General features: G+C 48.1%; 5 protein-coding genes and 2 long non-coding RNA genes across 23 annotated transcripts; 4 read left to right on the forward strand and 3 right to left on the reverse strand.

The window, feature by feature from the left end:
- Positions 1-245: 245 nt before the first annotated feature.
- Positions 246-17,931, forward strand: KMT5A (lysine methyltransferase 5A). 8 transcript variants are annotated; one of them, XM_049697733.1, is made up of 8 exons: positions 246-317; positions 5,386-5,507; positions 6,608-6,764; positions 10,028-10,247; positions 10,637-10,724; positions 13,250-13,309; positions 15,138-15,328; positions 16,055-17,931. In XM_049697733.1, exons 1-8 carry the CDS (start codon positions 308-310, stop codon positions 16,263-16,265), a joined length of 1,059 nt encoding a protein of 352 aa, XP_049553690.1. In that variant the 5' UTR covers positions 246-307; the 3' UTR covers positions 16,266-17,931. The 8 variants fall into 8 exon arrangements, 7 of the variants coding, with proteins under 7 accessions (XP_049553690.1, XP_049553693.1, XP_049553692.1 ...); XM_049697734.1 differs by lacking the exon at positions 246-317 and adding an exon at positions 4,970-5,117; XM_049697732.1 differs by lacking the exons at positions 246-317; positions 5,386-5,507 and adding an exon at positions 4,646-5,117.
- Positions 7,417-7,842, reverse strand: LOC125961213 (uncharacterized). The gene is made up of 3 exons (XR_007471603.1): positions 7,722-7,842; positions 7,587-7,676; positions 7,417-7,541 (listed from the first exon to the last, which is right to left on the reverse strand). It is a non-coding gene; the product is annotated as an uncharacterized LOC125961213 (long non-coding RNA).
- RILPL2 (Rab interacting lysosomal protein like 2) lies at positions 17,130-51,228 on the reverse strand. 3 transcript variants are annotated; one of them, XM_004276668.4, is made up of 4 exons: positions 41,531-42,336; positions 33,974-34,125; positions 28,370-28,480; positions 17,130-21,008 (listed from the first exon to the last, which is right to left on the reverse strand). In XM_004276668.4, the coding sequence occupies exons 1-4, from the start codon at positions 41,849-41,851 to the stop codon at positions 20,978-20,980; spliced, it is 615 nt and encodes a 204-aa protein (XP_004276716.1). In that variant the 5' UTR covers positions 41,852-42,336; the 3' UTR covers positions 17,130-20,977. The 3 variants fall into 3 exon arrangements, with proteins under 3 accessions (XP_004276716.1, XP_049553701.1, XP_012391019.1); XM_049697744.1 differs by having other exon boundaries at positions 20,912-24,230; positions 41,531-42,663; XM_012535565.3 differs by lacking the exons at positions 17,130-21,008; positions 28,370-28,480 and adding exons at positions 28,487-29,162; positions 50,945-51,228 and having other exon boundaries at positions 41,531-43,063.
- On the forward strand, positions 36,804-37,201 carry LOC117203988 (60S ribosomal protein L37-like). The gene has a single exon (XM_033440770.2). The coding sequence runs from the start codon at positions 36,844-36,846 to the stop codon at positions 37,135-37,137; it is 294 nt and encodes a 97-aa protein (XP_033296661.1). The 5' UTR covers positions 36,804-36,843; the 3' UTR covers positions 37,138-37,201.
- SNRNP35 (small nuclear ribonucleoprotein U11/U12 subunit 35) lies at positions 49,473-59,870 on the forward strand. 4 transcript variants are annotated; one of them, XM_004276667.4, is made up of 4 exons: positions 49,484-49,532; positions 50,213-50,348; positions 51,814-51,899; positions 56,689-59,870. In XM_004276667.4, exons 2-4 carry the CDS (start codon positions 50,276-50,278, stop codon positions 57,430-57,432), a joined length of 903 nt encoding a protein of 300 aa, XP_004276715.2. In that variant the 5' UTR covers positions 49,484-49,532; positions 50,213-50,275; the 3' UTR covers positions 57,433-59,870. The 4 variants fall into 4 exon arrangements, with proteins under 4 accessions (XP_033296658.1, XP_033296657.2, XP_004276715.2 ...); XM_033440767.2 differs by lacking the exon at positions 51,814-51,899 and having other exon boundaries at positions 49,473-49,596; XM_033440766.2 differs by lacking the exon at positions 51,814-51,899 and having other exon boundaries at positions 49,482-49,532.
- Positions 59,871-60,370: 500 nt separating this feature from the next.
- Positions 60,371-104,573, reverse strand: RILPL1 (Rab interacting lysosomal protein like 1). Of its 5 annotated transcripts, none has more exons than XM_049697737.1 (8): positions 103,659-104,573; positions 96,535-96,685; positions 82,137-82,255; positions 81,250-81,471; positions 71,461-71,633; positions 69,457-69,549; positions 62,944-62,967; positions 60,371-61,217 (listed from the first exon to the last, which is right to left on the reverse strand). In XM_049697737.1, the coding sequence occupies exons 1-8, from the start codon at positions 103,965-103,967 to the stop codon at positions 61,073-61,075; spliced, it is 1,236 nt and encodes a 411-aa protein (XP_049553694.1). In that variant the 5' UTR covers positions 103,968-104,573; the 3' UTR covers positions 60,371-61,072. The 5 variants fall into 5 exon arrangements, with proteins under 5 accessions (XP_049553694.1, XP_004276714.1, XP_049553696.1 ...); XM_049697739.1 differs by lacking the exon at positions 62,944-62,967 and adding an exon at positions 63,242-63,329 and having other exon boundaries at positions 61,078-61,217; XM_049697741.1 differs by having other exon boundaries at positions 61,079-61,217; positions 62,944-62,962.
- Positions 62,148-69,547, forward strand: LOC125961215 (uncharacterized). The gene is made up of 2 exons (XR_007471605.1): positions 62,148-64,300; positions 64,925-69,547. It is a non-coding gene; the product is annotated as an uncharacterized LOC125961215 (long non-coding RNA).
- Positions 104,574-127,242: the final 22,669 nt, after the last annotated feature.

Here is a 127,242-nt window from a genome sequence, read left to right on the forward strand (position 1 = left end):
TTCCAGCGCAGCCAATCAACGTGGGAAGACGGTAAAATTTAAACCCCCTCCCACGTCCTCCGCTGGGACCTGTCCTGAAAGCGTTTGTATGAAGTGCGGCCGCTCGCCCCGCCCCCTCCGGGGAGGAGGGGAGAAGGGCGGGCTTTCCCTCTCGAGTTCGCCTATCACGACGGGCAGCCTGGGGAAAGGCGGGCGGCGGCGCCAATCAGGGCAGCAGCCGGGGTCCGGCGGAGCAGTTGGCTACACTTGTAACTTTTTTCGAAAGCTGCGTTTCCCGGGAGATCCTAGGCGGTGACAGAGCGCGGCCATGGCTAGAGGTATTGGCCCGGGTGGCCAGCGCCGGGGCAGCTGGGATAGGGGGTCGCGCTGGAGGCGGGACCGAGGTGGCGGGAGCTGCGGCAGGGAGGCGCTCTCCCGCCGGCTGCTCGCACGGAACGCGGGGACGAGCTGGGGTGCGGGGGGGAGGGGCTGCGGAACCTTCCCCACCTCGTCCCCACCCTCGCTTCCGAAGCCCCCAGAAACCCCTCCCGCTCCCGTGCTTCGGTTTCCCCTCTTTAAAGTGTGGGCACCCGGTGGCCTGCCTCTCCCGACGCAATGGGGCCATATGTCAAAGCTGTTTGGAAACTAAAGCGCAGGGCACCTCCAGGGAGTGGTTGTCATTGATACAAATGGGGGGAGGGCGAGGCTTCGCCTGCTTAAGGGCTCTCTCTTGTTAGGAAAGGAGGTGACCCCGAGGCGAGGGCGCAGATCGGTAACCTACATGGTGGGGAGCGCGTCGGAGTGGATCCCGCGGCAGGCGCCTTCCTTTCCCTCCCTACTCCCTGAGTCAGCTCTGCGCCGCCGGGGCGGGGACGGGCCCCGCTGGCCCACTTTGGGGTGAAACAGGTCCCCTGGCACCTCCCGGGGCGGCCCTTCGCGCCGCAGCTGATCAGTACTCCTGCCCACGGGAGATGGCTTGGGTGGGTTTGTGCAGCCGCGAGGGAGGCGATGTCCCTGCCTGAAGTTCTTCGCAGTTAGTTGGCTGTCAGGACAGTAAGACCCACGTTATGCGGCAAAGTGATCTCCAACCGCTGGTCATTTCCAGCCGCTGTGTCTCCTTCATGCAAAAACTTTAGCGTGATGGTTCACTTGAATTATTATTTAAAAGAAATAAGTTGAGGTTTTACATTTTTCTCAAAATTCTCAGGGTATTACATATTAGTAGGAATTTGCGTTAATGCAGTATGCTTCCTGTGGCGATCATAATGAATAAAATAAGGATTCATTCAGCAAATATTTATTGGTCTTCTTTGTTGTCAGCTCCTGCACCCAGGTGCATCATTTATTTTCCCAGCATCCCTTTACGGTCTTTTGGGACAAGATTTACCTAGATTATGATTAAGAAATGAGGCATAGTGAACTTCATGTTAAAGAGCTTCGTAACCCAGTCCACACAGAAAAGTAAGATGCCTTAAATATTTTTCTTCAGAAAAGGGTTAAGCATCTAAAAGTATATTTAATAATATCTGACTAATTTATCTGACATATGTTAATAAAGCTGTGCTTCCCTGATTCATTTTTCCCATCACAGCAGCAAAATCATTTAAACTACCTGTTTTTTTTTTTGTGTTTTTTTTTTTCAGTACGCGGGCCTCTCACTGTTGTGGCCTCTCCCGTTGCGGAGCACAGGCTCCGGACGCGCAGGCTCAGCGGCCATGGCTCACGGGCCTAGCCGCTCCACAGCATGTGGGATCTTCCCGGACCGGGGCACGAACCCGTGTCCCCTGCATCGGCAGGTGGACCCTCAACCACTGCGCCACCAGGGAAGCCCTAAACTACCTGTTTTAACAGTAGTGCATTAAAAAAAAAATAGCTTGCTTTAATTAATCTGTTGGGGGGAAACAAAGTGAACCACTTTGCCATTGAAATACTTGAATACTCAATATGGGCAAGTAATAATTACCATTGAGGGCCAGGTGCTTTATTATGTCAGTTAATCTTTACAAACTGTTACTTCCATTTTTCAGAGGTGGAAGCTGAAGTCCAAAGTCACTGTCCAGACTCTGGCCATTCTGTGTCTTTGTTTGTTCCGCTCTACCTCCCTTATTTAGCCAAAGTGAAGATGAGTGTACCCAGCTTCTACCATAACAGGTTACAAATCACCTTTGTAATGTACTGGTTAGTGATTCTCAGTGACTCACATGACCCCCCCCCCCAATGAAGGGTCAGTCTTTTTCTTCTAGAAAAGAGGTCTTTGTTCCTAAGTTGTAGTTCACTTTGAGAGCCCTGCGGAGTCACATGAACAAAATGTTCAGATACTGGGTAACTCCTCTCTGGTTTTGAAGTTTTACAATCATGTAAATATTTACAGCCTCAAGGATATTACTTTGGGCAGGATCCGTACATCTACTTTTCCCCATTTCTACTGCCACTGTCAGATGGCCTCATACTTGGTCTCCCTCTTCTCACTGTGACCATCTCCAATTTATCGTGCCTCAGCAGCTAGAGTGGTCCCCAAGAACACAGATATTTATCATGTGACTCTCACCACTCCTTCTGCCCCTAACCTCCCCTTTTGTTCTTAGGATCAAATCCACAGTCCTCACCCTGGCCTGTAAGGGGCCTACCCACCCCTCTGGCCTCAATGTGCTCCATCTCTGTCTGTGTTCATTGTTGCATCTTTAGCACAGGGCCTGGAACACAGTAGGTAGTCAATAAATGCTTGTTGAATGGATGAATTGGTATTTTAGTGTCTGAGTTTGAGGAAAGCAATATACATTTTTTTATGCTGAAGTATCCTCATATCCATCAGTATCTCAGTCATGTGACCCTTAGGCAAGTGATTTATTTTCCCCAAGCCTCGATTTCTACATCTGTGAAATAGAATAGTACCTTCTCATAAATGGTTGGGAAGGTTAAATTAAATAATGCATTATTGTACGGCCTGACACAGTAAACATTCAGTAAGTGCAAGCTATTAGTATCATTGCTGTTGGATTCTATTTCTATGAGACCCTGGGCAACATTAAGAGTTTTTATTTCTGTGACTGGGTATATGTATTTGTTATGCACATATGAACACCTCATGTACAGACAAAACAAAGTGTTTTGAAACTTTACTGAAGGATTTGAACTAAATTTTCTAGCTACTAGAGCTGCAGAGTTGAGAGAAATGGGTGCTAGACTTGTATTTTAATGTATCCCCTGCATTTTGTGGGCAATGATGGAGAAAGCTATAGCCCTGAGTAGGTGTGTGTAGTGGGGGCGAGGGAGTTAAAATAGTATGAGAAATAGACAAGCTGATCTGAGCATCTGCTTCCTGCCTCCAGACCATGATTCCCATGATAGTTTGGCAACAAACTACAAACCTTCTCTGCCCTGCAGAGGTAACAGACACTGTTTCAGATGGCTCAACCTGGGTGTCAGAGTGTCACTTTAGAATCCTAACTCTGCATAGTCTCTTGGGTATTCAAGTGGGCAGACTAGCCTACTCCACTGGAGTCAGTGGTTGGATGGGTATGGCAGGGGTTCCCCAGCCCTGCTCTGAAGGATTCTAAAGCACGAGCTGATTTGGGAGGTGTTGTCCTGAGCAGTGTCTTGCCATTTAATCCACTGTCTTATCCCTTCTAAGGGGAGGCAGCTACTTAAAGTGACAGCCATTTGTTTATCTGTGGATGTCAAAGGTGCCCTGGGTACGTTATGGAATTCATAGTTCTTAGTTTTTATCCACGAGGATGCTGAGGCCTAGTCTGGGTAAGGGAGTTGGCTATGGTCACAAAGCATCTCTGGGGCAGATGCAGGGAGAGATACCCAATCTTTGCCTCTCAGGCCATAACCCAAGGCTAGATGCCCCGAGGTCTCTTGTTTGCATTATGACTTTGAACAAATACAGGGACTCTTTTGGCCATGGGCCCTCAAACCCTAATGGCTACAGCACAGTGGTTCAGGGCAGTAAGGTATACTGGAACCCCTGCCTCTCAGGACATTTCCTCGGGGACAGGAGACTTGGGTGACTTGCTAAACCCTCTGCAACACCATTTGCTCCTGTATGTTTATTTCCTCACCTGTAACCTGGAAGTTAGTGGCCAGGAGTGTAGGCTCTGGTCTGTTGGCCTGGTAATCTATTTCTAGTTCTGAGAACTTGGCCAAGTTCCTCACTTCTCCGAGGTTGTTTTCCCTGTCTGTGGAAGAGAAAATAATGGTGTCTACCTTCAAAGGGCTGTTGTGAGGTCTGAATGGCATAAGGTATGCAAGAGAAGCACCCAGCAAACATACCGTTATAATTCCTGGCTCTATTTCCCCAGGGTCCGGACCGGTCAGGTGCAGACCGCCTGGGTTTGACACCTAACCTGATCGCTTTCTAGTTCTGTGGCTTTGGACAACCCTCTGCACCTCCTTGGAAGCTCAGTATCCTCATCATAAACGGGTTAGCCACAGGACCTGGCCCCCAGGGGCTTGCCGGGAAGGTTAAATGCCCAGGAAAACACTCCATGAGCACAGGCTCGGGCACACAAGAGGGCTCTCGCCTGTCGCGTTCACCGCTGCCGACTGCGCCTGGCACGGACGGGTCTCCCGAAATAGCCGTTGAGCCAGCGAGAGTAGGAGCCTGGCCGGCCGAGAGCCCGGGCTGTCATTATCATGTTTCACACCCCTTCCTCCCCGAGTGGCTGAGGACGCGCGAGAGGGGGCGCGCCCGAGTCGGGATTCCTCGCGGCCGCGGGGCCCGCCCTCCTTCGTTCCCTCCCCTTCTCCCTCCCTCGCTCCGGAGGAGCCTCGCAGCGCCGCCCCTGCCAGCCCCCTCCCCGGCCGGGAGCGGACGGTGGGTGGTGGCAGCGGCGAGCGGGCGGGCCGCGGAGGACGCGCCGCCAGCGCCTTCCTCCTTGCGTCCTCGGTCCCGGGCCGGCCGGGGCTGCCGCGGCGCGCGGGTGCCGGGCTCTGCCTCGCAGGCCATGGGGGAAGGGGGCGCCGTGGGGCGCCGCCGGCCCTTCCCCGGGGCGCCGCGGCGGCGCTGGTGGCGGCGGCAGCAGCAGCAGCAGCGGCAGCGGCAGCGCTGGTGGCCGGGCCGCGGCGGCGGCGGCGGCGGCGGCGGCGAGGGCGAGGGCGCGGGGCGCGCCGCCATGGGCCTGGCCGGGCTGCAGGTGGGTGTGTCGGGCCCGGCCGCGCGGGGGGCGGGCGGCGCGCGGGGCCCGGCCGGGCCGGGCGGCGGGAGGGCGACTCGGGCCCCGGCCTGGCCCCGCCGGCCGGCCCCGGCCTCCCGGCGGCGCGGACGGTCCACCGCCGCCGGGCCCTCGGAACATGGCTGCGGCGGGAGGCGCCGCCGCGGCGCCCGGCCCGGGCGGCCCCGCTCCCCGCCCCGCCGCGCCCTGAGCGCCCCCTCCCCCGCTTCCCCCGGGTCCCCCTCTCCAGGCAGGAAGATGTCCAAGCCCCGCGCGGTGGAGGCGGCGGCGGCGGCGGCGGCGGTGGCAGCGACGGCCCCGGGCCCGGAGATGGTGGAGCGGAGGGGCCCGGGGAGGCCCCGCACCAACGGGGTAAGCAGGCACCCTCCCCGCACTCGCTCGGCGCGCCCCGAAGGGCCGTGCGGCCGGGCGCCCCTGCCGACCCCGCTCCGAGAGCACGTGGGCGCCCCCGCGGCCCTGGGGCGGGGGTGCGGGCGGGGCGTCCGGCCGGGCAGCTTTCTTTTCTGCTGCCTGCCTGGGAGTGGCGTCCACACCCGCTCCGCCATGACCCTAGCAGTGTTTGACCTCGTAAAAGTTTGTGTCTTTATGGCATTTCCAGGCCCCGAGACCCAGCCACCCCTGTGGTGGCCGCCTTCCCAGAGTGTGCGGGGCCTGCCCGGGGCCCTCGGGGAGGTCACAGGGTCTCGCTGACTTGGTGTTGAATGGCTCACCAGGCAGAAAGGCTCAGTAGGGTTTCTGGGAAGGCCCTCCTCCTGTCTGTGCTTACTCAGAGGAGAGGCCGCACACCCAGAGACACCAGCAGTGACCTGTCCGCCCCACCGGTCTGCCCACCGCAGTCGAGTAACCGCCCTAAATGCGACGGCTCTAGGCGTTTCTTCCTTTAGCTCTGCACCCCCCCCAGTTAGCCCGAGAGAACTACCCCAACCGCAGCCCAGTCCCGCAGTCCGTGGAGGCTGCTGGGCTGCATGATTTGAGAGGGGCCAGGCTTGGGCACACAGAAGGCTCAGGCAGTAATGGCAGGTCCTGCCAGCTGACCTCAGGACTGAGAAGTGGTTGATCAGGTTCCCTGAGGCCCGCTTCTGTGCCAGAGTCCCTGCAGCTCCTGCCAGGGCAGTCGGCTCCTGCACTAGGCCAGCCCTTCCCATCCCGGCCTTGTTTACCCTGGTCCTTCTGACCTCCTTGCTACGGGTAGGTTGTCTCCTTCTTATATAGACCTTTGTGGACGGCTGGTTCTGCTGGCCAGATGTCCCCCCTTAGCGAATGGAATTAGAGACGGACTTGGACCTGGGGGATTCTGAACCTTCCACTGCTCTGCTGGGGCTGGAGTAGCCCAGTTTTTGAGAGATGTTGTCTATTTTTGTCTTTTGTATTTTGATTGCCCCCTTGGCTGCCTAAATCTTGTGGGATCTTCTTCTTCAAGCCTCTTTCAGAATATGCATTTGTCGTTTTAGGAGAATGTATTTACCGGGCAATCAAAGATCTATACCTACATGAGCCCGAACAAATGCTCTGGAATGCGTTCCCCCCTTCAGGAAGAGAACTCAGTTGCACATCACGAAGTCAAATGCCAGGGGAAGCCGTTAGCCGGAATCTACAGGAAACGCGACGGTAAGCCTCTGAAATGGCCCTGTTCTGACCATAGCTGGCCGGCTCGCATCCTGCAGAATAATGTAAATGTGCTAAATTTTTATCCAGCCTTTTCAAGCCAAAGTTCAAGAGGGTTGAACCATGTTTGGTCTTGCTGCTGGGAAACACAGACAAGGGGGAAAGAGCTGCCTGTTCCAGGGCGTGTGCCCTGTTGGTCTGACAGGTTCTCCCTGCTTTCACAAGAGTTAGCGTGTCCTTCAGGCTTGATTATCTTGCCAAGTTGCAACAATATGGCACCTGGCCTGTTGTTAGAGAGGCTCACAGGTGCTAAAAGTACAGAAATTATGAGTCTAGGTTGTCCGGACCAGGCTCTTGCACTCCCGCTGAGTCGTGTGAACCTAAGGAACTGATTTCCTTCCCTTTTATGAGGTGGCCTTGACCTCAGTTCTAAAGTTTCTTTCTACTCGAGTGTTCAGTGCTAGTCTCCGGAGCATCATACTCTGGAATGAGATTTGGGGTTAAAATATTGAGCAAGAAAATTAATGGTTATTGAAAATTCTGTCTGGCCCTGCAAAACACGCTGAGACCTCTTACACATCTTGTTCTAACCCAAATATTCCCTTTTAAAGCTGAGGGCGGGGCGGGGGCGCCAGTGCACGTGAGCTTTCCCCAATTCACCATGCTCCCTTCTGATTAAACATTGCCTTAGAGAAGCAAAACTCTGGCTATCAGCAGCTCCGTACCAGGAAGCTTTGTATTCGTTAACAGAAAGTGCCGTAAGGGATGGGGTGGCCCAACCTCTGGGCCAGATCTGAGGCCCCCTAAGGGATGGGGTGGCCCAACCTCTGGGCCAGATCTGAGACCCCGTAAGGGATGGGGTGGCCCAACCTCTGGGCCAGATCTGAGACCCCGTAAGGGATGGGGTAGCCCAACCTCTGGGCCAGATCTGAGGCCCTGTAAGGGATGGGGTAGCCCAACCTCTGGGCCAGATCTGAGACCCAGGGGCAGGAGCCGGCCCTCTGCCTGATTCCCCCTGGGACATAGGGTGATGTTACTTCATATGACTTAAAGGTTCCAATCCTAGCTCTGCCATTGATCAAAGGAAGGGACGTGGGCAATTTGCTGCTCTTTTCTGAGCCTCCGTTCTCTCTGTACAGTGGGAGAGAGAGGAGTCCTACAGGACCATTCTGAAGGTCAGTTAAAGAGCAGGTGCAGATGGGCTTTGTGAGGGAATTCCCTGGTGGCCCAGTAGTTAGGACTCGGCTCTTTCACTGCCCTGGACCCCAGGTTCAGTCCCCGTTCGGGGGAATTAAGATCTCAAAAGCTGTGCAGTGCGGCCAAAAAAAAGGAGTGGGGGGCGTTTTTGTGAGCGCTCCATACGTCAGCCTGTTCTCCACTGGGCTGCGAGCATCACAGCCTGCCCCTCCCCGCAGTTCAGCGTAGGCAGCACTCAGAACAGCACTCACCACACTGGGTTGGGGAAGGGGCTCTTTTGAGATGGCACTCAGCCAGTCTCACGTCCCCTCTGGAACGGGGCAGGATGTAGATTATCCTAAATGGGGACACGGGGCACAAGCTAGCTGATTTGACTCGTAGTGTTATTACGTGGCGACAGTCAGAATTGGGGGCTGGAGGAACATTGGAGGAGACCCCAAGGTCCAGGTTCTTGTCCATGATTCTAGACCCTTTTCCTGCCTTGATGCAGACTCAACATGACTGCTGATGTTCACGAGCGCCACCCACTTGTAGGGTTACGCCTGACGCCTTACCTCCACCCAGGAGGGCGTACAAGGAGCCAGAATGGTCTGGATGGGTGCTGATGTATTTATTTTTCTCTTTTGTTTATTGAGATACAATTCTGATATCCTGAAGTTCACCATTTTAAAGGGTACGATTCAGTGGTTTTTAGCATATTCACAGATATGTGCGACTATCACTTCTGTTAAACTCCAGTACATTTTCATCACCCCAAAAAGAAAACCTATACCTATTCACAGTCGCTCCCCATTCCTCCCTTCCCCCAGCCAGCCCCTAATTTATATCCCGTTTCTATGGATTTGCCTATTCCGGACATTTCATATAAATGGAATCATCTAATACGTGGCCTTTTGTGTCTGGCCTCTTTGACTCATTATAATGTTTTCAGGGTTCATCCATGTTGTAGCCTGTGTCAGTACTTCGTTCCTTTCTGTGGCTGAATAATATTCCATCCTGCAGATGTACCACATTTTCTTGACCCATTCATCATTTGATGGACGTTCAGGTTGTTTCCATTTTTTGACTATTAATAAGCTGCTGCAGACGTTCATATACAGGTTTTTGTGTAGACATCTGCTTTTAATTCTCTTGATAGATTCCTAGAACTAGAATTGCTGGGTCATATGGTAACTCTATGTTTAACATTTTGGAGAACTGCCAAATTCTTTTCCAAAGTGACTGCACCATCTTACATTCCCACCAGCAATGTATTATTTAATTATCTGTTAAAAGTAAAATCTCTTTTGGAAAAAAATAGTCCAACACTGGTGCTCCACAACTATTTTTAGTAACAAGTCATTGGCGACGTCCCTCACAACACACTGACTGGTGTCGGGGCACCGTGCTGGGAACCACTGTGAACACTGGGCTTCGACCCTGTTAGAACAGGGAATTTAAAAAAAAGAAAAAGAAAAAGAAAACGAGTCTGAAATGAATCACTCCAGGCAGCTAGCTCTTGGGGAAGAGGTCTTTGCTGGGGAGAGGTTCTGCTTTATTGCCTTACTCCTGTCCACCAACACTGGCCCACCCTTTAGGAATTTAGCTTTTTTCCCTGGGGTCTGCAGCCCATTTCCTGAAAAGCCATTGGTCGAGCCCTCACGCCAGTGTTGCTGGCCTTGGTGCTTCTGCTTCGAGGGCTCTTTCCCTCAAGATGCAGAAGGCCCGATGTGTTGATTAATTAGATGAGAGGGATCCACTCACAATGTATATGTTGACTCATCATGGTATAACATTTCAAATATCTTATAATTGTATTTCTCAATTATGCCTCAACAAAGCTAGAAAAAGAAAAAAAAGACGCAGAAGACCAAAAGCTGCACCCAGTGTCTGGGTCAAAAAGTAAAGCCAGACGCTTTGCCCAAGATACTGGTTAGTGGACACCAGGCTTAACAGCCCAAGGGCACGGCTGCCCAACACGCCCCATCCCTCTCTTCTCTCCAAGCCTGTCTTAGCATGCGGCTGAGGGCTGGAAAGTGGGAGCCGGTGGGTCCAGAGTCAGCCTGTCTCCCCCCACCCTCTGCCCACAGAGAAAAGAAACTCTGGGAATGCAATACGAAGCTCCATGAAGGCCGAGGAACAGAAGATCAAAGACGCCAGGAGAGGTCCCCTGGCCCCTTTTCCAAACCAAAAATCTGAAGCAACAGAACCTCCCAAAACCCCGACCTCGTCTTGTGATTCTCCCAATGCAGCTGCCGCCAAGCAAGCCCTGAAAAAGCCCGTCAGGGCCAAACAGGCTCCCAGGAAAAAGTAAGCGCCCCCTGGAGGCCACCCCTAACACAGGGCAGCCTGCCCAGTGCTGGCAGGGGTGAGGCCGCCCACCCTCTCAGCCCCTTGAGCCGTCAAGGCTCAGATTCCTGAGTCGCCACCGGGGACACCACTGTTTGTCAGCATCTTGGTCTGTCACGGGTCCAGAGCTCAGGAGCCCGCTCCCCGCCGAGAGTAGGCAGCCTGTCTTTGACACTCTCTCTGAGGCCCCCGTGGGCAGGTGAGCCTGAGTGACCCTGGGCCACGGTGGACAGAGGTGTTGAAGTGACATGGCTTCCAAGGAGCCTGCTGCTCAGGGGTTGTGTGCCTCCTGGACGTGAATGCGGTCTCGGTGCTAATACTTGTTTTCTCCTCTTCCTTTCTCACCCCAGAGCTCAAGGAAAAACGCAGCAGAATCGTAAGCTCACAGATTTCTACCCTGTTCGAAGGAGCTCCAGGAAGAGCAAAGCTGAGCTGCAGGTAGAGTCCCGTGGTTTTGATTCCGGCTCTCGGAAGGGGCAGGGCATCCCAGTGGGTGGTGCTTGCCGTGCACAGCCTGAGCTCGCTTTGTATCATCTTGGGACAAGTCTCTTGGCCTCCATGGCCTCGATATTCTCCTTGGTCTAGTGGGGGCCGTCATAACTCTCTGGGTCACCATGAAGCTAGTTACGATGCCTCTGTGAAGGAGCCTTGTCGCCTGTAGCACGTGGCCTGGAAAGTCAGGACTCACCATGAAAGTGGCTTTGGCAGGGCCGTTGGAGCCTAGGAACATGAAGGCTGCATGCTCTTGGGAGGCTTGTTTTTCTGCTGTCCAGAAGTTTCATGTCTCGAGGTGGTGAAGAGCAGTGGCTTGGGAACCACTTCCTGGTTGTATGACGTCGGGCCAGTTACTTAACCGCTCTGTGCCTCTCTTGTCCTGTCTGTAAAATGGGATAATAAAGTAGTACCGTGTGCAGTTGTTGGGAGGGCTGCATTCTTAAGTTAATGCACGTAGAACACTTAGAACCATGCCTGGTATGCACTGAGCACCTGTTAACTATCGTCACTGTTGCTTCCCCCGTGTTGTCCCTTCCCGGGGCCCCTCTCTGCTCTTTCCCACCCAGCCACTGTCCCTCAGAACGTGCGAAAACCAGGCAGGAAGGCTGACTGGGCTGTGAGGCCCCTGCCTGCCGTGTTTGCAGAGTGCTGAGCTGTGCACAGGCGATCAATATTTGATGCAGTGAGGTGTGGTTATTGCCTTTCTGTTAGGGAAAACCAGGGTGTGGCTGGGCCCTGCAGCCCCCGGCTGCTTCTGTCCACCCTCCCACCCCGGGAGCGGCAGAATAACCCGCAGGTTTGGGAGTAGCGCTCAGAATTGCCCCCCACGAGGGAGGTGGGGGCCTGGCCTTTCAACCGGAACAGACCCCTTCAGCCTTTTGATGTGAGAGCTGTGGCTGTACAGATGGTGATCTAGCCTCTCTCCGCCCCCCCACCTCTGAACTGGCAGGACTTCCTTTAAAAAGGGGGGGAGGTCCATCTTTCCCCCTAGAGAGAAGCTTTGGCTTTATTTCCTTAGAAAGGCAGCGTCTTTCAGCCAAGAACAAGCTGTTGCAAGCTGTTTGCCTGCAGCGGGAGGCAGTGTGAGGTCATCGTAGAGACGGCACTGCAGAGGGTGAGGCGGTGCCCAGCCCCGCTCAGAGCCGCCGCGCCCGCACGGGGAGGCTGGGGCTCCACCAGGCGCCGCTCTGGGCTGTGGGGCGGGGCGGGCAGCTGAGTTGGCCTTTTTAATTAAAAACAACAACAACGGGGCTCTCTGTCGGGGCAGTGGAGGCTGCAGTAGGGTGCGCCGCAGGTCTGCCGGACCCTGCAGCAGGCGGGCGGCAAGCAGCAGGCGGCACAGTAAAGCTCACGCTGTCCCTGGACGCAGAGCCAGTGGTGAGGGAGAGACACGCTGTGCCCGCCGCCGTTTGTGTTGGCTCTGCCGCGCGCGCACCGCGGCCAGGTGGTCGCCGGCCAGGACGGCGAGGCAGCTGTCGGCCGGGCTGCTGGGCTGCGGCTGCCAGGGCGGCGGCAGCTCTTGACCGCAGAGTGAAGCCCGAGGGCGGGGCAGCTGGGCCTCGTCTCAGGGGTGAGGTCAGGCCGGACCTGCCTGCCCTCCGGGGCCGGCAGAAACCGAGGCCCAGGGCTGGGTGTGGGCAGCGGGGGTGAGAGGGACAAAGAGCTCCGCAGACAACACCTTGCTCCCTTCCCGCCCACTCAGGCCTTGGGTGGACCCCCGCTCTGCCAGAATCCTCTTTAGGACGCTCAGAGCTGGTTGCTCACATGCCCCAAACCCCGAGCCTCCAGAGTGAAACTCAGGGCCTCCAGAGTGAAACTCAGGGCCGTGCATTCAAGGCCTCCACGGCCCCGGCTCTCCTCAGCTTGTCTCCTCTGCCTTGTTCTGTCACGGCAGGAAAGTCCCCCGTCGCCTATCTCAGTTCTCCCACGATTACTCCCATTTATCTCTGCACACTTGTAACTGATTCATCATTTAACAAGGTAGCTGTGTGTGTGCACGTGGGGTGGCGGGGGGCCGTTGTTGCTTTGAGGGCTTACTGTGTGCCAGGCACTGTTCTAGGCCAGAAGATTCCGCAGTGAGCAGGCGGTGGGCACACGCACTCCGTCTAAAGGGCGCAGCCTCTGAACAGCCCTGGCTGCTGTCGTATGAAGTCAGAGTCCTGATTTTTAAATGTCAGCAATTTCGCTATTTTCTAGAAGTCTGCGTGGGCCAAACAGAACATAGCCACAAGCCCGATTCTGCCCTTGGGGCCACCACTGTCTCCCTCTTGGCCTCTTTAAACCCCGGGTGGCGATGGTCCGCCTCAGACAGGCATTGAGGAAAGGATGGGGGCTTGGGGGCTTGGGCATCCTTTGGGACCAATGCCCTGGAGGCCAACTGCAAGTGACCTGCGGGCGGCTGGGGCTCCTGGAATGGCCTCGGAGAGAATGCTGACGCACGTCTCATTTTTTCTTTCCTCCCCACCCAGTCTGAAGAAAGGAAAAGAATAGACGAATTGATTGAAAGTGGGAAAGAAGAAGGAATGAAGGTAAGGGGCCGCAGGGCCCACTCGTGGAAGTTAAGGCTGTGAAGTCGTACCTTCCCTGGTGCAGAGGCTCACATAGAAGCTGTGCTGCTTTAACCCTCTGATGGTCACTGTGACCAGGCGGGCTGTTACAGGTTGTCCAGGGACCAAATGCTAAAAGTATCGTTAAAGGGAAGGCCTCACGGAGGAAACATGAGATGTTACCCTGAGGAAACTTTTTAAAAATTATGATGAAATACATGCAACATAAAATTTACCATTGTAACCATTTTTTTTTTTTTTTTTTTTTTTTTTTTTTGCGGTACACGGGCCTCTCCCGTTGCGGAGCACAGGCTCCGGACGTGCAGGCTCAGCGGCCATGGCTCACGGGCCCAGCCACTCCGCGGCATGTGGGATCTTCCCAGACCGCGGCACGAACCCATGTCCCCTACATCGGCAGGTGGACTCGCAACCACCGCGCCACCAGGGAAGCCCCCATTGTAACCATTTTTAAGCGTACAGTTAAGTACATCCTACAGTCACAGTTGTGCGATCATCATCTGTCTAGTTCCAGAACTTTTTCATCCTCCCAAACGGAAACCCTGAACCCATCTGCACTCACTCGCGTTTCCTGCCCTCAGCCCCTGACAGCTACCAGTCTGCTTGCTGTCTCTGTGGGTTTGCCTATTCTGCACACTTCATGCAAATGGAATCATAGAATGTGTAGCCTGTTTTATCTGGCTTCTTTCATTTAGCATGATGCTTAGGGAAACTTTTAAAAGGACAAACTGATCAGATTTTTCTAGACTGTTTTCCTGGGAAATGGCAATGCCCAGGAGATTTGCTTTTCTCTTCGTATATTTCAGACACACTGGGTGGATGAGAGGGGAGCAAGTCTCCATAGTGGTGGCCAGATGGCCCTGGACTAGGACCCAGGGGTTGGAAAGCTTCAGTTTCCACCCACCATTGAGGGGGATCTGAAATTTTTTTTTTTTTGCCCACACTGCACGGCTTGCGGGATCTTAGTTCCCTGACCAGGGATCGAACCTGTGCCCCGTGCATTGGAAGCTCAGAGTCCTAATCACTGGACCGCCAGGGAATCCCCTGGGGCAGGGGCCCCCAGCCCCTGGGCTGCATGACCAATACCGGTCCCCGGCCTGTTAGGAGCCGGGCCGCACAGCAGGAGGTGAGCAGCGGGCGGGCGGGCGAAGCCACATCCCCGCCACCCATCGCTCGCATCACCTCCTGAACGTCCCCACCCCCGTCCATGGAAAAATTCTCTTCCACGAAACCGGTCCCCATTGCCAAAAAGGATGGGGACCGCTGCCCTAGGGGGATCTGAATTTAAGTCTGGACCCCTCAAGCAATCACCCTCCATCTCCATAAAATGGAGTGAGGAGAAACCCAGGAGGATTAATTATGGGATAAAGGAGAGACTCAGAACACTGGGTCCTCCTACTCCCCCGAAGAGGCCAGGACGTGGATTTGAGTCTCTGCTACACGGCTTCCTAGCTTTGTGGCCGTGGACACAACTGCCTCTCTAATCCCGTTTTCTCACCTGCAAAATGGGGCAGCACCCACCTAGCAGCTCTCTCAGGATCTGGCGTAACAAGGCTCTGCAGATGGGCACGAGGGAACTCGGGGGTGATGGATTGTGGCAATAGTTGCACAACTGTATATGTTGACTAATACCCATCAGACTGTACATGTGAAATGAGTGAATTTTATGGCCTGCCGCAGTAAAGCTGTTCAAAGAACGCGGTGCAAGCCTCCCGCCCCCTGGAAGCCGGCGCTGCACTGTGGCGTTTGTTGCTGTTATGAACCAACCCTCCCTCTTGGCACCACCCAACAGATTGACCTCATTGACGGCAAAGGCAGGGGCGTGATCGCCACCAAGCAGTTCTCCCGGGGCGAGTTTGTGGTGGAATACCACGGGGACCTCATCGAGATCACCGACGCCAAGAAGCGGGAGGCTCTGTATGCGCAAGACCCCTCCACGGGCTGCTACATGTACTATTTTCAGTATCTGAGCAAAACCTACTGGTAAGTCCCCTAGTGCTTCGAGTGGCTCTTCCCCGCCCCGGCAGAGGTCCAGCCAGAGGGCCACCGAGGGCATCCTGACTCTCCTGCAACAGCTTCTTGTTTAGTTCTTGCTACCTTTTTTCAAAGCTGTGATGCAGCTCCCCCACTCCCCCACTTCCCATGTTTAATTTTGGGGATCGGAGCGGTTCTGGATGCCATCTCGTGGGACAAGACGTAGACCAGTCTCATGAAAGCCTGCGTAGGGGCTCACCTGGCCTCTCCTCTGGGACCCGTGGCCAGAACAGCTCTGGGAATTGCTGACTTCTCTGTCCCCAGTGTGGCAGTGTCATTGATTGCTTTTTCTTTAATAGACTGTACTTTTTAGAGCAGTTTTAGGTTCCCGGCAAAACTGAGTGGAAAGTACAGAGCGTTCCCATGTACTGCCTGCCTCCACACCCGCACGGCCTCCCCCCACTGTCAACATAGTTGATTTTTATTCACTTATTTATTATGCAGAACTTCCACAAAGAGCCTTTTGCATTCCCGTCTAGGCCTGCCCCCTGCCTCTGATCCCCCACACCGAGCGCCTCTCTGGGCTCTTAAAGATATTTTTTTTGAGTTACTTCGCTTTCCCAAAAACGTGGCCCTAAATAACCGTCCCACCAGAGCTGAGAGCAAGCATGACTCTGACTGGGTTCAGAACCCTCTTTATCAATTTAATCCTCTGCCGCCCTCCCTCCCCACCAGCGTGGATGCAACCAGAGAGACAAATCGCCTGGGAAGACTGATCAACCACAGTAAATGTGGGAACTGCCAAACCAAACTGCACGACATCGACGGCGTGCCTCACCTCATCCTCATTGCCTCTCGCGACATCGAGGCTGGGGAGGAGCTCCTGTATGACTATGGGGACCGCAGCCGGGCTTCCATCGAAGCCCACCCCTGGCTGAAGCATTAACCCCACGGCCCCTCCCCTCCCCCCTCCCTTCTTCAATGGACAAAGTGCCCTCAAAGGGAATTGACTTTTTTTTTTTTTTTACACATTTAATCTTAGCAGATTCCTTCAGATGTTTTTAAAAAAGTATATTAAGATGCCTTTTCACTGTAGTATTTAAATATCTGTTACAGGTTTCCAAGGTGGACTTGAACAGATGGCCTTATATTACCAAAACTTTTATATTCTGGTTGTTTTTGTACCTTTTTTGCATACAAGTCAAACGTTTGTGCTTCCCGTGCATGCAGTCAAAGACTCAGCACAGGTTTTAGAGGAAAGAGTCGAACACGAACTAGGAAGCTGGGCGATGCGCCTTCGTCCACCCGAGGAGCCGGGACTCTCTCCCCTCCTCAGCCCTGACGTCCTGGTGCCAGGCGGGCACGAGGAAGAGCTGCCTCCCCACGGCCTGGACGGGATGTTCCCAAGCTCTTGTTTTCCTGACATCTCGACAGGCGCACATGGAAGTGTATGAATATTTTTTAAAAAGGTTTCACAGTAAGATAGTCTTCCCCTCTGCTTTCTCGAAAGCTTACTGACCCGGTGGCTCACGGGCCGGGCCTAGATTTACTCTTCCACGGGCTGCCGCTTTTCTGGGCACCTCGAAGCATCAGGGCGGGGAATCAAAGCAGATGTGGGCAGGAACAAGCACTGCTTACCTAGCCCTGCCGGGCAGGGGTTCCCGAAACTGGGTTAATTTCTTTATAGAAATGTGAACACTGAGCTTATTTTAAAAAAAATAATAAAAATCAAAAAACAAAAAAGAAAAAAAAGAAACCACAGAAGACAACTTACATGTATATAGGTCTTGAAGTGAGTGACGTGGCTGCGTTTTTGTTTGGGTTTTTTTTTTTAGTTTGGCTTTTTTTCTCCCCCTTGGTTTTGTTTCTGTAGAAGAGATTTGAGATGGTACACTATTCTAATCAAAAATAAAGTTTTGTAGTGCGACCAGAAATTACTTACCCAATTCCCCACCTCCCCACCCCCGCCCCAACCTGATTCTGCTGGGTTGAAAGTTCCAGACCTGCTGTCAAGGCTTTTGTTTGTCAGACCCCCTGGTGTCCTTCCTGTGAAGATGCAGCCGTGAACCAAAGGGTGAGCCTACAAGCCCCGAAATGCAGGGTCCCCAGCCCAGCTGCTGGAGTGCAGGGGAGCGGGCGGGCCCAGTGGCCCAGGGATCACGGCTAAGGGTAAAGTTTTCACCTCGACTGTGACAGCAGGAAGAGCAGCAGGTAGCTTCCTCCCAAAGGGAAACCGATTCCCACTTTCTGTTAACCTGTAGTTCAGGGGCCTGGGGCTCTGGAGCCGTGACGTGGGGTCTCCTGGCCCCCTGCTCCCAGGTAAATGTGAATGGAGACAGGCATGAGAGCCTGTCCTCAGCTTCAGTGCCCCTGTCCCGGTCTCACGACGGTGCTACCTAAGAAAGTCTTCCCCCCACCCCACACTTGCCTGGTCAGTGGTCAGTGAATTGGAGGAGGATCTGATGGGAGTGTGTAAATGTGAGATAAAATGTCTTGGTTGTACCTGTTTGTGGTTTAGCTTTGTATTTAAAAAAAAAAAAAAGGAAATAAACTTGAAAATTATTTGTCATCATAAAAATGAAATGAAAATTAAAATATTTATTGCCAGGCGAGGCTATGTGTGTCATTCTGGTTTTTTGTGGTTTTTGTTTGTTTGTTTTTTACAAGGCAGAGGCAGAAGAAAGGTTGCATTTTTTTGGTTTTGTTTTGTTTTTTGTTTCGGCCACACTGCACGGCTTGTGGGATCTTAGTTCCTCAACCAGGGATTGAACCCTGGCCCTCGGCAGTGAGAGCACGGAGTCCTAACCGCTGGACTGCCAGGGAATTCCCGTTTTATTTTACAAAGGGCCACACACCAGTGTGAATCAGTTTTGGTGACTGTCCTCCTAGGGGACAGTCTCTTCGTTTTTATCATGAGGGGGGGGTCAGAGGTTGCTTTTGGAGATTAAAAGTTAAACATGTTGCCCCCTTAGAACAATGCCTGGCAAGTAGCATACGTTTTAGCTGTTGTAACTGTCATTGTTGTTTCTAACGTGCTAGAGTTCTCAGGTAGGCGTCTCAATGGTGCTGGAAGTCGTCGTGTCCCCCACCCCGCCGCCAGCCCAGATCGCCATCCCCACCGCACACGCCACCACCCGCCCCGAGAGGCTTAGTTCCCTCAGCCCCAGGCACTAGAGGCAGGTTGGGACGGTGGGTAGAGTCCTTGGTTTACAGGTAGAAGAGCCATTCCCGGCATCGATCGGCTCTAAGCATTTGTCAGCTGTCACCCTGAACAAATCACTTACCCTCTGAAATTTGTCCATCAGGTTCGGAACAGCCTCTGCCCACCTGCCTTGCAGGGGTTTCTGCAGGATTCAGTCGTCACGTATTACTACCTCCTCACATTGGAGGGGAAGTGTGGCCTGATGGCCAAGTGCTCGGCCCTGGAACAGAACCTCAGGTTCCAGCCACTTAGCAGCTGTGTAACCTTGGGCGGGTTACCTAACCGCCCTGCGTGCCACTTTCCTCCCCGGTGACATGAAGATGACACTGGTGCTTGTGTCGGGGTGATGGTGAGGATTGGATGAGTTTGAGACATAAAAAGTACTTGCACATAGATGATCCTCAGTAATCAATGTTAGCTGTTATTAGGATGAAAATTTTGGGTGGTTTTCTATCATTCCCTGTTTACAAGTGCCCAGAACTGATAGATACTGCCTCTAAGCCTGCTCCTCCTGGGGCTGGGTTTGGAGTTGGAAGCCTGCAGTGTGGGAGCGGCCGTGTCTCTGCTGTCTGTGGTCACACTGGGCCCGGCTCCAAGAACTTAGCTTCTGGCGCTCCAACAGCCACACCCCAGCGTCTGCGGTTCTGAAGTCAGGATGCTCGGGTTCGTTTCCCAAGTCAGCTCTCACCTCCAAGGTGCAGAAATCCTCCTCCCTCCCTGCTGTTAAGAGGGCAGCAACCAGTCAGGGTTGCAGCGTTACAGGAATCAGGACCCCCCCGATCTAAGATGCTGCTGAGATGGCATTCTGGATCAGACATTTGAACATTGCCGACTCTTCTTGGGAGGCAGAGTGGTCTTGGCCTTGGCACCTGGGTTCAAGTCCCACTTTTATCACTTTCCAGTTGGGGCCTTAGACAAGCCCCTTAGCCCCACTGTGCTGGCACGTGCTTGGGTGAACCACGGGAATAATAATAACGCCCATCCCATAGGGATAAGGTGAGGCAACATATATAGGTGTGGGCAAGGCATATAGTAAATTGCACTCATTATTAATATTTGCACTTTTTGGAGAATCAGGGTACATAGAGCGTCACAGATAAGAACCGAGGCCTTAGAATCAGGCCTCCGTGTGCATTCTGGGCAGTAACTTCCCAGCTACGTGACCTCGTGTGAAGTACTCTAACCTCTTGGGGTCTTGGTTTCCAAATCTGTAAACTGGACGATTAGTATTAGTCCCCATCTCCTCAGATGTTATAGGAATAAATGAGATAATCCAGGCAGCAGGGAAACACGTTCAGTAAGCCAGTGTTATTCACTAAGAAGACAGGCTCATAGGGTGAGTTCAGCAGGCTCATTAGTTTCTTTGCAAAGTATAGTCTCCCGCTATCTACAGACTGTATTTCATTGATTCCTAAATGCACTTATTTTTTTCCACATTTTAACATTGCTGAAATCAGGATGAGCCTTAAAATCAATAGCATCTTAATGTTATAATTTGTAGCATTTTTCCTGTCATAGCAACACACAAAATAATGGTGCCTCACTTAGATTCAATGAGATGTATGTGCACCATATATATATATGTATGTAGGTATACATACGTTATATATGTATATATACGTGTGTGTGTGTGTGTGTGTGTGTGTGTGTGTATTTGACTCTTGAACAATGCAGGGAGTTATGGACACCCACCCTCTCCACAGTCGAAAAATCCGCATACAGCTTATAGTCAGCCCTCCATATTCGGGTTTCCTCCGTATACGCAGATTCAACCAAGTGCAGGTCGTGCAGTACTATACAGTGCTTACTATTGAAAAAGGATCTGAGTGTGATGGACCTTCGCAGTTCAATCTGTGTTATTCAAGGGTCAACTGTATACAGTTCACAGATTTGGAAACCAAGACTCCAAAAAACTGAGGTAACTTACACAAGGTCACGTAACTCTAAGAGGCTACTCTAAAACACAGAAAGTGTAAAAGTCATTTTACTTTAATTAAAAAATCATGTAAAGAAAGTCACGTTAGCAAAATCAAATAGTCACCAAATATCAGTGAAGTCATCACTGCAAAGTCCATACCAGATGGTCCTGCATCCTCTTCTCCCCACCCCGATTTGGGCTGGTGTGTTTTGCAGCTACGCAGTAAAGACCTGGGTCGTTTGTGAGCCCTGAGAAGCAGAAAGCACATCCGCACGCTGGGGGCCTCTTGGGGGGTTGAAGTGGGGCTGCAGGTGGCCCCATTTCGCTTTCCTTCTGCTTTCTCGGTTTCTTTGTGCCGCTTCACTCGCCCTGGCCCAGCCTTCGGGGGTGTTCAATTCTGCAGCCGGGGAGAAAACCTCATCCGTTCCTCCTCAGATGGCTTTGAGGGGAAACAAAGGAGCAAGTGCAGTGGGTACGCACTGGCACTGAGAGATGATTTTTGAAGTCGTCTTCTGAGAACTGAGCCATGGTCCCAGATCTATGTCTGCTTCCCTGATCGGAAAGAGAACCTGGGTGGAGAGAGAGAGGGGTCAGAGGAAACAGAGCGAGTTCTGAAGTGGGAGGTGCAGAATCTCCTGCAAAATCTGTAAGCAGCTCCTGCAGGCCATTTCCTCGGGGCTCATTATGGGACAGGCGCTGTTCCAGGGCTTTCCATCTACTAGCTCATTTCAAACTCGTAACAACGTGAGGAGGTGAGTACAATCAATACCCCCATTTTATAGATGAGCAAACTGAGGTTATGGGAGGTTAAGTAACAGGCCCAAGGTCACACAGCATATCTTGGAACCACTGGGACTTGGGCCCAGAGCCCACATTAACTACTGTGCTAGACTGACAGATGGAGTCTGGAACCTTTTCTTTTTGTAATTTCTGATTTTAAGTGGTTTTTATTGTAGAGGAAGTGATAACTTCTCAATGGTACCTACAATTATAAAATAGATATTTGCAATGAATAAAGAGTAACATGTAAGTTCTTGGATATAACAGATAAAATATATAAAGATATCCCCTGAGGCATGAGTAACAAACTTTCAGTCCCCCTCATGCAAAGTTTTGAAAAGGAAGAATGACATCTGGGGGCTTCCCTGGTGGCGCAGTGGATAAGAATCTGCCCGCCAATGCAGGGGACACAGGTTCTGTCCCTGGTCGGGGAAGATTCCACATGCCTCGGAGCAACTAAGCCTGTGCGCCACAACTACTGAGCCCACGTGCCACAGCTACTGAAGCCCGCGCGCCTAGAGCCCGTGCTCCGCAACAAGAGCAGCCACCGCAATGAGAAGCCCACACACAGCAATGAAGAGTAGCCCCCGCTCACCGCAACTAGAGAAAAGCCCGCGCTGCAACGAAGAGCCAGTGCAGCCAAAAATAAATAAATAAATAAAATTTTAAAAACAGAATGACATCTGGGGTTGATCAAAGTACAGTGACACAAAGTACAGTGTCAATGCTATTTCCAGTTGTAGGAAAGATGGCTGGTGGGCTGAAAAGTCAGTGATGGGGTTACGGGCTCTTGCTTCCAGTCAAAGACAAACCTCTTGAGCAGGGCTAGCAGCTCTGCCAGCAACAGCAGGACGAGCCCTTGACTCACATGCGGATACAGGCGTTAGGGCTCAGCTGCCCGCCCCCTGAGCCTGCGCACACCCCGCCAACCCCACTTCCCTGTCTCAGGAAACGTCATTCAAGCCAGCAACCGGGAGTTGTTCTCAACTCGTCTCCCCTCAGCCCACCTGCTGTATTTTAGTCACCACGCCCCAGCTATGTTCTGATCCCCCCACTTCTCATCTCCTCCACTGCCACCCGCAGGCCAAGCCACCAGGAGGAGCATAACAGCCTCCCCTCCCCCCACAATCCACTCACGGGGCAGCCAGAATGACCGCGTCACTGTGCAGAGCTCAGTCACTCCTCAGCTTGAACCCTTGCATGGCTCCCCACTGTCCTCAGGACAAAGACAAAAATCCTTCTCAGCATGACCTACTTCTTCGGAGAGTCGTTCATTCATTCATTCACTCATTCATTCCATTAGCTCAGTAATCTTGTCTGACGTGAATTTGTGGTCTCACGCTCTTTAAACCTGTGTCCTCAGGCTGGCTTACAAACATTGTATTTTTGCCGTATCAGGCTCAAACTCCAATTAAGTAACCCAAAGAACTCCCCTAGAAGAGGCAGAAAGAAACCAGTAGCTTATGGGGACTTCCCTGGTGGTCCGGTGGTTAAGAATCCGCCTTCTGATGCAGGGGACACGGGTTCGATCCCTGGTCAGGGAACTAAGATCCCACATGCCGTGGGGCAACTAAGCCCGCGTGTGTCGCAACCACTGAACATGCGGGCCACAGCCAGAGAGAAGCCCATACACCTCAGCAGAGGATCTCGCGTGCTGCAAAAAGATCCCGAACACCGCAACTAAGACCGACACAGCCAAAAGTAAAATAAATAAATAAATATTAAAAGAAAGAAACCAGTAGCTTATGGGTCTAGAAGCCTTGTTTACAGTGAGATCCGCAGCCAATGAATGTCCCAAATAAACACCTTCAGATCTGACACCTGCTGTAGGGTGGAGATGCTCTTTCATTCATTATCTTACCTCGGGAGACCCTTTCTTGGGGAAGAGACACTCCCACTGGCCCTACTCGTCCCCTCAACCCTTCTTCACAAAGCAGCCAGAGTGACCTTTTTATAGGTGACTATGGACATGTCACTCCCCAGCTTCAAACCTTCCAAGGTCTTTCCGAAGCACTTAGAATGAAACCCAAAGTCGTCACCGGGATCCACTCGGCCCCGAATGACCCGCTCCCTCCCCTTCTCCAACCTGCCTCCCTTCTCTTTGCTGCTCCAGCCACCATGATCTCTGTTGCACAAGCTCTCTCCAACCTCTGGCCTTTACACCTGCTGTTCCCTCTGCCAGGAAGGCAGGGAAAACTCAGGTCGCTATGGCCTTCCAGGGCTCAGTTTGAATGTTGCCTTTTCATAGACGTCTTCTGGGACTCCCCAAATCTAAAGTAGCTCCCTATCGGGAACTTCCTGGCAGTCCAGTGGTTAGGACTCTGCGCTTTCACTGCCCAGGGCCCGGATTCGATCCCTGTTTGGGGAACTAAGATCCCATAAGTCGCGTGGCACGGCCAAAAATAACTTTAAAAAAAAACAGCTCCTGATCCACCTCTCTCTCAGCGCCTATTTAATGGTCTTCAGCACAGGTAGGGCCACCTGAAGCTGTCCCGTTAGTACATTTCCTGACCACCCTCTGCCTCCCCGGCTGGAATGTAAGCGCCATGAGGGCAGGGAATCCGTCTTGCTCACTGTATCCCCAGCACCTAGATCAGTGCCTAGCACATGGTAGGCTCTCAATAAGTATTTGTTGGAAGAGTAAGTAAATGTGGTTTCAGGTGGTCTCGTCTGATAAAGCTGTTTCATGCAGCCATTCAAGAAAGCCTGGTAGGGCTTCCCTTGTGGCGCAGTGGTTGAGAGTCCGCCTGCCGATGCAGGGGACACGGGTTCGTGCCCCGGTCTGGGAAGATCTCACATGCCGCAGAGCGGCTGGGCCCGTGAGCCATGGCCGCTGAGCCTGCGCGTAATACTTAACTGAACTAAGACACGCACTCGGGGGGCTGTTTGCCCCTGCAGAAGCATCCCCTCTCTTCACTAGCCTGCGGCTCCAGGCGGCTGAGCTCTGTGGGGGATCTCAACAAGCTCCCTTGTCCTCTAGCTTCCGGCTGGGCTCAGCCAATGGGAAGCGCCTGCACGCGCGGGGAGGGTGGGAAGAGAGAGAGGTGAGGGCATTCACTCCCTGCTCTGTCCATGCCAGGCTTTGTTTCTCTAGTTACTGTGTGCTCCTCTTCTAAAGGCCACATGCCTGTATGACTCTCCCCCTTCCCCTCACAGCTCCCTCCCCCCGCCCCTCTGCTGCCCGCCCCAGGATGCTTCTCCATGCTTCTCCATCCCGCATCTCTGTTCCCACGTCTGTAAAATGTCCCTTCTTTAAATCTTTTCAGTCACTCCTTTTGCGTGAGCCTTTGTTGATAAGCAAGAACCCTGGATGATAGGCCCCACGGCCCTGCAGTATCACTCCTGGGTATATATCCCTGGGAAATTCACACCCAGGTCCAGGAGAGGACATGAAGAAGCATGGAGATATTCACTGCAGCACTGTCCACAGTGGGGGAGGCAACCTGCGATCCCATCGCTGGGGTCAGAAACAAGTTGGATGTCTACGCTGCTATATGGACAGCTCTTAAAAACTGCTTAATGTCCATCCACAGACGAATGGATAAATCGAATGTGGTCTATACATACGATGGAATATCACTGGGCCTTAAAGATGAAAGAAATTCTGACACGTGGTACAACACGGATGAACCTGACGACATTATGCTAATCACATGAGCCAGTCATGAAAGGACAAATACTGCATGCCTCCACTTATATGAGGTCCCAAGGGTAGTCAGATTCATAGAGACCGAAAGTAGAGTGGTGGGTGCCAGGGGCTGGAGGAGGGGAACAGAAGAGTTAATGGTTAATGGGGACAGAGCTTCGGGACAGGATGACGAAACAGTTCTGGAAATGGATAGTGGTGGTGGACGCACAGGATCTTAATGCATTTAATGTGACTGAATTGTACACTTAAAAGTGATTAAAATGGTCTCACAGACAGAGAAAACAATCTTATGGTGAGCAAAGGGGAAGTGGCGGGGACGGATAGATTAGGAGTTTGGGATTAATAGATACAAACTACTGTATATAAAATAGATAAACAACAAGGACCTACTGTACAGCACAGGGAACTATATTCAATATCTTGTAATAACCTATAATGGAAAATAATCTGAAAAAGAATATATATATTTGTATAACTGAATCGTTTTGCTGTATACCTGAAACTAATACAACATTATAAATCAACTGTACTACAATTTCTTTATTATTATTATTATTTTTGGGCTGCGCCACATGGCATACAGGATCTTAGTTCCCCGACCAGGGATCAAACCCGCAGCCCCTGCATTGGAAGTGTGGAGTCTTAACCACTGGACCACCGGGGAAGTCCAACTATACTTCAATTTTTAAAAAAATAATTAAGGGCTTCCCTGGTGGCACAGTGGTTGTGAGTCCGCCTGCCGATGCAGGGGACACGGGTTCGTGCCCCGGTCCGGGAGGATCCCACATGCTGCGGAGCAGCTGGGCCTGTGAGCCATGGCCGCTGGGCCTGCGCGTCCGGAGCCTGTGCTCCGCAACGGGAGAGGCCACAACGGTGAGGGGCCCGCGTACCGCAAAAAAAAAAAAATTAAAATGGTAAATTTTATGTTAGGTATGATTAAAATAAAAAATACTAAAAAAAAAAAAAAAAAGATCATTCAAACTCAGTTCTCAAAGCCCAAAGCAACTGACCATATATCGGCTAAAGCTATGCTGTCCAATACAGTGGCCACATGCCTTTTGAGCCCTTGAAACAAAACGAGTCTTTTTTTTTCTAAATTAATTAATTAATTTTATTTATTTTTGGCTGCGTTGGGTCTTCATTGCTGTGCACGGGCTTTCTCTAGTTGCAGTGAGCGGGGGCTACTCTCTGTTGCGGTGCACAGGCTTCTCATTGTGGTGGCTTCTCTTGTTGTGGAGCACGGGCTCTAGAGCGCGCGGGCTTCAGTAGTTGTGGCACACGGGCTTAGCTGCTCCGCGGCATATGTGATCTTCCCAGACCAGGGCTCTAACCCGTGCCCCCTGCATTGGCAGGCGGATTCTTAACCACTGTGCCACCAGAGAAGCCCCATAACGAGTCTTTAACTGAAATGTGCTGTCAGTGTAAAATACACATCAGATTTCAAGGGCTTACTATTTAAAAAAAAGAATGTAAAATATCTCATTAATAATGTTTTATAGTGATCACACGTTGAAATGATAATATTTTGGATGTGTTGGGTTAGTAAAATATATTATTAAAATTTAAAAAAGAGTTCCTGAGGGAATTCCCTGGCAGTCCAGTGGTTAGGACTCTGCGCTTCCACTGCAAGGGGCACGGGTTCCATCCCTGGTCGGGGTACTAAGATCCCGCATGCCACGGTACAGCCAAAAATTTTTTTAAATATATATTTCTTTTTCTAAAAAAAAAGAGTGCCTGATAAAAAAAGAAAACAACAACAGTGCTTAGTGAAGAAAAAAAAAACAATACGAGGAAACAGAATGAAGTGTTAAACAAAATATCAGTTACTATTGAAAATACATCCACAAAAGACAATATACAATTTTTAGAACATGGTAAATAAATACCCATAGGAGACTGGCTGAGGGGGAGGGGAGCTGGGAAGCAGAATGGGAATGGGGGATGGGGATAAAGAGGGAACAAATAAAACCAAGAAGAAAGGGGTCTTACGCTCACAGCGAGGTGCATTGTGCCATGAGCTGAGACTCACTAACGCAACCCTATGTTCCTGAGATCCAAAAAAGAGAAAAATAAAAATAAAATTTTCTCCTCTCTCATGAAACAAAGGCATCTTAATTAAACCTGCCCTGGAAGGTAACTCAGAATCTCTGATCCCTCAAAATTATTTCCCTGTGAAGTTGGAGTCCACGAAGTCCTTGCAATAGGTCACTGCAGCACCCCCAGCTTAAGCACCACACCTGGTGCACAATATAGACTCAGTGAGGGTTTGTTGACTGACTAATGACCGAATGAATGGAAGAAAACGAGGTCCCCTCAGCCCTCCCTGAGAGGCAGGAATAATGGAGCAAGAGCCAGATGGCGGCCTAGGACCTGATACAGCCTGCGATGGTGGGTCGTTTGGATCGTACAGTCTTTATTTTTAATCTTAAATTATTTGCCGGCATTTGGAAATCAGATTCCATGAACAAATCCGGCTTCTCGGCTTCACTCAAGAAGCGGAAGCTCTGGTAACATGTTATTCGTAGGCCAGACAGAACTGAGGGGCAACTGTCCCCTACCCCACCCCACAGCCCCATCACTCATCCACATTAAGTGCTTGGCCCCCGTAGGCTTTCTAGTTTGAGATCCCTGATCGAGGCTGTTTCTCACTTTCGATCCAAAAGACCAGGAGCTGATAAACTGTCACCAGGCTGGACATTCTCAAAGCAACCAAGGCAAACCAGCTGCTCCCTTCAGCCTGGGGTGGAGGAAAGGTGTGCCTAATTGTACTGACATCTGTAGACAGAAAAGGCACATCTCAAGGTGTGGTCCAAGGGTTCCCCACATCAGAACTGTCTGGGAATTTAGTAAAAATCCAGATTTCTGGGCCTCATCCTAGAACCAATGACTTGATATCTGAGAATCTGAATTTTAACTAGTGTCCCACACCCATGGTTTGAGGCACAGCAAGCAAAGAAACAAGGGATTAACAATGGTGCGTGAACACGAGGCGGGTATTCAGAGGACACTGCATTATGGGTCCCAGCGTTGGGAGACCCAGGGTCCTCCAAAGTTGGTGATGAACTAGCCCCCTTAAACTCCAATCATTATTGTTACTGTGTTTTTCTTGTGGTTGTAATATTATTATTATTTGGTTATTGTTATTATATCATAGGGAGGCAGTAGAGTGTAGAATCTGGATTTCCTTGGGTTCAAATCCTGACTTCACTGTTTACTATCTGTGTGACCTTGGGTACGTAACTTTACTTCTTGGTCTTTACTTCCCCATCTGTAAGTTGGGGATTGTAATTGTTCCTACCTCATAGGGTCACTGTGAAGAGTCAATGAATTAATATATGTTAAATGCTTACGCTACTGCCTGGCAGATATTATAATACTCCGGCAATGAGTTTTCATAGCAGCTGCAAGACCACCACCAGGAGAGCAGGACCTCCCCCTCTCACCCCAACTCCCTCCTTTAGTGATTATTTAGTGGCAACAGGGGGCAGCCAGGTGACTTACAGCTTCCTTATGATTGTCTCCTCCTTGTTACTGCTGGCATTGCTGGCCCTGGTAACCAGAGCATCTTTTTCTCTTCTTCCTCCTGGGCCTTCTCTTGCTGGGATCAGGCCACTAGGAAAAAGGAGACAAATAAGTGGGTTGTTTTATTGTAGATCTCTTATCTGTGCAGCTCTGAAAGTGAAGGTGCTTAATAATTATTATTATATTAATAATATTATCATTGAAATGCTACAGTTAGACATTCTGACTCAGATGATTAGAATCTTCCTTCCACCTTTCCACTGTTGACACCTCTTCTTTCTTTCCCTTGGCTAATTCCATTGGCTGGTACTTTAAGCTTCTCCAATTGCTAGAAATATAACAATGTATAAATCCTTTAACTTAACCCTTGATTTCCTAATTAGTAAAATAAGGATAATGAAAGTACCTAATTCCTAGGATTGAGGGATTAAGCGAGATAATAAATGGAATTCATTCATTCGTTCAACAAATATTATTAAGCTACAAATTGTACCAATGTATATAGATATAGCAATTAACAAAATAGATAAAATACCTTCTCTCATGCAATTTATATCCCATTGGGAAAGGAAACAGTCAAGAAACAAATAAATAAGTAAAATTTAAAAATATATAGTAAGTCAGATGGTGACAAGACCTAGATTGATATTGATCAATAAGATATTTAGGTCAGGTGACCCAAAGAGGGCCAGAGTACTTCCCTGGATTTGATGTACAGAAGTTGGAAGAAGGCTATTCTCTCTCACTTGCTGATTGCCAGCAGCCATGCTTCCTAAGATTCAGAGAAGGACTGTCTTTAATACAAAATAATAAGGCCAATAAAGAGAAGCAAAGAGGAAAGAAAGAGGCACACAGTCCCTGATTCCAACACTGAGGCCTTAGTTGCAGTTTTTTCTTTATTTCTGAGACCAGTTCCAGGATCCTTCCCAGCTATGTGACCGATAAAACTCCCTTTTGTGCTTAAGCTAGTTTGAATTGGATCTCTGTCACCTGCAACCAAAAGAAGGCTGACCACGGTGAAGTATTTAAATGTCTGACCCAGGGACTTCCTTGGTGGTCCAGTGGTTAAGAATCCGCCTTCCATGGGACTTCCCGGGTGGCGGAGTGGTTAAGAATCTGCCTGCCGATGCAGGGGACACGGGTTCAAGCCCTGGTCCGGGAAGATCCCACATGCCGTGGATCAACCAAGCCCCTGCACCACAACCACTGAGCCTGCACTCTGGAGCCTGCAAGCCACAACTACTGAGCCCCCGTGCCACAGTTACTGAAGCTCAGGCGCCTGGAGCCCGTGCTCCGCAAGAGAAGCCACCGCAATGAGAAGCCTGTGCACTGCAATGAAGAGTAGCCCCTGCTCGCCACAACTAGAGAAAGCCCGCATGCAGCAACGAAGACCCAACACAGCCATAGATAAATAAATAAATAATTTTTTAAATATTAAAAAATAATCTGCCTTCCAATGCAGGGGATGCAAGTTCGATCCCTGGTCGGGGAACTAAGATCCCACATGCCGTGGGGCAACTAAGCCAGGGCGCCACAACTAGAGAGCCCACATGCTGCAACTAAGACCTGATGCAGCCACATAAATAAATAAATAAATATTAAAAAAAAAAAAGTCTGACCCAGTAAGCTCATTAGATCCACTTAGGTATTTTGTTGTGGTACCTACTGGTAAATTTATGTCCATGCTATAGGCATCAATTTTCCCCTTACTACAGACTGAATTCATATGTTGAAGCCCTAACCCTTAATGTTATGGTATTTGAAGATGGGACTTTTGGAAGACAATTAGGTTTACATGAGGTCATGAGGGTGGGCCCTCATGATGGGATTAGTGCCCTTGTAAGAAGAGACACCAGACGGCTTGCTCTCTCATTCTCCCCACCATTTGAGGACACAGCAAGAAGGCAGCTGTCTACAAGCCAGGAGGAGCCAGAACCAACCATACTGGCACCTTGACCTTGGACTTCTAGCCTCCAGAACTGTGAGAAAAAAAATTTCTATTGTTTAAGCCACCCAGTCTCTGGTGTTTTGTTATGGCAGCTTGAGCTGACTGAGATACCCCTTTAGGTATGAATGTCAGATAGCAGAATTTACCCCTCTCTCTCTTTCTTTGCAAAGAGTGGGCTCTTATTACTTAATATTATTTCTATTTTTATTATATATATTTATTATAATAATATTCATATGAGAATCATCTAAAAATTACCTTTTCCCACTATCTACCATTACATAACACCCTAAAACTTAGTGATTTAAAACTATGATGATTTATGACTTCTCATGATGGCTCTGTTTCTTATGGTTCATTTGGTGGTTCTCCTGATGGTCTAGTTTGGGGTTCTCAACTGGCTGCATTCAGTTGGAGGATCAGCTGGGGGCTGGATGCAGCTGGGGCTGTCATATGGGGCACCTTGGTTCTTCTTCATGTGACCTCTCCATGTGACTACCTTGAGCTTCCTCATAGCATGGTGGTCTCAAGGCAGCAATCTGAGAGCACAAACATGGAAGCTGCTAGGCCTTTTAGAGCCTTAACCTAGGAAGCCAAACAGCATCACTTCTACCACATTCGATTGGTCAGAGCAAGTCATAGGGCCGTCCAGATTCAAGGGGACGGAAAATAGACTCTACCTCTACTCCGATGAGAGGAGTGGAAAAATTTCATTGGAAAAGGAATGCAGGGGGACTTCCCTTGTGGCACAGTGGTTAAGAATCCGCCTGCCAAAGTAGGGAACACGGGTTCGAGCCCTGGTCTGGGAAGATCCCACATGCCGCGGAGCTACTAAGCCTGTGTGCCACAACTATTGAGCCAGCGCTCTAGAGCTTGTGCGCCACAGCTGCTGAGCCCGTGTGCCGCAACTACTGAAGCCCGCACGCCTAGAGCCCGTGCTCCGCACAAGAGAAGACACCGCAATAAGAAGCCCGCGCACCGCAATGAAGAGTAGCCCCAGCTCGCTGCAACTAGAGAAAGCCCACGCGCAGCAACGAAGACCCAATGCAGCCAAAAATAAAATAAATAAATAAATAATTAATTAATTAAAAAAGGAATGCAGGATGGGAAAAACCGTTGTGACCATCTTTGGAAACAGTCGACCATCTCTGCTTTCAGTTAAAACTATCATTAGTATGAGCTTCGGCCTCCAAATTGATGCAGTTGCTAAGAGAACACCTCAGTTGACATTCTGGTTTCTCCAGAATATTTAACACAGGAGACTAAACAGAATCCTGCTGTCTGTCTATTGGCCTGTACCAGATGGGAAGTGCACATCTGTTGTTCTCTGGGAATTCAAAACTGGAACTAACGTGGGTTGCTTTATTCACTAGCCAGCTGCTCATGGCATCGGCAGTCTAAGAGTTCCTCTTTTTAATTAACCGTGTCTGGAGTACTTATTAAATGAGATGAAGACAGGTCTTTCCATTAACAGCGTTCCAACCTCAGCAGAAGGAAGACAATTAAATTCCTGTTGGCAGAGCTCAGCTCTTTTGGATTTAGCTTCCTAGGACATTTTTACTTTGATGCTCTCTTAATGATGCCACATTGAATGAATTTAAGGAATAATATCATTGGAGCTTTGTTTTGTTTTGAATTAGAGTATTTCCTTACTTCCAAACTTTCCGAGTCCAAATGTGGCATGATAATTAAAAGCTCAGGCTCTAATGTCAGGCTGTCTGACGCCATGTCTCAAGGTTGCCACCACCAGCCCTGGGACTTCAAGCAGGTACTTGACCTCTCTGACCCTTAGATCATCTTGGGGATAACATTACCCTAACTCATAGGCTTGCTGTGAACACTAATTGAAATGATGCTCGGGATACACTTAGCACATGGTAAGCATTGATAAATATTAGTTGGCACTACATTTTGTTTGTTTTGGTTTTTACTTTTTGGCGGCACCCTGAGGTATGTGGGATCTTAGTTCCCCCACCAGGGATCGAACCTGCGCCCCCCTGCATTGGGAGCTCGAAGTCTTAACCACTGGACCACCAGGGAAGTCCTGGCACCATGTTTTTATTCTCTTGATCTTTCCTTCTCCTGCCTCTAAGGAAACCTGCTTTGTTTAACTCAGTGTTTCCCAGAATTATTCAACCACAGAGCTCCTTTTTGCCGCACTGTGTGGCTTGTGGGAACTCAGTTCCCCGACCAGGGATTGAATCCGGGCCACAGCAGTGAAAGCGCCGAATCCTAGCCACTGGACCACCAGGGAACTCCCTAGAGCTCCCTTTTCAAGAAATACCTACATAAAGTAAACTTTGGGGAAACATGGTGCAGAAGGATAAAGTGAAGTCCAAACCTGCTATGTCAACAGCTTCCTTATTTCCTCTCTTGCTTGTCCTACAGTTCCTCCTCTACCCAGTATTATTGTGATCTTTTCTAACTTGTAATTTTTATACAATTTCAAACTTAGAGAAAAGGTGTAATACTAGTACAAAAACTTCCCATATATCTACCCAGATCCCTCAAATGCTTATCCGTGTATCTATCTACCTACCCATCCATCCATCCATCCACCTATCCACCTACCCACCCACCCATGCAACCATCTTCTCCCTGAACCACTTGAGAGTAAACTGGAGAAAAGAATCTTACCCCCTCACTCCTAAATGCTTAAGTGTCTTTCCAGAGAACACGGACATTCTCTCACATAACCAAGTCATTCAGTTATCAAAATCACCACATTGATCTTTTAAAATAGTAAATCAGACTGTGTCATTCCCTTAAGATTTCCCAAGATCTTCACATTACACTTACAATAAAACTAGAGCTCCTGGGCTTCCCTGGTGGCACAGTGGTTAAGAATCTGCCTGCCAATGCAAGGGACATAGGTTTGAACCCTGGCCTGGGAAGATTCCATATGCCATGGAGCAACTAAGCCCATGCGCCACAACTACTGAGCCTGAGCTCTAGAGACCGCAAGCCACAACTACTGAAGCCTGCGTGCCTAGAGCCCGTGCTCCGCAACAAGAGAAGCCACAACAATGAGAAGCCCATGCACTGCAATGAAGACCCAACACAGCCAAAAATAAATAAATTTATTTTTAAAAAACCCCCAAAACTAGAGCTCCTTCCTGTGTCCAAAAAGGCCACCCCTCCGTCTCTTCTGGACCGTCCTCTACCTCATATTCCAAGTTCCACCATGGTGGGCCTCTTTAATTGGCCAAATGGGTTCCTACCTCAGGGCCTTTGCGCTTCTTGTTCTACTTTTACGCAACCAAATCTTTACATGGTTGGCTGCTTCTTGTCATTCACCTCAGGGGGGTCTTCCCTGACCACCCAGTCTAAAGCAGGGCCCCCCCAGCACTCTGCTCTCTGTCATGTCACCTTGATCTACATTCTCTTCAGCATTCACCACCATTATCCTGTGTGTTCATTGCAGGCCTTCTGGCTGATTGCCTGTCTTCCCCCTAGACTAGCACGGACTTTCTGTTTTGTTCCTGCTCTACCCCCAGTGCCAGGAATAGTGTCTGGCATATAGTGGGTCTTCAATAAGTAGATTGGATGAACATAAGAACAGGTATGTAATATATCAAGGAAATCTAGGCAGTGTCTTGCTCTGCAGTGTAGGAGCCCCAGGCAGCACAGCCCACCTCTTATAGCACTGCAGCTCTTCCTGCACCACCAGCAGCTGCGACTTGAGTTTGTTGCGCTCCTGCAGCACGTCTCTCAGCTCCTGTAGAGTAAAGCGTGGTCGGTTGGGATCTGTCAGGTCAACCACCATTTTGTCTGGTCCCAGGTTCATCTGTAAGAAAAGATATCACTTATACAGTTTCCCTCATGAGCATGGACTGTCCATCCTAGAAAGGAAACTTCTCTTGTTCTGTTACTACTCCCAGGGATCCGATGAGATGAGACGTTGCCTGTTGGAAGTGTTTGGTTGATGGTAAAGAGGCAAGAATTTCAAGTACCATTCTCCAAGAAAGGAGCCAGGGCTCCTTGGAGAAAAGCTGAGTCCAGGGCTGGAACAGGGAAAGTCCAAGTTGAGTCTGGAACATTCCATTGTGTAAGGGATGGAGACAGATCAAAAGGACACAGTTTGAAGGCACTCCTACTGGCCAAACTGAACGACTTGAGTATCCGCGTGAATAGTAACAGGAATGGATAGTAACCCATTAAATAAAAACAGGATTCAGGAATCCATACTTAAAATTTTTAATTTAGGGAATTCCCTGGTGGTCCAGTGGTTAGGACTCCAAGCTTCCACTGCGAGGGGCATGGGTTCAATCCCTGGTCGGGGAACTAAGATCCCACATGCTGAGTGGCGTGGCCAAAAAAATAAAATAAATAAAAATTTAAATTTAAATTAATTAACTAATTAATGGGGATGTAATGGCTAATCTTATGTGTCAACTTGACTGGGCTAAGGGATGCCCAGACAGCTGGTTAACCCATTATTTCTGGGTGTGTCTGTGAAGGTGTTTCTGGAAGAGATTAGCATTTGACTTGGTGACCTGAGTACAGCAGAGGCTCCTCCCCAGTGTGGGTGGGCTTCATCCAATCCATTGAGGGCCTGAATAGAACAAAAAGGTGGAGAGAGGGTGAATTCACTCCCTGCTTGAGCAGGACATCCTTCTTCTCCTGCCCTTGGACAGTGCACATCAACCCTCCTGGTTCTTGGGCTTTTGGACCTAGACCAGGACTTATGCCATCAGCCCCCTGACACAAGCCTTCTGACTTGGACTGAATTACACCACCGGCTTTCCTTATTCTACAGTTTGCAGGCAGCAGATTGTGGGTCTTCTCGGCCTCCATAACCACGTGAGCCGATTCCTATGATAAATAATTTCATCTGTGTCTATATCTACATCTATATCACCTATTGTTCTATTTCTCTGGAGAACTCGGACTAATACCAGAAAGGAGGAGGGGGATCTGTACTTTACAGAAGAATGCCAATTAATAAGTGTAGAAGATGATAGAGTCAGAAAATCATCCTTTTGCAACCAACGCAGTAATAATTGATTCAGGCAAGACTAATGAATGGACCTAAAACTTTGGGGTAAAAGTTTGTTGAGGAACAGGATATTTCACAGTTTCAAAGTACTTTCCCATAGGCTACTTATGCATTACAAAGGGAACAAAGACACCCTTACAGTGCAGAAATCTTGCAGACACCACCTTAACCAAGTGATAGAAGTTATCATCGCCAATAACGACAAACTGAATCAGGTGCCTCCTGATATGAGGCACCGAGAAGGACACAGCACACTTAAGTGGTATCCCCGCTAAACATGTATAACTTGAATCTAACCATGAGGAGACATCAGAACAAGCCCAAGTTGAAGGACATTCTACAGACTAACTGATATACAATCTTCAAAAAATGTCAAGGTCATGAAAGACAAGGAAAAGCTGAGGAACTGTTCCAGACTAAAGCTGACTAAAGAGATATGTCCTAAAGGTGCCGTATAACCCTGCATTGGATCTTGCATCAGAAAAAAAAAATGCGATAAAGGATATTATTATGAATTTTGAATAGGGATGGCCTATTAGATCTTAGTATTCTACCAACTCTTCCCCCGAACTCAATTATTTATTGTGGCTATGTAACAACATGTCTTAGGAGATACACGCTGAAGTATTTAGTATTTAGGGTGAAAGAGCCTAATCTTTTACTAACTCTGCAGCTAACATAACGTCTGAAGAGTCTGAGCAAATAAATAATATAGAGACATACATATTTGTTAAATATGAGTACACATGTGCATATTCACATGTAGGTATATGTGTGTATATAATACTTCAGTGTGTATCTCTTAAGACATAGTATACACACACACAAACACATATATACATACACCTGAATATAACACCTGAATTGAGGTGAAGGGTATACAAGTGTTCATTGTACTTATCTTGCAACTCTTCCATAGGTTTGACATTTTTTCAAGCTAAAGTTAAAATAAAGCAAGTATTTGAAAACAACCTAAATGTCCATTAGCAGAAGTCTAGTTAAACAAACTAAGGCACAACCACACTCTGGAATATTCTACAGGTGACAAAGAGAATAAGCCACACTATAAAGAGAAATGCAATAGTGACCACATTCCTCTTCTCGGATTGATAAACATCAGCGTGTTTGAAAACACACTGTGTTGTAAAAGCTGTGGGGAAACCAGTTCCTTCACCGATTGCAGAGGGAGCCAATCTCTTTAACCCCTTTGGAGTGCAACTTGACAATACTTATTAAACCTTCCAATGTAGGGGACTTCCCTTCCCTGGTGGCGCAGTGGTTGAGAATCCGCCTGCCAATGCAGGGGACACGGGTTCGAGCCCTGATCCGGGATGAGCCCACGTGCCGCGGAGCAACTGAGCCTGTGCGCCACAGCTACTGAGCCTGCGCTGTAGAGCCCGCGAGCTGCAACTGCTGAAGCCCACACACCTAGAGCCTGTGCTCCGCAACAAGAGAAGCCACCACAATAAGAAGCCCGAGCTCGTTGGTCTCGGAGGCAGAAGCGAGATGACGAAGGGAACGTCCTCGTTTGGAAAGCGTCGGAATAAGACGCACACGTTGTGCCGCCGCTGTGGCTCTAACGCCTACCACCTTCAGAAGTCGACCTGTGGTAAATGTGGCTACCCTGCCAAGCGGAAGAGGAAGTATAACTGGAGTGCTAAAGCTAAAAGACGAAATACCACCGGGACTGGTCGAATGAGGCACCTAAAAATTGTATACCGCAGATTCAGGCATGGATTCCGTGAAGAAACAACACCTAAACCCAAGAGGGCAGCTGTTGCAGCATCCAGTTCACCTTAAGGATTTCAATTATTAGTCACGCAATAAATGTTCTGGTTTTGAAAAAAAATAAAAAAAATAAGAAGCCCGTGCACCACAACGAAGAGTAGCCCCCACTCGCCTTAACTAGAGAAAGCCCGCACACAGCAATGAAGACCCAATGCAGCCATTAATTAATTAATTAAAAAAAAAAAACTTCCAATGTGGCTTTCCTTTGACCCAGTGAATCTACTTCCCCTAGATACTGAGGGGGCCAACTGCTATAGGTCAGAGTAATTCACTGTTGCATGGGGTCGGAGCAAACGATTGGAAAATGAAGGTCTTTTGATAGGAAACTTGTTAAAGCAGAGATTCTGAACCTTTTTTTTTTTGTGCCGTGGACCCTTACGGCAGCCTGGTAAAGCCCACGTGGATTTCATCTCAAAATACTGATTTTAAATATATAAAGGGCATAGAATTACAAGAAAACCAACTAAGATAACACACTCATCAAAATCTTCTAAAAATAAATTTGTGATTCCTAGACCTGCTTCTTTATTAAATAACACGATGTAGCCAAGGTCTAATAAGATACAGAAGGAAAACAAAGTTTTGAGTTCTGCACTACACTGTAATGGGATATGAAAACATCTGTGATTTCCACTGGTGATTGTCACAGATACTGCTAATATTACTGTGGTTTGTTGTCTATAGTCATAATTGAAGAAAGTGTTATATTTCAGATGGAGGTTGGTGAAAATAAAAATACAATTTCTTCTCATGCAAGTTCATAGATTTTGCGGATTAGAATCATGGTCCTCTTGGGGGGTTCCAAAAACTCCAAGTTAAGAACCCTCACGTTGAGCAATTGATAACACTGTACGGTGGAAGTTTTCAAAAGCCATTAAAAGGTGAGGAAGCTCTTTATATTCTGATTTAGTACAACTTTCATGCCATGTTAAGTGAAAATAAGCAAGAGGCAGAACGGGGTATATATTATAATACCATTTGTGTGAATAATGGAAAAATATATTCATATCTGCTTGTGTTTGCACAAAGTATCTCTGGATACTTTAAGAAACTGATCATTTTAATTTTTTCTAGGGAGGGGAAGTGGTGGCTAGGGGTGGAGAGAGATGGGGAGGGAGCTTTTCCAAGGCAAACACTTTTGTAACACGTGAATTTTGAACTTAAATTTTTTAAAAAGAAAGGAAACAAACTATTCTCATACCCATTGTGATGGCTACTGTAATCAAACAAACAAATCAGAAAGTAAGTGTTGGCAAGGATGTGGAAACATTGGAACTCTTGTGCATTCCTGGTAGGAATGTAAAATGGTGTGGTCACTATGAAAAACTGAATGGCAGATCCTTTAAAAATTAAAAATAGAATTATCATGTGATGCAGCAATTCCACTTTTGGGTATATACCCCAAAGTCTTGAAAGCAGGGACTTAAAGAGAGATTTATGGATCCACGTTCAGAGCAAAATTATTCACACAAATCAAGAGGTGGAAGCAACCCAAGTGTCCATCAACAGATAAACAAACTGTGGTGGATCCATACAATGGAATAGTATTCAGCCTTAGAAAGGAAGGAAATTCTGACACATGCCACAACATGGAAGAACCTTGAGGACATTAAGTGAAATAAGCCAGTGGCAAAAGGACAAAGATTATCCGACTCTACTTATATGAAGTACCTAGAATAGGTAAATCCATATAGACAGAAAGTAGAACAGTAGTTACCAGAGGCCTGAGGGAGAGGGGGCATTTGGAGTTAGTGTTTAGTGGGTACAGAGTTTCAGTTTTGCAAGACAGGAGTTTTAGAGAGGATGGTGGCGATGGTTGCATAATAATGGCTGTGAAAGTACTTAAGGCCACTGAACTCTGCACTTAAAAAGATGGTAACTTTTATGTCTACCGCAACTAAAAATGGTAACTAAAAAAAACAAGAAAGAAAGAAACACTAGGGCATATTTTTATAAACTGTCTAGTGACACTAAATATTCATTTTCTCTGCCTTTTGCCCCACCCCTGTTCTTAAGACTACAGTTTGGGAGGAAAACGTGCCAGCTCATCCACTGGCTGACAAGCTTGTCCGCTATGCCCCAGACAGGAAATGACCCGGCCCCCGTGCAGACCACACTGTTCATGGTCCATGACGGGGCTTCCTCCATATCCTTGTGCCTGGAGCTGGAGGTGACAGGAAAAGAGCACAGAATGTGAGCTGAGGGATCTTAGGCAAGTCATTTAACTGCTCTTGAATCTCAAAAGTCAGGCTACTAATCATGACACTCAACCATCTCATATGACGGATACTAAAGAAGAACCTTATCTACAAATATAATTGTCACCGTGAGCAATGAGTAGGTGAAATAAAAGAGTACCAAGGAAGCTACCAGAAACCTTCACTCTTCCCTATGAGTTTCAGCCACCCAGTTCCTGCTGTCCTTTCATGGCATACTTCTCAGTTTGTAATCCTGTAGTCTAGTTTTGGAGGTCTGTGTGTCTTGCCTCTCCCACTAGATGTGAAGCTCCGTGAAGGCAGGGACCTTGTCTAATTTAGTGCCATAGCTCCAGAGCCCACACAGTGCAGTCACTCATCAAATGTTACTACAAGAAAGGTCATAGGTCTGTATTTTAGTACAGTGTGGTTATGACTAGCATCTCTGAGCTCAAATCCTGCCTCCACCTCTTACTTGTTAAGTCCTCAGGCAAATTACTTAACTGTTCTATGCCTCCATTTCTGTAAAATGGGAATAATAATAGTATGAGGATTAAATGAGATAATCCCCTTGGGGCAGTTTTTTTTTTTTTAACTATAGCTGGAAATTCACTAGTGAGTCATGATATTAATTCAGTGAGTTGCAAAATAATTTAAAAATTCACAAAAATAGAATAGGAAAGTATGACTGTACATCATGTTTAGTAAGGGAGAGTTAGGGTAAATTGTTGAAACTTCTGTTTCATCAATACTGGATATCAACGTAAAATGTAATTTTGTAAAATGGGGGTATAACATATATACAGAAAAATGCACTAATCTTGAGTTTATAGCTTGACAATTTTTACCATATGTGTACACCCATGTAACCACACCTGGATTAATTCTCTATAAATGTCCCTCCTGCCCCCCCCCCCCCCGCATTCTCCTATCCCAGGGCTACCATCAACCTGTCTTCTATAAGTAAAGATTAGTTTGCCTGTTCTTGAATTCCACGTGCAGGACGCTCTCTTTTGTACCTGGCTTCTGTCTCTCAATGTAGTATCTGTAGGATTCATCCATACAGTTGTGTGTATCACTACTCTGCTCTTTTTCATTGTTGTGTAGTATCCCATCATATGAATGCACCACAATTTTAAAAATGTATTCCTCTTTTCCATTTAGATTGTTTCCAGTTTGGCACAATTATGAATAAAGCTGCTCTGATTTTTTTTTTTTTTCGGTACGCGGGCCTCCCACTGCCGTGGCCTCCCCCGCTGCGGAGCACAGGCTCTGGACGGGCAGGCCCAGCGGCCATGGCTCACGGGCCCAGCCGCTCCGCAGCACGTGGGACCCTCCCGGACCGAGGCACGAACCCGCGTCCCCCGCATGGGCAGGCGGACTATCAACCACTGCGCCACCAGGGAAGCCCTCTTTTTTTTTTTTTAATTAATTTTTGGCTGAGTTAGGTCTTTGTTGCTGTGTGCGGGCTTTCTCGAGTTGCGGTGAGTGAGGGCTACTCTTCGTTGCGGTGCGCGGGCTTCTCATTGCAGTGTCCGTTCTTGTTGCAGAGCACGGGCTCTAGGCGTGCGGGCTTCAGCAGTTGTGGCTCACAGGCTCTAGAGCGCAGGCTCAGTAGTTGTGGCGCACGGGCTTAGTTGCTCCGTGGCATGTGGGATCTTCCCGGACCAGGGCTCGAACCCGTGTTCCCTGCATTGGCAGGCGGATTCTTAATCACTGCGCCACCAGGGAAGCCCTGAATATTCTTATATGTATCTTTTTGTGGTCATAAGTACTAATTTCTCTTTAGTTAAAAAGCATTTCTTACTCTAGGTCAAAGTTTCTCAAAGTGTGAAACCTGGACCAAGAGAATCAGCATCATCTTGGAACTTGTGAGAAATGCAGATTCTCAGGTCCCATTGCAGACCTACTGAGTCAGAAACTCTGCAGCTGGGGCCGGGCAATCTGTGTTTTAACGAACACTCAAGGTGATTTTGATGGCTGCTAAAGCTTGAGAGCCACTGCTCAAGGTTCTGGTCAAAAATGCAGGAAGCCGCTGCTTTAGAACACACTCGGCACAGGGGCCAGCACCGAGCAAGTGCTCGATTAATGTTAACCATCTTAACGCTTCTAATCTGAGGACTGCATACTCTCAGTGATTTGTTTTGAGGGGCTTGGATGTTCAAGAGAAGAAAGCGTCCCCCCTGCCAGTGGCCGCTCCCAGCACTCACCTCCCTGCCGGCCGCCGAGCTCTCTCTCCGCAGCCCCTCCACCTCCTTCCGGAGGTTGTCCCGCTCCATTCTTAGCTCTTCCACCGTCAGGCTGCCCTCATTCACCAGCGTCTCCAGCATCTCCAGGACGCGGACGATCTTGAACTGCAGCTGTGTCACCCGGGGGTCGCTGCCCAGGGCCATCAGCTCGCGGCCCATCACGTAGGAGATGTCATATACGTCCTCGGCGGTCAGCTGGAAGGGGCTCTTGCCCAGGGCCCCCTCGGGCCCAGCCTCGCCCCCCTCCTCCTCTTCCTCCTCTCGCAAAGTGGGCTCCTCCATGGCCGACCAGACCCCTGCAGCCTCCGGAGCTGCTGCTTTCTCGGAGTCTCCGAATGTCCAGCTTCCTCCCGGCACGGAAAACTTTCCGCGGGTCAGTGGACCCTGCCTGTTCAGGGCGGGGCAGGCGCAGCCAATCAGCGCAGCCGAGGGGTGGGCCCGGAGAGGGGCTGTAGGAGGAGGCCACGCAGGGCAGATCTCAGGCCAGGACTCCCGGTGCACCGTCCCAGCGGAGGCCCGTGCTGGAGTGCGGCCTCCAGGTTGTGGTTGGGGCACGAAAGGACAAGGGAAAGGGAGGGCCGCCGCGAAGAGGAACAGAGAGGTTAAGGGGTGACAGTGATCGCTCCCAGCCCGAGAGCTGTTGCAGATGAGGAGGGGCAGCGACCCCAGCTCCGCCCTTGGTGACAGTCACCGCAGAAGCCCGGTGTCCACGGAGACAGGGGCGGAGTTTCCACCGCATTCTGGGAAGGAGGCTAAAAAGCACACAACTCTTCCCTTTCTGCACTCAGGTGTTCCAGCCATAGAATTTGCATGGTACGGGGAGGCAGATCCGGTCTCTGAGAATATTTCCTGAAGCGTGCGGCAAAGCAGAAAACAGCAGTTGGTGGCAGCGCGCGGGAGTCTAGTGGTCTGTGTTGCGCAGAGCTTCCAGGCCTATGGTCACCGGGACCGGCGGCATCTGACCCTCAGTTAAATGGAGATTCCCTGCGCTATGCACCTGGCTCTATCCTGGGTTCCTCCACTTGACCAGCGTGTGGCCTTTGCAAGTTACTTAAGTCCTCCGAGCCTCACTTTACTCCTGGGTAAATAACCGTACCTACGGAGTAGGGTCGTTGTGAGGAATATATGAGATCATGAGACAATGACTGTGACAAAAAGCGCTTAGGAAAGGCTCAAAAAATATTAGCGGGTATTCTGGATTCTTCCCTCCAACAAACACTAAGCTTGTGTGCCAGGCGCTTGGCACTTGGGTTGGGAAGGGAGGAGTAATAGATAAGACAAAAATCACCGCTTCGAAATTAGAAAACATTCTGCAGCTACACAGGGTATGACTGAGAATATTAGCAGTGTGGATTACAAAACGGGTTATTTTAGATTTAATTCAGGGTTTGTAATAGTCATAGGCAGACAATCCAGCAATGGAGCTTGTCTTTCCCAGGAACGTATTGGCAGTTTTCTTCGTGGTAGGTGTACCAGATTTTCTCCACAGTGAAGCTGTGGAGTCAAAATGGAGAGTGGACAAGGATAAAACAAACAAACAAAAAAGCAAACAAACAAAACAGACACTAATTTCAGATGGTACAATGGTACAATGTTTTAATGATCAAACAAGGCCCCGGGCAAGGGCTCAGTAATCCATTAGTCACAGACCTGAGGACACCCTGTGATTAAATATGGAGAAATATTAGGCTTACCATAAGTATAATATGGCATATCCATACAATGGACTATTATTCACTCATAAAAAGGAATGAAGGAATAGAGGGTCCAGAAAGAAACCCTCACAAACACGGTCAAATTATTTTCAACAAGGGTGCCAAGACTGTTCATTGGGGAAAGGATAGTTTTTTCAACAAATGGTGTTGGGAAAATTGGATACCCACATGCAAAAGTGTGACGTACCTTACCTTACACCATATACAAAAATTAACTCAGAATGGATCAAAGGCCTAAAGCTACAAAACTCTAAGAAGAAAACATAGTGGAAAAGCTTTATGTCAATGGATTTGGCAATGAGTTTTTAAAAAACACAGAAAAAGAAACAAAAGAAAAAAATAGATAAACTGGACTACATTGATGAAATAAAATTTATATTTTAAGGCAGGACAAGAAAATGTAAACATAAAATTCTCTCTCTGTACATTTGGGCCTCCTCCCTCCCTCTCTCATGTGCAATGTACATTTGCATTATACATTAACCAGACCTCCTCAAAGGTGGGAATGCCTGCTTGACCACAAAGGTCAACTTTTTTTTCCCTTTCTTCTGATGCTAGCAATGTAACCGCTTAAAAGATTAGCACTCTTTCCAAACTCTGTAGGGAGTCATGGTGACTTAATTGCTTGCTTACCTGGACTCTGTATCTTTGGTGAAGTTTATGTAAAATGTCTGTATGTCATTTTGATGTATGATCCTTTGTCTCAAAAAGGCTTATGACTGTGTCTTTGACTTCTAATAGGCAGAACAGTTCTCAGAGCTTCTGAGAGTCTGTCTCTTGGGTTATAATCCTCAGTTTGACTTAAGTAAAATTATCTTTTGGGACTTCCTTGGTGGTCCAGTGGTAAAGAATCCACCTTCCAATGCAGGGGACGTGGGTTCGATTTCTGGTCGGGGAACTGAGCCCGCGCGCCACAACTATTGAGCTCACGCGCCTCAACGAGAGAGCCCGCGTGCCGGAAACTACAGAGCTCACGCGCTCTGGAGCCGGAGCACCACAACTAGAGAGAGAAAACCCGCACACCACAACTAGAGAGAAGCCTGTGCACTGCAACAAAAGCTCCCGCATGCCTCAGCGAAGATCCCATGTGCCACAACTAAGACCCGATGCAGCCAAAAAAGTAAAAAATAAATAAATTGGGGACTTCCTTGGTGGCGCAATGGTTAAGAATCCGCCTGCCAATGCAGGAGACACGGGTTTGAGCCCTGGTCGGGGAAGATCCCATATGCCGCGAGCAACTAAGCCACAACTACTGAGCCTGCGCTCTAGAGCCCATGAGCCACAACTACTGAGCCCGCGAGCCACAACTACTGAAGCCTGCGTGCCTAGAGCCCGTGCTCCGCAACAAGAGAAGCCACCGAAATGAGAAGCCCACGCACTGCGACGAAGAGTAGCCTCTGCTCACCGCAACTAGAGAAAGCCCGCGCACAGCAACGAAGACCCAACACAGCCATAAAAAAAAAAAAAAAAAAAATCCTGCAGCTGCAACCAAGACCCGATGCAGCCAAAAATAAATAAATAAATACTAAAAAAAAAATCAATCTATGTAATCCACCATATTAACAGGCTACAGAATCCACAAAAAAACTACTAGAGCTAATAAATGAGCTCAAGGTTGCAGCATACAAGATCAATATAAAATATCAATTGCATTTCTTTTTCTTTTTGGCCACACTTTACGGCATGTGGGATCTTAGTTTCCCAACCAGGGATCAAACCTGCGTCCCCTGCAGTGGAAGTGCAGAGTCTGAACCACTGGACTGCCAGGGAAGTCCCTGCAGAGCAGAAATTGAGACACAGACGTAGAGAACAAACGTATGGACACCAGGGGGGAAAGCGGCATGGGAGTGGGGGTGGTGTGATGAATTGGGCGATTGGGATTGACATGGATACACTGATGTGTATAAAATGGATGACTAATAAGAACCTGCTGTATAAAAAAATAATAAGAAGAAGAAAAAAATAAATAAAATGAAAAATAGAATTATCATATGATCCAGCAACACCACTTTGGGGTACATATCCAAAAGAATTGAGAGCAGGGTGTCAAAGAGATATTTGCACACTCATGTTCATAGTAGCATTATTCACAATAGCCAAAAGGTGGAAGTTACCCAAATGTCCATCCACAGATGAATGGATAAAAAAAATGTGGTGTATACATACAATGGAATATTAATCAGCCTTAAAAAGGAAGGAAATTCTGACACATGCCACAACATCGATGAACCTTGAGAACATTATGCTAAGTGAAATTAAGCCAGTCACCAAAAGATAAATACTACATGATTTCACTTATATGAGATATCTAGTGTACAAACTCATAGAAACAGAAAGTAGAATGGTGGTTGCCAGGGGCTGGGGGGAGGGGGGAATGGAGGGTTGTTGTTTAGTGGGTATAGAGTATCAGTTCTGTAGGGTGAAAAAGTTTTGGAGTTTGGTTGCACAACAATATGAATGTACTTAACACTACTGAACTGTACACTTAAAAATGGTTAAGGTTGTAAAATAAATTTTATCTTATGTGTACTTTACCAGTTTTCCTTCTTTTAACATGTGAGGAAACTCTATGGGGTGATGAAAATGTGCTACATCTTGATCTTGGTGAAGGTCACATGAGTACATACATAGGTGAAATATTGCGGAACTGTATGCTTAACACTGTGTATTTCCTTTAGGTAAATTATACCTCAGTAAAGTGCTGGTAAGGAGATAAGGAATGAAGCACTGACAGATGCTACAGTGTGGATGAATCTTGAAAACATTTTACTGAGTGAAAGAAGCCAGCCACAAAGGCCACCTATTGTATGATTCCATTTATATGAAATGTGCACAACAGCGTATCCATAGAGATAGAAAGTAGATTAGTGGTTGTCTAGAGCTGGGGGAGGGGGAGGGGGAGTACGTGCTAATGCAGACAGGGCTTCTTTTTGGGGTGATGAAAATGTTCTAAAATTAGATTGTGGTGATGGTTGCACAACTCTGTGAATAGACTAAAAACCACCGAACATTGTTGGAATGTAGCCTTCGCAGAGCAATGCTTATCAGAAAGAATTTAATGTTGCTGCATTTATTTTTTACCATCAGGATCCCCAGCCACCACTGCTGGTATGAATCTCTTCTGCACCACTGTCCTTTTCAAAAGTTCCTTCTGACTTGAAATTTCTCTAGAAATTGATCCTCTAAGGCACCATATCTTCCTTCCTTCTTTGTTACACAGTGAAACCTGGTAAATCGCACTTTAAAAAAGTCAAAGTGTCTTCCATTGAGTAACTAGGATTTTGATATTAAAAAAAAAGATTCTTTTGTTCATTCATTTGACAACTTATTTACTGAGCGCCTACTATGTGCCAGGGCTGTAAAGTAGTAGCCAACAGGGCTGTGGAGTTAAGTAGTTTTGACTTGAACCTCACAATTGTTACTTCCTGGTACATAAATTTGATCAAATTCTCTAATCTCCAAATCCCCATTTCCTACAGTCAACTTGGAAAAATAAAAGTATTCCCCAAAACTGGTGTGAGGATTAGACGAGATAATTTGTGAAGAGTGCCTCATCCAGTGTCCAGCACATCATAAGCATCAATGGACACTGGTTGTTATTATCAAGTGTTAATGATTTTAACTCTTAGATCCCTCATAGAATTGGACAATCTGTTGGTAGATAATCATGACCCTTCTCTCTCCGTTGGGAAATTATGAAAACAATTCTGAATTACAGCTGTTAAAAAACAAAATTCGGGACTTCCCTGGTGGTCCAGTGGGTAAGACTCCATGCTCCCAGTGCAGGGGGCCTGGATTCGATCCCTGGTCGGGGAACTAGATCCCGCATGCATGCCGCAAGTAAGAAGTCTGCATGTCGCAACTAAAGATCCCGCATGCCACAATGAAGATCCCGTGAGCCACAACTAAGACCTGGAGCAGACTAAATTAAAAAAAATAATAAATAAATATTTTAAATTTATTTATTTTAGTTTTGTCTGCACTGGGTCTTTGTTGCTGCGCGTGGGCTTTCTCTAGTTGCGGCGAGCGGGGCTGCTCTTCCTTGCGGTGCTCAGGCTTCTCATTGCGGTGGCTCATCTTGTTAAGGAGCATGGGCTCTAGGCGCGCGGGCTCAGTAGTTGTGGCTTGTGGGCTCTAGAGTGCAGGCTCAGTAGTTGTGGCGCATGGGTTTAGGTGGTTTGCGGCATGTGGGATCTCCCCAGAACAGGGCTTGCACCCGTGTCCCCTGTATTGGCAGGCAGATTCTTAACCACTGCACTAGGGAAGCCCCTAAATAAATATTAAAAAAAAAATTCAACTGAGTATATTTGAAGATCTCCTTGGCTTTATTTGACGATTCATGAATTGGGCAGCATCTCATCTAGCAAGTAGAAAAGAGCTTCAGAGGAGCTGTACAAATGGAAGGTTTTTAAAGGCAGAAAAGGGGGATAAGACAAGGAAGTCATAAACAAAAGAAAGGATTATTTCAGGTAAGGTCGCCTTCCCTTGGGGGTAAAGGTGGGGAGTCCATCAAGCAGATTACCTCACTAGGGATGATCAGGAAATTCCAGATTGATTGGTTTAAAATTCCACCCCTGGGAGAGGCTGAAATTGAAGTTATATATTAAGGGCTTAGCACAAGTGATTCCATTTGGGGCCGGTTTCTTTTTTCACCCAGCAGAGGTTCTTAAAGTGTGTTTCCGAGACCAGCAGCATCAGCATCACCTGGAAACTTTTCAGAAATGCAAATTCTTGACCCACTGAATCAGAAACTTTAGGGGTGGGCCTCAGCAATCTGTTTTTTTTTTTTTTTCGGTACACGGGCCTCTCACTGCTGTGGCCTCTCCCGTTGCAGAGCACAGGCTCCGGACGCGCAGGCTCAGCGGCCATGGCTCACGGGCCCAGCCGCTCCGCGGCATGTGGGATCTTCCCGGACCGGGGCACGAACCCGCGTCCCCTGCATTGGCAGGCGGACTCTCAACCACTGCACCACCAGGGAAGCCCCAATCTGTGTTTTAACAAGCACTCTAGGTAATTCTGATGCACATGCACCCTGAAATTTGAAAAAGTATGAGTGCTACCACAGTGTTCAAGGTGGATTCCAGACCAGACCACAACTGTTCAAATCTTGATTGGCTCTGTCACTTGCAAGCTGTGTGATCTTAGGCAAGGAAATTACTTCTCTGGGGCTCAGTCTTCCCAGCTATCAAATGGGGGTAAGGATAGAAGCCACTTTACAAGATTGTCGTGAAGTGCTTTAGAACAGCGTCTAGCACACTGTAAGTGCTCAATACATGTTGGCTATTATTATTACTATGCCAATTATAAACTACTTTATCTCCAGAATATGAAGTATGAGAAACTCCCCAAGTTCATATGATTATTTGGGTACAAGATATGAAAAGCTGGATCAGTAACACACATAGAATATGTCTACAACAAAGCTTTTTAAAAAGCCCAAGTGGGGCTTCCCTGGTGGCGCAGTGGTTGAGAGTCCGCCTGCTGATGCAGGGGACACGGGTTCGTGCCCCGGTCCGGGAAGATCCCACTATGCCGCGGAGCGGCTGGGCCCGTGAGCCGTGGCCGTTGAGCCTGCGCGTCCGGAGCCTGTGCTCCACAATGGGAGAGGCCACAGCAGTGAGAGGCCCGTGTACCGCAAAAAAAAAAAAAAAAAAAGAAAGAAAAGAAAAAAAAAGAGCTTAAAGTAAGGTATCGCCCAACTCACTGTTAAGCAAAGGAAAACATGACGTGAGAAACAAAAGTAGTGGGTGGGTCATGCTTCATAAAAATGGAACCGTAAGTGTTTGGGGGTTAATTCCACCCATAGGAAAGTTCCATTAGCAAATATCTGGTGGTCCTATTTTGGTACATCAAGCAGAGTAGGTCTCATGCTCTTCTGAATACTGGTGGCACCATTAATTTCCTGAGTGGTACATTCAGTATGTCTTTCTTCCTGTTCTCTTTTGGCTTAAATGCCTGCAATCCTGGATCAGTGACTTCAGCTCTAGGAGCTGAAAGTCTTTAGAAAAGAATTTGGTTGCAGGAAGGGTGGTGCCCAGAGCACTTGTTTTCAGTCGGTGTTTGCATAACAGCACACTTTTTTTTTTTTAAACTTAGGTGAAATGTTTATTCAGGGTGATGAGTGGGAGGGTGGGGTGTGTGTGTGGGGAGGTGGTGTAGGTGGGTGAGGGAAGCATTAAAGGAGACTAGGCCAAGGGACTAATGTCCTCCACCCTACTCTCCAGGCCAGCTCTGTTCCACCCAGGAAGGTAACAATACACTCTGCAATGAGTTGTTGAGAGAGTGAAGTGAGCTTAGCCCAGTGTCTGGCAGGTGATGCTAAATGTTTGTTTGTTTGTTTTTTTAAATGTTTGTTGTAAGATGGTATTAGTGTGGTGGTGATCAGTTTGAAATGTACAGAAATATCAAATCATAATATTGTGCACCAGGAGCTAACATAGTGTTGTAGGTCAGTTATACTTCAAAACAAACAAACAAACAAACACATAGAAAAAGAGATCAGATTTGTGGTTCCCAGAGGTGAGGCCTGGGGGTGGGGGAATTGGACGGAAGCAGTCAAAAGGTACTTATTTCCAGTTATAAATTAGTACTAGGGATGTAATGTATGATATGATTAATATCTTTTTAACACTGCTGTATGGGAAAAAATTTTTTTTTCTATTTCTTTTATTTTGTATCCTTACGAGATGACAGATGCTCACTAAACTTACTGTGGTAATCATATCATGATGTATGTAAGTCACCTTAAACTCATATAGTGCTGTATGTCAATAAAACCGGAAAAAGGAAAAAAAGATTGTATTAATATGAAACTTCTATAGAAATCTCTAGTAGGGTTGCTCACGTTGCCCTTCAGATCTTCTGCTTGGTTTATAAAGTATTTTGTTATATAAGTAATTTTGTATATAATTAAACTTTAATTATATAGATGTGGCAGCCGTGGAGATGCCTGTCAGATGACCCTTCAAGAGGCCACCAAGCATATTAAAAGATGTCTGCAGCACCTTCAGACTCTGCAGCAGCATTCAGGCTGTGGATGCACTTTTCCCAGAAGCCTTCCGTTGGTAAGCCAGCAGAGCAGAGATACTGGGACCACAATATTTCTTTTTTAAATTTAATTAATTAATTAATTTTTTAATATGTTTATTTATTTTTGGCTGCACTGGGTCTTCGTTGTTGAGCGCGGGCTTTCTCTAGTTGCCGTGAGGGGGGCTACTCTTAGTTGCGGTGCGTGGGCTTCAAACAGTGGCGTCTCTTGTTGCGGAGCACAGGCTCTAGGCGCCCAGGCTTCAGTAGTTGTGGCTCACGGGCTCAGTAATTGTGACTCGCGGGCTCTAGAGCACAGGCTCCGTAGTTGTGGTGCCTGGGCTTAGTTGCTCTGCGGCATGTGGGATCTTCCTGGACCAGGGATCGAACCAGTGTCCCCTGCATTGGCAGGTGGATTCTTAACCACTGCGCCACCAGGGAAGTCCTAAATATGAAATTTTAAACTATAGATATTGCTCACTTTTTTACTCAATACATTTTATTAATATATTTCAAGAGAACGTACTTTAAAGAAAGCTATAGATATTCAGAACCTATGCTTCACCTACATAATAAAGATTTGATAAAAACTAGGTAGCAGTAATACATCCTTAGTAGCTGGTCATTGGCTTACCTTCTAAGAATAGGACTGGAATCAAAATGAGATCAGCTGTTCGCAGAAATGACCCACTTGTAAGAATTAATCAGAAAATGAGTGGCTGAAGAAATCACGAGACTCATCATGAAAAGCACAACTGTCTCAAGACATTTCAAGTTGTACCACAAGTCGTAATCTACCCGAATATTTTGACCTAACAAAAAAGAAACACAGCATAATCTGAATGCATACATCTACCCGTTCTACACAGATTTACTGACCACACGGTTCTCCCCTCTCCCTCCCACGCTTAGGTTTTAAATCTGGGCTTCTTAACCGTGACTCTAAAGGCAGGGATCCTCAAAGAGTCATTTTGATGTTCATTCAGCGGTTCTGAATCCACTGATTCCCTGCGGGGCCCAGGAAACGGCATTTAAACCAGCTTCCACGCGATTCTTAAGTAAACTCTCCAAACTGTGAAGAACTGTTTTGCTTGTGTGGAAAGCGAACGTGTTAAATTTACGGGTTAGAAAAACTCTGGCAAAACATACGTACAAAGTTTCCTTGTGAACCGGCATACGCATTTTCTGAGTAAAAAAACCCCACAATATTAATCAAATTCTCAAAGCGAGCTTAACAACCAAAACTCGCATCGCGCTGAAACACCTCCTTGCTACGGAGAGAAATCCAGCGGCTCCCAGACAACTAGCTGCACATTCGATCGTCTTTCAACTTTTGTTCAATTTAGCAGTTTCTGTCTTCGTGAAAAATTTTACAGAAACAGAAAGTTCATTCTCTTCGGAGACGATATGCAGTCGATGCTCAAGGCATGTGATTAAATTTGTTAAAATAAAAGCAAAAACGGAAACAGGGCCCGTGACGAATCTGCTACTTCCGATGTAAAGGTCCTGTCAGTCAAGGAGGAAGAATCTTCCGTCGCTTCGAGCTCGGCACCTGGCCCCGTGGGAAAGGAAGCCCGATCCTTGCTGAGGTGAGCGGGAGCGGTTTGGTGGGAGTAGGGCCCACCCTGGCGAGAAGGACGAGGGAATTCGGCCTGGACGGTATGTCGGCGCGTGCGTGGGCCGCCATGTTGAAAGCGGGCAAAGGGGGACCTTTTGGGGTTGTGTTGCCGGGAGCGGGGGCGACAGCTGGGTTGGTAGGATGGCCCCTTCCGTCCTGTGCCCCCTCAGATGGTGACGGGCTGGGGAAGGCAGCCCTGAGGGCCGGCGGCCGAGACAGAGGCGCTGCGGGGCGGGGGGGCGGATCGGAAGTATAGACTTTTTCACGGAGACTTCCGCGTTAGCGTCCACGGCCTCACTGCGCGTGCTCAGACGGCTCTGGGCGCCAGCCTTCAGTTTGCTTCCCACCTGGTGGGAAGCGCCGGTTGTTCCTTTCTGCAGGCACAGCCTGGGGACGAGTGCTTTGTTTGTTTGCTTAAGAATAGCTTTTTTTTTTTTTTTGTGGTACGCGGGCCTCTCACTGCCGTGGCCTCTCCCGTTGCGGAGTACAGGCTCCGGACGCACAGGCTCAGCGGCCATGGCTCACGAGCCCAGCCGCTCTGCGGCCTGTGGGAGCTTCCCGGACGGGGGCACGAACCCGCATCCCCTGCATTGGCAGGCGGACTCCCAGCCACTGCGCCACCAGGGAAGCCCAAGAATAGCTTTTATTTGTATAATAATTTATAATTAGGAAGCGCTTTCAAAGACACTACCTTCTCTCATCTTCACCAAAAAAACGCGGTGAAGAGGCACTTAGCAGCATTTAACAGGTGATTTAAATTTTGCCGAAGCTAACACTAGGTCTCACACCTGGGTGTTCTGACTCCCAATCCAGTGCTTTTTCACTTTCCACACTTCTGTCTTTAATAGTTCATTGCCCCACTCACCTCCACCCCCGACGATTCATCTCTCACATCCCATCTCCGTTTATGAAGTAATGACGAGAATCTAAACATCCAGAGAGATGGTGGTAGAAAATCTCAATGCAATGTTGCAACGGAGGAAATACACCTAGAAAGATTAACGAGAAGCTGTGAAGCCCGCTCTTCTCTTGGTATTGAGTATTGATAGGAGCATGCAGGTGAGGGAGAAAACCGGAAACTCATCTTTTATCCCTTTGTAATTTTTTTCCAGAGTTTAATTTGAGGAACTCTTAAAGCTTTGAACGGGAGCTCTGACTGTGTACAGCAATGTCAGCTTTATTTGGTGGTTCTTTGTGACCTTTTCCTGTGGAATGGGGACGGGTTCCTTTCCCACTTGCCTGCGAGGGGGCTCTCAGCCTCAGATACCCAGACGTGGCCTGCTTTGTCCTATCCCCATCTCAAGCTTTATATTTTATGACAGCTATCTAAGGAAAGAGTTAAGAGCTCAAGCTCTGGAGTCAATAAAAGCCCTTGGTTCTAAGTCCCCCTCTGGGCTACTTCTGTGATTTGGGACAAGAGACAATCTTTTTGCATCTCACCTTTGGCATCTGAAATGGCAATAATAGAAGTGGGTGTGTCCCGGTGTTGAGAGGTGAGGGGAGTTAAGTGCTTAGCACAGTGCCTGGCACCTCCTAAGTGTTCAATACAGGTTAACTATATTATGGTCTCTTTTTTGTTTGTTTGTTTTTCCTGCAACCTTGCGATAGTACGATTAGAATCTTAAGAATTTTAGGTCCATTTAGAGAATACCAGAGCAGAGATCCAAACAACACTGTGATCTCTCTCTCCTTTTTTACCCCATGTGGAGAAATTACAGCCATAATAGACAAAAGACACAAAGTGAGTTAGAGGCAGAGCCCAGACCGGACCAAAAGCGTCTCACTCTTCTCGTGCTCCTTCCCTTGTTCTAGTTGTTTATCATCCTTTTACTGATAAGGATACCAGAGAGGTGTCTTCTCCAAAGTTGCTTGTTAATGATGAGACGCATATATGTCCTCCTTTTACAATTTGGTGGCAGATGGTGTAATGTCCTGCCTCTCAATTTTCTTTCTTTTTTAAAATAATTAATTAATTTTTTGGCTGCGTTGGGTCTTCGTTGCTGCGTGCGGGCTTTCTCTAGTTGGGCGAGCGGGGGCTGCTCTTCATTGCTGCGGTGCACGGGCTTCTCATTGCGGTGGCTTCTCTTGTTGCGGAGCACGGGCTCTAGGCACATGGGCTTCAGTAGTTGTGGCTCGTGGGCTCTAGAGCTCAGGCTCCGTAGTTGTGGCGTACGGGCTTAGTTGCTCTGCGGCATGTGGGATCTTCCTGGACCAGGAATCAAACCCGTGTCCCCTGCATTGGCAGGCGGATTCTTAACCACTGTGCCACCAGGGAAGTCCCTGCCTTTCAGTTTTCAATGAAGTGGTCCTTTTTGTCTGATTTGGACCAAAATAAGTTCAGTGAATTTTGTTTGGAGTTGGTTCAGTTCCCCAGCATTTATCAGGAAGTGTCCTAGGATCTGGAGACACTGGGTTGAAGAGTGTTTATTGTGAAGAGTGTTTATTGTGTGTTGGGCAAAACGTGATCAGTATGACAGAAGAGGTACCATGAGCTGTGGGACCAACGGATTTGCTTCATGGGGAAGAGGCTGGAAGCTGGACTTGAAGGACCAGTAGAATTTCCACAAGTGGAGATGTGGGAGGTGGAAAGGAAGGGAATATTCCCAGCAGAGGAAATTGCACCAGGAAAGACACAGAGCTAGGGGATTAGGGCACGTTCAAGGAATGAGGAGCAGTCCTGGGGAGAATAGGTTCTGCAATGGAATATGAGGAGAGGCTAAGTGAGAGTCGGAATTCTTGAGTTCATTGACTTCGGGTTTTATTCTGTAGGTGTTTTACTTTTTTACTGGGAAAAGAAATGCCACTGTGATCACTCCCCCTACATAACCCATAAACTGAAGAGCAAAACCAAAAAAGATCCTTGAGGAAAATTTGAGAGGGGGGGGGGAAACTATAGATACCATTTTAATAAATATCATGGAAAGATGCTGTTAGGAATGAAGATCACCAGATATATTTGACAGAGCCCTGGTTTTTAAGGAACATATTTCAGCCTTGGCTCTAAAGCTTTACAGAGGTAGTCACATGATTACCAGCAGGGTCTGAAATGTTGGCAAGCACCGAATTATTCCAGCAAATTCACATGAATCAATTATCATGTGTCAGACTTAAACTTACCCACCCTCTTTCAAACAAACATAGATCTTCTATCGGAATGAATGACAGTTGCAGTGTGCTTGCTGAACTAAAATTACCATTGCAATCAGTTCTCAAGCTCCAAAGCATAAATGGATTATTAGCTAGGGAAGTGGGAAGAAATCCCATCTTCCTTTTTTTTTATATAAAGTTTCTTTTTATTTATTTATATATATTTTTTGGCTGCATTGGGCCTTCGTTGCTGCACACATGCTTTCTCTAGTTGCAGCGAGTGGGGGCCACTCTTCGTTGCAGTGCGTGGGCCTCTCATTGCAGTGGCGTCTCTTGTTGTGGAGCACGGGCTCTAGGCACGCAGGCTTCAGTAGTTGCAGCACGCGGGCTCAGTAGTTGCAGCACGCAGGCCCTAGAGTGCGTGGGCTCAGTGTTATGGCATGCGGGCTTGGCCGCCCCGTAGTATGTGGGATCTTCCTGGACCAGGGATCGAACCTGTGTCCCCTGCATTGGCAGGTGGATTCCTAACCACTGTGCCACCAGGGAAGTCCCCCATCTTCCTTTTGAACTAAAGAGCCTGCGGCTGGGTCACTGTCATTTTGGCTTTGCTCCCTGTTTACTGACAGATGCAAAAGGCTGCATTCAGAGCACCATTTTCCCATGCAGTTTTGTTTTTTTAAAAAGTCCTTATCAGAATAATCTGGGAGGGACTCCCCTGGTGGTCCAGCGGGTAAGACACCGCACTCCCAATGCAGGGGGCCCGGGTTCAATCCCTGGTCGGGGAACTAGATCCCACATGCCGCAACTAAGAAGTCCCGCATGCTGCAACTAAGGATCCTGCATAATGAAACGAAGATCCTGCGTGCCGTAACTAAAGATCCAGTGCAGCCTAAATAAATAAATAAATAAATATTTAAAAATTTTTAAAAAAAATCTGGGAGCGGGAATGTGGGGAGCACAGATGCAATAAGACAGGCCAGGTGTTGGTCATGGTTGGAGCCGGGTGAGAAATTCATGGAAGGTTATGCCATTGTCTACACTGGTATGTGTTTGAAACTCTTGGTAGTAAAGGGTTTTTAATTTTTATTAATGTTATTATTATCATTATATATGTATATATATTTGGCCGAGCCGTGTGGCTTGCGGGATCCTAGTTCCCCAACCAGGGATTGAACCCGGGGCCCGGCAGTGAAAGTGCCGAGTCCTAACCCCTGGACCGCCAGGGAACTCCCATAAAGAGTTTTTTAAGATGCCCTTTTCCACAGAAGTTCCCAGGCTGGTTTCCCTCTGACCATTTTAAAGTCTCTGAAAGGTGAGCCTGGGTTTTGATTCTGGATTTTGATCCGTGTTGCCACGTTATAACAGTTCGTGTGTGCCCTGCCGTGGCTAAGCTGGATGATACACGTATGCATCAAACTCAGGCACGTTGCCCTCTGCTCCTTCCGGGGAGGGTTGGTGGAGGAGTGAGTGCGAGCATTCTGGAGCCCCACTGCCTGGCTCTGATACTGTCTCCCCTGCTTTCTAGCTGGGAGGCCACAGCGTCTGAAAAACCCTCTTCCTTCCCTGTTGGAAGAAGGGGCGAAAAGCAGTATCTACTTCATGGGGTTGTTGGAAGGATTGAATGCGTAGCTCACAGTAGATGCTACATAAACGCTTGCCGTGCTTCTCCTTAGAACATGAACGATTGGATGCCCATCGCCAGGGAGTATGACCCGCTTAAAGCTGGCAGCATTGATGGCACCGACGAGGACCCACATGATCGAGCTGTCTGGAGGGCGATGCTGGCACGATATGCCCCCAACAAAGGCGTCACAGGAGACCCCCTCCTCACCCTGTTTGTGGCGAGACTAAACCTGCAGACCAAAGAGGAGAAGTTAAAGGAAGTATTTTCCCGCTATGGGGACATCCGGCGGCTTCGGCTGGTGAGGGACTTGGTCACGGGCTTTTCGAAGGGCTACGCCTTCATCGAATACAAAGAGGAGCGTTCTCTGCTCAAAGCTTACCGGGATGCCGATGGCCTGGTTATTGACCAACACGAGATATTTGTGGACTATGAACTGGAAAGGACTCTCAAAGGGTGGATTCCTCGGCGACTTGGAGGAGGCCTGGGGGGGAAAAAGGAATCTGGGCAGCTGAGATTTGGGGGGCGGGATCGGCCTTTCCGAAAACCCATTAATCTGCCAGTTGTTAAAAGCGACCAGTTTCGAGAGGGAAAGAGGGAGAGAAGGGAGCGATCTCGATCCCGAGAAAGACACTGGGACTCCAGGACGAGGGATCGGGACCATGACAGGGGCCGGGAGAAGAGGTGGCAGGAAAAAGAATCAACTAGGGTGTGGCCAGAAGGTGACTGGGACAGAGAGAGGGACTTCAGAGATGACAGGGTCAAGGGGAGGGAGAAGAGGGACAGAAGTAAGTAGACTCCATCCCCTGCCAAACCCAAACGAAGGTACCCGACCAGTAAAAGCGCAGGGAGACCTGCACTGCTTGTATACAGAATCCAAGTCCAGTGGTTGAATAGAACTTACTGATGAAAACAAAAACAAAACAGAAGAAACTTACTAATGATAATGGGGTTGGGTACGTTTTCTTTCGACTCTGGAATGCAGGTTCAAGATGAACACGCTGATACTTTGAATTTTCTCTTCTTCATCTTATAGTTTTTGTTTTTGTTTTTTGGGGCTCATGGGCGGTTTGTGGGATCTTACTTCCCTGACCAGGGATTGAACCTGCACCCTCAGTAGTGAAAGTGCAGAGTCCTAACCATTGGACCACCAGGGAACTCCCTTCATCTTATAGTTGTAAGGACCCATTATTTGATAAGCTTGAGAAACAATTTTGCAGTCACCAGCATCTGTACAGAAAGACCTATGTAAGGAGCCACGACTCATTTAATTTGGCAGTACGGAATTTGCTTTTTCTCCCATCTATTGGAAATGGCCCTTTTGAGGGCTTGGCAGAAAGAGGTGATGACTGAAAACCATTTGCATTGATCTGTGACTCCTGGGAACCCAAATCTGGTCAGAATCTAAGTTGTGTGTTTTCCACCTTTATGTCCATAGTGCAGGGTTTGCTGCAGTGAAATAAAAATGGGTTAGAAAAATGAATCCAAGGAGAATGTCCAGACTTAGTACCAAAAGCCAGTCTTAGCAGTGATCTGGGTTAGCAACCAGCTTCTCTTGAACAAATATAACTCCATTCTCGAGCCAAATGCTGACTACCTTTTTTCCTTTTCTCTTTTTGGCGGGGTGGCTGGCATTTAAAATGAAAACCCAGAGTTGCAGGGCTTTGGGGCTGTGGTCTGTGGTAATCCTCCAGCCCTTGGAAAAGAGAAAGTTCAAAAGAAGTGAGAGTGAAATGAAAATGAAATCAATGAAAGGTTAGTAGCTGGTTCCGATGGACTGATTTGCCTTTTCTCTCTTGATCATCCAGCCTCTGGTTTGTTTGAAACTGGATATATTGACCTGAACTTCTGAGAGCTTTGAATAAGTACCATACTGTTCATGTGATTTTTCAAGAAAGTGACATTCAACCTTTTTCTTTTATCCATGGCTGTGTCTTTGAAAGTTCAGGTTCTTAAAATTCAGGATGTCTCACGTAAAGTAAATGTCTGATTTAGTAGCAAGACTCACACATTCATTACTAGGTTTTTGCATCAGGAGTATGAATCTCATCGTTACATAGGGGACCTACGATATCTTAAAAGTGCTATCAGCTGTTAGAACTGTTTTAGGAGAATATGCTCTTTCCTTTGTAAATTTCCAGTGCAGAATTTCACTCTTCTCCCAAATCTCAGAAGACCGCCTTGCAGGAACACCTTTATGATTTCACCCATGTTTCATTTACAACGTGTGTTATGAGCTAGAGTTGGTAGGTACATTAGGTAAACAAGCTGCTCCACATCAGGGAAGCTGAGTCGTGAGACGGCTTCAGAAGAAACACACACAGGGGCAGCAGTGTTTACGTAGTGTTCACAGAGTCTAAGCTGGCGGCTATCAACCCTGAGTACCAGAATACCAATGGATGGAAAAAATAGGCACATTCAGTCTCCACCCCTGGACATTTGGGCTTAGTCTTACAATGGCCCTGGTAACTAAAAAAAAAAAAAAAATTAGTAGAACACCCCCCCCCGCCCTCCCCCCGGTCAGGGACTGTAGTTGTCAACATGGCAAAGGCGGATACCCTCCGACCCGGCAATTCTGCTGCTAGTTTATTCTGCAGACTGATGCACGTGTGTGAGTGTGCAGCGCTGTTTTAGAAAGATTGGAAGCTACCTGTCCACCAGTGGGGCCTGGACAAACATGAACAAATTACACTCGATGGTCGACCAGGGTTCCTCAGTCTTGGCACTATTGACATTTGGGGCTGGAAAATTCTTTGGTATCGGGTGCCGTCCTATGCATTGTAGGATATTTAGCAGCGTCCCTGGGGCCTACTGGATGACAGTAGCACCCACCCAGTTGCGACAACCAAAAATGTCTCCAGTGAGTGCCAAATATCCCTGGGGGCCAAAATCACCCCTGGTTGAGACCCACTGTCTTTTATACTGGTGTGAAGTCATGTCCAGGGTATTCTAAGGAAAAAAGGGTATGGGATAGCATGTGTATAACACGCTGCCATTTATGTAGAAAGAGAACAGAAATATATCTGTATTTTTTTACATGATTGCATGTATATTTATAAATTACTTCAGGAAAGACACCCAGGAAACTACCAACGCTGGTCACCCCAGGGGGAAGACAACCAAAGGTGATGCGGGGAGGGGGATTCCTCAGCACACATGCTTTTATACTCTCTGAGAATAAACTCTAATAGTTCTAATGGGCAGTCAGGTTGGAGAACCACTGCTCTAAACCAACATTATCGTGTCTGGTCATTTTTCTCAGCGATCTGGAAACGGAGTTCATGTAGATCCTATAAACCAACTTGATGGTTTCTTAGCAAACCATAGTAAAATGTGTAGAAAGCAGCCCAGTCAGATGTACTTGAGTGCCCTGTTGGGAAATGGTACCTCTCTCAATCCGTGAGCACCCAGTCTTGCACTCTGGGTGCTCCGTGAGTGGAGAGAAAACATTATTTGGGTAACCCCCCAACTTGCCAGTTGCAGACAGGGCATGTGGCTCTCCGTCTCCACTGCAGCCTCATGAGTCAGCCAGACGTTTGGTCCCCAAGCCATCTTTTCACCCACCGCCATTGCTTTGGCAAGTCTACCCTACCCACCATCTGGCATCCCCTAGGGTTCCGCACGTCACACTCAATCCGCTTTGGGACATTTGTCTTTTTCGCAGGGGACTAAGTATTTGACACGGTGAATGCTGAAACAAGATGCCAAGAAAAAAAGAATCCACACAAGAAATGTTGCAATGTCTCATCCTCAGCAACTTTGTTTGGTTAGTACTGCATAACTCACAGCAGATTCCAAGGCACTGGCCTTGAACATTGCTACATGCTCTAGGCATTATCAGTAACAAGGTGCAATAGAGAACCACAGGCTCTTGCAAACTTGTCTCCAGTTTCTGGGCAGGAGGACTGTCCTCCCTATTTTCTGTTTGCTTTGTGCCTAAGCTGGGCCAGCTCATCCTGTGACTTTGGAAGCCCTGCCTGTCTAGTCGATGCGTCCTATATATTATGCTACCACCATGACAATGTCATGAACGTAACTAATGAAAACCTACCACTTCCCTGCCTCCCATTTAAGTATGACAAATGTGATCATAAAACCTCTACACAAATAATTTCATACAAAGCAAGTCAAACAGCAGTTATAGCGGCATGTGATGTATCTGGCGAAGCTTGCGTTACTGAAGTTAATGCAAAAGTCAGCTTCCGCTCGTGGTCTTATTAAATATATATCCTAAGGGATCAGAGTCATCTATTAGAAACGGTGATAGCCCTGGTATAAATAAACGTTTCTTTAGAGTTTGGCATCAGTTTTTTGACGTGCTCCCTCAAAGCAGACAGTTTGTTGGAGGGATCAGGTTTGAGGGTGTGACACCCAAGGCGGCCAGGTTCTGTTGCAGGCGCTGGTGGTTCAGGTCCAAGGACAGAGGCGGGTCACGGTCACAGGTGCTGCAGGGCCTCCTGTCCTTGTTCCGTGTAACCGTCGTCGCGGTGGCAGTTGGCCCACTGGCCAAAGGACTCGTGGATGCGCACGTTTCTCTGCGTGTTGACCAGACGCTTCTTATCTCGGGAGAAGAAGCTAAACCTTTGAGAAAGGAAGGAAAGAAATAAGAGGCTGCCCTTGGCCATGCACGTCACAGTTTTTGCAATGCCAGCAGCAAACGTGAGGGAGCAAATCAACTCGAGGTGTGAAAGAAAAAGTTCGGGGTGCGGGTCAGAAAGCAGCAGGGCATTCTGCGTGTCATTGTCACAGTACCTTGGAGGTGACACAGTGTGAGCAGGGTGTGCACATAGGTGATGTATCTCCCGCCTTAAGCACTACTGAGGATTTCTTCTCATGACCAGTGGAAATAAAAAGCTACTGGAAACATACATTATGGGTTTCTTTACCTTAATGATGCACAGAAAGAAATACTTGAAAGCCATATGGTACGTAAGACGATTCGGATGTAAAGAGATGAATATTTTAAATTCAAGTAATTATTTCATGTGGATTGGGAAACTAGGTAAGTAGCACATCAAAGCCCAAATTTCATGGATATTACTACAGCTTAGGATGAGGTGAAAGTAGGTATTTAAGAAAAATGAGGCAATTAAAATATGTATTAAGGAATAGCATACACGGTTCTCTGATTAGATGAACATTAATGAATATAGTATGTGAATGAAATTTGGGAAATATTAATTTGGACAAGTGACAAGAACTGATTTAATGGTGATTAAAACTGATTTAGTTTAAAGGTGAAAGCCTTTAGAAGTTATCACAGTAACTATCTACATAGCAACAGCTAAAGTAGACCAAGAGGTCTTTTCAAAACAGCTGTGACTATTGGTCATTGATCAATCTGAGTGAACCATCTGATTGACGCCTAAAAGATGAACGTAGAAATCTCAGGCCAAAAGCTGATCATGTGGCCCATTTAAAACAAAGTCAGCTTAAACTCCACCTAAACGGAGACTAGGACCCTGGCCAGTAGACCTGAGTTGGCCTATTTTGAGTGTTTCCCCAAAGCCCTCTCTAAGCTGCCAGCGGTCCTTCTGTACTCTCCGCCTGTAATTAAAGATTCTTTCTATTTTTACCAAGTTCCCCTACTCCTGAATTTTGGTTTCTGAACTTGGTAAGAAATATAGTAGCTCTGTTATGTTTTCCAGGGGCAGGAATAGGAAGGAACCCCTGAAGAAGTCAAAGCTTCAGATCAACTATTTTTAGTTCCCTCTGTCCGTTTACCTATTCGTTTTTTGGTTTGTTTTTGTTTTTTAGTGCTGTGGCCTATGGAGTTCAGTTTTAATCACATCTGAGTGAAAATGATTTTCCTATTCTGTGGTTACTGGATCCTACAGTAACTTCCTAGCAGGAATAAAGTGGTCTTTCATTGCAAAGCTGGGGCAAGCCAAGTTTGTCTAGAGAAATTCTCCCTACCAGCTAAAGTCTCTTTTTTTCTGCAACCAATACGTGTACTGGCAAATGAAGGCATTCTTCTCATTCTGGGTTATTCGTGAGCTCTTTCCATAGGGTAATCAAAGCAATTAGCTGGCCAGAAAGACAGCAGCGCTCATCACTGTTACATATCATGTCTACATGATTCAAGCAGGAAAGCCACTTGCCACTTCCTGTCCAAGGGGACACAGAAAGAATCAAGACAAAAGTCTCCTCCTCTGCTTTTCCTGTTTTAACAAGATCAAATGGCTTGCTGACTACGGCTTGGCAAAACAAAGCGGTTTAGAAAGCCAGGGTGTGAAGATCAGAAACACAGCGTTAGTGTCACTTGGGGGAGCGCGGGGATGGGTCATGGTGGGCATTGATTACTGACCCGTCACTTAAAGGACCTTCTTTACTGGATCATGGACAAGGTGGTTTTAGAATGGAAACAGAAAAGACAGAAAGAATTATTGGTGACAGAGCCGAGAATTCCGAGGCTTCACTCGTGCATATGCAGCGTCATGAGCCGCACGTTTGAAATCGCACTCCACACCCACTTCAAATGGGAACACGCAGGTGACGGCCATGCAGCTGAAGGGGCCAGAGGAGACAGGCCAGCCCCAGCAGTAGCTGCAGCAGACATTCCAAAGGCACAGCTCAAAAGGAAACCAGAAAAATGCAGTGCCTACGAGGGACACAAGTCGTCGGACAGGCTGCAGTGTGGGGTCATCTATTATCAGTCCGGCTGCTACCATGGGCATTATGGCTGTAAACATCCTGGTTAGAAAAGTACAGATAGACACAGAGAAGATAAAAACAGGGGCGGCATGAAAAAGAAACACACTCCACAGACAGGTCAGCCGAAGGGTTTGCTTATGGTTGATGTGGAATTATGGCCCCCAGTGCCCCCCATTCATAGTTGGAAAAGTCCTAACTCCCAGGAGCTCAGAATGTCCCTTATTTATTTATTTATTGAATGTCACCTTATTTAGAAAGAGAATCCTTGTAGATGTAACTAGTTTTGGTGAGGTCATACCGGAGTGGGGCGGCCCTAATCCAATACAACTGGTGTCCTTATAAAAGGGGGAAATTTGGACACGGACATGCACACAGGAAGAAGGCCATGTGAAGGTGGAGGCAGAGATTGGGGTGATGCTTCTACAAGTGAACAAAGGCCAAAGATTGTCAGCAAACCACTAGAAGCTTGGAGAGAGGCGTGGAGCAGATTCTCCCTCATGGCCCTCAGAAGGGATTGACACTGCCAACACCTTGATCTTGGACTTGTAGCTTCTAGGAACTGTGAGGCTATACATCTCTATTGTTTTTTGTATTTTTTTGGCCGTGCCACTTGGCTTGTGGGATCTTAGTTCCCTGACCAGGGATTGAACCCGGGCCCTCGGCAGTGAAAGCGTGGAGTCCTAACCACTGGACCGCCAGGGAAGTCCCTATCTCTGTTGTTTAAGCCAACTCAGTTTTTGGTACAACAGCCCTAGCAAACGGATACAGCGTGTGATAACCACGTAGGGAAGACAGGGTGGCCTCAAGGGCTGAAAACGCAGGCCCGGGTGTGGGGAAGGAAGTGTCAAAACCTGTTGTGGGATTACTCTTGGGTGTCTTCCAGCACGTCTCCCCCAGCTGCCATGAGCTGCAGGCTATGTGCCCTGAAGGCAGCCAGGGGAGACCCAGGAGAGAAGGTGAGGCAGCCAGGATGGGCCGGGCAGGAGACAGCCTGCATCGTCACCCGCCTGGTAAGTCAGAGCTGACAGTGAGTGCTCGTCGGTTCCTAGTCTGGCAAGGAAAACGAAGAAGAAACTCCAACCAAGCCTCCAGAACTGATTTTGAACAGCTCTGATTTCTCTTTTTTTTTTTAAGAGCTTGGCTGAGAAAAGATATAATTATCTCAAATGAGGTTTGAGAATTCTCTGCGTCTGGACCACCTTTGACGCAACTTCACAGACTAGCTGGGTGTTGGCACCTTGGCAAAACTATCTGGATGGCTTCTCAGAGACAACGAGAAGGGGTTCCATTTGCTAAATGAATGGGCCCAATCCCCAGGGGCCAGGCTAGCGGGTACCATTAGCTTTCCAGGGGCTCTAAGCCACAAGGTACTGCACCCAGCTCTACCAGGACCCCTCTCTAGCATAACACGGAGCCCCCAAAGACAAAGTCGTTGTTTGGGGGATGGCCCCAGATGTGTGGGGCGGGTATTTTGCCTGGACAGATGTTTGCCCACTGGAAAGTGCTGGACTTCCTTTGGGGCCCAATCAGGGGCCAAACTGATGCACCAGGGCCTTGGGACACCTGGGGTGTTCCTTCTCTGTGTGTCTCGCTGGGATCATGGAACGGACGACCCCCTTCCCTCTCTATTCCAGGTGCCTTGCTGCAGGAGCTGCCTGCTCTAGAGGGACAGCCACTTCCGTGAAAAAAGACTGGCTTGTTTTGGGCAAAAGTTGTCTCCTGGATACGATGTAGCTGGTTTCAAACTCCCCTGAGCCCCTGCCACCACCCCGCCCTGCGACAAATTATTTCTGGAAGACTCAAACCAAATGAAGTTCTAACAGTGGCATTTCAGGCAGTGTGATGGGCGGCTGTAAAGAAGCTATTTCTGGGCTGCAGTGAGCAGGGCGGTGGGTAGGGGGACAGGGAGAGAATGCCCTGCTGTTGCTACCGTCGGGTACTTGGGTGGCTGCCTGCTCGAGGCCAACCTTTCCAGTATGTGAGGCCAGTTGTTCTGATCGCAGCTTCCCTGGCTGTGCCTCTGCGCCCCCTGCCAGCTGCCTGCCTCTCAGGTCAGCCCCCCGCCCCTGCTCAGCAGCGAGCAGCTGTGTGTATACCTGTCAGCCCGGGATTGAGAGCCGGGCACCACACAAAGGGGGCTCTGGTGCCTGGTGTCCACTGGGGATGAGGCTGGAGCCACTCAGGCGCTCCCTCGTGACCTGCCCAGCCAGTGCCAACCCAGACTGGCCAGCAGCTGCTCAGTCACAAGCTATTCTTGGAAGGTTTTCTGGGCACACTGTTTTGACAGGCGGCAGAAGTTTCTGGTTCCCTTGACCAGTTCAGCCCAGAAATGTAGACTCTGGTGGCTCTGGCTGGTGGTGCATTTGAGAGATAAGGGAACTGGGCAGCCAGCCCACAGCTGGTGACTCGGGAAATGGGGTGAGGAAAAGGGGGGTGGGGAGGCCGAACGAGACAGCTGGGGCAAGCACTGTCTTGTCTTGGCCAGGAGGCAATCAAAAGGCATGGGTTCCAATCCCGACTTCGATCCATCCAGCAAGGTGATCACAGTGAAGTCAGTGGGCTTCCCTGGGCCCCAGTTTCCTCATCTGAGAAATGGGGCTAATCCCAGCTCTGAATCTCTGACAGGGTGGAAGGTACCCTAGTTCAAGTGCTCCAAGCCGGTGAAGCCCTTTCGAACCTCCATGGTAGCTACTGCTTACTTACTGGAGGGTGGGGAAAGGTGGTCGAGGGCGAGAAGCTGAGCTGGAGCACAGCTGTGAGCTGCACTAAAGAGGCTGTGTGACTAATACTCCATAAAAGCAAGGACAAAGGGACCAGACAGACCCAGACGGGTGCCCGAGAGTGAAGGATGGAGAGGGAGACAGGCATGGAACCGTCTTAAGAACTGTCATTCCCTTGCCCCGGTCCCCAGGGAAGATCCATCCCTGCCCCAGGCTCTGAGCTTCTGGCCACACTGATGCAGCTTCCGGTCAGTGGCCGAGGTGGACAAAGTGACCAGTGTCCTGTCTGGGCTGGTCAAAAGCCTTCTGTGCCATCTGGATCTTCCACTTACCCCCTACAAGGCCGGGGCGGCCATGGGACTGGCCACCTGCACCCCGTGGACGAGAGATTCTGAATTCTCTCTCCCTCTCTGTCTCTGACTCCCAGATTCCATCTGCTTCTCCTGCTGGGCTCAGAACCCCAGGTCTTGCTGAGCAACCAGAGGCCAAACTGAAGGGGAGAAGGGTTTGAGAACAGGGCCCCAGGGTCCTTTCTGGAACAATCTGGAAAAGAGGACCAGACACCACAGCCTACTCGTGTGTGGGTAGAAGAACTAGTGGGAAAAACACTGTTGGTTAATTCTGACAACTTTCCTCTGGATTTTACCCAGTTTGAGATTTGCAAAAACCAACTCTTAAGTACCTGTTTCAGAGAAAGGGGGCTGGAGTGGAAAACTAGGAAGTCAGAACATCCCCGCTTCAGAAGGAAGTCTTAGAATTACATATGACTTGGAATTACAGTGCCAGAGATGCTGTAAACGCAGCACACTTGGAGCAGAGATGCTAGAAATGTCTGATTGTTAAAGGGAAGGAACTGCTGAAAGAAGAAGATAGATGCTGGTCTCTTGGTCTCACCCCTCCCTTAGCTAAGGGAGGAACTGTGTGGGCTCATGAACTTATTGTCAATTTCCCCAGGTTTCAACCCAAAGCATTTAAGGTCACTTCTGCTCATCCTTACATGCAAGTGGGGCTGGTGGACAGATCAGGGTCTAAGCGAAGTCAATCCCATTTCTTAGCAAGCACTGGATGGGAAACCCTAACCAAGGATACTGAGTACATCATAGAATTGAGACCAAAGGGCTCCCTCTCCCCCAGGATGAGGCTACAGTGGACGCCGGTTACTTCCGTCTGCTCAGCAAACTGATCTTGCTTGGGGTCTGTCCTTCCCCAAATCCCTGTCCATGGGAACTGGATAGAGTTAAAGCTACTCTAAGTTTCAGGCGTGAGAATGAGACCCAGACCAGACCTATGGATGCACTGCCCTGTGGGGTGATCATGTGACCCAGTCAGAGCCAAGGAGACTCAATTCTGTGACTTCTGTGGGAGATTCTCTCCTCCCACTGGAGTTCCAGACAAGAAAGCAGAAGCCTGAGCTGATGGCGGCCATACTGCCACCCTGAGGGGACAGCACGCCCAAGAATACAGCCCACGGAAAGGAAAACAGGTTGAGGCAGACGGAACCAGGCAGAGCCCTGAGAACAAGACCTGGGTCCGGCTGAGCCTGAAGCCAGGATGACCCGAAAATCTCTAGTTGCTTGGCCAACAGTTTTTCTTTCTTTAAATTACTTTGAGTTGCGTTTCAAGGGCCAGTGGGAGATTACAAACTAATACGTGGCCAACATGGTGTTGGGACCCAGAGGAAGCCTATCTGATTCCAAGCTTCACCCCCAGGAAATATTTATCCCTAACCAGAACTGGGGACCACAGCCCCTCCCAAATCCAGCGGATCTGCTTGACCGAGGGCCAAGCAAACAAGCAACGTGAAGCTGGCAGGAGAGGCTTGGAAAGGAGCCACGTGTTAATCCACACACTCCAGGGGGCGGCTAGCCTTTCCCAGGGCCCGGTATCTGAGCAAGTCGCCCCTTTCTAAGAGCAGAGGGTCCAGCAGTTACACACATTTTGCGTTCCCTTCCTATCCCCCAAAACCGTGGATTACGTCAATTCACAGGACAAGAAGTAGCCAAGAATTTCCAAACAAAAGTGGAATTTAAAGGTTGAGGCGGGGCTTCCCTGGTGGCGCAGTGGTTGAGAGTCCGTCTGCTGATGCAGGGGACACGGGTTCGTGCCCTGGTCTGGGAAGACCCCACATGCCGCAGAGCGGCTGGGCCCGTGAGCCATGGCCGCTGAGCCTGCGCGTCCGGAGCCTGTGCTCCGCAACGGGAGAGGCCACAACAGTTAGAGGCCCGCGTACCACAAAAAAAAAAAAAAGGGCTGAGGCATCCGAGTAACACCCCAGTTCCTCTCCCCACACACCCCAGTTGGCTTTCCAACCCATGCCACTCGCCTTCACAAAGCTTCTACCAGGGTTTGGGGGGAAGAACCGAAGCCTCTTCTCTAAGAAGGTGCAAGGCTGAGAGTCAGGAAGACCCTCTCAGGGGACAAAATGAGGCCCCAAGACAACTGGGAGCAGAAGGCCCTCCTGCAGAGTTTGAAACGTGGGCTCTGGGCCAGGCTGCCTGGGTTCGAACCCTGGCTCTGCCTCTTACTAGCTGTATGACCCTAGGCAGGTGATTGACTTCAGTGCCTCAGTTTCCTTAACTGTAAAATGGGGATGACAGTGCCCTCACCTCACAGGGCTATGGTGAGGACTCTGCCATTATCTGCAGGAACGGTACCCGGCAGATAGGTTCTTAGTAGATATTAGCACATAGTAGGTTCTTACTAGATATTAGCTAACTAGACCAGAGCTTTAACCCTTTATCTGAAGGGCTACAGGGGTCAACGAACCTAAAACTGTTTGCAAGACTGTATGACTCCACCCTCACACACCCCCCACCCCCACCGCCGCTGAAAGGGTCTGCAAACTCTCATTCAAATCTCAAAGGAGTCTTTTGATGCAAGGACTCCGAAGTAGCTTGAAGTCTAGTGGAGGGCTAGGACTAGGCCGCGCTTTCTCTCGTGTGTCCCCCACAGCCACCAGGGCCCAGTGCTGCTTGTATTATGCACCAATGAATACTTAATGGAGAGACAGATGGACAGGTGAAGTCATCACAGAAAAGCATATATGGGGTGGACCCGCGGCCATTCAGACACCTCGGAGCTGGGGTTTCAAGGCCTTAAGATGCGTGAACCTTTCCCACCATGCAATATTTGCTGTCCTCAAAGACATGCCCCGACTGACACACTCAAGCAAGCCCAGGCCCCAGCCCTTTCCCACCCCCTAGGCCTTCCCCAAACCTCTCTGCCCAGGGACCCCCCGCAAGGAGGAACTCAGCCTTCAATGTACAGAGGTGACTCTGCAGTCAAGGGCCAGGCCCAGCGTGCCCCGGGCGTAGGCCGAGCCCCGCGGGAGGTGGTTAGTAACAAGCCCAGCCCTGGAGCAGGTGCCCAGGAGAAGTGAGAGGCCGTGTGAGCCGCCAGCTCAGCCGCGAGCGAGCAGCCCCAGACGCCGGGAGCGCAGCACTTACAGTCGCTTGATCCCAGACTCCGGCTGGGGGGACATTCTCGGGTGGGTGACGGGTGGAGGTTGGGGTATTCGATTTTCCTCTTCTATTTCTTCACTGGAAGGAGTTGAGAGGTGTGAGATAAGAGTCAAAAATTCCGTGAGAGCTGGAATATTCTCTCTGATGGTCTGGGAGGGCATGTACTTTTTCAGGGAGTGAAAATAAGGGACCCAGGAGGACAGCAATGGTGGCCTTTGCCCCATAGGCTCTCTGCCTCGGGGGCTGGCCTCTGGAATGGCCAGTTAAGAGGAAGGATCAGTCCTGGAGGCAACGGACACAGGTGCCTGCAGGCCCTTTGGCCCAGTTGGTCACATGTGAGAAATTTCAGGAAGGTACCCACGTATCTATTTTAAGTTTACTTTGGAGATTCTAGCCGAAAAGAATGGCTTCCTATTTTCTGTTCTTGCCAAATGCTTCCTTGTCTCCACACCTTTGTGGTTTATTCTGCCTAGAATATGCCACCCACAACATCTTCTATACCTGAAACGTACCCCCCTATCCTTCAGGGAAGGCCCAGTTCAAATGCCACCTCCTCCATGAAGCCTTCCTGATTTCCGCCCCATTCCCAAGCCAGAAGTGATTTCTCTCTTCTTTGAACAGCCAGTGCACACACTGTCATAAACCTTTCTTATGTGGCAGACTCACAGTGGGTTTTCAATAAAAATGTGTGGCACTGTATTTTCTCTGATGTCTTATCTTCCCTACTGGGGCAGGGACCACATCTGGTGCATCTGTCCTTCCTTCCAGCTTTCCATTCAACAGGTAGCTGTTGTGCGTCTACTCTGAGCTAAGCTGCATCCTAAGTGCAGGGAACTTAGTCATGAACAAGACAAATAAGGTTTCTGGTCTCATGTTTTTGCAGTCGAATGTGTTAACAGACAATAAAACAAGCATGTTCATAAACAGGATAATGTGAGACAATGAAAAGAGCCATGAAGAAAGTAAAACTGGGTAAAGTGATAGACAGTGACTAGAACAGAGCGCTCCTTTGGAGGGTTCTTGATGGAGAAGGAAGGCCTCTCTCAGGAGGTGACATCTGACCCGAACCCTGAATGACCAGGAGCCAACCACGGGAAGAACCAAGGGGAACGTTTTCCCAGCTGCAAGAGCAGCATGTGCAAAGGTCTTGAGGTAGAACCGAGCGTGGTGTGTTTTGAGGAACCGATAGCAGGGTAGTGTGTACAAAGCGGAACAAGTGTGAGGTGGCATGGTATTAGATGGTGCTCTAAGCCAGGTGCAGTGCTGTCCACAGAACTTTCCACGAGGATGGAAATATTCTATATCTTCATTGTTCAATACAGTGGCCACTAGCCACACGTGTCAATGGAACGCTTGAAATGTGCCGAGTGCAACTGAGGAACTGAATTTTGCATTTTACTTAAGTTTAACTCATTTAAATTTAAATAGCCACATGTGGCTAGTGGCTAGTGTATCACACAGTGTGGCTCTAATATGTACAAGGAGTTCATTGGCCACGGATGGACTAAATGATCAAATATTAGGCTCTATCGCTCCACCATCTCTTATCTCTAATTCCAAAATCCAAAAGGCTCTAAAAACCAAAATTCGTTTTGTTTTCTTTTATTTTTGGTCATTCACTTGGTGGCAAAACCTGAAATGAAATCTCGTGAGGCTGTTTATAGTCTTTATTTATCCCATTTAGTAGGAATGTTCGTATCTTTTGCTGCAAAAATATTCACGTGTTTGACTTTGGGAGAGCTGCCCCAGAGCTCGCTGGCAGTATAAGGTAATAAGGTAATACAGTATACATAATATTCTTTTCTAACAGGAGTGCACCTGAGCCCGAGTTTCAGAAAGGAATTATGAGTCGGTATGTATGTGCTTCAGGCCAGAGATGGTCCCCACAACGAATACAGATGCAATCCTTGTCTTCCAGGTGTGAATTTGTCCCCAGACTCTGCACAACCTCAGAAAGGAGCCAGCCTGGGAGCTCCCAGGGGCACTCACCTCTTATAGTATGCCAGTTCTTCCTGCAACAAAAACACTTTGGACTTGAGCTCGTTCCTCTCGTGCAGCACGTCCCGCAGTTCCTGCAGTGTGAACCGGGGGCGGTTGGGGTCCTTGAGATCCATGGCCACCTTCTCTGCCTCGGAGACACACCCGTCTCCACCCAGCTCCATCTGGAGGAGGGCAGAGATGCTGCTAATGAATTCCTGGCCGCCGCCACCAGCACCCACTCCGCATCCTGCCGGAGCCCGAATTTCCCACCCTCCCAGGCCCTGAGCAGCTTGCTGAGGACGCTATTTTAAGAACTCGAGGGTGGCCTCTGCTCATGTTCTGTGCAGTCAGCATCCCTCGGGAGGCCAAAGCCAGCGGCCACCTGCGCATTGTTTGACTTCTCGATAGCCAGACCCGCAGTCCTGGCGCCTCCCCACCTGACCCAGGGTTTTATGATAAATAACATGAAAAGGTGTCCGAGGAGAAGAAACCGTGTACTACCCAATGCTGCCACCCTCTTCAATCTGCCTGCTTTCCCTTTCCCGTGTTCTTGACTCATTTTCTAGCCAAGTGCATTGCTAATTTGGCCAAAGTTGTTGGAATCAGAGCCAATGCGCAATTCTCTATTCCTTTTCATTTGATATTAAGTCATATACAGTTTCCCATTTGTTACTGGCCTTCTGGTCAAGCCTGCTCCTCCCCAGTGGCTGTGAGCATCTTTTCACTGGAGTTTGGTGGAAGCCCTGGTTGGGGCGGGGGGGGGGGTGGGTAACATCGCAGCCAATGTTCACACGCAGGGCATTTCTTTCTTTTCCACACAGGTCACACAGATGGATCCTAGCCTGTTAAATCACCCTGCTCCACACCCAAATCCCATCCTCCTGCCCTCTTCCACAGCAAGGAGCTTTTTAAAAAAAAACCATGATAAAATTCGCTTGACATAAAATTTCCATTTTCAAATGCACAATGCAGTGGGTGGTGTTTAGGACATTCACAGTGCTGTGCAACTACCACCTCTACCTAGTTCCAAAACATTTTCCAGAGGAAACTCCACACCCATTAGCAGTCACTCCCCGTCCACCCCGCCCCCGCACGCCCCTGGCAACCACCATCTGCTTTCCATCTCTATGGATCTGCCTGCTCTGGACGCTTCGTATAAATGGACTCATATGATACGTGGCCTTTGTGGCCGGCTTCTTTCACTCAGCACCATGTTTCCAAGGTCCATCCACACTGTAGCCTGTGTCAGTGCTTCGTTCCTCTTCACGGCTGAATAATATTCCACTGTGTGAAGAGACATTTTATTTATCCTTTTATCCACTGATGGACATTTGGGTTGTTTCCACCTTTTGGCTATTGGGAACAATGCTACCATGAACATCTGTGTATGAAGGTTTGTGTGAACACCTGTTTTCAGTTCTCTGGGGTACACACCTAGGAGTGGAACTGCTGGGTCATATGGTGACTCTATGTTTAACTTTGGAGGAACTGCCAGTTTTCCACAGTGGCCGCCCCGTTTTACATTCTTGCTAGCGGTGTAGGAGGGGTTTGACATTCTCCACATCCTTGCCAACGTTTTTTTCTTTTTTGATAGCAAGGAAGTTTTTGCAAGCTTTCCAAGTCAGCTGGCCAAATCTGCAGGTGGCCCACACTCTCCAGGCAGTGTACTATTCCTGACACCCTTGAGCTGCCAATGTCTCGTGATCGTCTAGAAGGAGTGGACAAAAGCTTAGGACAACAGTGGGAAAGCTCTGGAACAGGGGAAGGAGGGACTGAAATACAGAACTGCCCCCCGCCCCCACCCAAAAAAAAAATCCCACAGAAGCACAAGGAGAAAGGGACTCCCACCTAGATGGGCCAGGATGCTGAGGGACTCCAGAAGACAGAGCTGAGAGGCCTCCCATCCTGGGAGAGTCAGGGACGTGCTGTTCTGGGAGAGGACACTTGAAAGGAGACACCTCCCACCAGGGCAGATCAGGTGACAGAAGAGCCACCCGGCAGGTCAGCAGCTGAGCAGCAGGCAGCAGGGGAGGCACCTCGTGGCAGCAGGAAACTGAAACCTGACACACGCCGCCCCCTCAGACCGGCTGGGCATCAGAGTGGGGCCTCTTTCCACCCACGAACTTGGGGAGGAAATGGTGGAGGATTTAACTTCCCGAGAAGGCACTCTAAGGCATCTGCTGATGCCACACCTTCGGGGGGCTGTGTCCTCAGGGTACATCTTCAGTGTTTGACTCCCTCTGCAGAGCCTTGGGGGCTGCTCCTCGGACCACCTGATGGCCACACATTCAGATGGTACCCCCTACCCAAGCTTCCTAGTGCAAATGCCTAGTATACAGCAGGCACTCACTAATGCTAGTTCCCTTCTCTTCCTCTGCCCAGGTTAATCACAGAGCATCCTCAGATGTCTAGTTTTTTTTTTTTTTTTTTGCAGTACGCGGGCCTCTCACTGCTGTGGCCTCTCCCGTTGCGGAGCACAGGCTCCGGACGCGCAGGCTCAGCGGCCATGGCTCACGGGCCCAGCCGCTCCGTGGCATGTGGGATCTTCCCGGACCGGGGCACGAACCCGTGTCCCCTGCATAGGCAGGTGGACTCTCAACCACTGCGCCACCAGGGAAGCCCGGATGTCTAGTATTTACTTAACATTACTGGGCATCAACTTTCTGCCTGCTGGTCACTGAGCTAATGAGACAAATAGGACAGTTGGTGGTGGAGGAAAGATACACACAAATTTACAAGGTAATATAATTAAAGAGGTACAGGCTCCGAGAAGGATCACGGAAGACGTTACTGCAGATGTGGTCTCTGTGCATGGGGTCTTGACGAATGTGTAGGAGTTCACCAGGAACTCTGGGCCCACCCTGGCAGGGGCACCCTCCCCCATTTTGTTTGGCCTTCACTGTGTTCTAAAACTCTTTTGAATTAGTTGCCAATGGTTTTAGATCAGGAGATTTCACACTGAAGTTTGGGTCTGGGGCTTCCTTTTGGGAAAAAAATTGGAAGACTGGGTCCCACTGGGTCCACATGGCAGCACTGGGCTGGTAACTGCATAGCAGCTGCTCCCTTTTACATGCTATTTCTATGGCTGCCCACTGCCCTCCCCTTTTTCCTTCCCTGCCTGTGGACTCCATAGGTGCTGGCGGCTGCAGACTCTAATCTCAGGCTCACACACTCCCTCCAGCCCCTCCCTCCCCAAACAACTCAGGCCCTGACATTCACTGGGCAAGTCCCCTGACTTTCGGCCTCTCTGGGAAGGGCCGGCTGAAGGGTCCACACGCCCCTCACTTTCCAAGGGGACTTTGGGCAAGCTGCTTGCTCCTCCCTGGGCCCTTGTTTCCCCATCTAGCCCTCAAAAACCCAATAAGGACTTCCGTGGCGGTCCAGTGGTTAAGACTCCATGCTGCCAATGCAGGGGGCGCAGGTTCGATCCCTGGTCGGGGAACTAAGATCCCACATGCCGTGCAGCGTGCACCAAAACAAACAAACAAACAAACAAACCCAATAATATTTCTAAGGGCCCTTCCCACCCTGACATCCGGGGATTCCTATGAACACAGGCTTTCAAGGCGCAGAAGTTCCCATGGGTTGACATCACCCAGGACGTCAAAGGGCTTCCTTAGAACGTGAGTTCTTTTCCTCTGGACAGCTCTTTTTTTTTTTTGGCTGTGCCGAGCGGCTTGTGGGATCTTAGTTCCCTGACCAGGAATCAAACCCGTGCCCCCTGCAGTGGAAGCATGGAGTCTTCACCACTGGGCCACCAGGGAAGTCCCAGGGACAGCTCTTCTATCAGAGGAGCAACCTGATTCCCTTATAGCTTGGGGGATTCCCAGACAGGTTTGCAAAAAAAGTCCTGTCTTCCGGGACCATTGCCTGCAAGTGCAGAAGAGGGTAAGCTTGGGGGTCCAGCTCTTCGGAGACCAGCACAGGCACTGATGCAGGCCAGTCCTCAAGAGACACAGCAAAGGCTCTTCCCAACACGGCAATCGGGCTAATCAGCAGCGAGCCTTCTAGGCTTATTCCACGAGGGACCACGGAGGTGGCTCGGGTTATCATCGATTGTCTGCTGGTCCCCTGAGGATCTCTGGGCACAGCTTGAGGGAGACGCCCGAGGCCCCAGGTGCTCCCTAGGGAGGCCCCAGAGACCGGCTGACAAGCAATGGGGCCTTGTCATTGGTGGAGGGAGGCGACACCCTCCACCAGGGCTCTCCATCCTGAGGCCTGGCCTCCTGGGCACACTCCCCACTGCCTGGGCACAGCAAGGCCACTTCCTGTGCTCTTGAAGGCCACTGAACATACTTCTGAGCAGCCCCTGGGCCAGCAATGGGGAATGACTGTGCTCTGGTCACCCTTGGTAGCTCCAGACTGCCGCGAATGAATTCAGCCTGAAAACCCTGTTTCACAGGCCAGCCACCAGGACCCTATCTGCTTTCCCTGTATACTTAAAAAAGAAAAAACCCTAACTTACTAAGAAATCAGAACTTGTAAGGCAGAGACAGGGACATCAAGGAGGTACTATTAACTTTATAGTTTTCTTATTGATTTTATATAAAGTCTCTTAGACAGGAAGCCAACCTCATTTTCTTAAGGGTTTATATGTCTAACTGTCAAAGGCAGGAAAACCGTCAGTTAAAATATGAGAAGCTGGATGAACTAGAAAACACGCTGGGTGAGAAGGCAGTCAGGATCGCCTATTGTATGATTCCATTTCCATTTTGGACATTTCCGGACATTTTTGAAATGTCCAAAAGAGGCAAATCCAGAGACGGAAAGTAGATTAGTGGTTGCCAGGGCTGGGGGGAGACAGAGATGGGGATTGAGTGCTCATGTGGACGGCATAGCTTTCTGGGGTGATGGAAACGTTCTAGATAGTGGTGACGATCTCACAATATAGTGAATATACTAAAAATCACTGACTTGGGGACTTCCCTGGTGGTCCAGCGGTTAAGATTCCGCCCTTCTAATGCAGGGGGCGTGGGTTCGATCCCTGGTCAGGGAACTGAGATCCCACAGGCCACGCGGCGCGGCCAAAAAATGAAGAAACTACACAAAACAAAAACCAACCAAACACACAAAAGAACACTGACTTGTACACTTTAAATGGTTGGATGGTATAGTCTGTGAATGACATCTCAATAAATTCCACCTCAATAAATATGTGATAAAAATATACAAAGAGTCTTGACTACCGGAGATCACACTGAAATGACAGTGATGCGTCTCAGAAAGAATCGTATGAATCAAGAGGCAATGATAAGAACGGATTCCTCCCCAGCTCTGGATCCCTCCATAGCTCCCACCTTCCCTCACCAGCCTGGTGCCAGGACTAACCGCAACCCCAGCCACACCCTGCACGTTCTCTAGTCTGGATCATGCTGTTCGTCCTGCCTGGCATGGCCTGCCCCACATTCTACCCCTGGACATCCTACCCATCCCACAAGACCCATCTCAAGGCCCTGAAGAGCTGCGCTGCCCTCTCCTCTCCACTCAGAATTCACTGTGTCCTCCTCTGATCCCACCACCCTCTATCCCTGCCACACTAACTTTTAGACCGACTGAATCAAGTCAAGTTCATGTCCCTCATTTGTCAGATAGGAAACTGACCATCAAAGAGATGGACAGGCCCCAAGTCACATGGCAGCAGGTGATGAACGCCACTCAGCTCCAAGGGATGCCATCAAACCCCGCAAAGACGCCCTGGGTTTGGGAACAGACGCTGCAAAGAAGCTCAGTGGGTCAGTCATAACTGCTACCGGATTTTACTCCCCTGTTTCTGTCCCACCCCCATCGTGGCAGAAAGGAAACTGCAACCGACTGGCAGCCGTGCCATGGAGGTGTGAAATGTCCTTGTCCTAAAGAGACCTGGCGCGGGGCTCAGAGTCTTGTGGCTGGGGTGATGTCCTCAGGACCCAGGTTTGGACCAGGCCCCACCTGCCCAGCCGGAGACAGGCCTGAGCTCTTGTGGGGCTCAGGAGGTTGGAAGGGGTACCCAGGGCAGGCTGGGGGGTGTGTGACGGCCCCAAGCTTCTCCCCCTGGCGCCTCCTCTCCATCCCCCTGCTATAGATTTGGTCCAGCCCTCACCTCTCTTGCCGGGACTACTGCAAAAGGTTCCCGACAGCCACGTCTGCCACCAGCTCCTTGTTCAAACTGTCCTCCATAAGCTCAGAGCTGATCCTGTCACTCCCCTGCAGAAACCCTGTGCAAGAGTCCACATCCCTCACTGCTCAGCGCTTTTTGTGTGTGGCATCCTCAGCCCCGACTCTCTGGCATGGACGATTAACATCTGTTGTCTCCGATTGGTCTGCATCCATTCCCACACATCTTTGGGCTGAGTCATTGCAATTTTCCTCTGGAGAAACTTCCCTTTCCCACTCTCTGTGAGTGTGGCTTAGATGGGTGCCATCTTTCCCACTCTCTGTGAGTGTGGCTTAGATGGGATAATCTCCATGTGGCTCAGGAATGGACGACATGCCTATTCTAACCTCAGACCACAAAGACTGATTCAGTGGTGGGCTAATGAGGGGCTCCCTGAGACTCTCGCTGAGAATCTGGGAAAGAAGCAATTTCTTTCTGCTGGGGTTGCAAAGCTGGCCGAGCACCAGGGGCCACTATATGGCAAGAGGCTGCTTGAGAATGACAACAACACAGAGGAAAGCAAAGCTGAGAGAAGGTCTGAAACAAATTCCTGACAGCATCATTTGGGCACCTGGAACCAGCTATACCTGAAGCCAACATTAACTCAAAGCTTTTAGTTATTCAGCCGAAAATTCCTTAAAAAAAAAAAAAATCCTTAAACCAGTTTAACTTAGGCTTCTGTCACTTTTAGCCAAAAGCAGACTCTAACCTCTCCCTTTTAAGGCTTCTCTCCATTACCTCCCTATCTGTAACCCGGAGGTTCTTGTCCTTCCAAGAACCTAGAAGTGTATGGCCTGAATTCACAAGACACTTAATGACTGTGCTCGGACGAGAGCCAACCTGATGGTAAGCTCCTCTGTCTAACCTCCCCCACCTGTAACCCAAGAGACCAGCACAGTGCCTGCAAACCAGAAACAGTCAATAAATATTTGTTGGAACAAGTGGCAAGCGCGGAGCTTTCCTGTGACGGTTCATTATACTCTTCTGAAACGGCACCTCCATCTTCTACACCTACCTGTCAAAATCTTAGCGTTATTATCACTGACATCCAGCTGAAGCAAGAGCTGGTCCGTGAAGCTCCACGCCACCCCCATCGGGATTAACCGCACTATCTCTGTGTTCCTGGCACATTCTGGGGGCACATCTACGTGGGAGACACCTCTGGTGCCCCGTGTCACATCCTGGGCCCACCTGGGTTTTGCTGCAGCTGCGGTGCAGTTCCATCCATGTGGACAGGGGCCCACCTCAAGCACACACTGTATGTCTTTCCATTTCTGCTCCACAAGTTCTGCCCAGGAGTGCTGGGGAGATGACACCTCCGGGGGCCACTCTTAGCTAATTGGGGACAGGCATTTGTGGATAACTGTTCTAAGCCTTTCTTCTCCAGAAAGACAGTTCCGGGAGGTGTTCTATGGTGCTTCTCAGAGGTCCCAGCGGGACTGAGCTCCCACTGTGACCTCAATGACACACCCTCAAATTCCCTTTTCCTCCTTCCCTCACTTCTCTGGTCTTTGGGATCACCTCACAAATTAACCTCCTGCCCAGAGTCCTTTTCTCAAGCTCGCTTCAAGGGAACCCAGACTAAGACAACCTCTTACCACTAAGACAACCCCCTTCCACCTTAAGTGTGGCTGCTGGTCTCCAAGTCTATCTCCTGCACTGGGCTGTAAGCTGCCTGAACCTCCACAGCACTCAGTGCATTGCCTGCAGATAAAAAAGCAGACTTCTCTCTGCAGCTTACCTGGCCTGCATCACTGGCCCCTGCCGACCTCTCTGACCTTATTCAGACCCTCTCCCTCATCGTCAGCTTGCACAACAGGCACCCTTGCCTTCTTATACTTTCCTGACTGCACTGCAATTTCTCCTGCCTCAGGGCCTTTGCACATGCCACTCCCCCGCTTCACCTAGTTTACTTTCACTCATTCTTTCGATCACCTCCTTGAGGAAGCCTTTTTGACTCCCCCAGACTATCATGGTAATAATACCAACAGCTAACACTTTAAATGAACTAACTCATTTAATTCTCAGAACACCAATCTGGGGGTAAGTATTGTTATTAGTATTCCCATTTTAGAGATGAGAAAACTGAGGCGCAAAGAGGCTAAATAATTTATCCAAAGACACGGAGGCAGTAAGGAACCGAGGCAGACTGGCTCTAGAGTCCACACAGTTAGTTACGCACTCCAGACCCTCCCTCAGTTATGGGACCTTCTGGCACCATCCCTCTCCTTTAGCATGAATCACCGTTTTAAAAAAAAATCGAGATATAATTCACTTACCATAAGATCCACTCTTTTTTTTTTTTTTTTAATTGGATGTGCCACGCAGCTTGTGGAATCTTAGTTCCCCAACCAGGGATCGAACCCATGCCCCCTGCAGTAGAAGCATGAAGTCCTAACCACTGGACCACCAGGGAATTCCCAAGATCCACTCTTTTAAAGTATAAAATTCAGAGAGGGACTTCCCTGGTGGCGCAGTGATTAAGAATCCGCCCGCCAATGTAGGTGACACGGGTTCGAGCCCTGGTCCGGGAAGACCACACATGCCACGAAGCAACTAAGCCCGTGTGCCACATCTACTGAGCTTGTGCTCTAGAGCCCGCGTGCTGCAACTACTGAGCCCAGGTGCCACATCTACTGAAGCCTGCACGCCTAGAGCCCGTGCTCTGCAACAAGAGACGCCACTGCAAGGAGAAGCCCGCACACTGCAACGAAGGGTAGCCCCCGCTCGCCGCAACTAGAGAAAGCTCGTATATAGCAACGAAGACGCAACGCAGCCAAAAAATAAATAAAAGTTAAAAAAAACCCATTAAAGAAATTCAGAGATTTTTAGTACATTCAGAGTTGCGCAACCATCATCACTATCTAATTCCAGAACATTTCCATCACCCTGAAAGAAACCCCGTACCCACCAGAAGTCACTCCCCATACGCTCCTTTCCCCAGTCCCTGCAACCACCAGTCTGCTTTCTGTCTCTATAGATTGGTCTGTTCTGGACATTTCAAATAAATGGACTCATACAATATGGGGGCTTTTGTGTCTGGCTACCTTCACTTAGCATGTTTTTGAGGTTCATCCAAATTACAGCATGTCTCAGTATTCCATTCCTTTTTATGGCTGAATGATGTTCCACTGTATGCAGAGATCATATTTTGTTTATCCATTCTTCAGTTGATGGACATGTAGATTGTTTCCACCTTTTGGCTGTTGGGAATAGTGTTGCTATGAACATTTGTGTACACGTTTTTATGTGGTCATATATTTTAAGTTTTCTCGTGCATATGCCTAGAATTGGAATTGCTGGGTCACATGGTACATTATGTGATTATTTGACTAATGTCTGTCTCCCATACTGGCTGTAAGCTCCATGTGGACAGGAACCAGTTCTCTATTTTATCCCCCATGCCTGCAACACAGTCAACAATTATTTGAATGAATGAATGAATGAATGGCAGATGCCCAGTAACCACCACCGAGCTGGATACCCTGGGCTAGAATGCTGGGAGTCCTGGGTTCCAGGCTCAGCCCTGCCTCTGCCCAGCTGTGTGTCTTCTAGCCAGCAGCTGGCCCTCCCTCGGCCTCCTATTTCTCTCAAGTGTAATGAGGAGAAAGCAAGGCGGCCTGGCCCCCCTCGAGCCAGCCTGCAGAAGCCAGCTTCCCACTCACCACAGGCTCCTCCTCTCCGTTCTGGCTGAGTTCGCCCTGCAGCCTCTCTCTCAGCTTCCCGAGCTCCGCCCGCAGGCTGCCCATCTCCTGCTCCTTGGTTTGCAGATCTGCCTCCAGTTCTACCTTCTGTTCGATCAAGGCCTTCCCCTGGGCCTCCACCACTGTGACACGGTGCCGGAGGTCGTGGTTGATCTTCATCAGCCGGGTCTGCTGCTGCTGCAGCTGTACAGAGATGAAGGCTATTGGATAGGGCCGCCACATCCAGTAGCACATGTTGTGTACTGCACAAGAGCAAACCATCTACAGGCGTGCCATTCATACTGTAGATGCCTTGATTTGTTTGAAATTTGTTCACGTTCTTACAACTCTGTTGATGCCAGAGATGGGCCATGTGTATATTTACTATGATAATTTTATGATAGATGGAAGATAAGTGTCTTGTTAGTATATTATGACAATTTCCCAACAGAGGGAAGTAACATGCCTTGAGAAAGGGGCATCTTTTTCTAATTTAGGCAGAGACACCGTATAGGTTCCCGGAGCAGCCTGGACCATGCTGGGGCATGAAGGGGATGGGCTGGAGGAAGCCTCAGAGTCAGAGCAGAGGCTGACCGGGCCCTGGGACCTCCTCAGTGTGTGGAAAGAGTCAGGTCACTGGGCAGTGCCATGTTCCCTCCTACTGCGCCAGTGAAGACTCGGCCGAGGGTCCTCCGCACGGCAACTGTTTCAGGGCTGGGCCTCTCAAGCCGTAAGCAGGATCCCCACCCCACGGAGCCCATGGAGTGAGACTGACGGGGAGAAGGGGCGCTTCCTGAGGGGAGGATCCCGTCTCTTGCTGGTACCCACTGGCCGGGAGGGCGGACACAGGGCCGGGGCTCAGCACTTACAGCCTCGACATCCTCGTTCTTCAGCCCGAGCTCCCGATCCTTGGCACGGATCTCGTCGCGCTGTTTGTCCACCACCTCCTTCAGCTTCTTCATCACCTGCCGCTCCCGCTCCGACATGCCTGGGGTGGGGTGAGAGGGACCCGTGGGTGTGTCCACCTCCCTCCGCTGCTTAAGCCATCCGGCGGCTCCCCATCGAGATGAACCTGCCCCCCACCTCCTCCTGGACTCACCTCTGCTCGTCTGCCCCTCCCCAGCGCCTGCTTTCTGCCCCTCCACCCTTCCCCTGCTCATCCCCACCGCAGGGCATTTGCTGTTTCCAGCTTCCGCAAGTCCCTTCCTACCAACCTCCCCCAGGCTGGCTCCCCTTGATTCTCAGGCCTCAGCTCAAAGTCACCTCCTCACAGAGGCCTCTCCTTCCCTGACCACCCCCCGCCAAGTAGCCCCCTCCTCCCACCTCATCCATCCCCTCACTTTTTACAATGGCTAAGTGTCTGGTACATCCTTTCATCTAATGAAAGATGATACTGCATAGTGATTCAGAGGGTCGGCTCTGGAGATCAAACACCGGTTCTCCCATTTATTAATTGTGTGGCGTTGGGCTACCCAACCTGTGCCTCAGTTTCCACATCTCTAAAATGGGAATAACAGTACCTACCCCATAGGGCTGCTGCAAGGATTGCTCTTGTTAATACACATGAAGCCAATATTGAAGAAGATGTCTGGTACACAGCAGGTGCTCAAAGGGTGTTGTCTGTTCTCCCTGCCCCTCGTCCCCCAAGTATACGGTCAGCCCAGGAGGCAAGACCTTGCCTAACCTATTCACTGTGTATTTCCTGGACTAGCATAGTGCCCGGCACACAGTAGGTGTCTGCTCAGGGCTTTGGTGAATTAAGAAACGTGCGGATGGATGCTGTATTAGTTTTATGTGCTGCTGTAACAAATAACCAACAAATTTTGGTAGCTAAGAGCATCAGAAATTTATTTTCTCAAAGTTCCAGAAGGCAGAAGTTTAAAATCAGTCCAATGTTGGGAGTTCCCTGCTGGCCTAGTGGTTAGGATTCCGGGCTTTAACTGCCGTGGTCTGGGCTCTATCCTTGGTTGGGGAACTGAGATCCTGGAAGCCATGCAGCACGGGCAAAAAAAAAAAAAAAAAAATCAAACGTCAGTCCAATATCAAGACGTCACCACATCTGTGCTCCCTCTGGAGACTCTAGGGGAGAATTTGTTCCTGGCCTCTTCCAGCTTCTGGTGGCTGCCAGCGTTCCTTGGCTTGGGGCCCCATCACTCCAGTCTCTGCCTCTGTGGTCACATGCCTCCTTCTCTTCTGTCTGTGTCAAATCTCTCTCTGCCTCCTTTTCAAAAAAAAATTTTTTTTTTGGCCATACAGTGAGGCATGTGGGACTTCCCCGACCAGGGATTGAACCCATGCCCCCTGCATTGGGAGCACAGAGTCTTAACCACTGGACCACCAGGGAAGTCCTCTGCCTCCTCTTTATAAGGACACTTGTGATGGCATTTAGGGTGCACCCAAATAGTACAGGATAAATGCCCATCTGAAGATTCTGACTAAGTTACATCTGTAAATATTTTACCATATAACGTAACGGCCACAGGTTCCAAGGATTAAGACCTGATATTTAGGGGGCCTATTATTCAGCCTCTCATAGGCACTAAGCCTGAGAGCTAATCCCCGCTCCCCAGGAGACCAGAGCTGGGGAGAGTGGTAGTCAGGCTCAACCACAGATTAACAAGGGAGAAACCATTGCTCCTCTCCAATTTTCCTCCCCTATGGGACTCAGGGGACATACCACTAGACGACCAGGCCCTGGGGAAAAGAACCTATGTGGGTGATTCCTCAGCTATTCTCCCCATGGGACTCCCTTCTCTAAGCCGCTCCATCCCAGCTTTTCCGCTGGCCCCCTCCTCAAGTCCTGGATATTCCCAAGCAGGCAGTCACCACGATGAACGAGCATTCATGGTGCGTGTCTAGAACGGTGTGTGATGCTGCTGGGGCTACAAACCCAGAGAAGACCCAGACCCTGCCCTGGATGAGCTGGAGGCTTTATGTAACAGGCACAAAGGCAGGACGGTCCCAGAAGGCAGCCATCCTGTCTCAATCGTCTCTGTAGTCTGGGGCTTCCTACGCGGTAGATGCTCCAGGCTGGCTGATGGAAGAGGGACTAGTTCCCCTCCACATTCCCAACGTATAGCTCACTCCTACTAAGCCCAGTAAGGATAAACTGCTTTACACCCTCGACCCTATTTCATTCTCACTCCCAACCACTGGAAATGGGTATTATTGTTGTGGCCGTTTTAACATGAGTCCCATTTTACAGATACGGAAAACTGAGGCCCAGAGACAGACTTGTTCAAAGTCGCACAGCTAGGCTCTGGCGGAGCTGGGGCTCAAACTCAAGTTTTCTGACTCCAAGTCCTGTGTCCTCTCCATGATGCCATGCTGCCTCCCCACTGGGGGACAAGACTCAGAAGCTCCTGGCAGGTCACCAGAATGTGTCACCATGGGGCAGACTCCAGCCCATACTTTGTTCCAGACAGGGCCACCTGCTGGGAGTACTCACATTTTACTGTGCATACACGTTCGACATTCATTCCTCAAGTATTTATCGAGCACCTGCTGTATACCTGACACTGAGCTAATCGCTAGGGTCATGATGGCAAGTAAGTGTGGTACAATTCTGCTCTCACCAACTTATAGGCATTAGACAGATGTGTGTGTCATTACAGACCATAACAAGTACTGTGAAAGACTCAACGGGGGCTGAGAAAGAATGATGAGGGAGACCCAATGTAGACTGCGGGTGCAGGAAGGCCTCTTGGACAAGGGTCATTAATGCTGAGACCGGAAGGGGGGAAGGGCAGCCAGGTGACGTGGACGAGCGTTCCCAGGCAGGGACCCTATGGGAGGAGACCTTGCATCTGAGGCGCTGGAGGGCAGTGCCAGTGGCCGAAGCACAGTGGCTGAGCGGGTGATACAGGCTTGAGCTGGGAGTGAGGCTGGACCATGCGGGGCCTCGGAGGCCAGGTAAGGAGGCTGGATTTTCCTCTAAAGGGGCAACAAGAACCTCAGGATCTCAACACGTAGAGCCTGCACGGAGCTGGAGGGTCAGGCCAAGGATACCAGGAAGGGACAGCCATAGAGGAAAGACTTACAGGAGGGCAGGGGTGCCTGGTATGCAAATGAGACAAGCTGGAAGGAAAGGAATTGTGATGAGAAAAGCTGTCAACTGAGTGACTGGGAGGCCCCGAAGGCAATAAGGGTGACTTTGAACGCCTGGGTTCCATCACAGCATATGGCCTCTGACTTCTGAAGTGACGTTAACCTCTCTGAACCTCCATTTCCTCACCTGCAAAGTGGGGACACGCTGATGTTTTTCTTTTCTTTCTTTCTTTCTTTTTTTTAATTTTTGGCCACGCCGCTCGGCACGCAGGATCTTAGTTCCCTGCCCAGGGATCGAACCCGTGCCCCCTGCAGTGGAAGCACAGAGTCTTAACCACTGGACCACCAGGGAAAGTCCCATGATGCTTTTCTTTATTCCACCTCTCTGACAATGCTGTACATATAAAATACGTACACTAGGAAATCACACAAGGCCATGAAATAGGATCTTTTCCTACTGGTGGGCCTGGGGCATCCATTCTGCCCCTCAGACCACTCAGCTTCCTCCTTGGACCTCATACCAAGCTAGGAGGCTGAGAGATGCAGAGAAGCTGCACAGGTCCCTCAGAGATGCCAGCCCAAGCAGGAGTGGAGAGGCAGGGATGGAGAGAAGGGGCAAGCATCCTCACCAGGACGGCTAAACTGAAAAGGACTGTCAATGTAAGTGCTGGAGAGAAGGCGGAGCAACAGGAACGCTCGTCTGAGCTGCCGGGGGGGTTGCTACTTGGGAAAACCAATAGGCATCAGCTACTACTGCTGTTACACATCCTCTGTGAACCAGCAGCTGATGCTGGGCATAAACCCCCACAGGCCTTCACGCACAGTGCACGTGATCGCCAGCAGAAGGATGGTTCAATAAACGGCAGGAAGAGCGGACACTACGTGGCTATTTAAAAGACAGATACACTGGGAAGTACAGTAGGGACAATCTGTACAGCACAAGACGTGCAAAAATGTTCACAGCAGCTTCATTCATCATAGCCCCAAACTGGAAACCGCCATGACGCCTATCAACAGGAGATCGAATAGGGACTTCCCTGGTGGTCCAGTGGTAAAGAATCCAATGCAGGGGACGTGGGTTCAACCCGTGGCTGGGGAACTAAGATCCCACATGCCTCGGGGCAACTAAGCCCACGTGCCACAACTATTGAGCCCACGTGCTGCAAACCACAGAGCCCACGCGCTCTGGAGCCCGTGCGCCACAACTAGAGAGAAGCCCAAGCACTGCAAAGAAGAGACCTCACGCCATAAGGTAAGATCCCACATGCCTCAACAAAGATCAGAGAACCAAGGACTTCCCTGGTGTGTTGCAACTAAGACCCGACGCAGCCAAAAAAATAAGGAAAATAAATATTTAAGAAATAGTAGAATGAATAGATAAACCTTGATACGAACAAGAAATGGAATACTATACAGCTATGAAAAAGAATAACTACACGTTCCACTTGGAGTTTATAAAGTCAGTTATTTCTTCAGACACTCCTTGCTTCTCAAAGGATGCTCTTCAGCTGGACTCCTGAGCTGAAGGGCCCCCAGACTTGCAATGGGGAAACACAGGGCCATCTGGGGGTTCTGGGCACCAGGTGTCCCCCTCCCAAAACTCCTGGGCCACTGCTGCAAGGCGGGGCCTGGGCCTGGGCTAGTGTGACAAGAGGACACTGCTAACGTCTCCCAAAAAAGCGCTCCTTAGACACAGTGCATGAGCGAGTGTGTGTGTGTGTGTGTGTGTGTGTGTGTCTGTCTGTGTGGAGGAGGAGGGCTGAAATCAGGTGTAGGCAGAGTCTGTGAAAAAGCCACGAAAGTATTCACTGCTCTCTGAGCACCTGTCCCGCAAAGGCTCCAGGCAGGGGCATCAAGGGCCCAACTCGTGAAATTTAATCCTTGGTGGGGGGCAGATTCCACTCCTGGAGAAATCAGGTGAGCAGAACAGCTACGTGGGGTGGGCGCAGGGGAGCATGAGCCCAGAGAAAGGAAACCTGGACCTGGAGCCCAGCTACATCCAAGTTCCCCAACCAGGGATTGAACCCGGGCCACCGCAGTGGAAGTGCCGAGTCCTAACCCCTGGACCGCCAGGGAACTCCCAAAGACATCAATGGGTTTTTTTGGCTGCACCTCACGGCTTGTGGGATCTCAGTTCCCCGACCAGGGATAGAACCCGGGTCACGGCAGTGAAAGCCCAGAATCCTAACCACTGGACCATCAGGGAACTCCCCGTCTGTCATGGGTGTCGGTAGCTGTAGGACCAAGAAGCTAGAGAACAAACGGTAAAGAGCTTAGAGTCTGGAGCTAGATTACTTGGACTCATTCCTGGCTTTGCCACTTCCCTTGCAGCTGAACTTGTGCCTTGTGCCTGTTTTCTCACTTGCAAATGGGGATCATGTGGAGGCCCCACCTGGGGGGCTCTCGTGAGGCTGCATATGTTGATCTACATGAAGCGCTCACAACAGGCCTGGCACAGAGTAAGAGTCTCTAAGTGTTAGCTGTTATTTTATCTATAAAATAGAAATGCCAGTTTTCCCTGCTCCAAAGGTTGCTGCTAAGTCCAAGCGTCGTTACGAAAGTGCTTCGAAAAATTAAAAGGTTAAGTGTTTTTAACAGACTCGCAGACATAGACAAAAGCCAGGAGAGTTCTGAGTAACTGTTTAGTCACCCCAGCAATGCAAGACCCTGGGATCTAAAAGAGACATTCGGGCAAGTGCACAGAGAAGCAAGTGCAAGGTCAGTCCCAGGTCCCGAGTCTGTAGTAGTGAAAACTGGTAATGATCTAAACATCCACTAGCAAGGAAATGATTAAACAGGTACTTTCCACACAATGGGACACTATGTAGCCAGTTAAAAGAAAAAGGCAAGGGCTTCCCTGGTGGCTCAGTGGTTGAGAATCCGCCTGCCAATGCAGGGGACACGGGTTCGATCCCTGGTCGGGGAAGATCCCACATGCCGTGGAGCAACTAAGCCTGTGCGCCACAACTACTGAGCTTGCGCTCTAGAGCCCGTGAGCCACAACTACTGAGCCTGTGTGCCACAACTACTGAAGCCCGTGCACCTAGAGCCCGTGCTCTGCAACAAGAGAAGCCTCCGCAATGAGAAGCCCGCGCACCGCAACGAAGAGTAGCCCCCTCTCGCCACAACTACAGAAAGCCTGCGCACAGCAACGAGGACCCCATGCAGCCAAAAACAAACAAATAAATAAATAAATTTATAAAAAACACAAAAAAAGACCTTTTTTTAAAAAAAGCAAAAGGCAAGTGACAAAGTCACAGCAGCAGTATTTGCAATGGCCAAAAGATGGAAGTAGCTCAAATGTCCATCAACAGACGTATGGATTAAAAAAATGTGATCTATCCGAACGATGGAATATTATTCAGCCGTGAAGAGGAACGAAGCACTGACACAGGCTACAATGTGGATGGACCTTGGAAACATGATGCTGAGTGAAAGAAGCCAGCCACAAAGGCCACGTATCGTATGAGTCCATTTATATGAAGCGTCCAGCATAGATAAACCCATAGAGACAGAGAGCAGACTGGAGGTTACCAAAGGCAGGCAGGAGGGGGGAGTGGGGAGTGACTGCTGTGGGTGCAGGGTCTCCTTTGCGGGTGGTGAAAATGTTCTGGAACTAAATAGAGGTGATGGTGACACAACAGTATAAATACATTAAATGATGTACTAAATGCTACTGAATTGTACACTTTAAACCTGTTAATGTTATGTTCTGTGACTCGCTTGTCAATTTTTCTAAAAGGGCAATGCAAACAGGAAACACATAATTATAATTTGTTAAAAAAAGAAAGGCAAGTGGCAATCCGTACAGCATAATCCCTTTTATTTTAAAAACAAAACACATTCCCTGCAATGTCAACGCCAGCACTGTAGGAGATTTTTCTTATTTAAAAGCAACACGCACGTGGAATATGTGTGTAAATGCAGAGAGAGGGATGGTCTTCCCCTCTGGTGAGTGAGGAAGGCGGCAAAGGGAATTCTCACGTTTTTCTTGAGTTTTGTTTCAACTTTTACAACATGAATGAATACATGTAATAGTTTCTATTGTTAAAGACCAAAACCACCACCAACACCCACAAACCCATACTGTCTGTGCCCCTCAGTCTCTACAAGAAGAAAAGACCCTGAGAAGATTGAGCCGCTTGCCCCAAATCTGCTAGTTAGTGGCCATTTGGAGCATAATCCGGGTCTCTTAGTACCAGACCCACACGTTTTTCACTCCCCCAGAGCCAGAAAACCGGCTTTGATACTGGATGGTGATGATCACCAGTGTTTATCACGCACCTGCCGTCACCAGCTACTGGGCTCAGCGCTCACCACGGATGAAGCGGTGCTCAGACCCCCTCGGATCCCTGTGTTCACCCCTCGCCCCTCTTCAGTGTGCTTTTTTTTTTTTTTTCTATACGCGGGCCTCTCACTGTTGTGGCCCCTCCCATTACGAAGCACAGGCTCCGGACGCGCAGGCTCAGCGGCCATGGCTCACGGGCCCAGCCGCTCCGCGGCATGTGGGATCTTCCCGGACCGGGGCACGAACCCGCGTCCCCTGCATCGGCAGGCGGACTCTCAACCACTGCGCCATCAGGGAAGCCCTTCAGTGTGCTCTTGCTACTGACCAGGCACCCTGGGCTCCCTGGCTGGCAGGCTCTGTAAGAAAGTACAGGCCCCATGCCTACGGGCAGGGCAACTCTGAGAAGTAACTCACACCCCAGAGCTCGCTGCCTTGCATGGACTTCGTTGGGCTTCCTCCTTTCCCTGTCCTGATTCCTCCACTTCCCCAATAGTCTTTTCTAGGGCTGCTTCCTTAATGAATCACCTGCAGAGGAACATCTTCGCCTCGGGTCTCCTTCTAGAAGATGCTGACACAAGCAGAACTTAACTCATTTTATCCTCCGAATCCTTTACGAAGTAGGACCCCTGCTGCCCGCCTTGTGTAGCCGATGAGCCTCAGGTGCACAGTAGCTCGTTAACTTTTACAAGGCCGCACAGCTAATACCAGGATTCAAGCTCCGGCAGCCTGGCTCTAGGATCCACACTTTTTTTTTTTCTTTCACGTTGTGGTGTGCATCAGTGCTTTATTCCTCTTTATGGCTGAATGATATCCCATTACATGGACAGACCATCTTTTGTTCATAGTACTTTTAAAAAAATATTTATTTATTTATTTGGTTGCGCTGGGCCTTAGTTGCAGCATGGGGGCTCTAGTTCCCTGAGCAGGGACCAAACCCGGGCCCCCTGGATCGGGAGCGAGGAGTCTTAACCACTGCGCCACCAGGGAAGTCCCCAGAATCCACACTCTTGCGACCACTCTACTGCCTCTCAAAGTCTCACAGCCCAAGCTCCTTATGTTATCAGCAAGCGTACTGGAGAGCATAATGTCCCCTCAAACTTCACATCCACCTGGAACCTCAGAAGGTGACCTTACTTGAAAAGAGGTCTTTGCAGATGTAATTAAGTTAAGGGGAGGTCAGGCTAAGTGAGGGTGGGCCCTGAATCCAAGGACTGGGTCCTTATAAGAGAAAGGAGAGGGAGAGTCAGACCCACAGACCCACAGAGGAGGCCACGTGACAACAGAGGCAGAGCTTGGAGTGACGCAGCCACAGGCCAAGAGCTGCCACCTGGAAGAGGCGGGAGCGTCTTCCCCTAGAACCTCGGGAGGGAGCACAGCCCTGCTGACACCTTGATTTTGGACCCCTGGCCTCCAGATCTGTGAGAGAATACATTTCTTTGTTTGAAGCCTCCCAGTTTGTGGTCATTTGTTACAGCGGCCCCAGGAAACTAATACAGCAAGCATACGGAGAAAGTCCTATACAGAAGGTGCACAGACGACTTCTATTGAGGTGAAATTCACATCAGCCACTCTCGGGTCCCACAAAAGGTTCACCTGGTAGGACAAAAGCGACGTAATTGCCCTCAGGGCTATCTTTTAAAAAAAAATTTTATTTATTTATTTTTGGCTGTGTTGGGTCGTTTCCGTGTGAGGGCTTTCTCTCGTTGTGGCAAGCGGGGGCCCCTCTTCATCGCGGTGCGCGGGCCTCTCACTGTCGCGGCCTCTCTTGTTGCAGAGCACAGGCTCCAGATGTGCAGGCTCGGTAGTTGTGGCTGACGGGCCCAGTTGCTCCGCAGCATGTGGGTCTTCCCAGACCAGGGCTCGAACCCATATCCCCTGCATTGGCAGGCAGATTCTCAACCACTGTGCCACCAGGGAAGCCCAGGGATATCTTTTTTTGTTTTTTTGTGGTACGCGGGCCTCTCACTGTTGTGGCCTCTCCCGTTGCGGAGCACAGGCTCCAGACGCGCAGGCTCAGCAGCCATGGCTCACGGGCCCAGCCGCTCCACGGCATGTGGGATCCTCCCAGACCAGGGCACGAACCCGTGTCCCCTGCATCGGCAGGCGGACTCTCAACCACTGCGCCACCAGGGAAGCCCCCCAGGGCTATCTTTTATTGACTAGTTCTGCGTTTGATGCTGTATATATTTTTCTCAACAGTCCTGGGTGTCAGGAGTTGCCACACCCCCCTTACAGGTGAGGAACCTGAGGATGGGAACAAGGTGACCCATTGGTAAGAGTGGTCTGAGATTTAAACTCAGGTCCACCTCACTCCACAGCCCATTCCCCTTATAATAGACTGCTCTACCCAGGCACATCTCCAAGAATATTCTAGCTCTGTGTGTCCAACTCAGCAGCCACTAGTGGCAATGGAGCACCTGAGATAGGGCACGTACATATGGACATGTGCTGAAAATGTAAAATACACATCAGCCATCAACAGATGGGTAGATCAACAAAATGTGGTCTGTCCATTCAATGGGATATTATTCTGCCTTAAAAAGGAAGGAAATTCTGACACAACTACAACATGGATGAAACTCAAGGACATTATGGTCAGTGAAAAAAACCAGTCACAAAAAGACAAATATTGTATGATTCTACTTATGTGAGCTACCTGGAGTAGTCAAAATTATAGAGACAGAAAGTAGGATGCCCGTTGCCAAGGGCTGGGGGAGGGAGAAATGGAGAGTTATTGTTTAATGGGGACAGAGGTTTACATTTGCAAGATAAGTTCCGGAGTCTGGTTGTACAACAATGTGAATGTTCTCAACGCGGCTGAACTATATATACACTTAGAAATGGTTAAGATGAGAATTTTTTTTTAACCTCTTTATTAGAGTACAATTGCTTTACAATGGTGTGTTAGCTTCTGCTTTATAACAAAGTGAATCAGTTATACCTGCACATATGTCTCCATATCTCTTCCCTCTTGCATCTCCCTCCCTCCCACCCTCCCTAACCCACCCCCCAAGGTGGTCACAAAGCACAGAGCTGATCTCCCTGTGCTATGCGGCTGCTTCCCACTAGCTATGTATTTTACATTTGGTAGTGTATATATGTCCATGCCGCTCTCTCACTTTGTCCCAGCTTAAGATGAGAAATTTTACGTGTATGTTATCACAGTAAAACATACATACATATATTATATTATATATAAATGAATAACCCACCAGATTTCAAAGACTTAATATGAAAAAAATGCAAAATACCCTACTGATAATTTTAATTTTTAATTTTTAAAATTTTTATTTATTTCTTTCGGCTGCACCATGAGGCTTGCAGGATCTTAGTTCCCTGACCAGGGATTGAACCCAGGCCCTCAGCAGTGAAAGCACAGAGTCCTAACCACTAGACCACCAGGGAATTCCCCCCAAATGATCATTTTTAAATTGATTACATGTTGAAGGATGATATCTTGGATCTACTGGGTTAAATAAAAATATTAATGAAATTACTTTCACCTGTCGTTTTCACTTTCTTTTAATGCTACACCTAGAAAAATCATAGTCATATCTGTGGCTTGCCTTACATTTTTGGGTAAAAGGAGAAATATGTACACAACTGGAAGAGCAACCAGTGTATTGCCTTACATTTTTTTTGGACAGTGCTGTTCTCAGCTGCCCTTCAGAAAATGGATACGTGGTCAGTTTTCATCCTCTCCTCGTGACAGAGTTGTTTGTCCAGAGCCCAAGGATTTTTTTCCAGACGCTTGAGTGTATCTCTGCACCCCCTGCCCCCAGTCCAATTGCTTCCATATCTGTAATTCATCTCCGCATGTGCTAACTAGTAGTTTCCAGGTGCTGACAAGACGATTTCCGAATACAAGAAGTAGGGAAGTGCTTTTTAATCTGGAGACTTCCAGGGAGGGGGAGACAGGAGACTGGCAGGTACTCTGAGCGCACTGCCCAGTATTTTTTTTAAATTAATTTTTATTGGAGTATAGTTGCTTTACACGGTTGTGTTAGTTTCTGCTGTACAGCAAAGTGGATCAGCTATACATACACATATATCCCCTCTTTTTTGGATTTCCTTCCCTTTTAGGTCACCACAGAACACTGAGTATAGAGTTCCCTGTGCTATACAGTAGGTTCTCATTAGTTATCTATTTTATACAGAGTAGTGCATATGTGTCAATCCCATTCTCCCAATTCATCCTACTCCCCCTTCCCCCCATACGCTTGTTCTCTACGTCGCAGTGCCCAGTATTAACGGCTGGGAAAGCAGCACTGTTCCGGGCAGGTTGGCTCTTCTAAGCGGGCATCCCAGCCCACTCACCCCCTAAATCCTGTTTGCCCCTAGGCCTTGCCCCACTGCCTAAAGTGGTACCAGACACACAGTCTAACTTCATGGGCTGCACCTCCTCCCAGGGACCCCCCGGCCCAGTGTCTGTTCCTCTCACAGGTGGAAGACGTGCTTTTGCCCTTATTGTGTTCCCATGGCTTCCCAGGCAGAATAAAAATAACTGTGAAAGGCATGCCTGGCATCTGCCCAGTTTCTCCACTAGGGTGAGGGCTGCTGTCGAGCTGAACACCGGAGGCTCCCCGAGCTCACACCCGGGAGCTGGACCCACGCGAGATGCCAATTAAGTGCGTCTCAGATGGTACCCGTGTGGGCTGTCTGATGAAGAGCCCAGCAGGGATGCAGAGAGCCGAGGCCAAGCTCTCCCACACGGGGGGTGCCGTGTGCACACACATGCAACCGAGCGGCTTAGAGTGCTGGGGCCCGTGCCTGGGGGACCTGCGGCCTCTAGGGCATCACTGGGGTAGGCAGGGGGAGTTCCAAGGTCACCCCTGGAGGCCCTGCAGAAATGTCACAGACCAAAAGATGGCTATGGGGACATCCCTGGTGGCGCAGTGGATAAGACTCCACGCTCCCAATGCAGGGGGCCCAGGTTCAATCCCTGGTCAGGGAACTAGATCCCACATGTGTGCCACAACTAAGAGTTCGCATGCCACAACTAAGGAGCCGGCAAGCCGCAACTAAGGCCCAGCGCAACCAAACAAATAATAAATATGAATAAATAAATAAACAAAATAAAATGAAACCCACCAGACCATAAGGTAGGATTCCAAACGATATTAATTAGGGAGACGACTAACATTTAAAAAACAACAAAAACAAAAATAACAAAAGACGGCTGTGGGCACCTCACTAAGTTCAACACAGTTACCACAGGACTCAGCAATTCCATGCCGAGGTATATACCTCAAAGCACCAAAAACACATGTCCACACAAAAACATGAAGGTACCAGAACCTTCACAGCGGTACTCTCCACAATAGCCAAAAGTTGGAAACAGCTCAGCGTCCATCGGTGGATGAACAGATAAACAACACGTGGTCCAAACAGACAACGGAGTGCTGCTGAGCCATAAAGAGGAACGATGCACCCTCTCAGCCTGCTTTCCTCCTCTTTTCAAAAAGGAGATTGGATTCGATAACAACAGTAACAACAGTTAACACTTGCTGAGTGTGGGCACCAGGTACTACTCAGTTTACACGTATTAATTCATTTAATCCTCACAACAACTTTATGAGGGAGATATGGTTATGGCCCCCATTTCTACAGGGGGCACTGAAGGCACACCAAGGTCAAGTGACTTGATCAAGGTCCCTCAGCCAGTAAGTATGGGGTTAGGATTCACACTGGGCAGTCTGGCTCTAGCACCAACACTTACCACCACTACGACTTTTGTTTTCACTGCACGACTCAGATCTCAACAAAGGAAACCCAAGGAAAAGAGGATGCCAGCAACCAGGTCAAACAATTCCTTTTTCCTTGGTCCCTACGGTCCTTACACAGTGTGCTACCTTATTCTCACAGAGTGGTAAACACGAGTTCTGAACTTCAGGCCCCCACGGAAGTCCACCCCCTTCCCAACAAACGTGAGGAGGGGGCTTGTATAGGGACCCAGGAAGTTCACCCAGACTAAAGAGTTGGGCCTGAGATTCCTTGCGATCAGAGCCAGCCTCTGAATGAGAAGGAGGCTGCTGGGGGGCCCACAGCTGAGGCAGCGCACGGGGGCCCAGGCCAAACCCCTCTATCTGTCTTTGCTTCTCCAGCACCAGCAAAGGCCTGGAGTCAAGGTTCTAGATAACTGTTCGTAGGATGAATGACAGTTGGGGGGCTCCAGCACCATTCAGATCTGGGTGGCCACCCTGGGTTGCTCATTGTTAAATGTGTACCCGTGACAAGCACCTCAAATTTCTTCCCAGCACACTTAGAATAAAATCCAAACCTTGGCCTCTAAGGGGCTATGTGATCTGAGCCCTGCTGACCCCACTGACCTCATCTTTAACCACCCTTGGCCTTGATCATCTTCTGTGACACTGGTCTCCTTGGTTTCCATAAACAGTCATGCCCCAGGGCCTTTGCACCTGCTTTCCCCCCAAGATATTTGCATGGCTCACTCCATGACTTCATTAGGGCTCAAATGTCACCTCATCAGAGAGGCCCTCCTTGATCACCATATGCAAAGAAGCACCCCACCAAGTCACCTCTATCATATCCCCCCCAGATTTTAGTTCTTCCATAACCCTGGTCAGAATCTGGAACTGTGTCATCTGTCTGTTTACATAGTTATCACCTATCTCCTCTGCACTAGAACATAAGCTTCCCGAGGGCGGTGGCTTTGTCTTGCCCAATGTGTATACCCAGTGCCTAGAGAAGAGGCTGGAAAAGTGAGGACCCTCAAACAATTTGTCAAATGAACCTCTCGGTTTCATCACCTGTACACCAGGCTACACAATGTCTCTCGGGCAGAGTGATGGTGAGAATCCAAATGACATGAGACAGCATTGCTTGGGGACCACGCTCCTGTCACTCGTGATGCCGGTGATGGCAGTGGGAAGAGCCTTCCCCTCACCTCCCATGCTGGCCCCTCCTCTTACCTTCATGCTTCTGGAACTCCTCCTCGGAGAAGCTGACGTCCTTGTGGGAGAGGTTGGTCATGAGCTGCTTGTTCTCCTCCTGCAGCTGGGCGATCTGGGAAAGGAGGTCTTGTGCTTCCCCTCGCCACACGTCCTCCACCAGCTCCAGCTCCTGCGGGGGTGAGGGGCCGGAGTGGGGTCACAGCCTGCTCAGGGCAGCAGCCTTACCCCCCTGACCCTCGGGAGCAGCTCAGGGCTGCTGGGGCTTTGGGTTGTTCCCTTCTCCATGAGAACCAAGCATCGGCAGGTGAGCAGATCAGGCCATCACTAGCCCACATGGCAACTTTACAAAAAACAGAAGGTGTCCTTCCTCTGGGCAAGGCATGCATTTATGCCGTTAGGACCTGGCCAAGTTAGAAATGCCCTGAAGACAACAATGGCATTGGAACTGTACCTTCTCACTGTCTAGACAGGAGAGAGAGGGTGGAGGGGCAGCCCCAGGCTGCAGGGACCCAAACATACCAATCTCTCTAGGGAGGTCACGTCCCTGATCTTTGGACAGACCCTCCATTAAGACAAACCTCTCTCCAAGGGAGAAAGGGGCTGCAAAGATCCCAGAGATACCACCTGGCCCCGGAGCAACCTGTACATCTGAAACAGGAATCTCTTCAAGCAGACTTGGACGACTCACTCTACAAATCTGAGGCTGTTTCCCTTAGTTGGGGAGCCCTACTATAAAAACTCACAGTGAAGAAAACAAAAACACTCATTTGAAAAGATACATGCACCCCTATGTTTACAGTAGCATTCATTATTTACAACAGTCAAGACGTGGAAGCGACCGAAGTGTCCATCAACAGACGAGTGGATAAAGAAGATGTGGTCCATATATACAATGGAATACTACTCAGCCATAAGAAAGAATGAAATCTTGTCATTTGTAACAACATGTATGGTCCTAGAGAGTATTATGCTAAGTGAAATAAGTCAGACAGAGACAGACAAATGCCATATGATCTCACTTATCTGTGGAATCTAAAAAACAAACCAAACGAACAAAACACAGAGAACAAACAGGTGGTTGCCAGAGGGGAGGCGCTGGAGGGGGAGTGAAATAGGTGAAAGGGATTAAGAGGTACAAACCTTCAGTTACAAAATAAATAAGCCACAGGGATGTAATATACGGCATAAGGAATGTGGTCAGTAGTATTGTAATAACTTTGCACGGGGACAGATGGTTACTGGACTTAGCTTGGTGATCATTTCATAATGTATGCAAATGTTAAATCACTGTATAGCACACCTGAGGCTAATATAATATTGTGTCAACTGTATTTCATTAAAAAAATAATAAAAAAATAAAGGCTCACAGGGTTGAATGTGAGGATAAATAAGATGTCTATAAAAATTATTTTGTGGATGGCTGTAATCAGAGAAACACATAATAACAAGTGTTGGCAAGAATGTGAAGAAATTGGAACCCTGGGCATTGCTGGTAAGAATGTAAAATGGTGCAGCCACTGTGGAAAACAGTCTGGCAGTTCCTCAATAAGTTAAACATAGTTACCATATGACCCACCAATTCCACTTGTAGGGTCTGAGAAATGAAAACATGTGTCCACACAAAAACAGGTACATGAATGTTCACAGCAGCACTATTCATAATCGCCAAAAGGTAGAAACAACCCAAACGTCCATCAGTTGATGAAAAGATGAATAAAAGGTGGTGTATCTGGAATATGAGTCAGGCAAAAAGGGATGAAATACTGACATATGCTACAATTTGGATGAACCTTGAAAACATGATGCTGAGCAAAAGCAGCTGGTCACAAAAGGGCGCACAGTGCTTGACTCCGTTGATGGGAAATGTCCACAATAGGTAAATCCAGATACAGAAAGCATACTGGCAGCTTTCTAGGGGCAGAAGGGCTGGCAGGGAGTGAGGAATGACTGTTAATGAGTCTGTGTTTTCTGTTCGGAGTAATGAAAATGTTCTAAAATTGATTGTAGTAATGGTTGCACAGCTCTGTGAATAAACTAAAAACCACTGAATTGTATGCTCTGAATGGGTGAATTGTATGGTATGTGAATTATATTCAGTAAAGCTGTTACCAAAAAAAAAAAAGAGATATTTTGTAAAATCATAAACTGTATAGAATGCTGGTTTAAAGCATGGATACTGGAGCCTGTTGACCTGAGTTTGAATTCTGTTTCCGCCACTTACTAGCTGATCTTGGACAAGTTATTCAACCTTAGGGTGCCTTGGAAATGAGGAATACAGTGCTATATCTACCCCCGTGGGGTGTCATGAGGATTAAATGGTTAATATATGTAGATGTTTGGAATAGGGCCCAGTACCCAGAAAGTGCTAAACATATGTCTGCTGATTTCTGGTCCTCTTACAGCCCATCCCAAGCCAGCCCAGGTGGCCGGATGTCAGCATCGCCTCCTTTCATCTTTTAAATAAGTTCCTAAATCCTATCTCCTTTGTCAGGAAGCCCGCTGCACTGGGGATATGAGAGGTAATAACTAAGTACTCGCACAGCTGCTTCAAGGTCACCAGGGGAGGTGAAGGGTGGGGCCAGAGGGCGAAAGTGGTGGTGGAATGATGAAGTGGCCATGGGACCTTCCCACAGGCAGGTGTGGGCTGGAAGCTGAATCAGGCTCTTCTTGCCCTGGTCCTCTCTGCTCCCACCTGACACAGGCTGAGCACACAGAGGGCCCCAGTGCTATCTCAAGTGTAACTGGCTGGGGTAGGTGGAACAATGGTCCCCAGAGAGGTCCATATTCTCATCCCTGGAACCTGAGAATATGGAAATTTACACGGCAAAAGGGATTTTGCAGATGTGATTCAGTTAAGGACCCTGAGATGGGGAGATGCTCCTGGTTATCCCGGTGGACCCAATGTAATCACAAGGGTCCTTAAAAATGAAAGGAGGCAGGAAGGGCAGAATCAGAGACCACGTGGGGACTTCCCTGGTGGTCCAGTGGTTAAGACTCTGTGCTTCCACTGCAGGGGGCGAGGGTCGGCTCCCCGGGTCGCGAAGCAGAGATCAGAGTTAGAGATCTGAAGATGCTACGCTGATGACTTTGAAGATGGAGGAAGGGGTCACAAGTCAAAGGATACAGCTGGCTCCCAGGAGCTGCAAAAGGCCAGGAAATGGATTCTCCCCTAAAGTTGCCCGCAGGAATGAATTTCCTGACACCCGATTTTAACCCAAGTGAGACTCATTTCTGACTTTTGACCTCCAGAATTTTATCCAGTATTACCTATATTGATATTATTCATAATCTCATATTACCAATGTGATAATAAACTTGTGTGATTTTGAGTAAGTTTGTGGTAATTAGTTATAGCAGCAATAGATGAATACAGACTTTAATCCTCAGTTCTTTTTTTTCTTCTCTCAATGAACTAAAGTTGATGCTGGGGGAGCTGGTTCTTGCCTCTGAGCTGACCATGGAGAATTTGATCTTGCCTCGATACCAGCAAAAAAGGCTCTTCCAGGAAGTGGCCCCTGACCAATCACCTCGTTAGCCTCCTCTCAGCACTGTCTTCAAACTCCTTATGCTGGCCTGTGAGGCCCAGCATTAGCAGACCCCTGTACCTCCCTGACTTCACCTCCTACCCCTCTTCCTCACTCGCTCTGCTCTTGTCACACCAGCCTTCTTTGTGTTCCTTGCACACACCAAGCTCACTCTTACCTCAGGGCATTTGCACTGGCTGCACCTCCTGCCCAGAATGCCCCTCCCCCAGATCTCTCTATGGCTGGCATCTACACTTCATTCAGATCTCAGCTCAGATGCCACCTCCTCAGGGAAGCCTTCCTGACTGCCCCATCAACTAGACAGCATCCCTGGCCAGTCTCTTTTATATTTCCCTGTTTTATCTTCTTCATGGTACTTATCATAAGCTGAGATTTTTTAGAAGTTTAAACAAATCTATCTCCTCACACTAGAATCACACCATTCCATTAGAGTAGCCATTAGCCACATGTATCTGCTGAGCACTTGAAATGTCACTGGTCTGAATTGAAACATGCAGTGAGGGTTAAACACTCACTGAATTTCAAAGACATAATAGGAAAAAAAGAATGCAAAATACCTTATTAATAATTTTTTTAACTATGTGTGGCGATGGATGTTAACTAAACTTATGTGGTAATCATTTTGCAATATGTACATATGTCAAATCATAATGTAAGCCTAAAACAAATACAATGTTATATGTCAATTATATCTCAATAAAAAATAATTTTTTACATTGATTACATGTTGAAATAATATTTTGGAACGACTGGGTTTGATAAGATATGTTATTAAAATTAACCTCATCTGGGGAATTCCCTGGAGGTCCAGTGGTTAGGACTCTGCGCTTTCATTGCCGAGGGCCCGGGTTCAATTGCTGGTGCGGCCAAAAAAATAAAAATTAACCTCATCTGTGTCTTTTTATCAATGTGACATGCCACATTATATATCTATGGGACAGCACTGCACTAGAAAGTCAGGTCCTTGAGGGTAAAGACCTCACCTGTTGTGGTCGCCACTGTCGCCCAGAACAGTGCCTGGCAATTAGTAGGTACTCAATAAATATATCTGTTGAATGAATAAATGAACAACGTATGCTGTTTATATTATATGCACTTGTATCTGCACAGCCACTGCTTTCTAAAGTCTCTTCGCGTGTTTTTCCTGTCTTCCCTGTTACCCACCCACTGCCTGAGATGAGGACCTGGTTTTCCTTTCCTTTGCATCACCCAAGTCACCTCGAAAGGCACTTTGCAAGCTGCAGTCGGTCAACAAGGCTGCAGATGGAGTAACCAGGTAGAACATGATGAGACTGTGGCCTAGGTCTGAGTGATGAACAGAGCTGAGTCCGGGGATCTTTTGGGAGGAAGAGTTGGTGGAAGAGAGGGTGCATGCTTTACTGGAGCCATATTTGTCAAGAGAAAGAGAGAGAGAGAGAAGGAAGAAAAAAGGAAGGAAGGAAGGAAGGGAGGGAGGGAAGGTGGGAGGGAGGAATGAAGGGATAGACAGATAAGATGAAGGACATGCTAAGATTTCTGTGGAAATAACACCTTGAAGAGCCTTTGAGGCTTACGGGGTGAGGGGAATCAGACAAGCCTCTCTTGATCCCAAGAATATGAAGTAAAGGGGACTGAAGCGGGGATGGGGAAAAAAAGGATTTTGTCCTCCGAATTAGAAAAGATCGTCCTCTGTATTGACAAATGAGCGCTGGCTTTGAACACACTGGTGTTTACTTCCTGGCTGATAGCATTCCAGAAGTGACAAGTGCAGCTGGCTGGGAATTCCACCTGACTCCAGGCCTAGTGGCCTCCAATGGCTCTCAAGGGTGTCTGCCAGTCTGGCTGCGGCAGAACTAAAGTGCTGGGGTGGGGACATAGGTGCCAGGACTTCTTGTGTGACTTGGGCTAAGTCCCTTAGTCCCTGTCAATAAGAGGCAGTTGTATGAGAGGATCTCAAGGTCCCTTCCTTCCGCAACCCCCCGGGAGAGATGGAAGGATCTGGGGTAGGAGTAGGGGTATCTGGGGTGGGGGTGGTGTCTCCAATATCAGCCTAAGAGCCCTCGGTGAAAACCTCTCCCAGCCTAAAAACAATAGTTAACGGTGGTAAGGCCCTCGAAATGGCCCAAGTTTTGTCCTGAGCACTTTAATTCTCACCACAATCCTATGAGATAGGTACTATTATTATCCCCATTTCACAGCTGAGAAAACTGAGGTACAGAGAGACTAGGTGACTTGCCCAGGATCACACAGCCCATGAGTGACAGGGCTTGAAACCAGGCTATCTAGCTCCCAAGTCCCTGCTCCTGGGAATCTTGACATTAATTACAGGGCAGGGACATTTTCAAGCTCCCAGTGTGATCCTGGAAACTTTGCCTAAGGCTTGGGAGCTTGAATTTCCTACCTGACCCCAGCGCATAGGGACCTTTGGGGGCAAACACAATCAAACCTCCAGAACACTAGTTCTCTTAATCACCCAGGGGTCTGCCCTTAGGTTAAGACTGCAAACACAGCCGGGGCTCTGTTCCTTGAAAAGACACAGACCTCAAAGTACACAGTATGTGATGGCTGGCCAGCGAGTTTCAGAGAGGTCAACTGGATTTCCTGAGGCCACACAGCAAGTCAGAGTCTGCTCAGACGCCCTGATCCCCCAAGGAAAAGCGTTTCCTCCCATTCTCAGTCTGAAGGGAGCGTCCCTGGGCTGAGGTTGGGGCAGGAAACCACACGTCTCCCACTTCCTTCTCCCCAGGCACCTTGTCTGGACTCCCGGCCCAGTGAGGAGTCCCTGATTCATGAGCCCAGCGCTTGTTCACAAGACAGAGGCTTAGCCTTAAAGCTGCCCCAAATCATCTTCCTCCAATTCAAAGAGGGTGGGGAAGAGGCACTAGAATTACCTCCACTGGGGCTGAGACTCTCAGCACTACCTTGGGACAAATCCCCCCCGGCCCCACTGTGATCCTCAGTTTCTTCACCTGTAAAATGAAGAGAATAATCCCTACCTCGCAGAGTAAAATCGAGGTGGGGAAACCACCTCAGGTTAATAAACTAGGAGGAACCCTGGACTGGGGTTCAGGGCTCCTTTTTGAAAATTAGAACCCAGAGACTGGCGGTCAATAAGCTCAGTGACTGGAGGTCACATCCCCTTGGCTCTGGAGGGCTCTGGAGTGGGATGAAGAATGCGGCCCAGTATCACATCTTCTCGGGTAACACTGAAGGGCAGGGGCGCTTATTTCATTTCTGGGAAAGAATAATATTATCTAAGCACTCTAGATAGTATCCCATTTAATTTTCATAAGGTGGGTCCTATTAGTATCACCATTTGATATGTGAGGAAATAAAGCACAGAGAGGTTAAATAACTTACTCAAGGTCACACGGCTATTAAGTGGTAAAGGTGGGATTGGAACTCAGGTCTGACTCCAAAGAACTACTCTTAATCTCTGGGGGTGCGCAGGCTGGGCAAAAGAGGGCCAGCGGCCTCCCTCCTTCCCTCACCCAGTCCGATCGTCTCTCGTCTATTCCCTGTATACACACGTGTGCACCTACAGTTGCCCAGTGCTGAAGGACCCCTAGGTCCCAGCGGCCACGTTGCCGGGATGGGCAGACTGAGGCCACCGCCCACCTTCTGGTGCTTGCGCTCCTTCTCGATGCGGTCCATCCTCTCCAGGCGCAGTCGGTCCAGCTCTAGGCGCAGCTCGTCCAGCTCGGGCGCGACGTGGTGGCGGCTGACCAGCACCTCCAGGATCTCCAGGACACGCACGACCTTGGGCATGAGGCGCGCGATGGCCTCGCAGCCGTGCTGGTCGATGACCCGCTCGAACTCGTGGCCCACGAGCGACGCGATGTCGTACACGTCCATGACGGTCAGCTCCGCCACGTTCTTCTCCAGCGCCGACTCGGCCGCCAACGCCGACCCCCGGTCCTCCTCCATGGCCCCCCGCCCGGCCTCTCCCCCACCCTGCAAACTAGTGCAACTCCCAAACTTGCCGCTGTCGAGGGCAGCGCCGGGCCGGGCCCACCTCTCGCCGCCGCCGCCGGCCCGCGCTTAGCTGGCCCTCGAGCGAGGGCGCACCGGGGGGGCGGCGGGCGTCGGCATGGGCGGAGGCGGCGGGCCGGGAGCCGGGGGTCAGCGCGCGGGGTGCGGGTCTCTGCGCCCGGCTCGGCCCGGAGCCTGCTCCCCAGTGGGGGGAGAACGAGGAGAAGGAGGAGGAGGAGGCGAGGAAGGCGCGCGCGTGCGCAGGCCCGCGGCGCCTCCCAAGTTGGGAATCTGAGTTGGGCGCAATGGAGGCGCGGGGTCTGGCTGGAGAGCGGGCCCTGCTGCCCTCTGAAACAGTCCTTGCCGGCGGCTAGTCCCCACGCCCGGGGCCTGGCAAGGAAGGGCGGCCGTGGCTCCTCCGGGAAACTTTGGCGGCGGCGACGCCAGCTGATTAGCTCCCCCCGCGGGGATACCGCGCGCCCCGCCCCGATCCCGGCCTGGAGAGGGGCGCGCCCAGCTTCCGCCGCCCGAGGGCGCCCCAGCGTCCCCGCGGACACCGCACCCTCACCCACCGGCTCCGCAGCCCCCCGCCCCGCCGCTCCACCCGCGGGACCTTCCTTCCCCTCCCCCCCTCCCCCCTCCGCTCCAGCCGGTCCCCCCCCCCACCGCGCGTCTGGACGCGCCGCCCCTCCTCCAGTCAGGTCCTGGCTCCTCCTCTCCCACTCCCGCCCCGGCGGAGTCGAGACTAGCCCAGAAGAGAAGGGGAGGAGGTGGTAGGGGTGTGGGTTGCTGGTCTCTCTGGACGATTCACAGTGTCTGGGGCGGCCCCTGCGCTGGAGAGAAATGGAGGGCTCAAGAGGTGCACTTCGGGATGCGGCCCATCCTGGGGAGGAGTCGAGGACCCCACGGCTCGTAGACCCGTCCGACCAGGTCACCGGGCGGACCTGGCGGCGCCAGGCCCTGCGCTCCAGGAGAGGCGCCCGGGAGAGGGGCAGAAGGGTCGAGGGGTCCTCTGGTCCTTAAGCGGCCGGGCTGCGCTGCCCGCCAGCCACGTCTATTAGCGGCTCCTTGTGACCTAAAAACCACTTCACAGAGGAGGTGAGGCCGGGATTTGGATTTCAGCTTTCTTGTCCCAAGCCCTCTGTCCTTCTGACCTGGCTAGATCCACCTGTCCATCAGACCACCCCTCCGCGTCCAGGCGAGCCTTCCCTGAACAGCCCCCCACCCCACGCATGCGTAATTAGGCGCCCTCCTGTGTATCCCCACATCCGCCTCCTACTCCCATAAAACTGCTCTTTGCATAGTTTTAACTGTGGTTACACATACTCCTCCCCGCATCAGACTGTAAGCTCCTTGAAGTCAGAAAAAATCCCTGAACGCCCTTGTAGCTGTAAAAACCCACCCCAACCTGACACATGTTAATTAAAACTAAAGTTTTTTAAGGTTTAAAATGCATCGAGCTTTGGCTTTACATTTAGTTTAAAAATGCAGAGTGTTTACTATGGCCAGGCATTTTTCTAGGTACTTTACAAATATTTCCTCATTTACTCCACTACTTCTCAAAGTGTGGCCTGAAGACCACCAGGGTTCCCCAATACCCAAAGGGTCTCTACGAGGTCCCTTTTGCCGGCTATATATCAGTGAGAGGCTAGATGTTCTTCATATACTGAAACACAGACCAGCATATCGTGATTGACTGAATATGCAGATGCAGATTTGAGGGTCCAGCTCTCTGATGATGAGCTAGACATTAAAGAGATTTGCAAAAATATGAGACAATGCCACTGTCCTTGGTACTTGTTTGTTTGTTTTGAAGCATGGTTATTTTTTATTAAAAAATATTAATGTTAGGGACTTCCCTGGTGGTCCAGTGGCTAAGACTCCGTGCTCCCAATGGAGGGGCCCCGGGGTTCGATCCCTGGTCAGGGAACTAGATCCCGCATGCCACAGCTGAGAGTTTGCATGCCACAACTAAAGATCCTGCATGCCACAACTAAGACCTGGCACAGCCAAGTAAATAAATAAAAATAAATATTAAAAAGAAAATTCATGTTAACATGTCATGTGTCTATTTTAAATTAATTTTAAAAAAACAGCTTAAATTTCTAGTTACAGCAGGTATCAATAGATATAACATATCTAACAAAATCTCTTTAGGGGCTTCAATGGTTCTTAAGAGTGCCCTCGGAAAAAGGTCCCTGAGAGCAAAAAGTTTGAGAACTCCTGCCTTACAACATCCAAAGAAGTATTATTCTCCCTACTTTACAAAAGAGGAAACTGAGGCACAGAGAAGCCCAGTCCCTCGCCCAAGGCCAGGCAAGCTGGTAAGTGCTAAAACTGGGGTCAGATCTGTGCACAGCAATCCAATAAAGTGGACCTATGATTATCCCCACCCTAAATCAAGAACAGTGAGGAATAGGGAGGGACATTAACTTCCTGTAGCTACTGTAACAACTTGCCATAAACTTGGTAACTTGAAACAACAGAAACATTCTCCACCAGTTCTGGAAGCGGGAAGTCTGAGATCAAGGTGCTGTCAGGGCCCTGCTCCCTCTGATGGCTCTAGAGGAGGATCCTTCCTGGCCTCTTCCAGCTGCCGGCTTCCTTAGCTCGTGGCAGGATCGCTCCAATCTCTGGCCTTCTCTGTATCTCTGTCTCCTCCTCTGAATCTCTAATAAGAACACTTATCGTTACATTTAGGACCTACCCACACAATCCAGAATGATCTTATCTCAAGATTCTTAATCATATCTGTACAGACACTTTGAAAAATAAGGTCACATTGACAGGTTCCAGGGATTAGGATGTGAACATAGCTTTTTTTTGGGGGGGGGAGGGTGTGTGTCAGGAGGGGTGGCACCATTCAACTCACCACAAGAGGTTAAGTAACTTGCTTAGGGTACCACAGCGGGAGGGATGGAGCTGAACCCAGTGGGTGCCCATGGTGAACTAAGGGATAAATAATGAATGCCCAGACTGGGGCAACTTTACCCTCAAGGTAGCAAAGATGTACTGAGAGTCTGCTGGGAGGGGACAAGGGAAGAGGAGCCACAGTGCCAGCCTGCAGCCTGAGCCTCGGGACCAGGGCAGGAAAGGGATGGGAGAGTGGAAGGGATGAAAATGACTTTAGGAAGGGAAAGAGGAGGCAAGGGTCCAAGGTGACCCCCCCGCAAATGATGAGACTGAGTGCTTAGGAGAATGCTTACAATCTTAAAAAATGTAGGGCGAGGCAGTTGATCCTGATGCTTAAGCATCCAGACCTCTCTGCTTTGTGACCTTGGTCTAGTCACTGACTGGGTGTATCATGATCACACTTGAAAAAATTAATTTCTTCATATCAAATATCCAGTCTTCAAAATTTCAATTGTCTCATCAGTTTACTTCTTTAAAGTTTGTTTGTTTAACCCAAGATCCAAATAATGTTTACATATTGCAATTGGTTGATATGTCCCTCAGTCTCTTTTAATCCTCCATCTCTTTTTTTTTTCTTCTCCTTCCCTTGAAATCTATTAGTTGATGAAACAGGATTATTTGCCTTTTAGAGATTCTCAGTCTGGATTCTGATGATTTCACCACTGTGAAATTTCACCTTTAATATGTTTGTTCCCTATAGTTTCTTTAGACTGGTGTTGGATGGAGAGATTGATTTGAGTTGAGTTCAGTTTATTTGGTGGTGATGCATTCTAGCATCTTTCTTTATTTTGGAGGGATTCTGTTCTGTTTATTTAGCTATAGATCACATACAGTGACATGAACCCTTTTAAAGTGTGCCATTCGGTAGTTTTTAATACATTTACAAGGTTGTGCAAGCATCACCACTCTCTAATTTCACATTTTCATTAACCTCCCCATAAAACCCTGTACCCATTAGCAGTCACCCTCCATTCCCCTCTGCCCCCAGCCCCTTGTGACCATGAATCTGCTTTCTGGGTCTACAGATTTGCCTGTTCTGAACATTTCATATAAATGGAATCATAGACTCTGTGGCCTTTTATGTCTGGCTTCTCCCACTTAGCATCATGTTTTTAAGGTTTATCTGTGTTGTAGCCTGTGTCAGTGCTTCCTTCCTCTTTACGGCTGAATCATGTCCCGTTGTAAGGATGGACCACATTTTGTTTATTCATCCATTGATGGACTTTTAGGTTGTTTCCACCTTCCCTGTTGTTTTGCCTGTTGTAAAAACAGTACTTTTCTTCAGATCACTTTGTAGGAACATCTTCTCCTCACAGATCTCCTTGTTTCTGGGAGATGACACAGGCTCCAGAAGAGGGTAGGGGGGAGATGGGAAAAGGGCTTTATCCAACCAGGGAACTCACAACTATTGAGTGAGTACCTTCTGTGTGCCAGGTGGGGCAATCCTGCGACCACCAAGCTGCTTTCTCTCTATGCATCTGCCTATTCTAGACATTTCGAATAAATGTAATCATACCATATGTGCAGGAATAAGAGAAGACCATAGGCCATGTGTGTGAATCCCAGGTAAAAAATAGGCTCTATTTGTGTGAGTCAGCATACTGGATTGGATGGGGCAAGTTGGGGAGCGGTGGGGAAAGAGGTTGAAGAGAGGACCAGAAACTGATTCTGGGGCCAAGTTCATATTTGATGCAGTAAGTATGTTATATGATCTTCTGCAAGTCATTGAATCATTCTTTGTCTTAGCTTTTCATCTGTAAAATGGGAATAACCCCAATCATAACCTCCCTCCAGGATTTTTGTGGGGATTAAATGAGTTAAAAATACGTAAAGTGTTTCGATCAGAGGCTGGCACGTAGCAAGAGCTACATTTATGTTAGCTATTGCTATTTATATTATTATTGTTGTTGTTACTATTACATTTGCTTTTATTGTTACCCCTGAAGCATTTAGTTCAGAACAATGACATCATGGAATCAACACTGTTGTGTGACTGTTAGAGGAATTGGAAATTAGGGAAATCAAGTCCCATCAATTGTACCTGCAAAATATCTCTCAAATTCTTCCACTTTTCTTCACCTCCCTGAAACCACTCTAGCCCCACTTAATATTATTTCCCCTCCTGGAAGGCTACTGTAGGCTTCTAACCGAGTCGTCTGCTTCATCTTGTCTTCTTTCTAATCTGTCTTCTACACAGCAGCCAGTAATCTTGATAAACACGTACTTTTTATCACTCCAGGCATCAATGCCAAGTTACAATAAGCCCAAAGTCCTTCCCATGGCCGACAGGACTTTCATAGTGTCATCCGTGTCTACCTCTCCATCTTCATCTCACACTTAATCGGCTCACTCTCTAAGCACCAGCCACCCTGCTATTCCTTTAGTCCTTCTATGTACCATGGTTTATCTATTCCAAACTCAAATCCCTGGTAAGAGCATCCAAATGGCTGAGCTTGGGTCATAGCCAGTGCCCTGGGATCAGACGAAGCAAAGTTTAACTTTTTCAGCTTCCATCAAAGGAATAAAGCTCTGCTTTCACCAAGAATCACACAGGGATGGATCACATAGAGGTGGACAGCCCAAACTTAGAAAGGGAGTTCAGATGCTGAACAGGAAACAACACATGACTTGTTGAGGGGGCCATGCAAATTTGGGTCCGAGCTGAATTGTTGGGAAACAATAGAAAAGGAATTAAAGATCAGTCCACTAGAGGGCCTCTTTCTCCATCCATTCCACACACAGCATTCAACCTCCCCTCCCAATAACACAGAACAGCTATCTAAAGACTATGGGCTTGCTGAAAGATTTGTGAATAAAAAGATATAATGTCTTTGAATTGCTTTAAAATAACCCACTGGGTCGGTGGGATGGTTGGGAATATGGATAAAATGAAGACTGGCCTTTTTGTTAATAATTGTTGAAGCTGGGTGATGGGTACATGGAACTTCATCATACTATTTTTCTTCCTTCTGTAATATTAGAAAATTTTCATTAGAAATTAAAAAAATTAATATAGACTATGGACTTGAGTGAATGGCAAAATATTAGCTTTCCTTGGATGAGTTTTGTTTCAGCCGTGGGTAAAAGAAGAGAGATTTGATGCCACCAACAGGAATAGAAGATCTGGAGGCAGGGAGGGGAGAAAGGATGAGTGGGTGCTGGGACCTCCCATGGTTATAGGGACAGGAGGAAGAGCCAGTTGCATGGGCATGTGGAAGAGAGAAGCAGTGATTATGTGGAAGGAGAAGTTACTGCTTCCTGGAAAATCAGGCTACCAGTGCCTGAGAAAGCACACTAGGACTGGAGAGGGAACTTCGGGGCACTAGAGTGTAGCTCCCCTGTGCTGTTGCCATAGACTATCTGATAGATTGAATGTCTGTGCCCTGCAAATTCATATGTTGAAAACCTAACCCCGCAATGTGATGATGTTAGGGGAAGGGGCCTCTGGGAGGTGATGAGGTCATGAGGATGGAGCCCTCATGCATAGGATTAGTGCTCTTATAAAAGAAATGCTGGAAACTCCTCACCCCTCCCACCACGTGAAAAGACAGAGGTCTGTGAACCAGGAAGGGAGTTCTCACCAGACACCAGATCTGCCAGTGCCTTGATCTTGGACTTCCAGCCTCCAGAACTGTGAGAAATAAATTTCTGTTGTTTATAAACCACCCAGTCTATGGTACATTTTTTTTACCTCCTTTTTAAAAAAATTGAGGTATAGTTAACATACATTGTGTAAGTTTAAGGTATACAACATGTTGATTTGATCCCTTTATGTATCGCAGTATGACTGCCACCGTAGCATTAGCTGACATCTGCATGTCTATGGTTTTTTGTTATAGCAGCCAAAGCTGATGAAAACAGACTAGTTTACGAGGACCCTTATTTTTCAGGAGACTGAGTAGTCTTCTGCTCTACTTGCCCTGTCCCTTGGGCTCAATCCCAAGGGCTGACCACCTGAAATAGCCTCACACCCTCTCTTCTACCCACAAGAACCTTGACTTCCCATGGTTGTTAATCTAGATTATCTTCCTCTTCCTTACTCCCTCCTCCTCCTCCTTTAATTTGATAGACTTGAGATGGTCGTGAACTGTCCTCATATCGTCATTGCATCTTTAAACACCAGTACGTCACGCAAGACTCAGTTTGTTCTGCAGTGATTCTACTTAATGGTCAACCCCCGTCCCCCAACTCATTATATGGAAGATAATAATGTCCCCAAACCCATCGTGGAAAACCTTAGTAACAAGAGTCTTTAAAGTGCATTGGGCACGCTCTCTGAATTTCAATGTCTGTTTCCACCTGTAAATACTGGGTCTGTGTAGATTTTCCATTACAGTTACATTAATTTGGTAGCACTTCTCTGCTTTGAGGGTCTCATCCACTTAAATGGTTGGCTCTTAATTAAATAAAATGTTTAAAGAAAAATATTTAAATAGTAAAAAAATCACCCACTGCCCTTGTATGGGTTCCTTAAAAAGCTTATGAGCTAATGCTTTACTGGAGGGTATGATAGCAGGGAAGCAAGAGTCAGGGAAGAAGGGAAGTGAGGCTGAAAAGGAGGGAGAGCAAATTCAAGGTGGAATATTACCGAAGTTGGTCCAGCTTTGCAGGAACACTCAGCCGGATGCTTAATCTAATGGGAGGTCTCTGGGGAGAATGTGTGAAACTGCTGAACCTCAGAACTGTCCAATAGCACAGACAGGGGTATTGGGAGGGTATATGGAGGGTGGGGAGAAGATGAGCGATTTATCTGCCCGCTCCTTTATGTCTCTCATTAGTCCTCCCCTTGGGGCATTAACCTCCCCGCTTCTCTAGGCAGATCTCCCCTAGTTGGGTTGGTCCTGGGTGCTGAGACAGCCGCAGCCTTTGCCCCTGTGGTTTCTGAGACCATCAGAACTTGTAGGAGCTGAGGTGACCCTGGCACTGCACAGGGTTCTGGCACCACAGGAACAGTGTGAGCTGTAGCTGATGCTGTTCATGCCGGGAAGAGAGGCAAGTATCCCAGGTGGAGGTGGGGGAGGGTACAGGTGGGACAAACGGCTCTGGGTCTGCCACACCCATAATCCGTCCATTTACAAAGTTATGGATGCGGGCTTCCCTGGTGGCGCAGTGGTTGAGAGTCCGCCTGCTGTTGCAGGGGATGCGGGTTCGTGCCTCGGTCCGGGAAGATCCCACATGCCGCGGAGCGGCTGGGCCCGTGGGCCATGGCTGCTGAGCCTGTGCGTCCGTCCACAATGGTGAGAGGCCCGCGTCCCGCAAAAAACAAAACAAAACAAAAGTTATGGATGCAGTAGGCTTCCTCCCATCCCATTTCACTCCCAGGTAACTACTGTTGACAGTTTGATCCATGCGCTTCCTGATTTTTTCCTGAGAATATCTAAACACACATTTATTTTTAAAATGGAAGCATGACATACATATTAGTAAGCAATTTGCTTTTGTCACTTAACATTACCCTGTAATTATCTTTCCAGCTCAGCATATATACATCTACTTCGTTCTTTTTTTCTTTCTAAATAGATAATCCTGCCTCATTCTTGTAAATGATTGTATAGTTTTCTGTTTTATGGATGTACTGTAATTTACCTGATTATTTCTCCCTTGATAGACATTCACACTATTTCCCGGTTTGGGCTATTTTAAACAACATTGCTGTGTAAGTCCAGGCAAGTTTTGGTTCTTTCAATTTGATGGGAAGTGAGTGGCTAAAATACGTTACATCCTCATCTGTCCAGCACCTCCATTCCTGCCTATAGATTAGGCAGTAAGGACGAGGCTGCAGGCCACAGCTCACCCTGCAGAGAGCCAGCCCCGGGCTATGTTGGTGCGGGGCGGGGGTGGGGGTGGTGCTGGGGAGAGCGGGTAGGGGGTCCCCCCCCCCACTGCAGCCACGCATCTTTCTAAAGTGTAGACTGTAGTGTTAGGAAGAAACTACTACAGGATTTGAGCTTTGGTTGGGTGGCTCCAGGGAGAGTTTAAGGATCTGGGAGTTTGCTCTAGAGTGGGTGCTGTCAGGAAGCAGGGACGATTCTAGGATCCGGGCTCTTAATAAATCTTATCTATACGGAGGACAGACTGGAGAGAAGCTAAGGCTGTAATTGGTACAGAAGCAGCCGTCACTCACATTCGCCAAGAGAGGGATAGATCTGGCATCTTGTGGCCTGGACCACGTTCCTGTTGTCCTGTTCCATCACCATCCCGGAGCGACCTCGGCCGATGTTGCTGTTCTGTGAAATTGTTATCTCAACGGGAGAACAGCAAGGCCAGCTGATTGTGCCAGGTCAGCAAGTGTACATTTGGTGCTGCTCCCCTCGTTCTCAAAGCTGTGAAGGTTGTTTGATATTCAAGGTGGAAGTAAGGTCTAGGAAAAAGCAAAACTTGACCCTGACCAGCTTCGGAACGTGATCAAATGTCAAAGGCACAACCTCTCCTGCCTGCCTTTATGCCTGGACCTGGCTGTTTCTGGACTACATCTTGGACAGCTGAGAATTCTTCCCTGTTATTTATTTATTTATTATTATTATTTTTTTTTTCCCGTACGCGGGCCTCTCACTGCCGTGGCCCCTCCCGTTGCGGAGCACAGGCTCCGGACGCGCAGGCTCAGCGGCCATGGCTCACGGGCGCAGCCGCTCTGCGGCATGTGGGATCTTCTTGGACCGCGGCACGAACCCGTGTCCGCTGCATCAGCAGGCGGACTCTCAACCACTGCGCCACCAGGGAAGCCCTCTTCCCTGTTATTTTAAATAGCTTCATTGAGATATAGTTCATATGCCATGAAATCCACACATTTAAAGGGTACAGTTCAATGGCTTTAGTATGTTCACAGATAATGTCAACCGTCACTACTATCTAATCCCAGAACATTTTTTCTTTTCTTTTCTTTTTTTTATGGCTGAGTTGTACAGCTTGCAGGATCTTAAGTTCCCCGATCAGGGATCGAAGCCAGGCCCCCGCAGTGAAAGCACTGAGTCCTAACCACTGGACCCCCAGGGAATTCCCAGAACATTTTCATTGCTCCAAACAGAAGCCCCTACCAGGGGTGAAGGCGGGGAAGGGATAAATTGGGAGATTGGGATTGACATATACACACTACTATATATAAAATAGATAACTGGGAATTCCCTGGCGGTCCAGTGGTTAGGACTCTGCATTTCCACTGCAGGGGGCATGGGTTTGATCCCTGGTTGGGGAACTGAGATCCCACACCCCGTGAGGTGTGGCAAAATAAAATAAAATAAAATAAAAAATAACGAATAAGGACCTACTCTATAGCCCAGGGAACTCTACTCAATACTCTGTAATGGCCTATATGGGAAAACAATCTAAAAAAAATGAACATACATATATGAATAACTGATCCACTTTGCTATACAGCAGAAACTAACACAACATTGTAAATCAACTATACTCCAATGAAAATTAAAAAAAAAAAAGAAGCCCTGTTAGCAGTCACTTCCTATTTCCTCCACCACAGACCGAGGAAACCACTAATCTACTCTCTGTCTCTATGGACTTGCCTACTTTGGACATTTCCTATAAATAAAATCATACAATGCATAGCCTTCTGTGACTGGCTTCTTTCATTTAGCCGAATGTCTTCAAGGACAATCCTTGTTGTAGCAGGAATCAGTACTCTATTCCTTTTCATGGCTGATAATGTTCCATCAGAGGGATAGACTACATTTTGTTTATCCATTCATCTGTCAATGAACTCCTGGGGTCAATGGGCTTTCCCTGTGGTTTGCTTGTGGTAAAAACAGTACGTTCCTTCTGGAAGCTCAAGTCACTTTGTAGGAACATTTACCTCCTCATAGAACTCCTTGTTTCTCAGAGCTGAACCGGGCTCCAGAAGAGAGTGGGAAAGAAAAGGGAAAAGGGCTGGAATTCCCTGGCTGCCCAGTGGTTAAGGCTCCACGCTTCCACTGCAGGGGGCACGGGTTCAATCCCTGGTCGGGGAACTAAGATCCCACACGCTGCGAGGTGCGACCAAAAGTAAAAAAAAAAAAAAAGAAAAAAGAAAAAAAGAAAAGGGAAAAGGGCTTTATCAAGCCGAGAAGCTCACAGCTATTCTGTGTGCCAGTCCCACCTGCAAAGATGAAGTGCAGTCCAAAGTGCAAAGATAAATTAGGACAGGAGACGCTGCCCTCAAGGAGTTCATAGTCCAGTGAGTAGAGAGGGTACATGTGTTGTTTTGCCTGTCAGGATCCATCCTATTTTTCTGATTTTCCTTGGGGGAACCACCCTTCTCTTGCTCTCTGGTTCCCAGGAAGGAGAAACCAGGGCCTGACCAATCAGCACCGTCCAACCCGTGGGGCTAGTGGTTCGCTCAGGGGTGGGCATTGACTTCAGACAGTCCAATGAGATTCCATCACACTTTTACTGGACCTCTTGAAAAAGGCAAATTTTTGTTTTGGTTGGTTGTTTTTTCCTATTGGGTTGCTGAGAAAATAGGCTGGAAGCCTGGGGCTCTTGGTGGCCATCTTGCCATGATCTGGGGAGAGCCAGTATGGGTAAGAGGTCAACAGGGAGGAAAGCAGGGCTAAGAGACATCCTGGGATGTCATTGGAGCAGCTGGGTCAAGCTGTGCCTTATTTTTTGCTACTTCTAGGCTTTTCAGCTATATGAACCAATAATTTTTAAGAACTAATAAAAAAATTAATTGTGGCAATGGTTGCACAACTCTGTGACTATAACTAAAACCATTGAATTGTACACTTTAAAATGGGTGAATTATATGGTATATAAATTATATCTGAATAATAACAAAATAAAATAACACAAGGTAAGGACTATGATAGGACCATTCACAGGATTGAAACCCAAAGTAAGAACAGGTCAGTCTGGGGAAAGGAGAAGGCAAGCAGCCTGCCTGAGGAAATATTACTCCATTTTACAGATGAGAAACTAAAAGCCCTCCCAGAAAGGAACTGAGTGTGAGCATTTGAGTGAGTGACAGGGCTAAGAATTAAAGGGATTAGTACTTTCTAGCCCATGACCTAGTCTCTGAAAACATAGTCTCTACTTACATGCTGTCAAAATTTCTAAGCCGTGCCACCAATTAATTGACCTCAATTATTTTAAAGCATTTATAGCATCGAGCCTGCTCACCACAAACATCTCCAAACAGACATGGGGGAAGTCTTTGTAGCTGTAATGTCTCTTGTTTTGGATTTCCAGAGTTTGTTAAAACTCTTCCACAGCTCAAACTGGCTTAAGCAAAAAAGTTATACAAATAAGAAATCCAGCATGTGGACTTCAAGCACAGGTGGATCCAGGGGCTCAGCTACATCGTCTGACTTCTGCTATTCTCTGCCCCTCAGCTCCAGGTTTGCACCATGTTGATGCCACTCTCGTGCAGGCTCTCGACACATGGTGGCCAAGGTAGCATTCAGGACCTCTAGGATTACATCCTACCTGTTCAGTGACCTCAGAAAATTCAGTGGATTTCCATTGCGTATCATTGGCTCAGCTTGGGACACATGCCCACTCCTGGACCAATCACTGTACTTAGGGACATGGATGTTGCTGATTGGTCAGGCTTAGCGCCAGAGGCTGGGGGCAGTCCATCTGAGTGGCATGGGATAAGATAGGAGGGAGGAGAATCCTCTTACAGAGGGGAGAATGGATGTTGAGCAGACAAAGTAAAAATCAATATTTAGTTTGGGACCAGGAAGCTGATGGTACTTGCTCACACTGTAGAAAAATAGCCATCTGACAAAGTTGATCTTAAAAACTTTCTTTTTAATACTTCAATTTCACCTTCATGACCTGGACTATCCTTTTCTTTTCACTTAATTATCCAAATCTTCAAGTATTGTTCCTCTCTCTTCACTAATATCCTCACCAGTGGCTCCTAGGATCAAGAATGGACCCCTTCTGGGACTTCCCTGGCAGTACAGTGGTTAAGACTCTGCTTCCAATGCAGGGGGTGCAGGTTCAATCCCTGGTTGGGGAGCTGGGATCCCACATGCCACGTGGCATGACCATGAAAAAAAAATAAAAAGAATGGCTCCCTTCTGTTCTGTAGCATTTTCTACTTGGATTACCCCCTTCAGCCTGTAATTAATTACTTCCACGTATTGTTCCCTGTGTGTATGCAGAACCCATCACAGGGGCCCAGGGTCATGTGACCCAGCCTTCACATTCAGCCACAGCCTCACATTTAGACTTTTCATTTTACAGAAGCTAATTTGCCATTGTGTTTACCATTCAGGACAGGAGTTTGTATCAGTCAGAAAATAGAACTCACTTGAGGTCTTTCCAACAGAAAGTTTTAATGTAGGAAACCGGTTAAACAGATGCATAAGTTACCTACTGCTGTGTAACAAGTTGCCCCAAAACTAAGTGGCTTAAAACAACAATAATCATTATCTTTCTTTTTAAATAAATAAATAAATTTATTTTATTTATTTATTTTTGGCTGTGTTTGGTCTTTGTTGCTGCACACGGGCTTTCTCTAGTTGTGGTGAGCTGAGGCTACTCTTCGTTGCAGTGGACGGGCTTCTCATTGTTGTGGGTTCTCTTGTTGCCGAGCACCGGCTCTAGGCACGTGGGCTTCAGTAGTTGTGGCTTGCAGGCTCTAGAGCGCAGGCTCAGTAGTTGTGGTGCATGGGCTTAGCTGCTCTGCAGCATGTGGGATCTTCCCGGACCAGGGCTTGAACCTGTGTCCCTTGCATTGGCAGACGGATTCTTAACCACTGTGCCACCAGGGAAGCTCATAATAATCATTATCTTTCATACTTTCTGTAGATCCGGAATTCAGGAGCAGTTTGGCTGAGTGGTCCTGATACAGGATCTCTCAGGAGATTGCAGTCAACGTATTGGCAGGGACTGCAGCGTCTGAAGACTTAACTGGGTCTGGAGGAGCCACCTCCATGATGGTGCCCTCACATTGCTGTTGATGGGAGGCCTGAGTTCCTCTCTGTGTGGGCATCTCCCAGAGCTGCTTGAGTGTCCTCATGACATGGTAGATGGCTTCCCCCAGAGGAAGTGAGTCAAGAGAACAAGAAGGAAGACAGCAGAAGCAAGAACTACAATTCTGCAGCCTGTGGAAGGAAAACCACATTCACATAGAGATTGACAAAATGAAAAGGCAGAGGACTTTGTACCAGATGAAGGACCATGATAAAACCCCAGAAAAACAACTAAATGAAGTGGAGATAGGCAACCTTCCAGAAAAAGAATTCAGAATAATGATAGTGAAGATGATCCAGGACCTCGGAAAAGCAAAGGAGGCAAAGATCGAGAAGATGCAAGAAATGTTTAACAAAGACCTAGAAGAATTAACAAACAAACAGAGATGAACAATACAATAACTGCAATGAAGAATCAATAGCAGAATAACTGAGGCAGAAGAATGGATAAGTGACCTGGAAGACAGAATGGTGGAATTCACTGCCACCGAACAGAATAAAGAAAAAAGAATGAAAAGAAATGAAGACAGCCTGAGACCTCTGAGACAACATTAAATGCAAAAACATTCTCATTATAGGGGTCCCACAAGGAGAAGAGAGAGAGGAGGGACCCGAGAAAACATTTGAAGAGATTATAGTCGAAAACTTCCCTAACATGGGAAAGGAAGTAGCCAACCAAGTCCAGGAAATGCAGAGAGTCCCATACAGGATAAACCCAAGGAGAAACACGCTGAGACACGTAGTAATCAAATTGACAAAAATTAAAGACAAAGAAAAAGTATTGAAAGCAACAAGGGAAAAATGACAAATAACATACAAGGGAACTCCCATAAGGTTAACAGCTGATTTCTCAGCAGAAACTCTACAAGCCAGAAGGGAGTGGCATGATATACTTAAAGTGATGAAAGGGAAGAACCTACAACCAAGATTACTCTACCCGGCAAGGATCTCATTCAGACTTGATGGAGAAATCAAAAGCTTTACAGACAAGCAAAAACTAAGAGAAATCAGCACCAGCAAACCAGCTCTACAACAAATGCTAAAGGGACTTCTCTAAGGAGGAAACACAAGAGAAGGAAAAGACCTACAATAAGAAACCCAAAACAATTAAGAAAATGGTAGTAGGAACATACATATCGATAACTACCTTAAATGTAAATGGATTAAATGCTCCAACCAAAAGACATAGATAGACTGGCTGAATGGATACAAAAACCAGACCCATATATATGCTGTCTACAAGAGACCCACTTCAGACCTAGGGACACATACAGACTGAAAGTGAGGGGATGGAAAAAGGTATTTCGTGCAAATGGAAATCAAAAGAAAGCTGCAGTAGCAATACTCATATCAGATAAAATAGACTTAAAATAAAGAATGTTACAAGAGACAAGGAAGGACACTACATAATGATCAAGGGATCAATCCAAGAAGAAGATATAACAATTATAAATACATATGCACCCAACGTAGGAGCACCTCAATACATAGAGAACTGCTAACAGCTATAAAAGAGGAAATCGACAGTCACACAATAATAGTGGGGGACTTTAACACCTCACTTATACCAATGGACAGATCATCCAGACAGAAAATTAATAAGGAAACACAAGCTTTAAATGACACAATAGACCAAATAAATTTAATTGATATTTATAGGACATTCCATCCAAAAACAGCAGATTACACTTTCTTCTCAAGTGCACACGGAACATTCTCCAGGATAGATCACATCTTGGGTCACAAATTGAGCCTCGGTAAATTTAAGAAAATTGAAATCATATCAAGCATCTTTTCCGACTACAACGCTATGAGATTAGAAATGAATTACAGGGGAAAAAACGTAAAAAACACAAACACATAGAGGCTAAACAATACGTTACTAAATAACCAAGAGATCACTGAAGAAGTCAAAGAGGAAATCAACAAATACCTAGAGACAAATGACAATGAAAACACGATGATCCAAAACCTATGGGATATAGCAAAAGCAGTTCTAAGAGGGAAGTTTATAGCAATACAAGCCTACCTCAAGAAACAAGAAAAATCTCCAATAAACAATCTAACCTTACACCTAAAGGAACTAGAGAAAGAAGAACAAACAAAACCCAAAGTTAGCAGAAGGAAAGAAATCATAAAGATCAGAGCAGAAATAAATGAAATAGAAACAAAGAAAACAATAGCAAAGATCAATAAAACTAAAAGCTGGTTCTTTGAGAAGATAAACAGAATTGATAAACCTTTAGCCAGACTCATCAAGAAGAAGAGGGAGAGGACTCAAATCAATAAAACAAGAAATGAAAAAATAGTTACAACAGACACCGCAGAGATACAAAGCATCCTAAGAGACTACTACCAGCAACTCTATGCCAATAAAATGGACAACCTGGAAGAAATGGACAAATTCTTAGAAAGGTATAACCTTCCAAGACGGAACCAGGAAGAAATAGAAAATATGAACAGACCAATCACAAGTAATGAAATTGAAACTGTGATTAAAAATCTTCCACCAGGGGCTTCCCTGGTGGCACAGTGGTTAAGAATCCGCCTGCCAATGCAGGGGACAGGGGTTCGAGCCCTGGTCCAGGAAGATCCCACATGCCGCGGAGCACCTAAGCCTGTGTGCCACAACTACTGAGCCTGAACTCTAGAGCCCATGAGCCACAACTACTGAAGCCCGCGCGCCTAGAGCCCATGCTCTGCAACAAGAGAAGACACTGTAATGAGAAGCCTGTGTACTGCAACAAGGAGTAGCCCCTGCTCTCCACAACTAGAGAAAAGCCCCTGCGCAGCAACAAAGACCCAATGCAGCCAAAAATAAATAAATAAAATAAATTTATTTAAAAAAATATGGCTTAAAAAATATCTTCCAAAAAACAAAAGTCCAGGACCAGATGGCTTCATAGGTGAATTCTATCAACCATTTAGAGAAGAGCTAGCACCCATCCTTCTCAAACACTTCCAAAAAATTGCAGAGGAAGGAACACTCCCAAACTCATTCTACAAGGCCACCACCCTGATACCAAAACCAGACAAAGATACTACAAAAAAAGAAAATTACAGACCAATATCACTGATGAATATAGATGCAAAAATCCTCAACAAAATACTAGCAAACAGAATCCAGCAACACATTAAAAGGATCAAACACCATGATCAAGTGGGATTTATCCCAGGGATGCAAGGATTCTTCAATATATGCAAATCAATCAATGTGATATACCATATTAACAAATTGAAGAATAAAAACCATATGATCATCTCAATAGATGCAGAAAAAGCTTTTGACAAAATTCAACACCCATTTATGATAAAAACTCTCCAGAAAGTGGGCATAGAGGGAACCTACCTCAACATAATAAAGGCCATATATGACAAACCCACAGCAAACATCATTCTCAATGGTGAAAAACTGAAAGCATTTCCTCTAACATGAGGAACAAGACAAGGATGTCCACTCTCATCGCTATTATTCAACATAGCTTTGGAAGTCCTAGCCTCGGCAATCAGAGAAGAAAAAGAAATAAAAGGAATACAAATTGGAAAAGAAGAAGTAAAACTGTTGCTGTTTGCAGATGACATGATACTATACATACAGAATCCTAAAGATGCCACCAGAAAACTACTACAGCTAATCAATGAATTTGGTAAAGCTGCAGGATATAAAATTAATGCACAGAAATCTCTTGCATTTCTATACACTAATGATGAAAAATCTGAAAGAGAAATTAAGGAAACACTCCCATTTACCATTCCAACGAAAAGAATACAATACCTAGGAATAAACCTACCTAAGGAGATAAAAGACCTGGACTCAGAAAACTATCAGACACTGATGAAAGAAATCAAAGATGATACAAACAGATGGAGAGATATACCATGTTCTTGAATTGGAAGAATCAATACTGTGAAAATGACTATACTACCCAAAGCAATCTACAGATTCAATGCAATCCCTATCAAATTACCAGTGACATTTTTTACAGAACTAGAACAAAAAATCTTAAAATTTGTATGGAGACACAAAAGACCCCAAATAGCCAAAGCAGTCTTGAGGGAAAAAAATGGAGCTGGAGGAATCAGACTCCCTGACTTCAGACTATACTACAAAGCTACAGTAACCAAGACAATATGGTACTGGCACAAAAACAGAAATATAAATAAATGGAACAGGATAGAAAGCCCAGAGATGAACCCATGCACCTATGGTCAACTAATCTATGACAAAGGAGGCAAGGATATACAATGGAGAAAAGACAGTCTCTTGCATAAGTGGTGCTGGGAAAACTGGACAGCTACATGTAAAAGAATGAAATTAGAACACTCCCTAACACCATACACAAAAATAAACTCAAAATGGATTAGAGACCTAAATGTAAGACCAGACACTATAAAACTCTTAGAGGAAAATATAGGAAGAACACTCTGACATAAATCACAGCAAGATCTTTTTTGATCCACCTCCTAGAATAATGGCAATAAAAACAAAAATAAACAAATGGGACCTAATGAAACTTAAAAGCTTTTGCACAGCAAAGGATACTACAAACAAGATGAAAACACAGCCCTCAGAATGGGAGAAAATATTTGCAAATGAATCAATGGACAAAGGATTAATCACCAAAATATATAAACAGCACATGCAGTTCAATATTTAAAAAACAAACAACCCAATCAAAAAATGGACAGAAGACCTAAATAGACATTTCTCCAAAGAAGACATACAGATGGCCAAGAAGCACATGAAAAGCTGCTCAACATCACTAATTATTAGAGAAATGCAAATCAAAACTACAATGAGGTGTCACCTCACACCAGTTAGAATGGGCATCATCAGAAAATCTACAAATGACAAATGCTGGAGAGGGTGTGGAGGAAAGGGAACCCTCTTGCACTGTTGGTGGGAATGTAAATTGATACAGCCACTATGGAGAACAGTATGGATGTTCCTTAAAAAACTAAAAATAGAATTACCATATGACCCAGCAATCCCAGTACTGGGCATATACGCAGAGAAAACCATAATTCAGAAAGACACATGCACCCCAATGTTCATTGCAGCACGCTTGCATTAGCCAGCACATGGAAGCAACCTAAATGCCCATCGACAGACGAATGGATAAAGAAGTCGTGGTACATATATAAAATGGAATATTACTCAGCCATAAAAAGGAACGAAATTGAGTCATTTGTTGATACATGGATGAATCTAGAGACTGTCATACAGAGTGAAGTAAGTCAGAAAGAGAAAAACAAATATCGTATATTAACGCATGTACGTGGAGCCTAGAAAAATGTTGCAGATGAACCAGTTTGCAGGGCAGAAATAGAGGCACAGATGTAGAGAACAAATGTGTGGACACCAAGGGGGGAGAGTGGTGGGTAGTGGGTGGTGGTGGTGGGATGAATTGGGAGATTGGGATTGACATATACATGAATATGTATAAAATAGATAACTAATAAGAACCTGCTGTATAAAAATAAAATAAAATAAAATTCAAAAATTCATAAAAAATAAAAAAAGAAAAAGTCGAGCAAGCGAGAGAGAGAGAGAGAGAGAGAACAAGGAAGAAGCAACAACAGTTCCTTTTCTGACCTAGCTTTGGAAGTCACAGACTGTCACATCTTCCACATTCTCTTAGGCAAAGGTCAGTCACTAAGTCAATTCTGCCTCCCATTCCAGGGGAGGGGAATTAGGCTCCAATATATATATATATATATATATTTTTGCCTGTGCCGTGCAGCATGTGGGATCTTAGTTCCCCGACCAGGGATCGAACCCGTGCCCCCTGTAGTGGAAGCGCAGAGCCCTAACCACTGGACCGCCAGGGAATTCCCTAGGCTCCACCTTTTGAAGGGCGGAGGATCACGGAATTCCTGGATATATTCTGAAACCATCATAACAGGCAGTGATAGAGCTGAGGAACCCAACAGGATGGTGAGACAGTGCACAGATTAACAAAAGCAGAAAGACACCAACCCATTTAGGACTAGAGAAAGGAAGGGACGAATTAGGACTGTCAAAGCTCAGGACCCAGGACCACCCAGTGGAATCGGGACCTTCAGAGGAGCTGGAGCCTTGAACATGCAGTCACTAGCGGAGGTGCTTCCCAAAGCAGTGAGGGAGACAAATGCTCTGGCTTCTTCCTTCCTCCGCCCTCTAATCTTCCGCCAGTGCCTGGAGCCGGCTGAACCTACCAGGAAGCAGAGTGAAAGGGAGCCTGGGAAACAGATTTCCTTGTGATGCAGAGGTGAGCAGAGAGGTCTGGGATGGGTCTGAGATTAAAGGCCTAGCACGGAGTCCCCCAGAACAGCTTATTTGATTAAGTGCTGATGTTGTGGTCAAACTTGTATTGAATTTTCATTATTTTTGTATATCAATATTGTTATTAATAAAGTGACTTAAAAAATTTTTTGGTTGTGTTTTCGTTGCTGCGCATGGGCTTTCTCTAGTTGCCGCGAGCAGGGGCTACTCTTCATTGCGGTGCGCGGCCTTCTCATTGCAGTGCCTTCTCTTGTTGCAGAGCACAGGCTCTAGGCGCGTGGGCTTCAGTAGTTGTGGCGTGCAGGTTCAGCAGTTGTGGCTTGTGGGCTCTAGAGTGCAGCCTCAGTAGTTGTGGCGCATGGGCTTAGTCGCTTCGTGGCATGTGGGATCTTCCCGGACCAGGGCTTGAACGTGTGTCCCCTGTATTGGCAGGCGGATTCTTAACCACAGCGCCACCAGGGAAGTCCCTAAAGTGACATTTTAAAACTGAAAATGAGGGACTTTCCTGGTGGGCCAGTGGTTAAGACTCCGTGCTTCCACTGCAGGGGGCACGGGTTCCATCCCTGGTTGGGGAACTAAGATCCCACATGCCGTGTAGCGTGGAAAAAAAAAAACTGAAAAAAGAAAAGAAAAATGAAAGAAAATTCTCCAGTCTCCTTTACTCTTTCCTAATTTTAAAAAAGACTTCTGTGGGACCAGAAGGGAAGGGGAATGTTAATGCCCAGACAGGAGAAAGCTGATTTAGGCTTTCTGTGGAAACAGCCTTTGTTCTTCTCTTTAAAACTTGTCAGCATTGGTGAACTGACTATGCAACTGATACAAATCCCTCATCACTTTCTAACCTGGTTTCCTAGTCTCTGCCACAACAAGCCTCTGATTCCACGAAGAAATAATTTATCTTGTCCACTCTATGTCCATACAAGAATGTGTACGTGAATGTTCATAGCAGCTTTCCTAATAAGAGCCAAAAAGTGGCAACCCAATGTCCATCAATGGGTGAATGGGTAAACAAAATATGGTCTATCCACATAATACAGTATTGTTCTGCCATAGAAAGGAATGGTATACGGACACAGGCTACAACATAGATGAACCTTGAAAACATTATGCTGGGTGAAATGAAGCTGGTCACAAAAGGACACATATTGTATGATTTCCTCCCACAGAGACAGAAAGTAGATCAGCCTGGGGTGGGGGGCGGTATGGGGAATGGGGTATGACTGCTAATAAGTCAGCATTTCTTTTTGGGTGATGAAATGTTTTGGAACTAGACAGTGGTGATGGCTGTACAACTCTGTGGGTGACCTGAGAAATCCTGAGAGCCTGTAGTTCTTTGAATTAATTTGTCTTCAGATCCTGAAATATTGTTGAAAGATACTTGATGAGTAATTATGACAAGGGTGCTAAAAAGAAAAACCTGGGCAAAGAAGAAAATATACCATGTAGTTGATAGATTTTATAGTTTTGTGATTATAGAGTTACTTTTGTCTCTTTTCCAATTTTTGATAGCACCATTACTTTTATAATATAACATATAAATTTATAGATGACTTCTGGCTGCATCTTTGGTTTGGCCATCACCATGTTTTCAAAAATTGGAGTTGAATGTATTTAGATACAGCATCTATGCTTCAGTTTGCCACACTCCTCCCTACTCCCTATTGCCTTAAGCTGATGCCATCTCATATAAACTGCCTGATCCCTGAAGGCATTTGGATTTGGGTCCCATGACTTACATAGTAAAACCCCCATAATATACAATTCACTGTGGTCCACTGAGATGCTAAGTGTCCACATTTTAAATCCCTGACAAGTGGAGTTAGAATGTTATTTAATCAGTTTGAAAATGAAAATGAACATTTAACATCCAGATAAAAACAGAATTGTTCTTGGTACTTTTCTACAGAGTTGGGTTGCTTGGGAAGTAAAAAAGGCTATATTTGTCAGTTTATTTCACTTTAATAGGAAACCTCTTAAGGTACAAGCAGAAAGAGATTTACTATAGGGAAATAGTGGCTTCTAAATGGGCTGGTGAGGCTGGAGAAGCAAGCTCTAGGCTGAGCCTCCCTCCAGCGAAGGCTGCCAGGATAACATTATGGAACTGACCTGCCAGGAAAAGCAGGGCCTTTTGCAAGGTGGGGAATCAGGGGACCATTACTAGAACTCTGAGTTCAGAAACACATTGTCACAGCCAGGAACCTTCCATCACCCAAGCTGCACCTGTTTCTTGACACCTGAGTGGGAAACTGGATACTGGGCCACTACTGCCCCCTATTGCCTGATAGCCTTTGAAGAAATAATCCCTCAAACTTGCACAGCACATTTATGTACATAGCGTCACCGGATCCTCATGATAACTTTACCAGATAAGCAAAGAATGTGGTGGCACATTTTTTATAGATAGGGAAATTAAGGTTCAGAGAGGTGATGGAACATAATTAAGGTCACACAGCTATGTGCAACACTGGAGTAACAATCCATATCTCATCTTCAGGCCAGTTCAGTGAACTTGATATGTCAGCTAACATGTCATGAGTGAGGTTTTTTGTGGCCCTATGCTACAGCCTAAGAGCATAGTACAGACATGCCAGGACTAGTGCCTCATGAGTGACACAGACTGGTAAATAACGATAACTCAGTAGGCACAAATCTGCCTTGTAAACACAGAGGAAGGGGTCTAGTATTTGGCAGAAGGAGGTCTGGAGAGGCCATCTGAGTTGGGTTTTGAGGGATGAGTAGGAGTATGCCAGGAGGCAAAGACTGGAAAAAAATTGTCTTAGTAGCTGGCAAGAGCTAAAGGGGTGTGGGGTGTCAGCAAGACTTTGGGGAGGTGAGAGACTTCTAATTTTGGAGGATGTAGACAAGGTAAAGTTTTTTTTTTTTTTTTTTGTAGTTGTATTATATACATACAGTAAAATACGGAGCATTACTCTTAAGTATACAGCTTCCTGAGTTTTAAAAAAAGCGTACGTAAACAATCATGTACCCATCATTTAGGTGGCGATATAAAACATTTCCAACATCGCAGTAGGTTTCCTCGTGCCCCTTCCCAGTCTATACCCGTCCCCATCCTTCCCCAGTCGGTTGTTGCGAGGTGAGGGGAGGCTAACATAAAATCTCAAGTCCTTGGCTTCAGCCC

The sequence above is a fragment of the Orcinus orca genome, chromosome 15 (genome assembly GCF_937001465.1).
Source record: "Orcinus orca chromosome 15, mOrcOrc1.1, whole genome shotgun sequence".
NCBI classification, from domain to species: Eukaryota; Metazoa; Chordata; class Mammalia; order Artiodactyla; family Delphinidae; genus Orcinus; species Orcinus orca.

Coding starts and splice junctions, on each gene's coding strand:
- KMT5A (XM_049697732.1), top strand. CDS start 4,929: ATGGGGGAAGGGGGCGCCGTGGGGCGCCGCCGGCCCTTCCCCGGGGCG. Junction 5,118..6,607: donor TGGGCCTGGCCGGGCTGCAG/GTGGGTGTGTCG, acceptor TTGTCGTTTTAG/GAGAATGTATTTACCGGGCA. Junction 10,725..13,249: donor AGAGCAAAGCTGAGCTGCAG/GTAGAGTCCCGT, acceptor CTCCCCACCCAG/TCTGAAGAAAGGAAAAGAAT.
- LOC117203988 (XM_033440770.2), top strand. CDS start 36,844: ATGACGAAGGGAACGTCCTCGTTTGGAAAGCGTCGGAATAAGACGCAC.
- RILPL2 (XM_049697744.1), bottom strand. CDS start 41,851: ATGGAGGAGCCCACTTTGCGAGAGGAGGAAGAGGAGGAGGGGGGCGAG. Junction 28,481..33,973: donor GAGCTGCAGTGCTATAAGAG/GTGGGCTGTGCT, acceptor CCTTTTTCCTAG/TGGCCTGATCCCAGCAAGAG. Junction 24,231..28,369: donor GAGACAATCATAAGGAAGCT/GTAAGTCACCTG, acceptor CCGCGCGTGCAG/GCGCTTCCCATTGGCTGAGC.
- SNRNP35 (XM_033440766.2), top strand. CDS start 49,486: ATGTCCTCCACCCTACTCTCCAGGCCAGCTCTGTTCCACCCAGGAAG. Junction 49,533..50,212: donor GCTCTGTTCCACCCAGGAAG/GTAACAATACAC, acceptor TTAATTATATAG/ATGTGGCAGCCGTGGAGATG. Junction 50,349..56,688: donor TTCCCAGAAGCCTTCCGTTG/GTAAGCCAGCAG, acceptor GCTTCTCCTTAG/AACATGAACGATTGGATGCC.
- RILPL1 (XM_049697737.1), bottom strand. CDS start 103,967: ATGGAGGAGGACCGGGGGTCGGCGTTGGCGGCCGAGTCGGCGCTGGAG. Junction 81,472..82,136: donor AGAACGAGGATGTCGAGGCT/GTAAGTGCTGAG, acceptor ATCTCTGTACAG/CTGCAGCAGCAGCAGACCCG. Junction 71,634..81,249: donor ACGGAGAGGAGGAGCCTGTG/GTGAGTGGGAAG, acceptor GCCCTCCTCCAG/ATGGAGCTGGGTGGAGACGG.